This window comes from Podarcis vaucheri (assembly GCF_965113315.1).
Source record: "Podarcis vaucheri genome assembly, chromosome: 17".
Classification (NCBI taxonomy): domain Eukaryota; kingdom Metazoa; phylum Chordata; class Lepidosauria; order Squamata; family Lacertidae; genus Podarcis; species Podarcis vaucheri.
Window position 1 is genome coordinate 6,346,852 of NC_138755.1, and position 108,911 is coordinate 6,455,762.

General features: G+C 46.6%; 2 protein-coding genes and 3 long non-coding RNA genes across 6 annotated transcripts in view; 3 read left to right on the forward strand and 2 right to left on the reverse strand.

The window, feature by feature from the left end:
- Window positions 1-3,127, reverse strand: part of LOC309522364 — a 5,838-nt gene extending 2,711 nt beyond the window's left edge. Inside the window, exons 1-2 of the long non-coding RNA XR_014215074.1 lie at window positions 2,313-3,127; window positions 1-1,154 (exon numbers count right to left, since the gene is read on the reverse strand). The exon at window positions 1-1,154 is cut by the window's left edge and continues 2,711 nt beyond it. This is a non-coding gene — a long non-coding RNA (uncharacterized lncRNA). The remainder of the gene's footprint in view (window positions 1,155-2,312) is intronic.
- A 23,285-nt stretch (window positions 3,128-26,412) lies between these two features.
- On the forward strand, window positions 26,413-72,714 carry SLC38A5 (solute carrier family 38 member 5). Its single transcript, XM_082205485.1, has 16 exons — window positions 26,413-26,535; window positions 43,708-43,934; window positions 47,044-47,128; window positions 50,409-50,524; window positions 51,294-51,367; window positions 52,332-52,424; window positions 53,046-53,127; window positions 58,678-58,760; window positions 60,873-60,931; window positions 61,436-61,582; window positions 64,596-64,675; window positions 65,452-65,552; window positions 67,316-67,440; window positions 68,174-68,318; window positions 69,365-69,468; window positions 70,573-72,714. The coding sequence occupies exons 2-16, from the start codon at window positions 43,843-43,845 to the stop codon at window positions 70,675-70,677; spliced, it is 1,491 nt and encodes a 496-aa protein (XP_082061611.1). The 5' UTR covers window positions 26,413-26,535; window positions 43,708-43,842; the 3' UTR covers window positions 70,678-72,714.
- On the reverse strand, window positions 27,431-39,183 carry LOC309522365. The gene is made up of 2 exons (XR_014215075.1): window positions 38,522-39,183; window positions 27,431-27,604 (listed from the first exon to the last, which is right to left on the reverse strand). It is a non-coding gene; the product is annotated as an uncharacterized lncRNA (long non-coding RNA).
- On the forward strand, window positions 33,404-79,301 carry LOC309522340. The gene is made up of 2 exons (XR_014215047.1): window positions 33,404-35,597; window positions 78,744-79,301. It is a non-coding gene; the product is annotated as an uncharacterized lncRNA (long non-coding RNA).
- Window positions 79,302-82,835: 3,534 nt separating this feature from the next.
- WAS (WASP actin nucleation promoting factor) lies at window positions 82,836-106,702 on the forward strand. Of its 2 annotated transcripts, XR_014214998.1 has the most exons (13): window positions 82,836-83,079; window positions 85,122-85,262; window positions 87,240-87,326; window positions 88,276-88,372; window positions 89,993-90,028; window positions 91,463-91,513; window positions 94,758-94,935; window positions 95,393-95,435; window positions 97,681-97,834; window positions 99,137-99,522; window positions 105,260-105,365; window positions 106,126-106,308; window positions 106,339-106,702. XR_014214998.1 is itself a non-coding variant. In XM_082205490.1 (12 exons), the coding sequence occupies exons 1-12, from the start codon at window positions 82,966-82,968 to the stop codon at window positions 106,176-106,178; spliced, it is 1,446 nt and encodes a 481-aa protein (XP_082061616.1). In that variant the 5' UTR covers window positions 82,836-82,965; the 3' UTR covers window positions 106,179-106,702. The 2 variants fall into 2 exon arrangements, 1 of the variants encoding a protein (XP_082061616.1); XM_082205490.1 differs by having other exon boundaries at window positions 106,126-106,702.
- Window positions 106,703-108,911: the final 2,209 nt, after the last annotated feature.

The following is a 108,911-nucleotide window of genomic DNA, read 5'->3' on the forward strand; positions in this document are numbered from 1 at the left end:
CCGGTGCCTTCATTATACATCTTCAGGCAACAGGCAGAAACGGTTCTCTTTTACCAGGCCTTTGGCTAATTAAACAATCCGTGGCTTTTAAACGTGGGGTGGGGTGATAGTTTTTGTCTCTTACTATGTTACGTATTTTTGTGTTTTTATACTGTAAAACTGCCCTGTGATCCTCGGATGAAAGGCAGTATAGAAATAAATAATAATAAATAATAAAACCTCAAATATAAAGAGCAAGCTGTATTGTGAACTGGGGTTCACCCCTTTTATGAACTACAGGGTCAGTCCTAGAACACCATGCGAAGCAGTGACTGTGAAAAGTTGCCTTTCTGCTACTCCTGAGAAACAGGTAATTGGCTACAAACTGAAGCTCCAGGCAGAGCTTTGGCAGCCAAAGAGGGTGTCACTTCCAGGAAGATTTCAGCCCTGGCCTGGCACATCCCTCTCTCTAACTGGTTGTTGATAATAGGAAGAAGCAACATGAGAGTTGGCAAATAGTAAAGGGCATGAACCTCTTCCACATCGGAGCTTAAGGTTGGTGATATACTAAAGCAAAAAAAGCGTTCAATGATTGGTTGTTATGAGAAGCTGCGGAACTGAAATTTCCGTAATCAAACTGGATGACAGCTCTTTTTTTGTTGTCTTATCGTTTTGTATTCATCATAGCATTGTACACAATAACACACAAAACACTTTAGAAACAGAGTAGTTGGCACAGCCAAATCCCAATGACAGTTTCTCAGGGTTTGTGTAAAGACCTGTGGTAGATCTCTAATCACAAACAACGGAGTAGGAATTGTCCAGGATTTGTCATTTGCTGTTGCAGCAAATGATTAGGACTATATTGTTGGCATCCGTCCGTCTTGAGAGACAATGGAGTGCTCCTCCAGGGGTAAAGTCAAGCCACTACATGAGCAGTACTGAAGTGATGTCCTTGGGGCACAAGCCTGGGCAGTGTTCATGGAGGTCCTGGCCTGCCCAGACGACAGGACCCCTCCCTCAGCCTTGCTGATGTGGTCCAGAAGAAAGCAGAGCAATATGTCTGGCACCAGCTTGGCTGCAGGAATTGCAGGAAGGAGGCATACAAGGCGCATCCAACCACCTTAGGGACTCCACTCCGGATTTGTGTAGCTTTTTCTTCTCCTGAAGATACCCTGCAAGGCAGCGGAGGGTTAGGATCATAGTTTTCTTCCCCCCTTCCCAGGTTGACAAGCCCCATCTGCCCCTCAGGGCCATGTGCACACCTTATTTAAAAGAACAGCCAAGGTGATATACATGTATGCAATATGTAAATAATTCCGTATATACAACATACATTTAAAGCACATCCACCCCTGCAAGGAATGCTGGGATTGTAGTTTACACCACACAGAGCTACACTTCCCAGTACAGTGGCACCTCAGGTTAAGAATTTGTTCTGGAGGTCTGTTCTTAATCTGAAACTGTTCTTAACCTGAAGTACCACTTTAGCTAATGGGGCCTCCTGCTGCCGCCACACAATTTCTGTTCTCATCCTGAAGCATAGTTCTTAACCCAGGGTACTATTTCTGGGTTAGCGGAGTCTGTAACCTGAAGCATCTGTAACCTGAGGTACCACTGTACCCTTAACAAACTAGAGATCCCAGCATTACTTTTTTTTTTGAGGAGGTTCTTTCAATGCATGGTGCGCATGTGGGATTAATTACATATTGCATACATGTATATCATATCAGCTGTCAGGATGCCCCCCCCCCCGGCTTCATTCCTTCTATTTTTAGGTATCGCCCTGTCAACTTGCCTGTCTCTATGCATACCCACACCTTGAAGGCAGAGCTGGATGCGGCTTTTTGCCGCCAAAAACAGCCCCGTCTCTAATTCTGGCAGTAAAATATTACGTCAGCCCAGGCAATGGGACCTTGTCCTCCATTGGACCTGAGAGCAGGCTAGTTTAGGGAAGGTATGGCAGGCTGGGAAGCAGCTGAGGGGAGGGCTTAGAAGGAAACGCCAGAGCAGAAACTTACTGCTTCCCTCTCTTTGGCCACCTGAGGTGACTGCCTTATTTTGGCCTAATTTAGGGCCAGGCTTGTGTTGCCACTGTGGATAGTGCTAGTAAATGTGTGGCAGGGGCACTTGCCAAGGCCTCAATGGCTGTAAGGGCAATTGAACTGAGAGTGCCACAATTTAGGTTTGCATGAGGCAATTTAGGTTTGAAGTGAGGGGATTCCACCAAATGCTGGCACCTGCATAAAATCTCATGCTAGAGTAAATGGGTCTCTAGGGTGTCACAAAATTATACCCAGGAAGGCAAGGCTCTCATGGATATCATAGGTTACCATTTCAGCCCACGTGTCTGGGGTAGGATCCTGTGTCCACCTCGGACTGCTCAAAATCTGGTATTGCTACATGCTCCCCTTTTACCCAAGTGTTGAGAAGCCGCCACAGGTGGCACTTACTGGAGTTCCTTTGGGTTGGAAAGCATTGGCAATTTGCAACATTTATGATGATGGTTATTTATTTATATCCTGCCCTCCCCAGCCGAAGCCGGGCTCAGAGCGGCTAACCACAGTGAACACAGTTTACATAAAATCACAATCAATTAATTGTAATACATTCTAAAATCAGTTCATTCTAAAATCAATTCAGAGTCAAATTAATGGCAACCATTGCGCTAGAGTTCTGTGAGGATTACCAAAGGAGGGGGTCAGACTGTGCCTTGGCCAAAAGCCTGGTGGAACAGCTCCGTCTTGCAGGCCCTGCGGAAAGATGTCAAGTCCCGCAGGGCCCTAGTCTCTTGTGACAGAGCGTTCCACCAGATCGGGGCCACGGCCAAAAAAGCCCTGGCTCTGGCTGAGGCCAGCCTAACCTCCCTGTGGCCCGGGATCTCCAAGATGTTTTTATTTGAAGACCGTAAGGACCTCCGTGGGACATACCAGGAGAGGCGGTCCCATAGGTCCGAGGGTCCGAGGCCGTATAGGGCTTTGTTTCCAGCTATGCAGGCGGAACAGTGAAAGCAAACAAGCACCCCTACTCAGATCCCCAGAGAGGAAAACATGCAGAAATGCAACAGGTGAAGTTTTCCTCCATTATTTACCATCTATGAGTTCCTCAGAGTCGTTTCTCGTGTTTCTGTTTTCCTTTTATGGCACACTTCCATTACTGGGGGAGGATGGGGGGTCCCTGAGAACTGGAGGGCTGGGTGTTTGCATGGCACCATGATCACTGCTCTCCTCACTTGGCACAGAAGCTCAGAGGCAGGGAGAGAGAGAGATCTTGGTGCATATGTCATCCAAAATATTAAGTCCTATGGGAGGTGCCTTGCCTCAAGACTACCACAATCCTGGAGCCAGCACTGATGATAATATTTACTGTCTTCATGTCAAGGGTCTGGGCAGCAGTTCTAAGTGGAACGATATGACTGTCAGTAGGCAGGGAATTAGTTCTAATGGCATGGGTGTGATGTTTCTTTTCCCAGCTGGGTCAGACCTCATGACATGCATGAGACAAGGCTGCCTGTTGCTTCCATTTACTGGTGTGCTCAGCTCTGCTGTCAAACCATAACTCTGGGGAATCCCTGGGAACCAGGACTCTTGGGTTCTAGACCCAGCAAGGTGAGTGGAATTGATTCTATTAACGGGCTCAGGGTAATGGTCACACACACTTTCCCCCCTTTAGCGCCTCCACTTCTCTATCGGTGCAAAAGGGATTAAATGTTCGAATTATACCCTGCCATGCACATCTGCAGTGGAAAGTTCCACTGCTTTCGTTTTGGAGCAAAATAGAAGCCTTGCTTAAATGGAGCCATTTTTGTTGATGAAGGAGACCATTTTTGCTTAAATGTGTTTGCCCAGCTACATGGAATACAAAATGACTGGCAGCTTTTTCTGGTGGGGGGAATTCTTCTTGAGGAGGCAGAAAGGGAAGGTGCCCCTGAGTGGTCTCTGAGAAAGCCAAGGTTACAGCAACAGCTCCCTCTGCAAACCTCCGAATTCACACCTGTGGAGCCAGTCCATACTTGTGGCAGAGCTGTATTCGTCCCAGTTGCGAATCTCTACGAAAGAATTTCACACAGGATTGGTGGGCGAGAAGCATGGAATCTCAGTTTGTTCCTGAGGCTTATTTGTTCTGGAACAAGAGGCCTGACTCTGAGAGAAGGAATCTAGGAAGGCCAGTTTACTTTCTGCCTGAATCCCTGTCTCTTCTCACCACAGAGAACAAGCCCTGACAAGATCCTATTTGCCTCCCAAGAACTGGGATACAGTAATATTCTAGGCTCCTCCCTTGAATTTTCCAAGGCATGCATTCCCCACAATGTCTCCAACCCCGTCTAGGACACTCCTCCTCCTGTCCGAGAGCTCCAAACCAAGAGCTCTACCCCTTCTCGTTTTATCCTCATAACAACCCTGTAAGGTAGGTTGGTCTGAGAGTTCATAACTGGGCACCACAGTCACCCAGTTAACTTCACAGCTGAGAGAGGATTTGAACCCTGTTCTCCCAGGCCCAGAGATCAGCTTCTGAGCAGACTTTAGGATTTCACTTTCTGGAAATTGGCTGCTGTTTTAAATGCTTTGCTGGAGATGCAAACAGAGTCCACATTCGCCCCTTTCAACTTCCCCTCCCTCCTAATAGCACACCTGTTCCAAGAGAGAATCTAGGGGAAATTGTCCCCTTGATTCTCTCTTTCTCTGTCCGCTGAGATCTGAACCTACACCCTGCTCAGATCTGAGGACAGAGCAGCTCAGGAATCCTCCGGCCAGTGCCTTTTCTGGCTTCAAAAGCTTGCACAGATGCTTACGATCAGATGTGTGCAAGCTGTCAAAATACTTTCCCTTGGGACTTTCCAATTCACAGCGAAGCTTGACTTTCCTGCAGAGGAACAGCAGAACTGCCCCTCCTGCCAGAGGAACTGCGAGTAGCAATGATGCTGCTGACTCTTGGTGAGAGAGTTGTCAGTGTTCATGGCAAGGAATGCAAAAGCAGAGAAAACAGTTGGGCCAGCATCTCACAACATGCTCCACCATTTGGGCGAATGACTGGGTCCCTAAGTGGCTTGAGGTGGTCTTAAGGGGGCTGTATGTTCTAATAAGGGACGCGGGTGGCGCTGTGGGTTAAACCACAGAGCCTAGGACTTGCCAATCAGAAGGTTGGCGGTTCGAATCCCCGCGATGGGGTGAGCTCCCGTTGCTCTGTCCCTGCTCCTGCCAACCTAGCAGTTCGAAAGCACGTCAAAGTGCAAGTAGATAAATAGGTACCGCTCCGGCGGGAAGGTACAACGCGTTTCCGTGTGCTGCCCTGGTTCGCCAGAAGTGGCTTAGTCATGCTGGCCACATGACCCGGAAAAACAGTCTGCGGACAAACGCCGGCTCCCTCAGCCAATAAAGCGAGATGAGCGTCGCAACCCCAGAGTCGGTCACGACTGGACCTAATGGTCAGGGGTCCCTTTACCTTTACCTTTTATGTTCTAAACAATCCCTGTTTCCCAGGTACAGTTCTTGCCTTCCAATTTCTAGAGAGATAGACATTTTCAGATTATTTCAGGAAAAACGTCTTGCGGCATTTGAAAGACTGACAAGATGCTTATGCCATAATTCAGTGGTTCCCAATTAACTAAGCACTGCAGAGGCCCTGTTTTTCAAAAGCCAAGTCATGGACTTGAAAATTTTGTAATCTCTATGGTATTTTTTGTTATCTGAATGGTGCCACAGACCCTCTGAGGTCCTCAGATGACCAGCTGAGAACCACTACCATAATACATTTATTAGTTTTTTAAGGTGCCACCACACAACTTACTGATTATTCCTTGAATTCAAGTACAGGAATGTGCAAACTTTAGGCATTTAGAATCTTTGTTTTTTACTAGAAGCCAACACCCACCAACTGGAGCCATATGCAAAAAAATACACTTAGAATTAAATAATTGTTTCTTTTGTAATGTTTAATATTCACTGGAATTTTTTTTTAAACCCCACAATATAGTTGTTTTATAATAGGATTTTTATTCTTTTATAACAAGAAAAGGAGTTAATATAAAAAAACAAAGAGCTGGACTGGAACTCCTTCCACACAAAATCCCCTGCTGGTTATGAGAATTTGCCAGCAATTTTGTGGAAATTTCTCATAAAATACATATTTTAATGCAATTATGGCCTAACAGACTTTTGCAAGCAATTTCCCCTAATATAGGCATCTTTGGATGCACCGTTTGATTAGATGCAAATACAGTGGTGCCCCGCAAGACGAATGCCTCGCAAGACGGAAAACTCGCTAGACGAAAGAGTTTTCCGTTTTGGAGGTGCTTCGCAAAACGAATTTCCTATGGGCTTGCTTCGCAAGACGACAATGTCTTGCGAGTTCCTGGTGGTTTTTTTCCCTTTCCCCCCCTTTTTCTAAGCCGCTAAGCCGCTTATCAGCTGATCCGATCAGCAGATAAGCCACTAAAAGGCGTTAATAGTGCTAATCCGCTAATCCGTCAATGGGCTTGCTTCGCAAGACGAAAAAACCGCTAGACGAAGAGAATCACAGAACGGATTCTTTTCGTCTTGCGAGGCACCACTGTATGGACATTTTTACAAACAAAGGCAGCTTAAGTAAAAGAGCTCTGTTGGGCACAATCCACAAACCTCTTTTGGATTCCAGCCTTTGTGATACCCAAAGAGAGTCTGGCAGCACTCTAAAGGGTGAAACAAGTTATTATGGCATAAGGTTTTGTGGACCAGAGTCCACTTTGTCAGACGCATGAATATATTTGTGTTGTGATGACTGTCAGAGGAAGGCATGCCGTTCAGAGTGTGCGCACACAGCTTGTAGTTTTTAAAACAAAAAGGCCTAGGTTTGGGATGACTTGCAAGAACCTATGCTCTGGGAATGTCACTTATACTTGTGCTGAAATGAATCCTGGGAGAGAACATTCTCAATATGGCAATTTGAGGAATGTATGTGAATTCCCCCAACCCCCATTTCAATTATATTTCTACTCCTGGCATGTGGTTGCGAGGTCTCCTCATCTCCAGTATAAGCGCCTCTTTCATAAGCATGAATTGTAGAAATGTGTTGTATGGCGCAATTCTTTCCTAGGGATCAGTGGTCGTAACTTTAGGAATGTTCATAGTGCTGATGCCCAGACAGTCATAACATGGTGTTTATGACACAGATATTGTAAGGAAATAGTATTATTATTATTATTATTATTATTATTATTATTATTATCGCTCCCAGCCACTCTGGGTGGCTGACAACATATATAAAAACACAACAAAACATCAAACTTTTTTAAAAAAATCCTATACAAGCAACAAACAAACCAAATAAATCAACAGAAATAAACAACAACAGACAGTTATACCCAAATTAAAATAACTACCAACCCCAACTAAACAATTAACCAACACCAATCCGAATATTTTTTATGTGGCTATTTAGAGAGAGAAGCATCTTACTCCCTAAATTGTTGTTGTGTTGTTGTTTAGTCGTGTCCGACTCTTTGTGACCCCCTGGACCAGAGCACACCAGGCACTCCTGTCTTCCACTGCCTCCCGCAGTTTGGTCAAACTCATGCTGGTAGCTTCAAGAACACTGTCCCACCATCTCAGCCTCTGTCATCCCCTTCTCCTTGTGCCCTCCATCTTTCCCAACATCAGGGTCTTTTCCAGGGAGTCTTCTCTTCTCATGAGGTGGCCAAAATTTTGGAGCCTCAGCTTCACGATCTGTCCTTCCAGTGAGCACTCAGGGCTGATTTCCATAAGAATGGAGAGGTTTAATTTTCTTGCAGTCCATGGGACTCTCAAGAGTCTCCTCCAGCACCATAATTCAAAAGCATCAATTCTTCAGCGATCAGCCTTCTTGATGGTCCAGCTCTCACTTCCATACATCACTACTGGGAAAACCATAGCTTTAACTATACGGACCTTTGTTGGCAAGGTGATGTCTCTGCTTGACCATTTAATGCTAGAGACCCAGAAAACTTTGTTGTGTGCATCTTTTCTTGGAAGTACCCATTAAACCAGAGTAAATAAGGCACTATATTAATAGGAAAGTAAGAACAAACAGCCAGATCAGCCAGTGCACCGTCTATTCCAGCATCCTGTTCTCACAGATTCCTATAGGAAGCCCACAAGCAAGACCTGACCACAACAGCATCTTCCTCGCCTGCAATTCCCAGCAGCTGGTAATCAGAGCTATCCTGCTTCCAATGGTGGAGGCAGAAAATATCCATCGGGGTTAGTAGCCATTGGTGGCCTTATCTTCCATGAATCTGTCAAATTCTCTTTTAAAGCCATCCATGATGGTAGCCATCACTGTCTCTTATGGAATTCCCTAGTTCAGCTATGTGCTGTGTGATGTGCAGTGATTTCTTTTCTCTGTCCTGAATCTTTGGACAACCTTCGTTGAATGTCCACAAGCTCTGGTGTTAGGAGAGAGGGCGAACAACACTTCTCTCTCCCCTTTCTCCATACAATAAAGGCAAAGGGACCCCTGACCATTAGGTCCAGTCGTGGCCGACTCTGGGGTTGCGGCGCTCATCTCGGTTTATTGGCTGAAGGAGCCGGCTTACAGCTTCCGGGTCATGTGGCCAGCATGCCTAAGCTGCTTCTGGTGAACCAGAGCAGCGCACAAAAACACCGTTTACCTTCCCGCCGGAGCGGTACCTATTTATCTACTTGCACTTTGACGTGCTTTCGAACTGCTAGGTTGGCAGGAGCAGGGACCGAGCAACGGGAACTCACCCCATCGCGGGGATTCGAACTGCCAACCTTCTTTTCGGCAAGTCCTAGGCTCTGTGGTTTAACCCACAGCGCCACCCGCATCCCTCTCCATACAATGCTTATTACTAAATCATTGTGTTGGAAAGGACCTCATCTGGTCTTGTTTCCTGCTCATGCAGTAAGTCTGCTGCTATGACATCCCTGATGGGACATCTAGCCTGTGCTTGAAAGCTTCCAGTGAAGCAGAGCCCTTCCCACCCAGTCTGCTCCACTGCCGAACAGCTCAGACAGGCAGAAAGTTCTTGGTCAGGGCTGCTCAAAATCCCCTTCCTTGTAACATGAACTGGTTGATTTCAGCCCACCCCCCTGGAACCACAGAAGCCAGATCTGTTGCATCGACTCCCAGTGGTTAATCAGGCAGTGCAAAAGTGCAAAGCCCAGGAGCTTTGATTCTACATGCAACAGTGGTCTGTAGTTACTCAGTAGAATAAAAAGCACTCTTCACATGCTCAGAGACAATCCCTTTCTCAGTGTATTCCAGAGCTCAGTCCCTGTAAGTCCAGGCTCACATTGTCCTTGATTCTGTATACAGCGGTACCTCGGGTTAAGTACTCAATTTGTTCTGGAGGTCCGTTCTTAACCTGAAACTATTCTTAACCTGAAGCACCACTTTAGCTAATGGGGCCTCCTGCTGCTGCCGCGCTGCCGGAGCATTATTTCTGTTCTCATCTTGAAGCAAAGTTCTTAACCCGAGGTACTATTTCTGGTACCTCGGGTTACATCCACTTCAGGTTACAGACTTCTGGGGTGGCGCCATCGGCAATGGCGGACTCCCTCTGATCTGGAGGGACTAGCTCCACGTGAAACGGGTCTTTTCCGCTACGGCGAAGCGGGGACCCTTTCAAAAATTACAGGCGGATGAAGCCTGTGACCATGGGACTCGGCGGGCACCTTTAGTGCCCCCCCCAACCCGCAAAATAACCCACTGACAGGCTCCGGAGCGAAGAGGGGGAAGTGGCGCGGTGCTGAGAGTCAACTGCTTCTTCCGTGGAGCGAAGCCGCACAGCTGTTGCCAGAGAGCGCTGCTTTTTTCCTGGGACAATTTGGCTTCTAAAATAATCACCCGTGAGTACTTAAACTCGGACAATTGGACTTTAAATTAGGACTTGTGATCAGAAAGGAAAATTAGACTTAAAAGTTTACCTCAATTTGGCACTGAAACGGGAAGGTCTAAACAGGAAGTCAGCCTTCCGTTTCTTTGTAGATAGATCAAAGCAAAGACATGGCAAACTAGAGCCCAGAAAATCGCTCGTAAAGATTAACTTTCATCATTTAAAATTGTTGAACCCCCTTCGGAAGCAGGGGAAGAGGGGGGATTTTTTCGGACTGTTTAAATCTGCAGAAGTGATTCTAAAGTAAAGTAACTTTCTACCGTCCTGATCCTGGAGCGGGGTGTCAGGACTGACGTTCTTTTTTTTTTGAAGCTCATTGACCAGAGACAAACGTTTTTGACAGATAGCTATAAGAAGAGAAACATTAATTCCATTGTTCCCCTTCTCTTTTTAAAGGAACAAATATTGACAAAATACCTGAAAAAGGAAACTTTGTTGTTAACCTTGTTTTTAAAAGAAAGAACAAATAGAAGTTTACCCCCTAGAGGGAGACTGTGAAACTGTAACCAACTCCGGGGAGCTTGAACCTGTTACAGATTACAATCGTGGGAATAGACTTCTGACCTTGCAGGACAATGTATTTGGAAGCTCTGTTGTGTGCTTTCTCTAAAACAAATGCCCTACTGGAACAGCTACATGAGAAGACGGATTTGATGACTGATGCGATCAGAAATTTTGAACAGGCAGTGGGAAATTATACGGAGCCCACCCAGGAATTAAATCAGGAGTGTGCCCTGATGGAACAGATGAGGGAAGAGGATGCTGTTGAATCTTGGGCGCCAGAGACGGAGGGAGCTGTGGCCCAGCAGGAACATGAGCTTTTGGACTTGACAAATGAACTTGGAAAAAGCCAGATTTGGAAAGATAAAGTTTGGTTTGGTTTGGAAATGGGGGGTTGGATAGACCCCCCCTATGCAGGGATGTTTAGACTTTTCAAGTCTGGCAATGGGCCGTGAGATGGTTGGGGTTGTGGGGGCTCTTAATTTTGGAGGGTTTTTGAAATATGTTCTTAAATACCACATGGAGTTTAGTGTGGACTATGGAAAAGGGGCTGATTTGTTGAGAATGGTTAAAAGCATTGTTAAGGAGGAGTTCCCACGAGTGAAAGGAGCAGGAGACAAAGGAAAAGATAATTATAAATATGAAGAAGAGCCGCGGAAGGGACATGGAAGAGATTTAAGGGCCTCGGATACAAGGTTACCAGGTTAATGCGCTAGATCGATGGGATAATAAGGACTGACAAAACCCGGGACCAGGAGGAAGGAACGCTGGATGAAGATTGGATTGTTTTTATTTCTTTTTTTTTTTACTACTAGGATTGTTTTATAAAATTGATGAATGTTCGAAAAATGTTGGAGTGAAATTACTTGGCTTTAGCAAAAATGTTTAAAGAATTATGTAAGAATATTATGGTTATGAGAAGTTGGAAAAATAAGATCTAAGTTTTAAGATTTAAGGTTTTTTATAGTAAGATAAGATTAAAATAGATTAAGGTAATGTAATGACAGAATATTATGAAATATGGAAAGGATTTGCTGCGGCAATTAACAACTAGGATACAAAAAAAGGGAGGAGGAGGAGGTCAAAGAAAGAAGGTAATGACAGTTGAGGATTTGAGAATGCTGGATTTGTTTTTGAGTGTTTGTGGTGTATTTTTGTTTTTTGAATTTGTATTGTTTGATGTGGCTTGTTTTTTCTTTCTCTTTTTTCTTTTCTTTTTTTTGTAATTCTATAAAACTTTCAATAAATATCATTTAAAAAAAATAAAATACATACACTTGAGGTTACATACACTTCAGGTTACAGACTCTGCTAACCCTGAAATAGTACCTCAGGTTAAGAACTTTGCTTCAGGATGAGAACAGAAATCGTGCTCCGGTGGCGCGGCAGCAGCAGGAGGCCCCATTAGCTAAAGTGGTGCTTCAGGTTAAGAACAGTTTCAGGTTAAGAACGGGCCTCTGGAATGAATTAAGTACTTAACCCGAGGTACCACTGTATTTCTGGGTTAGTGGAGTCTGTAACCTGAAGCATCTGTATCCTGAAGCGTATGTAACCCGAGGTACCACTGTATACTGCTTTGGGGCGAGAGCACTCAGATCTGTTTGTGGGGATAATTGCCCTGAGCGACTATCTCCCCCAGTGTCTGACAGAGCAAGGGTTTCCAGTAATGTTTCTATGCAAGGTCACACCAGGCCATTGCAGAGGTGGAGGCAGTAGCATTACACCTTCAGACGCCCCGCTGTTCATTGCAAACTAATCAATGAGGAAGCGGCTGCCCTGGGCTTGACAATTTGGAGGGAACCTGGAATTTTGAAGGAGGAGAGTGTTCTGTGTGCAGCAGAGGAAGTGGGAGTGCGGCTCCCTGCAGGGTTGGGACATGCCTGTGGTTGGCTGATTTTGTTATCTCCTTGCTCTGCTTCTTGGGAAAGGCCCCCTGGGCAGCAGCTGCAAAGGGAAAGGAGCCTTGGCTTGCCAAATATTAACTGCCTTACAGGCAGGGCTTAATTGGAGTTTGGGTTTACCAGGGTTCAGTCCCAGAATGTGACTTATAATGAGGCCGAGGCCGAGAAATGTGTGAACAGGAGAGACGGGAGCGTCCCAGACTCTGCACGGCGTTCTTCTGACCCTCGTTTTTTAATAAAAAAATAATTTTTATTAGTTTATTTTATTAGTTTTATTAGGTTGTACACAATAAACATAACCATTCCAAAAAAATAAATAAGAAGAGGTTCTTTTGAACCTCCAGACCTCCTCCCCTCCCTCAGTGGGTTCCATTTCTGAATTCCCCCCCCCTACATTTTTTACTGTAATCCATCTATTATATAATCATAGTAACCAAAGTTCATTCAACTTGTAGTGTCATTGTTTTCCTGCCAATTTCAGCTGTCTACAGTGGTCTTTCAGATATATTAAAAAGTTATTCCAGTCTTTTAAAAATACTGGATCTTCCTGGTTTCTGATCTTTCCTGTCAGTCTTGCCAATTCTGCGTACTCCATCAGCTTGGTCTGACATTCTCCTCTGGTCGGTACTTCGCCTTCTTTCCATCTCTCTGGGCCAGAAGCATTCTTGCTGCCGTCGTTGCGCACACAAAAAGTCTTTCATTTGATTTTGGTAGTTCCTCACCTATCATACCTAACCAAACAAAAAAAGCCTCTGGTTTTTTAACAAAAGTTTTCTTGAGTGTTTTCTTTAACTCATTATATATCATTTCCCAGAAAGCTTGTACCACCTTCACAAGACCACCAATCTTCTTACCCTCTTGCCACAGCCTTGCACCTGAGGATAGCTATAATGACATTTTCCCACCTCCTATGTATCTTTCAGGGACGCGGGGGGTGCTGTGGGTTAAACCACAGAGCCTAGGACTTGCCAATCAGAAGGTTGGCGGTTCGAATCCCCGTGACGGGGTGAGCTCCGGTTGCTTGGTCCCTGCTCCTGCCAACCTAGCAGTTCGAAAGCACGTCAAAGTGCAAGTAGATAAATAGGTACCGCTCTGGCAGGAAGGTAAACGGCGTTTCCATGCGCTGCTCTGGTTCGCCGGAAGCGGCTTAGTCATGCTGGCCACATGACCTGGAAGCTGTACGCCGGCTCCCTCGACCAATAAAGCGAGATGAGCGCTGCAACCCCAGAGTCGGCCACAACTGGACCTAATGGTCAGGGGTCCCTTTACCTTTACCTTTTATGTATCTTTCATGCAGGGTTGGGTAATGCTGTGGAGCAGAAAGATAAATTCAAGCACTGGGTAAGATTCACCTCCTTTTCTCCCACACGTGAGTGGGTTGGAAGCGGGAAGTGGGAGGCTCCGACAATCATTTGGACAGCAGCCCCTTTTGCTATATGGGGTGCTGTTCCGTGTCTGCTGTGATTGACGGCGAGAGCTCTGCTGGATTTAGTTATTTGGAAGGAGGCCTTCCTAGCCATTGGCTCGGCTGCTGAGGTGCAATGGAATATTTATAAATATTGCAACAGCTCAGAAGGTTTTGAAGGAAATGTCAGCTGCACCAGGGACAGATGGGGCTTTGTGCTGTTGCTTAGAAGAGGTGTGGCCAAAATGGGAGCAGGTAATCAAGTGCTGGCCAGCTGTCAACCCTCGTCTCTCGCACACTTGGAAATAAGACAAATACTCGGTGAGATCTGCTTATCAGCAAAAAGGCATTGCCTCCCCTGTGTTCAAAAGGTGTAAGAGCCCTGGAGGTGCAGTCGATCTGGTGTTGGACTTTGGGAGATCTAGATTCAGTCCTCCTTTAGCCTTGAAGCTTAACCACTCTCAAGGAGTTACGGTAAAGACAAAAACGTATCCCCCCCCACCCCGAGCATAGAGGGTCAGAAATAAAAGATGAGGTTGTGGGCATATATTAGCGTGGAAGAGAACAAGATGAGACCAAATTTGCTGTATAACCTAAAACGACATATCAGCATCAGACAGAATATAGTCTGTTGTACCATATCAAAAAGATTATAACCACAGTGTAGAGGCGGGGGGGGGGGGGTGAGAGAAGAAAGAGGGAATGGACAGAATGAAATGCAAAACTAGAGACCTGCTGGGAACTGATGCGGGTCTCTGCTTGTCCAGATGTAGGTTTGCCATATTTTGAAGAGCAAAAAAGAGGACACATTTGCCAGCTTTTAACACTATGGATCGCTATGATGACTCTACCCATGAAAAAGAGGGCATGTCCTGGAAAAAGAGGACCACCTATCCTTCCTTTCTGCTCTGCCAGAAGCACGTCAGAGGAGGAGAGTTCACAATTTCAGGGTTAATCCAGGAAAGGATTCCAGGGTAAACTTCAGGGTAAAAGTGGGAGGAGCTGGTTTATTTGGGGTTTCCAGAAGAAAAGAGGGGTTTTTGAGTGGGATAGGGGCCAGCAGGAAGAACATTTTCAGGTATGCAAGTGTGTCCCTACATTTCGGAGAGTAACCCCCATTGAACTCAGTGGGCCTCATTTCTGAGTGCAGATATACTGGATTGCCCTGTTAGAAAACAAAAAAAACAGGGAGGCAACTCATTTGAGTTTTCTGTTGGAACAAATGGAGAAATTGTTTGTGCTTTTTAAAGCACAGACAAATGGACGGATGTGTTCCAGTGCTGGTTAAAAGGTAACACAAGGATTCAGGACTCTCAATAGTCAATGCATTTCATTTATTTTGACTTTTTACAAACCATGTCTTAATCCCAACATGGATTCCAGGGCAGTGTACCTAAAAATCCATATGGCAATGCAATCTTAAAACAAACTACAAGGTGCGACTGGAAAGTTCGGTGAATGGTCATAGAAATCGGACAGTGATAAATATTTGAACATACATACCTTACAGGCCTTCAAAGTAGGCCCCCTCTGATACAATGCACTGTTGACAATGTTCATAGAACTGTTGGAAACTTCTGGAGAAGTCCTTTTTGTACTGCTTTCAATTCCCTTGGATGTGTGAAATGTTGGGAAATCTGTGCCCTTGCAGTGCAGATTTCAGGTTTGGAAAAAGAAAGAAATCTGGTGAGGCCAGATCGGGAGAATATGGAGGGCGGGACAACTCAGTAATCTCAGCAACAATTTCACGTGGAATATGCAATTCTTCCGTGTCAGGGAACTGCCATCAGCTCAGACACGAGAGGTGGAAGAGATTACAGGGAGCCTCCATAGATCGTGGGAAGCACCACTTCCTCAGCGGAGGAGGGAAGCCCCGCCTCTAGTGGGGAAGAGATGCAGGGCTCGGAGGATGCAAGAAAGAGCCAAGACACTGTGCATGAGCAAAGCGGGGGGGGGGAGCAGGTCCCCCTTTACCCACGCCCTCCCTTCGCAGTAGGTTTTCGTGCAGAGAGGGGAGGCGTCGGATGGGAATCAAGAGACTACTCTGCTGGGGAAAGTTTAAGGACTGCCCACTCTCAGAATCTGCTAGTGACTGAGCAAGACATGGAATTGAGGCGTTCTGCACTGTAAATGTTTTTGCACCAATAATAAAGCCTTTGAAAAGACCAGTGGGGATCTTGCCTGTTCGCTCTCAAGTAACCAAGCCGATAGTCATAACATTCCGCCATCATTCGGACGGACAAACGCCAATCCCGCATTAATAACTCAACAAACTCTGTCAACATTTGCCGCCGTTCTGCTTGTCGATGGCCAGCCAGACCAAGGGTCATCTTCGATGGTTTGCTGCCCTTCACAGAAATGCGTAAACCACTCATACACTGTCTTCCGAGTTACAGCTTCATCTCCGTACACAATTGTGAGCATTTCATGGATTTCTGGTGCCTATTTACCCAATTTTGAAACAGAATTTCATACTGACACTCTGCTCCATTTTCAATCACACACTGCACTATTTGTTGTTGTTGTTTAGTTGATTAGTCTTGTCTGACTCTTCGTGACCCCATGGACCAGAGCACGCCAGGCACTCCTGTCTTCCACCGCCTCCCGTAGTTTGGTTAAACACATTTTAGCAGCTTCGAGAACACTGTCCAATCATCTCGTCCTCTGTCGTCCCCTTCTCCTTGTGCCCTCCATCTTTCCCAACATCAGGGTCTTTTCCAGGGAGTCTTCTCTTCTCATGAGGTGGCCAAAGTACTGGAGCCTCAGCTTCAGGATCTGTCCTTCCAGTGAGCACTCAGGGCTGATTTTTTTAAGAATGGAGAGGTTTGATCTTCTTGCAGTCCATGGGACTCTCAAGAGTCTCCTCCAGCACCATAATTCAAAAGCATCAATTCTTCGGCGATCAGCCTTCTTTATGGTCCAGCTCTCACTTCCATACATCACTACTGGGAAAACCACTGCACTGTTAACAGCTACTAAAAGCTACCGCATGAACGTAGGCCTGTCAACAAATGCCGAGACATGTGCGCATATATTAGCTGAGATACGGACAAACGCCTCCCATGCGTCTTCACGAATCCATAATTTCTCATTATTCACCCTACTTTCCGGTCACACCTTGTATAAAAATCAAAGCAACCTAATAAAAACCTGAAACGTAATAAACCAAAAACGATTCAATCAGATGAAACAATACAACATTTTAAGAGTCTGGGCAAAAAGAAACCTGTCTTAACCTGCCTCCAAAAAAGTGTACAATAGCAGCACCAGTTTTACCTCAATTGGGAAAGCATTCCAAAGATGGGCACCAGCATTGAGAAGGTCCTGTCTTTCTCAGCGCACGACACAACTTTCCTACAGATAGAACTTGGGAAAGGACCTCACCCGAATGAATTGCATGGTATTGCTGTTGCTTGTTTATTACAATGATTTCAGGATACAGATCGTTGCAAGGCAGCTCACAAGAAACATTAAACTACAGTGTGGTGGTACCTTGGTTCTCAAACTTAATCCGTTCCAGAAGTCCATTCCAAAACCAAAGCGTTCCAAAACCAAGGTGCGCTTTCCCGTAGAAAGTAATGCAAAATGGATCAATCCATTCCAGACTTTTAAAAACAACCCCTAAAACAATTTAACATGAATTGTTAAGTTTAACATGAATTTTACTATCTAATGAGACCATTGATCCATAAAATGAAAGCGATAAACAATGTACTGCAGTCACACAATCAATCAATCAATCAATCAATCAATCAATCATTCAGTAGCTGAACTGGGTGCCACACAGTCACAAAAAAAGAGCTGCAAAAACAAAAATGCAAAATAAATAGCAAAAACAGACCTCAGTGTAACACTCAAAACAGAAGCGTAACACTCAAACCGGAGCACGTTTGGCTTCCAAAAAAAGTTCGCAAACCGGAACACTTACTTCTGGGTTTGCAGTGTTTGGGTTCCAAGTTGTTCAAGTACCAAGGTGTTTGAGAACCAAGGTACCACTGTATGTTTAAAAAAATGCATACATGCAATAAACACCAGGACCTTTCCCCCGGGGAAGTTGGTTGTAAAGTGGTTCTGCAAAGCTGGAGTGGGAGTTGATCTGGAGCATGTTTTGATATTATTGTGATGGCTCCATTGGGCTTTGGGGGGGCTTTGGCTTTTGTGTGCCCCCTTTTCCATTGTGCAGAGGACCAGTGTGCTCTCTTTTCGCTGCCAGCAGCCTGTAGCAACTGGTCCTGCAAAAACCCTGTCCTAGGTAGCCATCCCTTGCCAGGCAATGATGGAGGCTTGAGAGAGGAGATGGGAGGTGCAGGGACAACTCCTTGCTAACAGCTTTGAGCAGAAATTTCCATTCTTTGCATGAGTCAAAAGTAAAAGACATTTTGCTTAGGGTTACCATGTTTCAAAAATTCCCAACACCAGTAAAGTTGTTGAGCTTTTGGGGAAACCTGCCCCCCAAATAGTGATTTTATGCTGTTCCCGCTGCTTTTTTCATCACACTGCCATACATCCGGGTTTTCCGGCAAAATCCCCCGATGCCATTTTTATGCCCCAAAACCAGGACTTAGAACTTTCCTGATGTATGGCAAGCCTAATTTTGCTGCTTGAAGCAAAGGACAAGATGCCCCTTGCCTGCTCTGCCATTCCAACTAGATGGGCAATTTAATCTGATTTCCATGCCACCAACAGGATAGCATCATCCATCACACCCGAGGGCAGAAATTTTGCATGCAGCTCTGAGTGACTTAATAATAATAATAATAATAATAATAATAATAATAATAATAATAATAATTTATTTATACCCCGCCCTCCCCAGCCAGAGCCAGGCTCAGGGTGGCTAACACCAGTAAAATTACAGTAAAATCATAATGGGGAAAAAACCAATTTAAAATACAGGTTAAAATGCAATTTAAAATGCAGCCCCATTTTAAAAGTAGCCCATAGATAAAAACCAGAAGGGAAAGGAAAACATAAGGGTCAGACTGAGTCCAAACCAAAGGCCAGGCGGAACAGGATTTTGTCTTTGGAAGGTCACTCTTTGCACAGTTTTGGCTATAACTAGACGGAATGGTAGCTGAAAAAGCCTGCCATTATCACACCTCCCCTTCCCCGAGCTCCTAGCACTTGAAGGAATATGCCAGAGCTGCCTCACATTAAACTTTGTGGCCCAGAGAGGCAGCAGTGTCCAATGGTCAGAGCTGGCCCCACGGATTCCCTGGCATCCCCCCGTTACCGTTGGCTTGCTCCACTTGTTACGCTAACAATCCCCAGGCCTTTGGAATCCCAAGCTGCTTTAGAGGAACAGTTTATAATTACACCTAATTAGCAAGGGGGCATAATTATAGCCACTGTCAGGCACAAGCCTGTTTAAAGGCAAGCACTGGGAGGAATATGGAAATGGAAGGGAAGGGAAGGACTGCTTGGAGACTTGGCTGCAGCTGAGCTGGGAAACAGGCCCTTATATAGACCCGGAAGTTCTAGATACACACACACATATAGTAAACAGGACAGAGAACAGCTGAACTGAAGTTTCCCTGTCTAGCAACCCCCCTGAGCACTTAGGTAGCAGTGTTCCCTCATAGCTAGCCTCTTTTCAGTGCCGTATTTAAGTATAAGCTAAACAACCTTGGGACGCGGGTGGCGCTTTGGGTTAAACCACAGAGCTTAGGACTTGCTCATCAGAAGGTTGGCAGTTCGAATCCCCGTGGCGGGGTGACCTCCCGTTGCTCGGTCCCTGCTCCTGCCAACCTAGCAGTTCAAAAGCACGTCCAAGAGCAAGTAGATAAATAGGTACCACTCCGGCGGGAAGGTAAACAGCGTTTCCATGCACTGCTCCAGTTTGCCAGAAGCGGCTTAGTCATGCTGGCCACATGACCTGGAAGCTGTACGCCGGCTCCCGCGGCCAATAAAGCAAGATGAGCGCCGCAACCCCAGAGTCGGCCACGACTGGACCTTACGGTCAGGGGTACCTTTACCTTTAAACAAGCTATAGCTTAGGGCCCCATTCTCTTGGGGCCCCCCCCAAAATTCAAAAAACAACCTGGATGTACATTTCAAAAACATAAGATAAAAAACAAATGAAATAAAACCTACATACAGTGTTTTGTGTTGTATAGGCTCCTATAATTTAAGTAATGGGCATAACCTGCTAGCCTGCTCCTTAAAATATCACTGGTTTGCTCATTTCTATATATAGGGCGCCTTCATTCTGCATGGACTGGTTGCATGGCAACATATGCGAATGGCTTTAGATACCTATTAGGTCCATAAATTACCATATAGCATATATTCAACACAAAAAACAGCCACAATTTGTTGTTGACAAAGGACAGCTGGACATATGCCCAAGTGGGGCTAATTTAGCCAGCTAGCCCTGGTGATCATCTAACGTTTATTGGATGGATTAGCCTCCTAAATTGATTTTTGATTTTGTTGTTATTTATGGTTTATACCGTATTTTATGCTTTTTTTATTGTAGCATCAATTAAGTGTTTTAAATTTGTTGTTAGCCACCCTGAGCCCAGTTTCCTGAACCAGGAAGTGCAGGGTATAAATAAAAAGTTGTTGTTGTTATTATCACAACAGTGTGACGCGGCAGCTAAAAAAGCCAATGCAATTCTGGGCTGCATCAATAGGAGTATAGCATCTAGATCAAGGGAAGTAATAGTGCCACTGTATTCTGCTCTGGTCAGACCTCACCTGGAGTACTGTGTCCAGTTCTGGGCACCACAGTTCAAGAAGGACACTGACAAACTGGAACGTGTCCAGAGGAGGGCAACCAAAATGGTCAAAGGCCTGGAAACGATGCCTTATGAGGAACGGCTAAGGGAGCTGGGCATGTTTAGCCTGGAGAAGAGGAGGTTAAGGGGTGATATGATAGCCATGTTCAAATATATAAAAGGATGTGACATAGAGGAGGGAGAAAGGTTGTTTTCTGCTGCTCCAGAGAAGCGGACACGGAGCAATGGATCCAAGCTACAAGAAAGAAGATTCCACCTAAACATTAGGAAGAACTTCCTGACAGTAAGAGCTGTTCGACAGTGGAATTTGCTGCCAAGGAGTGTGGTGGAGTCTCCTCTTTTGGAGGTCTTTAAGCAGAGGCTTGACAACCATATGTCAGGAGTGCTCTGATGGTGTTTCCTGCTTGGCAGGGGGTTGGACTCGATGGCCCTTGTGGTCTCTTCCAACTCTATGATTCTATATAAAGGGCCCCATTTCCTACAGTGGCTTAGGGCCTCGTCAAACCTAAGTCCAGCCCTGCCTCTTTCCCAAATCTGGACCATTCAGGAACTTAGAAAAGAACTTAGAAAATCAGCCACTGCTTCTGTGAGGCTCCATGGGATGGGTTTCCCCCGTGTGTTGCTTTCGTTGTCGTCGTCATCCCCTCTTCTGTCCAAGGAGCTCAAGGCAGCACGCTAGGTTCTCCCCCTCTCCATTTCACCCTCACAACAGCCCTGCGAGGTAGGTTGGGCTGAGAGACCGGCTCAGGATCGACCAATGAACTTCATGCCTGAGTGAGGACTTGAACCCTGGTTTCCCAGGTCCTGAAGGAGCGTCCCCACCCCCATTGTTCTGCCCGGACACTGAGGTCCAGCGCTGAGGGCCTTCTGGCGGCTCCCTTGCTATGAGAAGCCAAGTTACAGGGAACCAGGCAGAGGGCCTTCTCGGTAGTGGCACCCGCCCTGTGGAACGCCCTCCCACCAGATGTCAAAGAGAAAAACTACTACCAGACTTTTAGAAGACACCTGAAGGCAGCCCTGTTTCGGGAAGCTTGTAATGTTTGATGCATTACGGTATTTTAATATTTTGTTGGACGCCGCCCAGAGTGGCTGGGGAATCCCAGCCAGATGGGCGGGGTATAAATAATAGATTATTATTATTATTATTATTATTATTATGGTGCCCCGCAAAACGAATGCCTCGCAAGACGGAAAACTCATAGACGAAAGAGTTTTCCGTTTTGGAGGTGCTTCGCAAAACGAATCTCCTATGGGCTTGCTTCGCAAGACGACAATGTCTTGCGAGTTCCTGCTGGTTTTTTCCTCTTCCCCCCTTTTTCTAAGCCGCTAAGCCACTTATCAGCTGATCTGATCAGCAGATAAGCCGCTAAAAGCGCTAATCGGTCAATGGGCTTGCTTCACAAGACGAAAAAACCGCTAGACGAAGAGAATCACAGAACGGATTCTTTTCGTCTTGCGAGGCACCACTGTATTATTATTACTCCAACACTGTCTAACCACTCTACAACCCTGCCTCCTTATAGGGATGATGAGGCTGAGGGCACACTGGTTAGGAGCAAACAGGCAGGGCCGTTTTGTCTGTGCACAGGCGCACGTGTGTGCACAAACACACCCCGAATTCTGAACTGATATAGCCTTGCTGGTGATTTTTGGAACTGAACAGCAATAAATAAAACTTCAAACCTGTAACGTAAATATACCTTTTCATTTAGTAATTGTTGTTCATGGGCTATATCTTTCTTACCTGTTTTTATTCATCTGTTTGGTGCCCCAGGTTGTTATTTCAGTTTGCTGTGTTTTTAATTGCAATTGATCACTTCATGCTGTAACTCTGGAGAACAATGCCATTGGACAGCTTTATATAAATATAGTAAGTAAATAAACCGCTCCCAGAATATCCATAAGGAGATACCTCTCTTTCTCTCTCCCTGCTCCTCCCTCCCCTGCTAAATGCTCAGCGCAAAAATATCCTCCTCCATTTGGCTTAACCCCTTAGTGTCTCGCTGAAACAAAATCGGCTATGTAACTGTCTTTGCTCATGTTCATTATCCTAGTTTTGACTGTCTTTTTCCCTCCTACTGTGTCTTCCTTCTCCCCCCCACCCTTGCCTCACATTGCTACTCCAGTCTAAAGTTAGATTGTAAACTCAGGACAGGGCCCAATCCTTTTCTTATGCTCTGTAAATTGCCATGCATTTACACGCACACACTCTCTCTCTCTGCATCTAAACTGGCAGCACTTAGACATTGGAACTCCCTGCTCATTGATACTGAGCAGGCTCCTTTGCCATATTATTTTCAGTGCCTGTTTAAAACGCTTTTTTTGTTCCAACAAGCCTACCCAGGCATTTTATTTTGACACATGATTTTAGTAGGTAAAACACTTATGCCTGCTGAACTCACTTAACAAAATTTCATGGCTGGATAGCCTTGCTGGAACAAAGAAGAGTTTAGTTGGCGCTGAAATCCATAGGGCAAAAACAGCAGCCCTGTTTTTCCAAAAAGTGTCACTGCTGCCTATTTAGTTAGCTAGCTAGCTAGCTAGAGAGTACATAAATATGACTGGTGTGTACGTGTATCCAAACACATTTTTATGTAACTTGTTTTTAACATTTGTTTTTAATTGGTATTATGAATGGACATTTTAGACATGTATACTGCTTGGAGGTCTTTTGTTCTAGCAGGCTGGGAGTCACCAACATGGACTCACTCTGCCTAATATGTAAGGAGCAATTAATTCACCACGGCAGTTGATATGAATGCCTCCAATCATACAGCTGTTCTCTGTATCTGTGCCTCCCACAAATCCGGACGACTGTGGAGATTCTCCAGAAATGTTTATAGGGAGAGAGAGAGGTCCTGTTTCCAGATTTAGCTCCAGAAAAGTTACCTATTGAGAATGCCTTTGGGAACTCATCCAAGTTTGATACAATATTTTTGGACTGGGTCATTTGAAACGTTTGCTTATATTAGGGCCCAGTGAGAGAATATATGGGGAAGCTGGTCCTCTCCTGAGACAGAGCCATTTTTACTTGTATTTATTTTACAAATTTATAAACTGCTCCGTAGCCTGGGGCGTCCCAAGAGGTGTACAATACAATAAAAATAAAATGCATAGAATGCAAATTCTAAAAGAAACCGAAAGCCTTTCTACAATCTCTAAAAGCACTAAAACTTGTTCCAACAATTGTACGATTAATATTTAACAAATGACTAGGTGATGCCTCACGGGAAGCCTTATTAAACAAAAATGTCATCAGGAGGCATCATGGCAGTGGGTACCTTCTGATGCTCTATTCCAGAGGGCTGCAGCTGCAACACTAAAAGCCCAGTTTCTGGAGCACAGTATACTCAGCCATGTCCCATTTGAGGAGTACAGTTGCTGGGCAGGGTTGTATAGAGGAGGTGGAACATAAGCATGTTCCTAGATAAGATTCCCGTTGTGTTCCATTTATAGGTTTTATTGACTGAGATATGCAAATAATATATATAGGATGCCCCCTCGATCAGCTGTCACTCGGCAACAGCCACCATATCAGGCTCCATCAGAGGCGGAGGGAAGAGAAGGGCAACTTAATAGATGCAACAAGGAGACCAGCAACTTTATCTCCACCCAGCTGGCCAGTAGAACAACACATTACTAAAAGCTTGAATCCGAATTTGCTTATTTCCTCCTCCTCACCAATCCATTTTCCTTTTGGCTAATGTCGTTGTGATCGTAAGTCTGGGGGCACGGTCTGTTTTCTCTCTCTCTACTGATTTGTAAGCTGCTCTGTAGCGAGTTGTTGCTGTTTTCCAGAGAAGCAGGATTGAAAAACCATTTCAATAAATAAAATCAGAAGACACAAATAGTTCAGAAGACCCCACAGTCCGTAGTATAAAAACTTTTCACAAACTGAAGATCACCGTACCGTCCCTTCAGTAACGCACGAAAAACCTCGCTATCTCGAAGAACTTTGTCCGCTGACATTCACAGCTGTGTGAGAAACTTTCCCACAGCAAATACTCCACACAGAAGCCTTACATTTTGGGCTGCTGTTTATAGGAGTCCTTGAATGTTAGATATTGGCTACCTTGAAATGGAAGCTCGATACCATTATCTGCACTGAGAAACGAGGCTTGTTAGCACAATTGTTAATAATGAATTTGGGCTTTTTTAAAATCATGAAGCAATATATGGTGGACTAACATAAAATGTGGAGGTTCACTCATAACTTGGCTGAGATTTTGTGAAAAGCTGGAAATGGGTTTGGCGATGGGCTACCCACCAGCCATCATTCAGCTTCGCCGAATTCAGCAGATAAATTCCAGATCAGTTATTTGGCAAGCATCAAAGAAGGTTTTTCCACCATACAGACATCTTGTGACTTTATGCTACAATCATTTCCTCTATATCTGATGTTCAGGTGGCAAGTGCTGTTGATTATGTAGCCAAAATGCCGCCACCTATGTGTCAGAAGCAAGAACCAGCAGCAGGCTGGGGAAAACTCAAGGTTTGCAGCAATTAGTAAAGGTAAAGGGACCCCTGACCATTAGGTCCAGTCGTGACCGACTCTGGGGTTGCAGCGCTCATCTCGCTTTATTGGCCGAGGGACAGCGTACAGCTTCTGGGTCATGTGGCCAGCATGACGAAGCCGCTTCTGGCAAACCAGAGCAGCGCACGGAAATGCCATTTACCTTCCCGCCGGAGTGGTACCTATTTATCTACTTGCACTTTGACGTGCTTTTGGACTGCTAGGTTGGAGGGACCGAGCAACGGGAGCTCACCCCGTTGCAGGGATTCGAACCACTGACCTTCCGATTGGCAAGTCCTAGGTTCTGTGGTTTAACCTACAGTGCCACCCGCGTCCCTTTGCAGAAATTAAAAGGAGGCAAATGCTGTGAGGTGGGCCCTAAGTGGTAGATCTTCGAAACAGCCACATGAACACTGAGCATGCTTAGTGGCCATGGAGTGCTGGCGGAGTGTTGCGCAAGAGGAAAATTAGTAAGAGTGAACAGAATGGAGTAGTTGCGTTGAGTTCTGAACTGCAGCATTTTGTTGCAGTTCCCACTTGCTATTCATAACAAGCCTGCGCATTAGGTCCTTGTATACTGTTTTATACATATTTTAGATATTTTTGTTTCTTATTTGAATACTTAAATCCCACCAGCACCTTTGTAGGGGTTTTTTTTTGTCTTCTGTGGTTTCAGTTTTTTGAGCAACAACTTCCTGTTTTGTCTTTTTAATCACTTGTGAGTATGCTGTTGTGTGCACACATTATTTGACCATGCCTGCTACTCCATGTGCCTGTGAAACCTTTTCCCAACGACCTCTTCCTAACGCATGTTGCATGTATGCAGCAAATAGAATCATAAAACCACAGAACCGTAGTGCTGGAAGGGATCTCTGAGGATCAACTAGCCCAACCGTCTGCAGTGCAGGAATCTTAACACGTGGACTCCCTTCCATTTGAAACCACACCGAGCGCAGCTTTCTCCCATGATCTCCGCACGCGATGAAAGAGAAAACACCACATGCTGGTTCACACGTGCATGCCCACCACCTGTGCAACGTCAGGGGGCGACTTGCCCATCTCAAACTTCGCAGCTACGTCCTCCACATCACCACCAGCCACGCGCGTCTGAGCCGTTCTCAAGCGCCGTCCGTCTGCTTCCCCATTCGGGTGCCAACCTGGTCTAGCTGCAGAGCCCACGTGTGAACGACGCTTTGCAAAAAGAAAACAACGGACTGAACCTGCACAGGTGGATTTTCCGAGCTGGCGTCGCTGGGGAGCGAGCAACGCAAAGCCACTGCGGACTAGAAGGAGAAGAAAGGGGAAACCCCCAGCAACCTGGTTCTGGGATCCACCTGCTCCCAGCCCGGTGCGCGCGGGCTTTGCAGGGTTGACCCGTCTTCTTTCCAAAGTTTTGCAAACTTTCCCCCCACCCCGCGAGCCTGAACTTGCGCCGGTGTGATTGGCTGAGCGGGGCGCGCCAGGGTGTGCGTCTATGTGCGAGTGCGCGCAAGTGCGCCTCCCTGGGCGTCCAGCGCGCCGCGAGCAGAGCCCCGCTGCCGAACTGCGCGCTTCTGCTGCCGACGCTGCGCCGCTGGGGCTGCGGATCCCGCGCAACTTGGGCTCGTGCTCGAGATCCACCGGCGGTGAGTGCGGAAACAGCGCCTTGGCGGGGAAGTCTTGGGTCTGGAGAGCGGGAAAGGGCCGCCGGGAAGCCCGGCGCGCGTCTCGCCCTCCTGCAACTCCAGCAGACTGTTGCATCAGACGCGCCGAGCGGGACGCCAGCATGCTTGCGAGGAAAGCGGGCCAGGCCGAGACCCTCGCCCCGCTCCCCCCCTCCGATCCCCCGATCCCGTGGCGCCTCCTTGGAGAGGCCCCGATGGGCGCAAGAGCCCGAGCCGTCGGGCATTGCCGGAGTTGCGACGGGAGGGAAGGAAATCGCCCTCGGAACAAAACTCCCAAGTTTTGGGTGGGTCGGCGGGCGAGGATCAAGATGTAGCCAGAAGAGGGGTTAGTTGGGAGGAGGCGAATCGTGGTGGGTGGCGCCGCGCATCGTGGGCAGGCCGGGTCCTCGTCGGTGGGCTTGGCTGGCAGCGCAGGGGTTAAACCGAGAGGGACCCCCCCCTTTTGGAGGCCTCTGCTGGGAAGCGGCGGCTTGCAAGGAGGAGGGGGCAGACCAGCTCGTCAGGCTCTGCTCGCGTGTCGCTCCAGACCCGTGTGAAAGGGGCTTGTGGTGGTGCCCAGAGGCGCTGCCGTTGCCACGTGGGCTCCCAAAGGCGATGCAGGCGGACGGGGCCCCGGGAGGTGTCTCCGGGCCTGCGATCGGATCACATCAGAGTTTAAAAAAGGGAGGGGGATAATAATAATAATCCATGCAGAAACGAGGCGGTGGCAGCAGCAGAAAAAAGTAACGCAGAGTAGCCATTTGTGTGTGTTAAAATGCCAGGTGTCCTGGATTCAAATCCTGCACAGTTTGAAGAAAGGGGCATGGAGGGGACTAGGAGTAGTGTGGGGGTCAGCGGGCAAGAACGACTGTTCCTGGGAAGCAGCACATATATCTGTTTATTATTCACTTCTCTTGAGTGTAAAAAACCAAACATCAATGCGGTTCTAAAACCACAACATCGCACTTACTGTCCTCAATTGCAAACTCCTGGTTTTATATCCTCCTGCAAAATGGATTAGAATTCCTCCTTTATGTATGGATCTGAAAGGCTAAAAAATTGGGGTACAATCAACCAACATTAGTAAAGTCCTGTTGCAATGCAAAAGTGGCTATTTTTTTTTTGCTGGATCATGCCCGTAATCATTAGTACCGTACAGTGTGGCCCCATCTTTAAAGATCCTAAACTGCAATCCAACACTCTTTTTAGGGGAGTTTGAGCTGTTTTTGCTTCTGAGTACTGCTTTGTTGGTATTTTGCTGCAAGGGTAGCTAGTCCTCATGAAGTGGCCCTGTTTGGGATCTCCCTCAGTGGAGGGTGGGATCTTGTTGTGGAAGCAATTCCAAAGGATCTGGGGAAGCCCTGTTCAACGGGTGTCTTATTTACAGATCAGATTTCTTATCCACCCTCCACTATGAGGTCTCAGAAATGAGTTGCGACAATGCAGTGGTACCTCAGGTTACATACGCTTCAGGTTATACACTCCGCTAATCCAGAAATAGTGCTTCAGGTTAAGAACTTTGCTTCAGGGTGAGAACAGAAATCGTGCTCTGGCAGCGAGGCAGCAGCAGGAGGCCCCATTAGCTAAAGTGGTGCTTCAGGTTAAGAACAGTTTCAGGTTAAGAACAGACCTTCGGAACGAATTAAATACTTAACCTGAGCTACCACTGTATAATAATACAATATTAAAATCAATTTGCAACAGATTAGTAAACAGTTGAAACAATTTGCATCTGAAGAATAGGATGGGGCCTAAAAAATAAAACTCATCTGTGAAAGGCCAAGGCAAAGAGATTCATCTTCAATAAATGTCGAATACTATACCACAGGGGTGCCCAAACTTTTTTCAAAGAGGGCCATGTTTGATGATGTGAACATGCATGTTGAGCTTTCTTTTACAATTTCACCCCAGGACATATACTGCCACAGGGGCTGGATTAAATCGAACAGCGGGCTGGATTAGGTCTCCAAAACAGACTTTGAACATGCCTGCTATACCATGAAGGTGAGAGATGCATCTGTGGGAGAAGTGAATCTCACAGTTTAGGGGGCACTACTCGGTCCCTACGGACGACTCGGGGGTTGCGGCGCTCATCTCGCTTTATTGGCCGAGGGAGCTGACGTACAACTTCCGGGTCATGTGGCCAGCATGACTAAGCCGCTTCTGGCGAACCAGAGCAGCGCACGGAAACGCCGTTTACCTTCCCGCCGCAGCGGGACCTATTATCTACTTGCACTTTGACGTGCTTTCGAACTGCTAGGTTGGCTGAAGAAGGGACCGAGCAACGGGAGCTCACCCCGTTGCAGGGATTTGAACCACTGACCTTCCAATTGGCAAGCCCTAGGCTCTGTGGTTTAGACCTGCTATTTCTGGGTGTGTGTGCCATTTCCTTAACTCTTGGACACAGGAACTTGCAGCACATGGCCCAAATCCATCTGGTCACCTCCTCCAAGCACTGAACCACTTCCCATTCAGATGGAACAGAGGGATGGAGCTGGGTGCCAACTGCCTACTGATGGCACCTCATTCCAAATCTGATGACAGGTCCCAGTGGCTTCGGGCAGATGTTAAATAGCATGGGGGACGAGATGGAGCCTTCGGGGTGCCATAGGGCGGTTCCCAAGGTGCAGAACACCTTGCCTCCTCTCCGCCCCCATAATTGTTTTCTGAAAAGGGCTTTGAAGGTAGGAGTGGAACCGCAGTGTAGCACCCACAACACCCACTTTCTAGTAGGATCTCATGGTCACACTTCCCCATCTCTCTCTGCAAATGCCATCAAGCAGAATGAACAAGGTATTTTCAGCGAAACTGGTCCAAAATGGGTCTGAGCATACCTCAAGCTGGGCTGCAACCACTGCTTTGAATAAGGTAAAGGTAAACAAGAGTATGCCATGTTAGTTCTTGGATTCAGCCTCATTTACTTTTTATATGGTAAGGTAAAGGTAAAGGGACCCCTGACCATTAGGTCCAGTCATGACCGACTCTGGGGTTGTGGCGCTCATCTCGCTTTATTGGCCAAGGGAGCCGGCGTACAGGTCATGTGGCCACCATGACTAAGCCGCTTCTGGCGAACCAACCAGAGCAGTGCACGGAAACGCTGTTTACCTTCCTGCCGGAGCGGTACCTATTTATCTACTTGCACTTTGACGTGCTGTCGAACTGCTAGGTTGGCAGGAGCAGGGACCGAGCAACAGGAGCTCACCCCATCGCGGGGATTCGAACCGCCGACCTTCTGATCGGCAAGTCCTAGGCCCTGTGGTTTAACCCACAGCGCCACCCACGTCCCTTATTGCTTTGAATACCTTGCCCCAAAAAGAGGATATTTGCCACTGGGTGACGGCTCCCATTACTCCAGTGAAACATTCCTTGGATCCACCCAGTCCCCCCCCCCTTTAAGCTACCAAGTTGAGTGAAGATTGAGAGAGCAGGTGTTCGGCCTCTTAAACGGATTGCTCTACTTGACATGGATTAATTAACCCTTAATATCCTTCAAGCATTTTGTCATGTGAGCAGTAAAAGGGGTTGTTTCTGCAGCTTTTCAGAGCATAATTATGGGTAGAGGGTGACATTTGTCCAGTCTCTTAGGCAGGCTAAAATGGCAGACTTCTGGGTAGGATGAAAAGGCAGCAAAATGTCGGTTTTTTTATTATATTTTGTATTTTCTGCAGCAAGTACCAAATATTTTGGGCTAATGCAGACTTCCTTCTCTTTCTCTCCTGCTCTGCTTCCATCTGATCATCCTGCATCTCTGATTTAGGATGATATTTATTTTTAAACCTGGATGCTTATCAACCCCTTTCCTCATTCTGAAATGGGAACCGCCGCAGTTCAAGTATTGCCTGGAGGTACTGCTGGTTCACACATGCACCTGTAATATATCTGCACACATCTCCACCCTTGGTGACTGGCTACTGAATGTGTGAACTGACTCCCATCGGAGACATCCTTGTGTCTGAAAAGATGCGAGGGGAAGCTAAGAGTTCTGCCTGTGGCTTCCAGTGTGATGGCTCATGCGCTCGGTGCAAGACAACCCTAGATTGTGCAGCCCTGAGTGCATGTGTGAACCAGCCCTTGGCTGGCACCTGAGTGCTTTGACAGAGCAGACTCCACTGAAAAGTGTTGGGCGTGAGGTGATGTGGGCATTGTAACTCTGGTGTCAGATCTTTGGCAGCCCTTTTTCGCCTACACGGCACTGGTGCTGTCGTCAAACGATGAGCACGCAATGGGTAGAACAGCTGTGACGTGCCTCAGAGTAGCATTCTTTCCCGATTCCTGCAAGTCGCAGCCTGGGCTCAGTGGAAAACAGCCTTGTGGATTAGGACCATTCGCCCCTAGAGGCCATGGATACCATTCTCTGCCTCCTGAGCCAGCCAGGATCATTTTGGAAGCACCTGGAAAGGGACCAAACTCTGTGTGTCTCAGTCCCATCTCTCCCACCCCTGAATCCTGGCAGGATTGCTCATATATCAGTGCCCACAAGTCCGTGCCCTTTTCCCATTTGCAGTCTTTCCCCAGGCTTGGAGCCCACGCAGATCACCCTGTTTTTATCTCTAGGCACGAAGGTTTTGCGTGTCTTCTCCTGGGACAGAGAACTGGGTCTGCAGTCCCTACTAGGGAGGGTGCCAGTGGAAGGGGAGCTTTTCCGCACAGCTGGTCTTAATGTCTCCTGTTCCCCGCTGCTTCAGAGAAGGAGAGTGCATGTCATCTTCTCCCGGGTTCGGCCCTGAGTGGCGCAAGTCCTTCTGGCCGAGCGCATGTGCCCACAATTGCATGGGGGAAACGGAAGGAGGAAGGGGGCCGGAGGCAGCTGGAAGCAATTTCGGCGTTTCCCAACACCCCCATCCGGATGGTGACCAGAATAGCTGTGGCTTCCTTTGTGGAGGGCTTGGCTGGGAAACAAGGCATGTGGGAACTGGTTCAGGCAGCAGCAGGGCTGGCATAGATGCTGGTATTGGGCCCCAGACAGCTGCTGCCGTTGTTGAGTGCTCTGTGCATAAGATAGCATATGGATGTGGGAGGGTGTGAAATTTGCACATGTTTCAGGGCTTGTTCTTGGTTTGGCAGAGGTGCTTTTTAAACATGTCCTCCCCTCTTGAACTTCACTTTGCTGTTGCCACAGACAGCTCTTGGCTTCCTCTTCTTCCTCCATTACCCCTCGCTCCCACCCCATGCCATGTGTTGATCTGGGGTGAGGGGGGGGAGAGGATGGCTGTATGTGTCACGTGTGTGTCCTATTAATTGGACTACGCACATTAATATAGTGAACGCTTGGGTTGTGAATATGATCCGTGCGGGATGCACGTTCACAACCCGCAGCGGCGTGTCTGCGCATGTGCGGGTTGTGATTCGGCGCTTTGCGCATGTGCAAGGCGCGATTTAGCGCTTCTGCACATGCGCAACCCCCGAAACCCAGAAGTAACCCATTCTGGTACTTCCGGGTTTTGGCAGGTCTGTAACCCAAAGAAAACGCAACCTGAATCGTCTGTAACCCAAGGTATGACTGTACACAAAACATGCCTCCTCTACGAGATGTCCATAGGGTGGCAACACAAGAACGGGCCTTTTCTGTGGTGGCTCCCCACTTGTGGCATGGACTCCCCACGAAGGCTTGCCTAGCACCTTCCTTACATATCTTTATGCCCTGCAAAAAAAGTTCCTCTTCAGCCAGGCCTTTGGCTGATGAAACATTCTATGGCCTTTTAAATGTGTTGGGGTGGTGGTGGTGGTTGTGTGTTTGTTTTTGCTCTTGTTCTTGTTCGTATTATGCACTTTTGTATTTTTATGTTGTGATCTTTGGATTAAGGGCAGTATGCAAGTTTAACCAATAATAATACTATTAACATACCCTAAGTTCCACACCAAGGAGATCATGTTCTGGATGCAGAACTGTGTTGTGCAAATCTGCGTATATATATTTTTAAAAAAGTAAAATTTTTTTTGCTTGCCTGTTTGCTCATTATATTCATTAGTTGCCTCTAGGTGTTTTGACCGCACTGCCCATCAGCCCTTCGAGGGCAGCAGGTTGGGGGCAGGCTGGTCTAAGTTAGCAAGGTGACCAGTTTTAAAACAATACAAGACAGTTAAAACAGTTTCAAAACAATACAAGACAATCAGTGCTTTTTTTCCTGGGGGTGCTCAAGGGTTCGCAGTCCCGGCACTCCCCAGTGTTAAAAGTGTGGCACTTACTGTATCAACTTCATGGTGAGTACTGGAATATATATATTTTTTAAAACACTGAATACAATCAAATAACAGTACGCAAACCCGGTAAAACAACCATATCTGAGGAGAGAACAACTTAATTCCAGTGACAGTCATTGTATCCGCCGGCAGGCAGACTTCAGGTTTCTGGGAATCTGTTTTGTTTTGCTACTCCAGAGGTGAGGAAACCTTTTGGCCCAGGGGCCGGATCGTTATCTGGGCCACCTTTGATAAGGGAGGACAGGACAGCCTCATATCAATTACGGTAACTGATGCCATCATGATGTCAGGTGATTGACAGGTGGGTTGTCCCACCCACCTGCCAGAACTTTAATTGAAACAGAGCTTCCTTCCTTCCTTTTTGTTGTTGTTGTTGTTGTTTAGTCGTTTAGTCGTGTCCGACTCTTCGTGACCCCCTGGACCAGAGCACGCCAGGCACTTCTGTCTTCCACTGCCTCCCGCAGCTTGGTCAGACTCATGTTTGTAGCTTCGAAGACACCATCCAACCATCTCGTCCTCTTTCGTCCCCTTCTCCTTGTGCCCTCCATCTTTCCCAACATCAGGGTATGTTCCAGGGAGTCTTCTCTTCTCATGAGGTGGCCAAAGTACTGGAGCCTCAGCTTCACGATCTGTCCTTCCAGTGAGCACTCAGGGCTGATTTCCTTCAGAATGGATAGGTTTATTCTTCTTGCAGTCCATGGGACTCTCAAGAGTCTCCTCCAGCACCATAATTCAAATTCACCATAATTCCTTCCTTTTTAGCAGCAGTTTAAATGAAAATCACTTCATGCTATTGCAAGGGGGATGGGAGGGCACCTTGCTCCAGCAAAGGAGCGGCTGGTCCCAGTTATTCCTTCGCAGCCACATGGGTCCCTGTCCCAGACTTGATGTCCCCGGTCCACCCACCCACCCCTTAGCATGGGAGGGTCCGTCCAGAGAGGAGTTTGGATGCTAGCAGGCCCCTGGGGTGACTTGTGTAAATCGGCTCCTGTTCCCTTAAGGCTGATGCCCACTTGGCTCTCTGGCCGGGGTTTTTGGTTTGTGTTGTTGATTTCAATATGACACAGTTTTGGAGTTGGGCTGCACACATTCCTGGGTAGATTAACCTACTAAATGAAAGCTTTAAGGCTGCAAATCTGTGCACGCTTTTCCTGGAAGTAAGCCCCCTAAAACACAGTGTGGCTTACTAGGAAGCAAGCGTTCATAAGATTGCATAACTTAAACTGTGTGTTCCTTTTTTCTTTTTTCCGCCCTTTAGCTTCTGGTTGAGCAATACTTTTTTATTTCAAAGGTGGTCCCTCGGTGCCTTCTGACAAAGACTGTCGATAACTTTTCCTCATTAGGCTGCAAGTGATTTTAACGCTTCCCTTAATGTCACCCCAAAAGCACCTATGTCGTTTTTAGCAAAATGCAAATGTTGGTTAGTGACTCCAAATGGAAAGATCTTAGGAAGATACTTTGCTGTCCTGTTTTGAAAGACCTGGACCATTCCTCGTAGTGAAAGGGGGAGCCGGGTTGAGTGGCTTAAACACAGGGCTCACCTTGCTTGTTTTTGTGCATTAGTTTTTGTGCAGCACACACACAAAATTATCCTATTTTTGGCATTGGAAAGAGTAGGACTTTTCTGGTTTTGTTTCGCCTTAGATAAACCAGGCATCAATTAAGTGTTCTGTAACATGCTTAAAAAATGAAGTGTGTTATTTTTCCATCTATATGCCAAAAGCTTAAGTGCCTTGAAGAATTTCCATTGACTGCATGTTCAACGCAAAGGTTGCCTCACACTTCTGTCTCTATTCCTGGGAATCTGGATGCATTTCTGTACAGCTGCTCTGTTTCTCCTCCTGATGCTGTGGACTCACATTCAGCACACCTGACAGTTCACCTATACAGTACTATGCCTGGATGCAGAATGTATTTGCAAACAGGAATGCAGCATGTCAGTTAAAATCTGGCTTTTGAAACAGGGAGCTGGATTTTTACAGTGTTGTCTTCCGCTTTAAAGCAACGCAAGTTTCTAGTTCTCATGTTTGCTTTTTGGTGGGGAAGGGGACAATTCAAAACACGTAGGAGATAGTTTATAGGGTGCAGTGGTGTCTTGCAATGCTATCAGCAACAACAAACTACATCTTGCCTCGAGGTGGCTAACCCCACAGTTGGCAGACTTTTTCTCACTCCCCACCTCACTACCAATTTTGGCAGTGGTGACAAAAACCATTTCTTTAAAAGGAGATACATAATGGGATGGGGTGAAACCTAGTGCCTTGAAGGGGGTGGAGATCCCCTCTATTCCAGTTATCAAATTGATCATTTATTGAGTTGGGGGGGGGAATAACCTCCCCTCCTGAGCTGAACTGCATAGGTTAGCTGAGGTGTAGGATTGTGTGTGTGTGCAAAACTCGGTGTGTGGAGACTATATGTACTCTGGGAGCATGGATTGCACACTGCCTCCACAGCCCCACCCAGGCAAGCTTGTCTCAGCAAACAGCCCCACACTGGATTTGACCAGGACCCTCATGTAAAAGTCCAATCTTGGTATGCCTGAATATCCTGGTTGTGTTCAAGATTTTTTTTTAATTTTTAGGTAGGTTTTTTTAAAATCATGATTCCAGACCTGCCCCTTTTCCCTAATTCAAAATCTGGGACAGGCATACTGGAGAGAGACTTTTTTATTTTGCTATTACAGTGGTACCTCGGGTTACATACGCTTCAGGTTACAGACTCCGCTAACCCAGAAATAATACCTCGGGTTAAGAACTTTGCTTCAGGATGAGAACAGAAATCGTGCGGCAGCAGCAGGAGGCCCCATTAGCTAAAGTGGTACCTCAGGTTAAGAACAGTTTCAGGTTAAGAATGGACCTCCGGAACGAATTAAGTACGTAACCCGAGGTACCACTGTATTTATTTTTTCAGGGTGATGCTTCCACCCATGCCATTTTGCCTCCAAGGAACTCAAGGCGGCATTCATGATTCCGTAGGTTGAGGGATAGTAACAGGCCCACAGTCAGGCGGTGAGCTTCATGGCTGAGTGGTGATTTTAACCCTGGTCTCCCAGGCCCTAATCTACTTTATATTTCTTCATTTTATTCCATTCTGTGATGTGAAGCCACGCTAGAAATGGTGACAGCAGAGACCCCCTACTGAACTAAGATAAGACACTTAAGTGCTGAGTACCGTATTAAAAAAGTTGCAGGGTTTTAGTATCCACTGTTTCTTTGCAAAGGAAAGAGGATAGGGAGAGAATCGGGACAGGTAGAGAAGCAGTTGGGACAGCAAGACCCCAGGTGAGCAAAGGTGAGGCACTTTTGAGTTTAGTGAGGTGCTAAGCCTTTGTAGGGACGCGGGTGGCGCTGTGGTCTAAACCACTGAGCCTAGGGCTTGCCGATCGGAAAGGCGGTGGTTCGAATCCCCACAACGGGTTGAGCTCCCGTTGCTCTGTCCCTGCTCTTGCCAACCTAGAAGTTCGAAAGCACGCCAAAAAGTGCAAGTAGATAAATAGGTACCGCTCCAGCGGGAAGGTAAACGGTGTTTCTGTGCGCTGCTCTGGTTTCGCCAGAAGCGGCTTAGTCATGCTGGCCACATGACCCAGAAAAAACTGCGGACAAACGTCTGCTCCCTTGGCCTATAGAGCAAGATGAGTGCCGCAACCCCAGAGTCGTTCGCGACTGGACTTAACTGTCGGGGGTCATTTACCTTTTTTTTTTAAGCCTTTGTAAAACTGCAATGTCCACAGCATCATTGCAAGGGAGGAGGAGGCAGAGAAAACCAAGACAACTTGGCCACATCACTGCGAGCCTGTTGGCCGTGCCCTTGTGACTTCTGGTTCCGGGGGACACCGGTGGCGCCTGGCTAAGGGCCTCAAACGCAGAAATTGTTCCTTTACCACCCCTTCCTGGCTTTGATCGCCATCTCCTGTGCGGGTTGCTTGGACTGGAGAGGCGTGAAGTTAGTAGACCTGCCCGGCAAGGTTGTGCAAACATGCAAAGCAAATATTCAGGCACAGCTGTGTGACGTGGCCGTGCGTTCCAGCACAGACCTTCAGGACTTTGCATGGGGATCCCATGCCGTGGGGTTATGGCATCGGGAATGTGACAACTGCAGAAGTTCCCAGGCCTGTGTGATCCTGTGACAGCCTCTCCTTGTGGAAAGGAGGCGCTGTTGCAGGGCCAGGGCTTCGGTAGAAGCATAACTGCTGGGGAAGTGAGGGCAGCCAGCAGTTCAAGCTTCTTCCCAGCCATTGTACTTGAGGAGTGCCCTGGGAACAGGCTTCCTGTGGGCTGGGTGCTGCTTCCCAGGCCAGCCACAGCAGCAGGCCAGCTCACCTTCCCCCCAGACTGCGGCTTCTGGTTACACACCCTGGGGAGGATAACGCCCATCCAGGTGTGTTTCTGGAAGAGCAGCCAAAATGGAAGAGCATGCTAATGGTAATAATAATAATAATAATAATAATAATAATAATATCAAAATAAAAAAAATCCTTCCAGTAGCACCTTAAAGACCAACTAAGTTAGTTCTTGATATGAGCTTTCGTGTGCATGCACACTTCTTCAGATACACTGTGTATCTGAAAAGCTCATATCAAGAACTAACTTAGTTGGTCTTTAAGGTGCTACTGGAAGGATTTTTTTTATTTTGACTATGGCAGACCAACACGGCTACCTATCTATAATAATAATAATAATAATAATAATAATAATAATAATAATAGAGTGGTACCTCGGGTTACAGGCACTTCAGGTTACAGACTGCTAACCCAGAAATAGTGCTTCAGGTTAAGAACGGACCTTCAGAACAAATTAAGTACTTAACCCAAGGTACCACTGTATTTTGCCCGGCCAAAGATGGCAACCCTACTTGCATGAGATTTCTGGACAGGTTTCTTAGCCTACTAAGAGGCTTCAAATGTCGAATGGAAATGCGGGCTTATGTGGAGGTGTACAGTGGTACCTCGGGTTACATACGCTTCAGGTTACAGACTCCGCTAACCCAGAAATAGTACCTCGGGTTAAGAACTTTGCTTCAGGATGAGAACAGAACTCATGCAGCGTTGGCAGCAGGAGGCCCCATTAGCTAAAGTGGTGCTTCAGGTTAAGAACAGTTTCAGATTAAGAACGGACCTCCGGAACAAATTATGTTCTTAACTCGAGGTACTACTGTAGTAGTAGTAGTAGTAGTAGTAGTAGTAGTAGTAGTAATAATAATAATAATAATAATAATAATAATATGACGTGCCAGGAAAAAGGGGCAGCAGCAGCCCTTTGTTTTGGAGGGGAAATAACCCAGGACGGGGGATGAAAGGATCTGTGCCTCAGGGTTCTCCCAGTTTCTCATACACTATTTCCAATCATAAATCCAGTTCTCCACATTTCTCAATCCTTCCGTATTTGAGTGCAGATTTTCCCTACTAAACATGTTTGTGCGCAGCACATTTTTGCAAGCGATTTCTCCTAATGCAATGCCTTTTGTGCGTTATTTCCACTAATACATTTATTTTTATGATCTCTTTTAAACCAGTATATTTCTACGTGCATTACTTAGCCAAAGAGCTGCATTGCAAAATTCAGGTCGTTTCTGTGGGTAGTTGCATTCCAGTCCTCGGAATACAGATTTGATAAGATTCACCTTTTAATGTGGACTGAATCAATTTTCTCCCCCAGGCCTCTAGAAGTTATGGCTTTCTAATTTCCCTGCATTTAAAGGCCTGTGGGTACACAGCACCCAACTTGGCTTCCGGCCACCTTCCTCGATCCTAGTGGCCCCATTCCCTTACCTGAGCCAGGGTAAAAATCCAGGTGTTCTTCATCTTTCTGTGGGAACATAGCGTTGAGCTAAGGATGCGGTTGGAGATCAAGGCAGCAGCTAGACATCTCCTTTGCCCCACCCAGCCTCCAGAGCACTTTCCCAGGTGTGGGCAACAGTGTTAACCCTTCCCTTTCTTGGTTCCGGAGACTCCGGCTGTGCAGAAAGGTGATTGTATTTTCTCGCAGGGGCAAGGAGCTTTTTCCAGCCTAGGGTGCCACATTCCCACCAGGGCAACATTCCCACCAGCGGGGCGGGGGCGGCCTCAAGGTGAATTTGCGAAGGTGGGAGGTGGCGCCAAGGCCCTAACGGCTTCGCTTTGGGACGACACTGCCTTTGATCCCCATCTGTTCTGCCAAAACATGCACCCATCTTGTGTCTCGCCCCCGTACCGCCAGCATCGGGGAACCGGTGCCAATATGAGGGAGTGGTGTGACTTGTCAGCATTACTGCAATATTCTGTAGGGTGTGGTTGGTTTGGGGGAAATGGGGGAAGCATGCCTGGCCTCGCCTGCCCTTTGGCACTGCCTGAGACAGTGGCCTCAGTTACAGAGGGCCTCAGATATGGCTTTGCCAGCTGACCGGGATAAAGACCAACCCCTCCACCTTCTTTGGTGCCTTTCATAGCGGCTTGATCTAAAGCAGGGGTCTGCAACCTTTAAGACAAAAAGAGCCACTTGGACCCGTTTCAGAAGGAAAAAAAACTGGGAGCCGCAAAACCATTGCAACACTTAAAACAAATATATCTCCGGAGCCGCGATCTGACAGCGGGTGGGGAGGTGACGTCAGGGCGGTGCGTGACTAACGCATGCACCGCCCCCATGCGACGTCACAGCCAGTACAGCACCCGCCACAGTGGAGAGTGTCGGGGCGCACAATGCGCCTCCTCCCCTCGCTTGTATCCGCCCCGGAGCCGCAGCAAAGGTGTAAAAGAGCCACATGCGGCTCCGGAGCCGCGGGTTGCAGACCCCTGATCTAAAGGAATGAACAAATGGAAAACATTTTCCACTGTGTCTACTCAAAAGCAAGTCCTGCCAAGTCCAGTGGGCCTTACGTACTCCCAGGTGCAGAGTGGTTAGGATGTTAGCCGTTATTGTGTGGTGGTGATGGTTATTTCCTGGGAAAGGCTGTTAAAAGGCTTAGGGCCCTCGTATTTACGGGACTGCCTCTCCTGGTCTGCCCTGCAGAGGACCTTAAGGTCCATGAATAATCAGAGGTCCTGGGCCCTAAGGAAGTCAGATTATCCTTCACCAGGGCCAGGGCCTTCTCAGTGATGGCTCCGACCTGGTGGAATGCTCTGTCCCATGAGACCAGGGCCCTGTAGGGTTTAACCTCCTTCCGCCAAGCCTGTAAGACAAGGCTATTCCACTTGGCCTTTAATTTGAATTTAGCCTGATCTTTTATTCCCCTTTTATTCCCTCCCCCTCCCCTTTTTATGAAGATCACCCGCTCTGGGATCCCACAGCTAATTCTCCCCTGGTCTCCTCACTGGCCCAAATAGGACTATTTCAGCCAGCTGGCCCTGGTGATCATCTAATGTTTATTGGATGGATTTCCCCCCTAAATTGATTTTTGAATTCTAAATTTATTGTTATTCACGTTTTATACTGTATTTTGTGCTGTTTTTTTGTTGCATCAATTAAGTGTTTTAAATTTGTTGTTAGCCACCCTGAGCCTGGTTTTCTGAACTGGGAAGGGCGGGGTATAAATAATAAATTATTATTATTATTATTATTATTATTATTATTATTATTATTGACACAGCTTCAGTAGCCAACTGAAAGGCCAGCAGCTAGGGATGGATGAACATGTCCTTTTCTAGAAAAATGTCCGTTTCACATTTTTCTAATGTTAAGTTTTGCTTGGCCCTGTTTCCGCAGTAAGTCGGTGATTTGGGGGGGGGGAGGCTTCACATTAATTAATGTTTTCCTTAATAGGTTTTGTGTGCAGTTTTGCCCACCGTACATTTACTTATTTGAAAACTGTATCACCTAATATAACACATTTTTGTATGTTATTTCCACTACCCTATGCATTTTTGCATGCACTTTCCCCTAATACATTTATTCTTTTGTGCAGTTTTTGTTTGTTTGTTAGGGAACTGCACCACAAAATTCTTAGAAGTGCAAATTTAGACCCGCATATCAATTCCCATATTGGTTTGGGAGGTGTGAATTTGGCCTGCTTCCATTAAAATGTGAATGGAACTGATTTATCTCCCATCCCTGTTGGCAGCCTCAGGGTCCTTCCAGATGCCCTGTTGTATTGTGCATTCACGATGACCTGCGCTTACGATGGTGTATATACATGATCCCTCTTTCAATACTGTTCCTGCCTTCTGAGGTGTCAAGATCAGACATACAGCTTCATTCCCAATCTCTGCATGTCCCATAGCTTCCTGCTGAAATCTTGTAACATTTCACACCACAAATGATTTGGCTTGTGCGTGTGCATGCGTGCGATCTCACTTTTGTTGTGCTATAGAGCAAAAGTGCCCCTCCGGGTAACGATGAATGTGGTGACGTAGAGAAAGCTTTCTTCTTCTTCTTCTTCTTCTTCTTCTTCTTCTTCTTCTTCGGCGATCCCTCGTAGCCAAGTAAGATTGTCTTCCATAAACACGGTTTTAACAATGAGTCTGTAAGTGACTGTGGAGGCCAATTCTGGATCCACACATCCTTCCACAGTGGGGACATTGGTTTCCAGGCAGGAGTTGATCACGGTGTGGGTTTGCCAAGCGTGCCTTCCTCTTAGCACGTTTCTCCCTTGCGTCCTGAGTTCGAGTGTCTTCAAAGCCCATGACACCTTTGGTAAAGGCTGTTCTCCAACTGGAGCGCTTGCAGGCCAGTGTTTCCCAGTTGTCAGTGTTTATACTACTTTTTTTTTTTTTAGATTTGCCTTGAGACAGTCTTTAAAGCTCTTTTGTTGACCACCAGCACAACGCTTTCCATTTTTAAGTTCGAAATAGAGGAGTTGCTTTGGAAGACGATAATCAGGAATCCGAACAACATGACCAGTCCAACGAAGTTGATGTTGAAGAATCATTCCTTTGAGCATCACAGAACTGCTAGGCTGCTTTGGGGATGAAGGTTGGGAAATAAATAAGCAGAATGGCTGTGTGGACAGCCCAGGATAAATTCACCATTTATGCACTATTGCTGCATCAATGCCTCAAAACAAACAAACAAACACACAGACAGACAAAAACCCTAGGCTGGCAGGGCCCTTCAGCAAAGTCTGATGTACATACGCAGCCTGTCCTCTCTTACCCCATGTCAGTTCACAATCCCCACCACCAGAGTTAAATGTTTTGAGCTCCCCAGGAATGAGGTCATTCCGAGTCTAGAAAGTTTGCTAGCCTGGACAGGGCCTGCAGATCTCATTCCAGGAGTTAAACAGAATGCCACTCCTTGCCGCTGACGCTGCCAAGTCCAGGCCTTTTTTGCACTTCGGTCATCCGAAGCGTATCCGAGAAGCAAGCAACGCCATAAATCAGAAGAGGCCAAGGAGATCCAGGCTTAAGAGATCCAGGCAGCTCCCTTCTCCCAGCTAACTAATACTGCCATCCCTGGACAGGATTCCTAGTTCCCTTTTCCTCTTTTTTTGCCCTAACTGACTGTGGCTGCAGTCCTGACCACACCAAATTCAGTAAGACTTCTGAGTAGACATGACGGTCCACGTTGTGCTGTGGGTTAACTTTCCCCCCAAAGCTGGACATGAGACTCAGTGGTGCAGTATTGTAACTTTTAGAGTCTGGACTTAATGGGTGGGGGCTCCTTAAATGGGAAAGTGTATTACTTCACTGAAACTAAATGGGTCTTACAGGGGTCAGGGGTCTTTGTTTTGTTTCCTGCATTACTTCTGACTGAGGGCACTTCCAAATGACCTGTTAATATTCAGCGTTCATCCTGATTGTTGTTGTTAACTAAATTTGTATGCCACCCTTCATGAAAGAAGATTAAAGGGCATTAGCTATTTAATGAGCACAGTGCGTTTCCCCCTGACTTTCCTTATCTCTTTTTTTGTCGGGCGTGTGGGTTTGTTGCACAAGACCTCCCAATAAATTTTAACCATGGCGTCTGAATTTGCCAATATGGAACCGAATCCCACCCCAAAATAGCAGCACTCAGGATGGAAGCGCCTGCAGGATGGCGGCAGCTCCTTCAAATCCTAGGACTCAGCACTTTCTGTGCCATAAAAAAGGCCCCTTGCTTTTCCCAGGCATGACATCTGGCTTGTTCACGACACAGGCACACGTCTGGCGTTGCACTATTAGGGAAATCTCTGCCCTTCTTTTCCATCCCATCCCTTTTTGCCCCTTGTGTCATCCGGGTCCTTGCACAAAGCAGCAGCTGCAAAACCTACCCTCTTAAAGCCAGTGAAATACAGATTTATTATATGTATTTCACAGGCAGCTAGAATGTTGTTACACATTTAATATCTGGTGCATTGAAATACTAAGAGTAAATGACAACAATAATTTTTGTGACAGCCCGTGCTGTTTTTCTAGAAAAAGAGGTGATGGAACTCACCATGAAGGCCTTCCTTGTCCTCTTATAATAGCAATGGCCCCCACCTGAGAGGTGCAAGAACAGAGTTCCTGTGAGTTCCGGCTGAAAAAAAGCCATAGCTTTTTGGAAGCAGAATGGGGTATGAAAAGCGCGCGTGATTTATTTTTGCACAGTGTCTTCTGAGTGCAGTATTTGCCTCCCCTCAGTGTGATATTAGGAGAGGGGAGCTTCTGTGGGGTTTATGCCTTGGGTACTACATGCTGTCCTTCCCAGGGTGGCAAGAGGATGTGTGGAAATGCCAGACAGGGCAGCCTGCCAGCTTGCGCCTGAAGGGGAGGGAGGAAGGGAGGGAGGGGAACTGGGTAACATCCTTCCTCCTCACCCACCTCCTGTCGGGACAGACTCCCCTCTAGGCAAGGGGTTGGAATCACTGCCTGTTCTTTGGCATTCAGTAAACCCCATGAAAAGGCAGGGGCAATGCCTCTCCTGGCAACGCCTCACAACTCTTCCCTCCACACCTACTTTGCAGCTGGGAAGAAGAGAATTTAGGTATCTTGATTCCAGGAGCCACCCTCTTCCAACCCCTGCGGCCCTTTGTAAACCTTACAGTGCATTGCTTGATGAATTCTTTACTTCTCCATGTCCCCAGGTGTGCTGCTGATCAAGGTGTGCTCTGCTGCTGCTGCTGCTGCTGCTGCCGCCCCTGCTGCTGCCCTACTTGGCGATTTACCCCAGATAGTTTCACACACACATAGACACACACACCTGACATAGGATTACCAGGATGGAGCTACAGAATATGGGAGAGGATGCAAGCACCGAAAAGCTCAATGGGACCTTGCCTGATAGTGACAAGGCTGCTGTCCTGGAAGATGGGTGAGTCTTGAGGGGGGTGTTATGCGCTTCCCCTCCTCAAATTGGCTCCAGAGGGTCCTCCAACTGTTTGGAGAACAGATTTTGGGGGGGGTGCTTGTGGAGGGGCTGCAGGCAGTGTTAGAAACTCAGATATATAAGCTAGGAGCCAAACGCCTCCTTAAACCATGGTTACAGTTGCCAAAACAGAATGTCTGTTTGCCATTTTGGGGCCAGGCAGCTGGAAAGTCACATTTTTCAAGACAACTTTTTGGTTCCTGAAGTTCGTTCCGATTGTGCAGATAAAATAGAACGGATGAAATTCTACGGGATGGGGTATTGTGCGTGGAAACAGTCCAGACGCAAGGATGCCCAGGCATTCACCTCCAGATGGTGGAGATGTCCGGGGCAAATTTTGAACTCTGGCTGCAGCGCCAAGGAGTGGAGGGGGAAAACCTGTTGCAGAAGAAGAAATGTGTTGGGTGAGCAGGACAGCAGTGTTGGATGCAGCCCTGTGTACTGTAATACATCAGAGTAAATAAGAGGAGGGATTGGGGTGGATAGGGAGAGCTACTGTGTTGAGAGGTTTATGCGTCTCAAGACAAGATGTTGGGGATGAATGATAAGGGAGGGCAGTTGCTTTCTTGTCCTGCTTAAGCTTTCCAAAAGCATCTGGCTGGTTGGAGAAAGAGCACCACAGCCTTCCCTAATCTGGTGCCCTCCAGTTGTTTTGGACTACAAGTCCCAGCAGCCCCACCCAATACTGTCCAAAATACCTAGAGAGCACTGGTAGGGGACTGGATTGTCCATACCTTTCATGTGATTGCTGTTCTTACACTCTTGGGTTGGATAGTGGGAAGCAGATGGTTTAGGTTTCAAGTCCCATCGATGCACTGGGATCATAGCCTGATTTTGTGTGGATTGTGGCAGTTTCCAAGACTGGGCTCTTAGCTTCCCCTCTGTGGATGGAACAGTGTTGCACAGAATGGGGCTTTTGTTCCTCCTGCTTCCTGAAAAAAGTGGTTCTGGGGGTTGGAGTGCCCTTTGTGTGGGTGATGGGGCAGGGGGCAAGGCCAGCCCTACCACTAGACCGAGTGAAGGGGTCTTCCTCAGGCGGCAGATTCTGGAGAGTCCCTTAAGGCCTGCCCTGTGTCCCCTGAGCTCAATTAGCCCTCTGGTGTGGTGGAAAATACTGACCCATCACCACCTCTGAAGTAAGATATAACTCCTGGACTTCTGTGCATGGAATGAGGGGGAAACACATCTTATCCTTTAATTTAAGCAACAAAACACCAAGAGGGGGGCACTGCAGATTGGGAAGTGACAGATTTCCCCCTCTTTCATGAGCAGCTTCAGATCCCAGCTATTATTTGTCCTTCATGTAAACCTGGGCTGTGCAAATAATGCATTAGTCACTAATGCGTTCTTTCAGAGCCTCCATACTGATGTGTCAAAATTCTGCAGGTGTGTCAAGGCTGTCAAATGATGGTCACACATTTTTAAAGCCTTCACTGCTGGAGCAACAATAACAAGCAAGATAGCCTAATCATTAACAGGTTTGATAATTAGGCTGATGACAGCAATAAATTAAGCTGCCATCCTTTGCTTAACCTGAGAGTAAGCCCCACTGAAATGGTTGGTTCTTGCTTCTGAGTTGACACTGTGCACTTAATTAACTGTTGTTGTGAAAGAATGAAAATAGCTTTTGTAGTAATTAATCACATTAAAGAAAAACGGACACATTTTAATTACGCCAGGTGAGGTTTGTGTGAACGTGGATGATTCACTCAACAATTTTTCTCTTCAGCTTTTATCCTGGAGCACCAGGGTTGGTCTGCAGTTATACAATTAAAGAAAAGAAACAAAATGAAGCAAAGAAATGGAGACTATTAAGAAACAAAGGCCAGTTTTTAAAGGCAAGGTGTGCTCCGTAGGCAGCAGATTGGTTCTTCAAGCAGAATAGGAACACAGGAAACAGCCTTACTCTGAGCCAGACCATTGCCTCATATCTTCTTCTTTGGTGATCACTCGTAGCTGAGTAAGATTGTCTTCCATTAAATGGATTTTTGGAAGACGCCTGTGCGTAAATTTGTTTTATGTGTGTAGATCAGTGCATGCTGACCAACACAAAGTCTTTGCAGTAAGGCTCTATTCCAGCGGTCAGCAAACTTTTTCAGCAGGAGGCCGGTCCACTGTCCCTCAGATGTTGTTGGGGGGGCGACTATATTTTTTTGGGGGGGATGAACGAATTCCTATGCCCCACAAATAACCCAGAGATGCATTTTAAATAAAAGCACACATTCTACTCATGTAAAAACACCAGGCAGGCCCCACAAATAACCCAGATATGCATTTTAAATGAAAGCACACATTCTACTCATGTAAAAACATGCTGATTCCCGGACCATCCGTGGGCCGGATTGAGAAGGAGATTGGGCTGGATCCAGCCCCTGGGCCTTAGTTTGCCTATCCATTCTCTATTCCAATGGCATGAGTATCACAATGACCGGTAGATTCTTATCTGCTGCAGCCTTCATCTGCCTTCACAGCCGTTGTAACATACCGCTTGTTATCACCCACCTGTTCTGAGGTTGAGGACTTCTTGGATCATTCTTTGTCTAGCTCCTTCCCTTTGACCTTACCGCCTTGGGTGACCCTGCTGGGAGTACGAGACTCCCGATGGCTTCGCTCACAAGGGTCTTAGGAACATGCAAGCCCACTTACTACGACAAGGTGATGATCCAGCGAGTGAGATTGCCTCATATAGCCCAGTATGGTCTACACTGACTGGCAGAGGTTGAGGAAGGGGTCTCTTTCTCAGCCCTACCTGGCGGTGCCTGGGATTGAACCCGGACCCTTCTGCCTGTGGAGCAGCTGCTCTACCACTGAACTACGACCCTTCCTCGCTGGGATGTTAGATTCTCCTTCACTGCAGCCAAATATCAGGAAATCAACTAGTGACAATATTTGATGGCTTGCTGAGCTGTCAGAACAGAGCACCCGGTGCGGGGGACGGATACAAAATGTGCATGCATTTGTTTCGGACAGAGCCATTTTGCAGGCTTGGAGCCTGGGGTTCTTGCTGATGCCGAACTCTTCCATTTCCCTGATTCTGTGTTTCTTTCCCTTCCAGCTATGAGGAAGAAGAGCGTGCTTTGACTGAGGAAGAGGAGTTCCTGCCCCACATTGCTAGCAAGAAACTGAACCAGTTCACTGACGTAGGTGGCCGTAGAGCCCAGATATTCTCATCTCACCCTGGGTAGAAACTGAGACTATTGACATCCATTCTTAAGAGGTCCCAATGTACAGGATATCTGCTTTCTTTGAACTCCAGTTAACAGTCCACATGCCCTCTCCCTAACCATATATAGGACGATCCTCCGTACTCAGAATTTATGGGGTTGGCAAGGGGCTCTGTGCATGGCCAACGGATGTTGCAACCTTTGCTTTCCTCATCTTTCCTCCTGCCCTCATTTCTCCCGGATGCACCTTTTGGCCACTTCAGAGCTGAAGCCACCAGGAGAATCGCATGCCATCGCTTTTCCTGGATGGTGCCATTCCGTTCAGATGGCAGGTGGGGAGGCTGCATTGAAGGATCTCCCATTTAAACCAGTTCATGCCAACAGAAAACCAGCATGGCATAGAGGAGGCTAGCCACAAGAGCTGTTTCTCCCCAACATGCTACCGTTATATGTGGAAGGATTTTATTATATTAGGGAAGCATTCAAGCATTGTGATTGCACCCCTCCAGTCAGTCTCCAGTGGCACAGCCCAGTAGCAAGAGCTGCACCCAAACAAGGCAACCAGTTCCTTTTTTGAGATTTCGTCTTTATCATTGTCCACAGTTTCTCCCTTCATTCACTTGCTTGCCCCTTTTCTTTTTAATTTCTGCTGATTCTGTGTGGCCCATTTCCTATTAATGATGCTTACTGTGGGCACATAAGCATATTTATATCCATTGCATTGGATTCCAGGCTCACAACCAACAGGAACCTCTTCAAAAATAATTTATTTTTATTTTTTTAATAACAATTTTTTGGTTTTCCAAAAGTAACAAAACAAAACAAAAACAGAAAAGAAAAAATTCATAACCAAATTAAACCATAAATTTTTAGTCGACTTCCCTCCACTCCCCCTCTTGGTTCCATTATAACGTACCATATTTTTCGCTCTACAAGACGCACCAGACCACAAGACGCACCTAGTTTTTGGAGGAGGAAAACTAGAAAAAAAATATTCTGAATCTCAGAAGCCAGAACAGCAAGAGGGGTCGCAGCGCAGTGAAAGCAGCAATCCCTCTTGCTGTTCTGGCTTCTGGGATAGCTGCACAGCCTGCATTTGCTCCATAAGACGCACACACATTTCCCCTTACATTTTAGGAGGGAAAAAGTGAGACTTATAGAGCAAAAAATACGGTACTTGTTTATGCACATCCATAGAACCTTATATACTTAACCATCCAATTTTAAAACCTTCATCTTATTACAAGTGATTTTAAAAGTTATACTAATGTAAAAATCTCTACACAAAGCTTAAAAAATATGCATTGAACAATTGCCATTTTTTGTAATAAATAGTCCTGCATAGTTCAGTAATTTATTTTACCAGTCTTCTTCTTGATCTTCTTTGGCCGAAGCGTTTTCCTTCCATAGGGGCTGCTTGGTCTTGGCCTGGCATCCAGTCTCGCATATCAGAACAGAGCCTTTCGCTCAAACAGTCCATCAAGTCCTGTACTCAATATCATTTTTTTTCCACGCCAAAAAATAAAATTTCAAGCAGCAGACAAATACCATGCAGCTTGTGCCTCTGGAGCAGGATTGTACCGTTTCCCATGCAGAGCCTACTTTATTTTGCACATGGGGAAATGCCATTCTGCCTCTGTGCCCCCCCCTCCAGTAGCACAGAGCATCTATTGTAGGCATAGTAGGGGGTGGCAGGCAGCAGTGTTGGGGGGCTCCCAATTTCATCTGTGGTGTAAATGGCAGCACACTGGTCCCTGCTGTAGTGCGCAGGGCCGGCCCAAGACGGTTTGACACCTGAGGCCACAAAATGGTGCACCCCCAACCCGGGAGCAAAGGGGGAGTGAAGATTTACATTGGACACAAAAGGGGGGGTCAAGCCAACCTTCCCTGGTGGTTGAAGTGGGAATCAAAGGCAGTGGTGTGTGTGGGAAGGGGCCTGCTCTGAATCACACTGGGTGAGTACAGAACCCAGGAGACTCCAGAGGGCAGCCCCCCCCCCACTTTCCTCCCTAGGAGTGGGAGGAGACCAGCGGTGCCAAGAGGCCACATTGGGGGGAGGGCTGCCGAGGAGGCAGCGGATCCGCTCTCCAACATGTTTACTTCAGCCACTGATGCCACCATGCCTTTCTTGGAGGTCGGAAATGCTGCTCCTATGGATGCTGCTGCCTGAGGCAGTCACCTCAGCTTGCCTCATGGGTGGGCAGGCCCCGGTGATGTCTGTGCCATATTGTCCCCTTTTAAAAAGTCTCTTTAGAGTATTATTATAATTAAAATTATTATTTCTTTAAGAGAAGAGGCATCAAACCCAGAGGGCCAAACTACGCACCCAGCAGATAACCAGACCCCACAGCCATAATTTTTCACTGAAGGATGCCAGTCCCGCTGAATCCGACTACAATGGTTGGTTCAGTATCTGTTGGATGCTAAAGTTGCGTTTCCATGTCAAAGAGTTAGACCTGTCTGTTCTGAACTCTGGCCATTCTTCTCCTAGAAGCTGACTGCCAGTCCTGCTGTTGTCTCTCCTCCTCATACTTTGCGCGTCAAAACTGTACCGCCAGTTTAAAGCCCCCTCCTGCCCCCTCCCATATTCTGCCTTTCAAGAGACTTTTCGCTAGCCCAATCTGCTCCAGCTCCTCTGAGGCCTGAGCAGAGAAGCCCCTGCATCTCCCAGGTCCTCAGTCTGAACTGAGGAGCTTCCCCAGTCAGCAACCGTCCAGGTTTCCCCCTAGTCTGCAACCCCCATCAGCCCGTTATTCTGGCCAGTGATTAAGGATGATGGGCTCTGTAGTCTTTCAACAGCAGGAAGGCATCAGGTTGAGGAAGGCTGGTCTAAATGTTTGCACTACGCCTTGCCTCCCACATGGCTCCTACCAGCCAAGACCCCTGGCCCAACTACCAGCATGAACATCATCTTCTCCAAGTTCCTTTTTCTTCCTGGCTCCTAGACTCTGTCATAGGCGCCAGTCCCTTTACGTCAGGAGTGGGGAACCTGTGGCCCTGCAGATATTGCTGGACTCCCAACTCCCATCAGCCCCAGCCACCATAACCAACAGTCAAGGATGATGGGAGCTGTAGTCCAGGAAGTCGTATGGCTCCCTTTCTCTGCTGTGCTTTGTTGTTGTTGTTGTTAACAATGCATTTTCCACAACACGGACTCTCCCCCTTCACAGAAGCGAAACCCTTTGCTTGTGTTGCGTATGCCCCACCATTTTTCTCTGACCTGATTTTTGACTCTTCCCTCCCCTCTGACTTGCAGTTTGAGGGAAAGACGTCCTTTGGCATGTCGGTCTTCAACCTGAGTAACGCCATCATGGGGAGCGGCATCCTGGGCCTGGCCTACGCCATGAGGAACACGGGGATCGTCCTTTTTGTGTGAGTGCCCCTGCCTGGCACACTGGCCAGGGAGGCTTCAAAGCCCTGGGGAGAAGGAAGCGGGTGGGAACCTGCCCCACTCATCCCACCCAAGGGCACAGGCCATTGGCAGGGCAGCACGCACAGAGTACAGCTGAGCAGCAGCAGAGCAGCAAACTCCCGACACAGAGCCAGATTGTCTAGCTCGGTAGCATTTGCAAGGACTGGTAGCGGCTGTCCAGGCTTTCAGGCACCTGAGATGCCAGCGATGGAACCCAGGACCTTCGGCATGTGAAGCAGATGTGCTGCCTGGAGCAGGGCGCTCCACCACATGGCCCTCGGGCCGCATTCGGCCCTCAATGCCTTTTTTGGCTGCCCTTGCCAACATTTGATTCTCGCCCTCGCCCTGGCTTCCCACATCTGGGTAAGTGAGGCGTTGGGAAGGAGGCATGAGGCTTTGCCAGGGTCCTAGAGCCTCCTCCCTAAAGCCTACTTAGAGCTTTCCCAGCTTTGGGGAAAAGGTGGAAGGGCTCTAGGACAAATGTCGGCCTTGCTCCCCATCTTCCCAACAAGACGAGCATGCAGCACAGAAGTTCCACATCAAAGTACACTTGTAGCCCACCTGGTATGAAAAGTTGGACTGCCCTGGTCTGAGGTTTGATAGGACTCTGTGGCCTCTGGGATTTCTGTGCCTGGCTGCGAGAAGGGAGGGAGTTAGGTTTGGATTTGAAGCTTGCCCCTGGGACTACAGAGTGTGGCTGATGCTTGCTTTTGTCCATCTATTCACTAGGGTGCTTCTGATCTGCATTGCTTTGCTGTCCTCCTACTCCATCCACCTGCTGCTGAAATGCGCTGGCGTTGTGGGTAAGTTGTGGGCAGCGGTAGAAGCCCTTCGCTGCTCCTCGGATGCCATCTGTACTCGCCCCAAGAGGCACAAATCAAAGGTGTTCTGGCCGTGGGGAGTAGGAAAATTCATTCTTCTGTCTGGAGTCAGACAGTATCTTTAGAGGAGAATTGGAATTGGTTCAAGAAGGGTTTCGCTGACACGCTGTATGTGTGAGTGCACAGATCTTTATTTTTAATACTACTCCTCCTACTACTACTAATAATAATAATTTTTATTTATACCCCGCCTTCCCTCAGGGCAGCTAACACCAAATAAAAACAATTGATTGAAATAAAGCTTAAAAAACAAGATTAAAATACAACATTAAAACATTAAAATGCAACCTCATTTCAGTGAAAACTCAACCAAAAACTTTTTTGGGGATAAAAATCAAGTCTTCACCAAGGCTCAGTTCTGCCTCTGGCTGAAGAGGCTTTGAAGGCTTTTGGAACAGTACCAACACTTGCCAAATCTGACAAGCCATGGCAGAGAAACCCATGCTTTAAACGTTCTCCTCAGCCTCTCTTGCACAACTTCTGCCACCTGCAGCTTCCAAAGTGCCCAGATTCCTGGTTTTTAAAATGATTGAGGGATGAGGTGAGTTGGCATTTGCAATTGAGTTGGATCTCTGTAGTGTTTTGTGTCAGCTGTGACCAGGCAAGCTATGCCTGAAGAGCATGTTTGGGCCTCCTTTCACTGCCTTAACGTAGAATCGCACACTTTCCTGACTAGGCAGGATAGGGACTGTCCCGTGAGTGCTGGAGTGGGGAGTGGCGATGTTCATGATGGGAGAAGCTTCACTGGTAAATAGAGGGGAGGTGGCTGAACTGGAGGAGCGGTGACACTAACCGGGAGCCATGGGTTACAAGTAAGGTGATTTCCTAGCCATTTGTAAAAAAAAAACAATAACAAGAACAATCTGCATCTCTCTTTTTCATCTAGGAATTAGAGCCTATGAACAGCTGGGACTCCGGGCTTTTGGCCACGGGGGCAAAGTGGTTGCAGCTGTGATAATCTCAATACACAACATAGGAGGTAAGGGCTTGCTCTGACCCATAGATGTTCTGTGAAGCTAAGAAACCATCTGTCACGGTAACACAAAGCCCACCCGACACCCCCCTCCCAAAGTCTGGGGCTCCACAACCTGTAGGCATTATTGATTGTCTCCCAACATAATGGCAAGAAGCATCCCATCCATTCATTTCTGTTTGTGTAGTAGAACTTCCTCCCGCTCTCCCCCCCTCCATGCAACCCCCCCCCCACAAACAGCTCCAGGGGTTCCCCCAACCCTTCGGAGAAGATTTGGGAGGGTGTGGGGCTTGCACAGGGTGATTAGAGGAGGAGAAAGTCTCCTTGTGCAAGTGGAAATCCTTGCGCTTACAGGGCATGTTACCTGGATACTGCCCTGAACGTTTAGTCCATTTCTCTGTGCCAAATTTATCCTGTATTACTGCTAGCAGGAGAGAATGTGTGGGCAAAGAACTGTATAGGGTGCCGAAACTCTGGTCATTTTCTCATGAATTCCGCATCATACCTGCTACCTGATTTGGCGTGTATGCGAAATGGTAGAAAAATTTTGTCCTGCGGCCCTGCTGATTGCTCTCCTCCTGCCGGGTCAAGAAGGGAAATCCTCCTGACAGCTTTTTCTTTTCACAGCAATGTCCAGCTACCTGTTTATCGTTAAATCTGAGCTGCCACTTGTGATCCAAACTTTCTTAGGGCTGTCAGGGGACAACGGGTAAGCAAAACAACCTCCAGTTCAATTCTTAGTCCTGCACTGACCTTTCCCCCTCTGTTGTTTCTGTTTTCTTTTAAAATAAAAATTAGGAAGGGTCAGTGACCACACTCAGTGTACAAATGTAATCCAAAAAGAAATAGAAGGTGACTTAGTAGGGCCTCACTTGATCTTGCTTAACCCAGATCATCTGCAACCTTTCTGAGCCCTTTCGGCATTTTCAAAAAGAACTGTGAGCACCGCAACAAAATGGTTGCCACGGCAGGCCACAAAATGCCTGTGGTGGCCTGTGGAAGTGTGTTCTGCTATGATTTGCTGTCCCCTCCCCTGCTTGCTCACAATGTGGGGTGTGTGTTTTCTAGATGCTGAGAGGGAGGCGGCCTGGCTGGGAGCAGGAAAAAGGGAAAATGCGCAGAGTCCATATCTTTTCAAGGCAGGGTGTGTGTGTGTGTGGAGAGGGGTGCGAATGCGACAAAAGCATCTGTCACCCAGAGAGAAGGAGGTTGGAAAGCAAGCAAACAGACCCCAGAACGAAGTATGGCTGGCAGGGGGAAATGGGATGGCAAACCAAGAAACAGAACGTGGGTGTTTGGGTGGGAAGCATCAGAGCCCCAGGGCTGAGGAAGGGCAACAACAAACACAAACCACTTCCGGGTTTAGGGTGGTGTGGGTGGTTGCCCCACACGGGGTGCCAAGCTGAGGGACACCAAATTGAGGAGATCCACTAGATCCATTTGAGGATGCCAAATTTTGGTCTTGCTCAGTGCGCCATTTTGCGAAACGTTGCCAAAGTCCACCCCTGCACAAACCTCCAGAGTGGAGGGGAAAACAACAACATATGATGATGATGATGATGATTTATTTATACCCCACCCATCGGGCTGGGTTTTCCCAGCCACTTTGGGCGGCTTCTAACGAAATATTAAAAATGCAATAAAACGTCAAACATTAAAAACTTCCCTAAGCAGGGCTGCCTTCAGATGTCTTTTAAAAGTCAGATAGTTGTTTATTTCTTTGACATCTGATGGGAAGGCGTTCCACAGGGCAGGCGCCACCACCGAGAAGACCCTCTGCCTGGTTCCCTGTAACTTCGCTTCTCACTTCTTCAGGTATATACAGAAGAACCCTTGCAAGGAGGGGGACCAAACACTGACACTCCCCCCACCCCGCTGTTGTCAAGAAAGAGAGGGGAATAAACAACAACAATAGTTCAAACTCCCAAAGGAAGAGGAGAAAACACACACACACACACACACACACACACACGGTCTTCAGTTCCTTCCTTCCTTCTCTTCCTTCCTCCCTCCCTTCCTGGGCATCATTACTGCTATAGGCACCATGTTGAGAAGAAGAAGAAGAATTTGGATTTGATATCCCGCCTTTCACTCCCCTTCAGGAGTCTCAAAGCGGCTAACAATCTCCTTTCCCTTCCTCCCCCACAACAAACACTCTGTGAGGTGAGTGGGGCTGAGAGACTTCAAAGAAGGGTGACTAGTCCAAGGTCACCCAGCAGCTGCATGTGGAGGAGCGGAGACACGAACCCGGTTTCCCAGATTAGGAGTCTACCGCTCTTAACCACTACACCACAACCAGACTTGAGTACTACTTAGTACTCCCTTTAGTAGTACCCCCTAAGTACTACTAAAGCAATTAACACCCATTTCCACAATCCCTAGCGTGGACATAGGGAACCTGGAGCCCTACAGATATAGTTGGACTAGAATTCCCAGCATCCCTGGCCACTGTCTCTGCTTGTGGGGGCTGATAGGATTTGGAGTCCTGGAAGGTCACCCCCGGTTCCCTGGCCCTGCCTGGACGCATCCCTCGGCTTATTCCACGGGAGGGTTTATTTTGTGTGATTTCAATTTACTAACAGTTGGCCAACAGATTTTTAAATTAAAATTCGTTTTCTAGCCAGTGAAAACACCCAGTAGTTTCACCCCAGAGTCAACTTGGGGGCAGAACCCAATCACATCCATGGTTATTTTAAGGATCTGAACCCGCATTGATCTTCCCTCTGGAGCCATCGTAGGACCGCTGTGACCTGCGATGAAAGTGGATCGGGATTCTTCCCCTTCTCTCTCTCTCTCTCTCTCCCCCCCCCCCCAATCTTGGCCCTTCCCTTCAAGCTAGTTCTGCTGTGAGGCCTTCGGAGCCGTTTTATGGAGGGAAGCAGCTGGCCTTTTTTGGCTCCATTTCCCTTCTATAAATGGCTCCCGGCGGCGTGGGGCTTGCTGCCCTCTTCACATGCCTTCCCTGAGCAAGAGAGCTTCTGGGGCCTGGCTGCCCCCAGCCGTTCCTCAGCAGTGTCCTGAATTTGAGGACCCGATCCCCCTCAAACAGAAACGCGTAGGGCACATCCCCCCCCCAAGTGAATTACAACCTTCCCCTTGACACCTGCACTTGAGGTTCGCTTTGAACCTGGGGCCAAACTGCCACATCGAAACATAGCTGTCTTGTAACATTATCCAGTCCAGAGTTAGATAAAGGGAAGGAGAAAAAAATGGCTGGAAAAGAAGGAGTTCTTGCAGAGGAAAGTGACCAGAAAGAAGGTTAAGCGCCCCTCCGTTCCCTGCCGCTACTGCACCAAAAATCAGCCCCCCGTCCCCAAGGCTGCCTCGTGGCAAAGTAACCTCTGGCTAATGTTTCACATAGCTGTGTTGTGTAACACGTTGTTTGAACCTCTCACTCCCAGCTGTTAAAAACAGTAAATCAAAATGCTATGTTTCTGTGAGAGAGAATCTTGCTCAGTCAGCCTTGAGGCCCAGGGCTGCTACTGTTGGAGAAAGTGGGCCCATTAGTTGAATACCGTATTTTTCGCCCCATAGGACGCGCCGGCCCATAGGACGCATCAGGTTTTTTTGGGGGGAAAATAAAGGAGAAAAAAATATTTTCCCCCCCCAGGCGCTTGTGGGGCAGGCAGCAGGGAGAAGCGCTCTTCTCCCCGCCGCCCGCCTTGAGATCAAGTCCGGGGACAGCGGGGAGACGCGCTGCGTCTCCCTGCTGTCCCTGGAGTGGTGGGGCAGGCAGCGGGGGGAGAAGCGCTCTTCTCCCCGCCATCAGCCTCCAAACCACTTCGGGAGACAGCGGGATGGCGGCGTTCCGCCTCCCTCTGTCCCCTGACCTTGTGGGGCTGGTGCTGGGGCACTCCTGAAGCCTGGAGAGCGAGAGGGGTCGGTGCGCACCAACCCCTCTCGCTCTCCAGGCTTCAGCGAAAGCCTGCATTTGCCCCATAGGACGCACCCACGTTTCCCCTTCAATTTTGGAAGGGAAAAAGTGCGTCCTATAGGGCGAAAAATACGGTAAATATTATTTACTTATTATATATTTATAGACCACCTTTTCCTTCTAACAGTCTCAAGGTGGTGTACGTGGTTCTTCTCCCCCCCACCCCCAATTTTATCCTAACAACAACCTATGAGGTAGGTTAGGCTGCGAGATTGTGACCCATTGAACTTCATGGCTGAGTGGGGATTCGAACCCTGGTCTCTCCCAGCTCCTAGTCCAACACTTTAACCATTTTGCCACACTGGCTATTGAAAAGATAGATATAGAGAAGATGGTGCCAAGTTACAGAGTTCTGGTGTCCATTGTGCCGGCTGAATGTAGCCCTGGAAGCTGGGAGGGTCCTTGGTGGGCTTCACGGAGCAGGGTAGAAGAAAGCCTGCCTTCCATTTCACTTATAAGGAAAAGAAAAGCTACAGCTAAACAGTGGTATCTCGGGTTAAGAACTTAATTCGTTCCGGAGGTCCGTTCTTAACCTGAAACTATTCTTAACCTGAAGCACCAGTTTTGCTAATGGGGCCTCCTGCTGCTGCTGCGCCGCCAGAGCACAATTTCTGTTCTCATCCTGAAGCAAAGTTCTTAACCCAAGGTACTATTTCTGGGTTAGCGGAGTCTGTAACCTGAAGCGTCTGTAAACTGAAGCGTCTGTAACCCGAGGTACCACTGTATAGTGGTACCTCTGGATACGAATGGGATCTGTTCCGGAGCCCCGTTCGCATCCTGAAGTAAACGTAAGACGCATCTGCGTGTCTGTGCGTGCATGGGTTGTGTTTCACCACTTCTGCGCATGCGCGTGATGTCATTTTGAGCATCTGTGCATGCACAAGCGGCGAAACCCAGAAGTAACGCGCGCCATTACTTCTGGGTCGCCACAGAGTGCAACCCAAAAATACTTAACTTGAAGCTGCTTCAACGCAAGGTATGACTGTATTTTGGCTGATTATGTGGAGCGACTAAAAAGGGGTGGGGATGGTCACTGTGTACAGTTAAATTCACTTCCCGCAAAATGTTGTCTCAGGGTATTCCCCTGGTCTAGAAGATGCTTTGTGGTTTTTTATTCTCATGCCTCCACTTGGAGTCACTGGGGTTAGGAAAGTTTGTTTTTGAAAACTAAAAATTAAAGCTATCAATATTCTGTTGAGGCTCCCTTATACAGTCTGGTTCACCCAGCGCTGTTCCATCTCGTCTTGAGAGCTGCTGGGTCTCCCAGTTTCTGGCAGAGGGCCTTTCCTAGCATTTGGTACCCAAGATAACTTGCAAACTTCCTAGTTAAGAAGTGCAGTCTAAAAACAAAACTATATACCATTTAAAAATAAAATAGAAATACATCTTAAAACGGTTAAAACCACAATATAGAAACACATAAAAACATGCAAAAAATCAATGAAACAGAAATCCAGAGGATGGAAAACAGGGTCTGATCTCATGGGTCAGAGAAAGCCTGGGCAGAAGATAATTATTCCCAAGACATATGAAGCCCCCTGTATGGCAGAGGGAAGCACATTCCACAGTGCAGGGGCAATAACAAAGTGCCTGTTTTGGGCCATCGCCCTATGATATTCTGTAGGGTGTGATGCCGCAAAGGCTTACAAGACAGGTGATCTTTCAGGGACCTGAGTTGTTCAGAGCTTTGTGTGTCAACAAGACCTTCAACGTGACCCGGTAGCTGACTGACAACCAGTGCACATTCTCAGCACTGGTGTAAGGTGTTCATGCCCAGTGGCTCCTCTCAGCCGCCCGGCTGCAAAATTCTGCATTATCTGCGGCTACTAGATCCATCCCAAGGGAAGCCCCAGGCAGAGCACATTGCAGTAGCAGGGAATGGCAAACCTGAGTCTGTTGCAGCAGAAATAACTTTAAAAGGCATTTGCCATGGGCACAAGCTTTCTGATGACATGGACACCAGCTTCCAAAAGTTTATAAAAGCTGCTAGACCTTGAGGGTGCCAGGTGCGTTTGTTGCTTTTCGTAACGTGGCTTCCTGTCTCGGAAGTATTCTGCTGGTTGTTCTTGCTCATTAATATCCATATAGACTTAACGGAGGGGACGGGATTGAGTGAGCAAGTGCCAAGGAGAACCCGGACCCTGTGCTTCCCAGCCACTGTGCAGAAGGGGGAATTCAAGCTCATTGCACAAAGGCGAGAAAAGCTGCTCGAATTCCCTCTTGGAATTAAAGGACAGGAGTCCTGTTTACTTCTGGCTCTGTTCACCTGAGGGGGGAAACATAGCATCCATTGGCTGTTGTGACCTTGATATTGTTTGTTTTCAGCGAGTGGTACATGAACGGGAATGTCTTGATCATCGTTGTCAGCGTTGGTGTCATCCTGCCCCTGGCTATGATGAAACATTTGGGTAAGTGGTGAAGAGCATCTGTCCCTGGTGTTTTGCTTGGGTACACTTGGATAAGCAATGGCCCAGCCACGGTGTGTGTGTGTGTGTGTGTGTGTGTGTGTGTGTCTGCAGGGCCGTCTTTACCCAGCGGTGCAGGGCACCTGGGCGCCTAATTCTGGGGGGCAGCAGGCACCTGTCACTGAAGCTGCCTAAGCTCTAAACTATCTACCTGGTGGGCGATTGGTGACTGCGGCAATGTCCGCTGTGTATTGGCTGCCGCTGTGGCAATTGTGAGTGACAGGTGGCTGCTTCCACTGATCGGGCAGACGCTAGGCAGCAATGGCAGCACGTGTGATCGGCGGGTGAGTCATAATAATGTTTAATTTGGGGGCGCTGGTCAGATCTTTGCACCCCGGTGGTGCATATGCTAAAGATGGCCGTGTGTGTGTCACTGCAGTGAACATTTCCTTCCTTCTTCCCTGAGAGTTGAAGGCAATGTTGTTTGTGTCTCTCCTGCCCTCTGCTGGAGGGAATCAGCTTTGGCATCATATGAGTAGCATCCTGTTCTCACACTGTCCGGTCAAACCTGCTACTTCCTCTGGGGAATTACTGTATGTTTGCATGCCCATGGGAAATGTTGCGGGTGAAGAAGAATCTGTATGTCCTGTTGCAGGGGGTTGGGCCAGTCTTCAGAAATTTATTTGAAGTAAATAAATAGGTGTCAGTTTACTTCTAGAGTAGGTTGCCACTTACCTCTGTGCTCCCAGAATGTTCCTGGAATGAAGATAGGGTGGTCCGTGGCCACCATTAAGAGGGTCCTTTCACAGACAACACACACACGCCCTTTCCTGATCAAGTAATTACCATATTTTTTGCACCATAACACTCACTTTTTTCCTCCTAGAAAGTAAGGGGAAATGTCTGTGCGTGTTATGGAGGGAATGCCTACGGGTGGCATACCTACGGATTTTCCTCCTCTAAAAACTATGTGCGTGTTATGGTCGGGTGCGTGTTATAGAGCGAAAAATACGGTAATATTTTTTAAGGAAGCCACTGTCTCCACTGCAAGCAGACCTTTGCCCATGTGAATCACGGCAGTCCCTTCCAGCCAACCTGTTTATGGAGCATTCATTCTGGTTTGTTGGCACAAAGTTTGCAGAGAGGTTAGACAGCAATAGCTTTTCATGTAACACTTGGTTCTGATTTGTTTGCGTGGAAGTCGGGCAAGCGTTATCTCACGTTATCCAGTGCATTTTTCTGTCACTTTTCCTTATTGCAAAAAAAGTATTCATCTTTTTAAGGGAAAGCTGGTTTGCTTTGCGACAATGCCTATTGACCTTCAATTGTGCAACCTGAATTTGTTGGTGCGCCATTGAACCCCGTCACAAAATAGTGGTGTTCTGGAAGCACCCAATAAATATGTTCGCCCTATCCCCCCAACTTCCCCTCTTTATGGCTGCCTAAATGTGCTTCCTAGTCCAGCAAAACTGCAGAATTTTTAATTTCAGATATTTCCCCCCAGCCCTAACCCTGTTTGTTTGTTTGTTTGTGATCAGGGTTCTTGTGCCTTTTAGCAGAATGATAGGGAGAGAGGTCCAACAGGTGCTGTTTTTGTTGGCATGGAACAGGGGTCAGCAACCTTTTTCAGCCATGGGCCGGTGCACCGTCCCTCAGACTATGTGGGGGGCCGGACTGTATTTTGAAAAAAAAATATGAATGAATTCCTGTGCCGCACAAATAACCCAGAGATTCATTTTAAATAAAAGCACACATTCTGCTCATGTAAAAACACCAGGCAGGCCCCACAAATAACCCAGAGATGCATTTAAAATAAAAGGACACATTCTACTCATGGGAAAACATGCTGATTCCCGGACCGTCCGCGGGCCGGATTGAGAAGGCGATTGGGCCGGATCTGGGCCCCGGGCCTTAGTTTGCCTACCCATGGCATGGAGATAACATGTTGAGCAAGAAATGGCGTTGTTTACAAGCAGGTTGAAAAGAACTGAACAGGGGACCTGTTCTGATCCTTGTTATCATTTACTCTGTGTGGAAGCTTGATGTGCTCTCTCTCTCTCTCTCTCTCTCTCTCTCTCTTTCTCTCTCTCCCTCTCTCCCTCCTTCTCCTCACAGGTTATCTTGGTTATACCAGTGGGCTGTCCCTCACCTGTATGTGTTTCTTCCTCATCTCGGTGAGTTGATGGGAATTTTCAGAAGCGCTGTCTTCTCCCACCTAGAGAATTGTTTACTGATAGGTAGCCGTGTTGGTCTGCCATAGTCAAAATAAAAAAATTCCTTCCAGTAGCACCTTAAAGACCAACTAAGTTACCGTATTTTTTGCACCATAACACTCACTTTTTTCCTCCTAAAAAGTAAGGGGAAATGTCTGTGCGTGTTATGGAGGGAATGCCTACAGGTGGCATGCCTATGGATTTTCCTCCTCTAAAAACTACGTGCGTGTTATGGTCGGGTGCGTGTTACAGAGCGAAAAATACGGTAGTTCTTGGTATGAGCTTTCGTGTGCATGCACACTTCTTCAGTTTTCTTTATAAGCTGCCAGGTGTAACAGGAAATGGGTATCCAGCAGGGCTCCTAGTACTTAATGCAGAAATGAATTTTGTGGCAGCTTCTCCCTTCACTCCCTGCTCCTTTTCCAAGCTTGGTATTCAACATCAGTTTTCATTCCCGCCTTAAAGGTGATCTACAAGAAATTTGAGATTCCCTGCCCCCTCAATGGGACGCACTCTGAAAAGCCCCCCGTCTACTATAATGGGAAAAATGGCACTTTGGGGTCTGATGATGATGATGTCTGTGCTCCTGAGGTCTTCACTGTCAACTCCCAGGTTAGTAGGAAGGATCCTGAAAAGGATTCTGGGGGACGTGTAGGGGCTTAAAAGTGGCTGCAAGGTTGACATACAAGCAACGGGACAAGGATAACTGTGACTTAAAAGATGAATGGGAACCCTTTACAAAGTATTTGAAGACGCAACAAAGCGAACTGGACTCCTTGGCTGGTTTTGAATAAACATTCACAAACTTTTTATTGATAATAATCAGCTAAATAGTTTGAGGATCTATACAACTTTGTAACATGCAGAAAACAGCATTTTTAGAGAAATCAAAGACTGGAAATGAGGAAAGTAGGGAGGTGGGGTGGGTGAGTTCTGTGGGGGGAGGGAGTAAAAATGGGAATAAGGATGATGTGTTTCTGGATAATATGTTTTGTTTCGATTTTGAGTAAAAAGGTTATTTTAAAAAAGTGGCTGCAAGGCATAGAGAAACTGCATCAAATGAGGAGCTTAGAAGTGAACTTGTAGGTTTTTATGGGAGATCTGATAACCTGTGTGTGTGTGTGTGTGTGCATACTTCAGACATGGGTCTGAAGTAGGGACGCGGATGGTGCTGTGGTCTAAACTACTGAGCTTCTTGGGCAGAGGTCGGCAAGGCATACCGGGCATGGGCCAGATCACTCCCATGGAGATTGTCCGTGGGCCGGCGCAGCGTGAAGCCGGAAATCACATCTGCACATGTCCACGGCGCTGGAAATCGCTTCTGCGCATGCCCAGATGCCGAAAACCGCGCCTGCGCAGAAGTAATTTTCGGTGTCTGGGATGTGCAGAAGCGATTTCCGAACGATATGAATCAGAACCATGTGATGATTTCTGGACCGTCTGCGGACCGGATCCAGAACCCATTGGGGCCGGAACCGGCCCACAGACCTTAGAGTGCTGACCTCTGCTCTTGGGCTTGCTGATCAGAAGGTTGGCGGTTTGAATCCCCGCGATGGGGTGAGCTCCCTTTGCCCTGTCCCAGCTCCTACCAACCTAGCAGTTTGAAAGCATGCCAGTGCAAGCAGATAAATAGGTACCACTGTGCCAGGAAGGTAAACAGTGTTTCTGTGCACTCTGGTTTCTGTTATGGTGCTCCATTGCGCCAGAAGCGGTTTAGTCATGTTGACTGCATGACCTGGAAAAGCTGTCTGTGTGCAAATGCTGGCTTCCTCAGCCTGAAAGCGAGATTTTTGCCGCAACCCCATAGTCGCCTTTGACTGGACTTAATCTGTCCAGGGGTCCTTTACCTTTTACCTTTTACTTCATAAATACAAGGAAGACATTTAATTCTCCAGTAAGTGAGGAAGAAGAATGCCAAGCAAACTTGAGTAAAAACTACTGGCTCACTTGGGCTTCCTATGGACAGAGGACTCCAAAAAGTTTGAGGAAATTACGAAGCCAACCCCTGACAATTCTGTTTCCAAAATGTTTCTGTAAACATCAGATACTGTAATTCTGGAATGAAGCTAGGATTACTTTTACTCATAAAACATATCAAGGTAGTTTAAACCAGGAATGGGCAACCTTTTCCATGAAGGGCCACTTCTCCTCAGGGGTGGCATACTAGTGGTGGGCAGGACTGGTGCAAAAATGGGTGGAGCCCCTCCTTTTCTGCCACTCCCCTGGCACTCATTTCGCCCATTCTTCATTATGTGACCCTAAGGTCACAGGCTGCCAGTTCCTGGTATGGACCTACTGAACTGGGACCTGCTAAATTTTCCCTGCATAATTGACTGAGCAGTTTTTAAAAAGACAGTTTGTAAGTATAAACTTCAGGAACAGGTTTCATATTTAGGGATGAACTTCTCAGGTAATATCAGAACAGCCTTTGCTATAATTAATTCCCGTAATGCTATAATGGTGAAGAAGCCACTGTGAAGTTCATGGATGCAGATGAAGCATTTGATGCGCTAGAATGGTAATTTATCTTCTCACTTTTAGAAAGATTCAATCTGCAGAGATTGCCATGAATTCTCATATACCAGTTGTGAAGCAAAGGATGGCCAAATTCTAGTATGATGTCCCAGTGTCAAAACCTTACTATAATGGTAAGGCACAGGAAGGGAAAGAGCACAGAAAAATGTGTAAATATACACCTTCCATTTTGGAAATTTAAACATGGCATTGACGTCAATGTTTGCCATTGCTTTTCAGTTTTGCCAGTAGCTTACTTCTGAATTTGTAGCTCCTGTTTTCATTGCCCCAGTATGTTTAGTAATAATAATAATAATAATAATAATAATAATAATAAGTAATAGATCCCAAAAATAATTCAATTCATTTTAGTGTTGTTTAATAGCAGGCGTAGAAACCTCCACTCCCCAGACCAAATACAGCTCATCAGGCCTCTGATTCCAGTCCAATTGGCTTCTGCATGTCACATTCTTGCCCGTACAGTGGTACCTCTGGTTACGAACTTCATTCATTCCGGAGGTTCATTCTTAACCTGAAACCGTTCTTAACCTGAGGTACCGCTTTAGCTAATGGGGCCTCCTGCTGTTGCCACACAATTTCTGTTCTCATCCTGAGGTAAATTCTTAACCCGAGGTACTACTTCCGGGTTAGCGGAGTCTGTAACCCGAAATGTTTGTAACCTGAGGTGTTTGTAACCTGAGGTACCACTGTATAGAAGTCAGTCAGAATGGCAAAGCAAGGATAGGGTTTGTGTTGCTTACCTGACGGCCAGTTGGGCAGGCAAAGTAGTTGTATCTGAGCTGTATCTGGGGAAGGGAGCCCCATTTGCACTGCACTGTATGGAGATAAATGGGTGAGACAAAGTCCAATGCACACAGCTTAACAAAGTGCTGGAGAGCCAGCTAGTAGTTGGGTGCTTGGAAAGAGCAGTGCAAGAGTCTTTGCAGCTCTGGTAGCACGAAGCACTGTGCATTGAAACTGCTATTGGAGCAGGACACATTCTGCCTTCCCTTAAAAAAAAAAAAAGGCAGAAAGGATATGTTGGAAGTCCTGGGTTTCAGATGTGGCAAGTGGAGCAGAGAATTGATTTATACTCCCTCTCCTTTCACAGACGGCCTACGCCATCCCCATCCTGGCATTTGCCTTTGTCTGCCATCCAGAAGTTCTGCCCATTTACACTGAGCTGCGCAGGTACGTAAACTGCAGGCATGATAGAAGGTTAAAAGAGGGGAAGCCTGTTCTTTTTCAACGCTTTAAAAGGGGGTAAGGAAGGAGGGAGGGTAGGAGAAAGTGCAAAAGATTCCCCCCCCCCAAGAAAAAGGAACATTGGACAGAAACTCTCCAAATGTAAGAATAATCTGGCTGCTGGATCATGCCAGTGGGATAGTCCAGTATCCTGTGGCCAGACAAATACTGTGGACAAGCCCACAAACACGGCATGAGCCCAACAGCACTCTCCCCACTTGTTTCCTGCAATACGTTTCACCAAACTGCAGGGGTCTCTTCTAACTGGGGGAAAGCGGGGGGCTGGAATAGAGGAGCACATCACGGGGGAGCAAGGGCAGCCCCAGGATGCTGCCTGGGGGTTGGATTCCCACCCAGCCATCATAAAACATCACCACACCCACATGGAATCCAGCCAGTCGTCCCCCCCCCCCAGGTCACATGAGTGGTAGGCGCCCTTCTCTTTGGGAAATGAGGGGTTGCCCCAGAGGCTTCTGGGATACCCTCTCAGGTCTTGGAGGTGGAACCTGTCGTGTTTGCGTGCTGCATTTTGATTGGTGCTTGGGGACCAGCACTGACTGAGGGTTTCCATCTTGAATGGGATAGACCTCAAATCTCCATTGACTGGCAAGGGCTTGGGAGCCAGAAATCCTAGGTTCTGTTACCCCACACCGCTCTGAAAAGGGATTGGGGCTAAGTATAGGTTATAAACAGTAGACGTGAACTCTCTGTGCCTTGCCTAGGGCCTCCAAACGTCGGATGCAGAATGTAGCGAATGTCTCCATCCTCGCCATGTTTGTCATGTACCTGCTGACCGCCATTTTTGGCTACCTCACTTTCTACGGTAAGGAACAACCTCCCTCAGTAGGTAATAATGGGAGACAAACCATTTAATTATCTTTCATGCACAGGAACAGAGAAGTGAACAGATCCATCCCTCCTATGAGGTAGAGTGATGCAGTAGCATCAGACTTCAAGGGTCATGAAAAAGCAACACTTTGTTAGTTGCATGTGGTGACCATTTCAGGCACATTCAATTGATGTGCAATTGCTGATGTGTAATCGCTGGTGCACAGGTCCTTTTGGACCTGAAAGAGTACGGAATGGGGTTGGGGCCTGTGTTTAATTTACTATTGCTGTACAGTGGTACCTCGGTTTAAGCACAGTCCTGTTTACGAACGATTCAGTTTACGAACTCCGCAAAACCGGAAGTAGTGTCCCGGTTTGTGAACTTTTGTTGTTATTGTTTAGTCGTGTCCGACTCTTTGTGACCCCATGGACCAGAGCACACCAGGCACTCCTGTCTCGGTCTAAAAACAGTCTAAAAAATGGTCTAACAATGGAATCCGAAGAGTGGAAGGGCACCGACAGCAGGAGGCCTCATTAGGGAAAGTGCGCCTCGGTTTAAGAATGGTTTCAGTTGAAGAACAGACTTCCGGAACGGATTAAGTTTGTAAACCGAGGTACCACTTTATAGTGTACTCAAAATAACTTCTCCACTCAACGGTACAGTCATGATAAAATGCACTTCTAGAACGTTATATCGGATACAAAGTAAAAAAAGAGTTGCACAACTGGTTGGTCTTCCTGCACTTGCATGTTTTTTTGTGCAAACCAAGTTGAAAGAAAAGGTGTACACGTTCTTTTTTTGAGCATGCAGGCAACTGTCTTAAAAAAAATTCCTACGGGAATGTGTGCATATCCTGTTTGGTTCAGCTCCTGTCATGCTGGGGGCAAGGCAGATGGGAAGCCTATCTTTAGGTAGCACAAAATGTAGAGTCTTTTATTGGCTCAGAACAAGACTGACATGAAAACTTTTCATTGGTCTAGGAGTATTACATGATGCGCCCCCCCCCCCCGGTAAGATGCTTCCTGGCTGGACTGGCTCATACTGAGTCTGACCGTTGGTGTATCTGGTTCAGCATTGTTTACATCAAGGGTGGCCAACCTTTTTATGCCAGGGAACAGACTTGGAATTTTGAGAAAGTGTCATGAGCATCAGTGACAAAATGGCTGCCATGAGGACATAGTATATATATCACAAAATGGCTGCTGTGGGATGTGCATGACACAAAATGGCTGCCACGGGTGTGACATAAAGGCTTCAGTGTTGGAGAGGCTGAGCAGGAAGAGTGAACTGTCATTCACAGTGGATTTTTGAGGGGGTATTTATGGACACCTGTTGTGGGTTCCATGGGAGATGCTGGTGGGCACATTGGCAACCATGGGCACCATGTTGGAAGTCTTATTGGAAACAATTTGGCAGGGTTTCAGACAAGTCTTTCCCAGCCCTACCTAAAGATGATGTGGATTGAACCTGGGATTTTGTGCATAAAAAGCACACGCCCTCTCTCTCGTTGCACTACATCTCTTCCTTTCCTGGCCAAAGATGGATGCTGGCACAAAGCCTGAATCCACACCCCGATGTCACTCCTGTCTCCAGCTCAAGATCTTTTGCCAGCTTGAGAACTAATGGCATCCTAAAGTACCCTTTTAAGGACCTTTCTGAAGTCCCAGTCAAAAGCCCTCCCATCTGGCCCCAGACCCTGTTGTTTCACGTCCGCCACCTCTCGGACTGATGAGTATATCTCTTCTCCTTTCTGGCAGAGAGTGTTGAAGCAGAGATGCTGCACACTTATATCAAAGTTGACGCCATGGATAAGCTCATCCTCTCTGTGCGGTTGGCTGTGCTGATGGCTGTGACACTCACGGTGCCTGTGGTTTTGTTCCCGGTAAGAGACTGCCTTTTTCATGCCCTGTTGCAGCGTTAAATGGCTTTCCTCCCCAAAGCACCTGCAGTTAGTTTCTCCAGTCTGCCTCCCTTCCTCTCTCTCTGCCATCCCAATTCAGTGTCAGAAGCATTCTGAGGTCGGGAATGAGGCAACTTTTGGCCCTCCAGATGTTGCTGAACTACAAGTCCCACCAACTCCAGCTGGTCAGCGCTGATGGGACTTGTCGTTCAGCAATATCCAGGGAGCCAGAAGATTTCAAACATCTGATTTAGGCACTGGCTTAAACCAGGCTTTCCCTGAGAGGTGATCCAGCTACGTCGATCTGCTGATCTGATCTGTTGCTCGATTGATGCATTCTGTATTTGTTTTATCAATGTAATTTAATTGTTGAATTGTTGTTTGCTACGACTAAACAACAACAACAACAACAACAACAACCATGATGTGTATCTAGGCATTGACAGTATAGGGATTTCTTTGCAAATAAAAATAAATAAATAAATGTAAGCCCCTGCCTTTGAGCAAAGACAACCCAGTACCCCATAAGGGCTTACATTGATCCTGGGATAAGGCGCCATAACAGGCTATTGGTTGTTTTTGCCGTGGCAAAGAGATAAAGCTAAAAACCTTGGAGACTTGCATATGAACAGCGAGTGACAGAGATCTCTTGCGTATCCCTTAGTGCCTCTTTGCCCAGTGTAGCTAACACTCTCATTCCCACCCCCCACCACAGATCCGCAGGGCCATCCAGCAGCTGCTGTTTCACAAAAAGGATTTCAGCTGGGTCCGCCATGTCATCATTGCCTGCTGCCTCCTCGTTATTGTCAACCTTCTTGTCATCTTCGTGCCAAACATCAAGGACATTTTTGGAGTCATTGGTATGTATGACCTGTGTTAGGAAGGCGTAGCAGAGGGGCTCAGGGCTGGACTTCACCTTAACATTCATGACGTGATCAGCAACCTCACAAGCTGTTTTTAAAAACTGGATATTGGGTGCCTGGAGGTGAGCAGGGTTTAGCATGCGGCAGTGAGTATTAGAGTTTGTGGCTGGGGAACCTTGCATTTGTGTCTAATGATAACCGCTGTGTGTGTGGATTGTTTTTTTATATATATATAAACATATCATTTCCAACAATCATTTAACATAACTTCTTATCTTATACAACATTTTATGCTTCCATCAACAACCTCTGATGATTTTCTGTATTTATCACTTACTCTGCATTTCTTAATTTCTCTATTACTCTTAATTATCATTAACTAATAATTCTCCTCATAATCTTTCTTGCAATATTTCAAATAGTCCTCCTTACAGAACCTCCTGCAGTCCTACTAGCGTAATCTGTTCATTACAACTGCTTTTCAAATAGTTCATATATTTACTCCAGTCTTCTAAGAATCTCTGGTCCCGCAGGTTTCGAATCCTTCCTGTTAATTTATCTAATTCTGCATAGTCCATTAATTTCACCCGCCGTTCTTCTTTCGTCGGTAATTCTTCTTGCTACCATTTTTGTGCCAATATATGTGTGTAGATTGTTGGAGCAGGTGGGCTGGGTGATTTTCTTGAGATCGTGCCGGGGAGGGAATAGTGTCCTGTTTTGGAGAGTCTCTTAAAGGATTGACCCTCTGACCTGGAGACTGGGACTCATTCTTTGCTCCTTGGTATGGTCTGCTCCCTGAGCTGTTGGACTGGCAAGGTGACATGGGAAGCCTTTGGATCCTTGGTGTGGGGGGGAATGTGCCTTTGAAAGCCCTGGTGCTGCAGAACCTGGTTTCAGAGGCTGCTGTCTGCCAGACTCTGATTCAGGGATCCTTTGATCACCAACATCAGAGTCAGGATGTGATGCTGCTTTGAATGTATGGCAGAGATGTTAACCTAGGATACCCAAGAATATGTTCCCTTTTCTGACTCTTCCCGCCTCAGGAGCCACGTCGGCCCCCAGCCTCATCTTCATCCTCCCAAGCATCTTCTACATCCGCATTATCCCCAACGAGAAAGAGCCTCTGAGATCCAGATCCAAGATCCAGGTACCAGATGCTGGCCGGTGGGTGGGAATGTGAGAGGCCCCATTAGAGGGAAGGGAAAGTGGTTCAAGGTGGTAAGCCAAAGGAAATGGGGGCAGGAGCTCAGTCAAGGATGAGATGAGCCCATGGGAGGCCAGGTGAAAGTGTAGCTGTTCCAAGCTTTTCTTGGCTGAAAATGCATTTATTTGTATCCTGCTTTTCAGACAGTTCACCTCCATTAAAAGAGAGAGAGAGAGAGAGAGAGAGAGAGAGAGAAGCCCTGTCGATGAGTTTGCGAAGATATACAAGGGAAGGGAATAGGTAGCATAGCTGTCAACTTTTCCCTTTTCTTGCGAGGAATCCTGTTCGGAATAAGGGAATTTCCCTTTAAAAAAGGGAAACGTTAACAGCTATGATACGTAGAGAGGAAGGGGATTCAAGCTAAGATTGAGCTAAGGTGGCAAGAGAACAGCTTGGGGGTTCTAGGCTGTGGGAGACACCTGTTCACCCATGAAACTTCCAAGCCTAGTTTGTTGACGACATGCAATTGGTCCGCCACTCCTTCTAGCTGCCCATAAAAAATCATTTTAGCAATTGTCAACAAAATCACAGCTGGTTTTCAAGTCTCTCTGAGACTCCTTAGACACCGTAGTAAGGCATGTAAAAGGTATATATAAAAGGTAGAATGCACCATATAAAAGCTAGAATGAGGCTGAATCCAAGAACTAACATGGCAAGTGGAATACTCATTTTCCAAGTAGGGGGAGAGCCCCCTCTTTCCCTCCCTATTTAGAACATGCAGCCCCTCCCTCTCTCCCCACTGAAGCTTGCAAGGTACTGTATTTTTTAGACACATTTTTTCCCTCCTAAAAAGTAAGGGGAAAAGTGTGTGCGCCTTATGGCGCGAATGCAGGCTGTGCAGCTATCCCAGAAGCCAGAACAGCAAGAGGGGTCACTTTGTAGCGGTCCCTCTTGCTGTTCTGGCTTCTGGGATTCAGAATATTTTTTTTCTTGTTTTCCTCATCCAAAAACTGGGTGCGTCTTATGTCTGGTGCATCTTAGAGAGCGACAAATACAGTAATTGGAACTGGACGGCGGGTATCATGCCTTCCTCTTTGTCCTTCACAGGCTGCCTGCTTTGCTGCCCTTGGCTTCGTTTTCATGGTGATGAGCCTGAGCTTCATCATTGTCGACTGGGTAACGACAGGGAAGAGCAGCGGAGTGGGGCACTAACCCCCTCTGCCCCCCCAAAGACACAGTGGTTCTTACCAGGGAGGACCATTTACTGACAGAGACGTGCCACCGCCCCCTCCTGTTCACCCTCGCTCATCCTGGAACGACACCTCCTGTCCATCGCTGTGGGGAAGTGACGGAAGGAACCCTTCGTGGTCATGACAAAGTAACCTGGAACGGCATGGGCGGGGAGCTTCTCTTTGGCCCTTCTGGGCTCCGGGGCCACGAAACAGGTGATCAGAAAGAGGCTGCCCGTTGCCACGGAGCTAGCATAAGCTCTCCTCGTTGGTCAGTTTTGGTGCTATGACAACACAAGTGACCGTTACATGCTTTCAGCTCCTATGGTAGGAGCACAGAGCTCTGGGCCTTCTTTTCCTCTTTGGCAGTCAGGCTGTGGCCAGCCATTGCTTGTCACAACAAAGCTGCATGGAGTTTTGGGTTTACACTTTTTTGTGGGGGGCGGGGGTGGGTCCAGGATAATAGCGCTCTCTCGCACGCTCTCTGTCTGTCTCGTCATCGTTGCCATTATGGGAGAATACTCTGGGCGTCCCTCTTTTGTCGTTGCAGCAGTGGTGCCCGGCTGTCTCCTGTGTTTTGTTGCCAAGCATGCAAACGGGCTCCTGCTCTCTTTGCTGCCATGGGGGCAGAGCCTCCACCTCACTTCTCTGTTCCTCTGCCTGGTACCAACTATGCCCGCTGTGCCTGGGGGGTTGTGGCCCCACGTTGGAGTGCCTAAAGCCAACGGTGCCCCTAGTGGACAATCTAATTTATTTGCTCATATTTAATTTGGACCTAGGGACGCGGGCGGCGCTGTGGGTTAAACCACAGAGCCTAGGACTTGCCGATCAGAAGGTCGGCTGTTCGAATCCCCACGACGGGGTGAGCTCCCGTTGTTCGGTCCCAGCTCCTGCCAACCTAGCAGTTCAAAAACACTTCAAAGTGCAAGTAGATAATAGGTACCGCTCTGGTGGGAAGGTAAACGGCGTTTCCGTGCGCTGCTCTGGTTTGCCAGAAGCGGCTTAGTCATGCTGGCCACATGACCCGGAAGCTGTACGCCTGCTCCCTTGGCCAATAAAGCGAGATGAGCGCCGCAATCCCAGAGTCGGCCACGACTGGACCTAATGGTCAGGGTTCCCTGGACCTAACTTGGACCTAATTTGGACCTGGCTACCAGACCAAAGATTACAAAGATAACCACCCTGGTGTCGTCATACTTAGTGTCAGGGTTTCTGTTTTTTCCCTGATAGGGCCGAGGTCTTGAAACGAGGGAGGGTGGGCAGACTGGACTCCTGGGCACCCTCTTCCCAGCTCTTAGGTGGATGTGGTGTTACAGCAGGAGGTTTGGAAACAAGGTGTTGAAGGTAGCAGGAGGGAATTGGCTTGGTGGAGTCCCCTCATCTCGTTGCTCAGGAGAAGGTCCTCGTGCTGCCCTGTTGCAGAGCAATGTTGGATTTCTCCTAAGGCCACCCAGGAAATTCTTCTTAATACTGAAATGCTGCCAGGTTGATTCCCTTTGGAAAACTCCCTGGGCTACACTATTGACTATCCTAACATTAGGTTGGGGCTTCTCTCATTTGCCCTTTTCAGGGCTCCTGAGGCAGCTTTTCCGCAGCACAATGCATTACAATTGACACTAATGTACAGTGAGCATGAAAAGGTCCGGCTGATGGACAATTCAAGCAAACCAAGGAGGAATGTTTACGCTACGGGTATTTCCGTATTAGGACCTTAGTATGGACCTTTGTTTACGAGCTTTTCATGACAAATCTACATGATGGCATCGTCAAATTGTTTTCCTCCTGCAATTTTTACCTATGCAACTTCCTTCTGTCTTCTTTCAGACTACAGATTTTTTTAAAAAAAATTAAAACAGGATTGTAGGGCAGTCTTTACACTTGCGGATCACCTTAAGCACTATTTTTCTACCTGCTATAAAGATGCCACCGTGACCTTTCTGGTCTGTGACATTTTAGCCAGCTGTCAATCTTCTAATTTGCTCCTTCTGCCTATGCTCTTTTAAAAAAATTAAAATAGTTACGCAAAGGCACTTAAATGAAAAAGGTACTTTAGTGTTGTTGGTTTTTTAAAAACAAAACCAGACGCCACACACTGCCATTCTCCTTTTTGTATTCAGTGCCGTTTGATTTCTTTGGTGTTGTTTTTAATTTAGTTTTTTTCTTACTTTATAACACTGAAGTGATCTTGCAACGACATTGAATTTTTACAAAGCACTTTAGCCCATACCTTTTACAAAAATGATTCAAGACTCAATTGGAGGCAATTGCTGTAAGATGTTGTTCTCGGGTGAATTGTTGCTCCCTTTTCTGCATGGTTGTGTTAGGTGTAAACAGAACATCATTGCCTGTGCATGCGCAGAAATTGCAATTTCCTCCCCCTCCAAAGCACAGGAAGCCCCTTGCAGTTCTGCATGCAGCTTATAGCAGAAGTGCTTGGTGGTCAGTGTTGAGAGCCACCAGCCTGTAAGTACCTTATGATCTTTCCCCATTCCATGCCATTTCCTCCTCTTCCTGCACCCCTTCCCCCAGCCTGGAATCCTTTCTTCATTTTCTCTTTGAACCTTGTTGCAAAACCACAGCAGAGAGCTGAACTACAGCCTGCTAGAGCCCCGATGTATTTTGCCAGTTGGGTCAGAGCAGTCCCTACAGGGTCGCATGGCCATTCTCAGGCAGGGCTGTTTTAAAGGCAGCAAATTATCAACTATAGCCTTCATTTCTGCTGCTGTGCCAGAGGGGAAAGGGGATCTCGCCCTTTGGGTTTTCTGCCCCCAGCACCAAAATGCAGTGGACTGTATTACACACTGGACGTTTAGCATGAAGGCGAAATGAAGCAGTGAAATGGAAACGGGGGTACCATCCTCTTCTGTCGAATTCCCTTTGCCTGTCTGGCAAGAACTGTGCCAGGGCAATTTTCTAGATCTGGAACCTTCAGTGTCCTGTCTCTTCTTCCGTCTCCAGTTAGTTTGTCTTTTCCTCCTCATTTGTCCACCCCTTTTTTACACAGATATCAGAAATCATCCTGGCCTCCGTGCCAGTACCCAAGGATGCTGCCGTTACCATGGCGACAATGCTTCCTTATTTCTCCATCTATTAATGTTCCTTTGAGTGATGTTGTGCGAGTGTTGAACTAGTTGTGGCCGTGCCTTGCTATTGCTGGTGGTTGGCAAACTGTGAAGGCTGGTCAGCAGCTGCAACTGGTAACCACTTAGAATCATGGACTTGAAAGGGATCTCAAAAGATAATCTAGTTCAGTGTGATGCAGGAAATCCACTGCTGTGGCACCTCTGATAAGTGACTGTAATGCATCTCCTTTGAAACCTCTTAAGAAAGGAGAGTCCTTCTTCTTTGGCGATCACTCGTAGCTAAGTAAGTTTGTCTTCCATAAACACAATTTTAACAATGAGTCCGTAAGTGACTGTGGAGGCCAATTCTGGATCCACACGTCCTTCCACAGTGGAGACATTGGTTTCTGGGTGGGAGTTGATCACAGTGTGAATTTGTCAAGCGTGCCTTACTATTTTCCAAGGCAGTGTGGGATGGCTTGTACAGTCAGGAAGTAAAAAATCCTCTTTTTTGTTTTTGAACTCTCTGATTTTGATCCTACCTTCTGGAGTGATGGGCAACAAATTAGTTCCATCTTCTATGGATGATAGAACTAATTCATGCCTTCCAAATACTTGAAGGTGGCTAGCAGATCGCCTTCTATGTACTGTAGAGATGGTGATCACCATAACTCATGGGTGGCGAACCAGACATTGCTGGACTGCAACTCCCATCACCCCTTACTGGCTGGAGTAGGTGGGAGTTGGGGACAGATACCCCCACCCCTACCCTACCACCACATGTTCCCAGGCTTGATTTGAAAATAGTACATGATGATAAATCTCCCCTTGACCAATTTTCCTCTATCATCAATAATAAGCCACCAGTAACATATCTAAAGCCAATGTTTTAGATGTATTAAACTATATCTGCTTCTTTTACCTGCCACCATTAACTTAACGGCAATCTTGGGAGCTCAATATTTTCTATTTCTATTTTCTATTTCTTTCTAGCTTTTCTTCTTCTTTTAATTGGACAGATTGGGAACTGAGATCCTTGGTGGCTTAGTTTAATGGTCTTGACTCACTTTTTTTGGTAAATATTATTTATTGATTTTGCACACACAAAAAGCAAGAAAAAAGCAAAACAAAAAAGACCATAAATTATCCATTGATTTCCCATCCTCCTCTTCTGTGGTTTCAATATTTACCTTTAGATGTGGCATATTTCGCATATACTATTCAATGCATACATTTTAACCTATTTATCTCAATAATTAACGCTGATGCTCAAATTTCAAGTCCTGCTCGCGTTTTCATCTCGTTATAATAGTTCTTTAAATGCTCAGTAAAAAGTCTCCAGTCCTCAAGGAATTTTCCATCATTTTGGTCTCTAATCTTTGCTGTTAATCTTGCCAGTTCTGCATTACTCCATTGTTTTCAAAAGCCAATCTTCCTTTGTTGGAACCTCTCCTCCTTTCTATCTTTGGTCTTTGGGCATACAATATTCGTGCTGCTGTTGTTATATACATAAATACGTTAGCCAATTCTTTTGATACATCGTTATTTATAATTCCTAAAAGAACAGCTTCGGGTTTCTTGGGAAACGATCAACTTGAACATCTTTTTAATCTCATTATATATCATTTCTCAATAGTCTTGACTCAATTTCATTAGAGTTGTGCATTCTCTTAACAGATACCATGACGTGCCATGTAGTTCCTGCTGCTATATTACCTAATTTGGGGAGGGGAAACTTTTTAAGAATCATAAGAGTTGCAGAAGACCTCATTTAATCTTCTGCTCAGTGTAGGAAATCCAGAGATCTAGAACATCTCTCAACAGATGACTGTCTCTGCTTGAAGGCGTTCAGGCAGAGAGACTGCCCCATTGGTTTCATTGTCATAGTGTTTTTGCTTCCAAGAGGTTTCTCCTAATGTTAATCCAAAATCTACCCTCCTGTAACTTAAGCCCCTGATATCTACCGTATTTTTTGCACCATAACACTCACTTTTTTCCTCCTAGAAAGTAAGGGAAAATGTCTGTGCGTGTTATGGAGGGAATGCCTACGGGTGGCATGCCTATGGATTTTCCTCCTCTAAAAACTATGTGCGTGTTATGGTCGGGTGCGTGTTATAGAGTGAAAAATACGGTAGTCCTGTTCTTTAGGACTTCAGTCTTCGTCCTATCCCTGTGAGCATAACATGTATGCCCAAGTTGTTACTTACTATTCACATGGCACCATCAATGTACTTGGTGTAACCTAAGCAATAATAATAATAATAAAATAGGTCCCTGCCACAAAGAGCTTACAAATACAGGATTTAGATTAAATCGGAAATGATTAAGCTAGCAATATTAGGGTTCCTACGCCTTGCAGAAGGAGGGGTTTTTATCAGTGGTTTCTTGCATACTCAGATGTTATAAAAGCCGCAACAGCTATATCTGCCAAAATACCTACACAACTTTTTAAAAGTACAGTGGTGCTTCAGGTTACAAACGCTTCAGGTTACAGACTCCACTAACCCAGAAGTAGTACCTCGGGTTAAGAAATTTACTTCAGGATAAGAACAGAACAGAGAACAGAAATTGTGTGGCCCCATTAGCTAAAGTGGTACCTTGGGTTAAGAGCACTTTCAGGTTAAAAATGGACCTTCAGAACGAATTACGTTCTTAACTAGAGGTACCACTGTACAAGAACTCTAATGATGAAAGACTGGCCATTCCCAGGTTAACAGGGTAGTCTTGTGCATGTGAAGTAAGCTTCATTTAGTTCCAAGGGACATACTACTAAGTATGGTTGCATAGGATTACACATAAACTCCTTTACAGATCTGCAAGAGCCCACAACTCTGTGATCCACCTGCAAAGCGTCCCTGGGGACAGAGCTTCTAAGTAGAATTATAATTTTCATGGATCTTCTCATACAGCGATAAGAATTGTCGATTCTTGTGGGCACCCTACCCGTCATACTCCATTTTACCTCCACCACAATATACTTTTATTTGGGGCAGTCTTTAGCAAATGGGTGTTCTGGCTAGAGGTTTTCTTCTGAGTTTGCCTTCCAGTTTGTGTTGTTGTCGCTTCCTTTGTGCACAGGTTGCCTCTGTCTACCCAGAGCCCCTCCATTTGGGCGTTTTATCGCAGGTGTGTTCTGTTGCATGCTCTTGACACAGTAAGGCATTAACGGCGGGTTTTTCCTGCTTTAGTTTCTTGCGTGATGCTTGCCCAGCGCAACCACATTTTTGCCACAAATAACCCATAACGCATCAGTTGTGGTATAAACAGTTGTGGGATTTCAGCAGGAAATTACGGGATACTCACTGATTGGAAATGAAGCAGCGTGACCACCCCAAAACTTTTGCAGGCACACACAGTATTGATTCTGTACAACCACAAATAATCATGAATGCACAATAAAACGGATGCCTTGGGCCGGGTTAGTTGTATGTACTGTTCCTATCAGATGACCTCAACATGTGGACCTATTTAACAGAAACTTGTTACAGTACTTGATCTACTACACGCATGTTTGCTAGTATGTATACTCAGCTTTGAAATCCTGAAACTGTACAACGTCTGGGAGCTTTGGAAATGAACACTTTGAAATGAAGATTTCCACACAAGTGGTGTCCTCTCCTGAAACCAGTAGTAGCCATGGCTGCTTGCTGTCCATCCCACTCGAGGAGGAGCTACTTGTCCACACAACATAGTCTACCTGGTTTCATCTGACATCTATTGCGGAACATGTCCTGCATCGCTTCAAAAGCCATGCCACTGCTACTTCTAGGTGCCCAGTGGTGACCTAGAGGCCTCCCGAAACCCATGTCTCTTTTCACCCAAGGAGTGCTGTATATTTTGCCCTTGAGGTGTTCGCCATCCCATTGCTGAGTCCACCAGATGGTCATTTTGAAACACCAGAGGAGAGAAGAAGCCTATCACAGTTGTCTAGACCAGTGGTTTTCAACCAGTGTGCTGTGGCACCCTGGGGTGCCTTGAATGGTGGTCAGGCAACACTAGCCTCCGTCCCTCTTTCCTTCCCTCCCTCTTCTGATGCCCTCTTGTTTAAGGTTGCCAGACATCTCTGTTTCCCAGGGACAGTCCCTGGATTTACAAATCAGTCCCCATACAAAATCCACTGAAGTTGAAAAGTGTCCTTGGACTCATTGAAAAAATCGTAACCTTACTCTTGTTTCTCTGCCTCCAAAAGGCTTGCACAGCTGTTTGTTGCAGCAGCCCTGGTTGCAAGCTCCCCCGGCGAATGGTGCCTCTGGAGCTGGCCAGGGGGGCTGGTTGCCAGGAGCTAAGGCAGCTTTGGAGTAAGCAAGCAAGCGGGAGAGGGAGCCCAGCCAGCCAGTCCACCAGACCTTGCTGTTGGGAATGGGCAGAGAAATGGGAGGCTGCGCTGGCCTTTCCTGTGCTTGCTGTGTGAAAGGCCTGCATGGGAGGCTGAATGCCTGGTGCTGAAGGGAGCCTTTCCACCTGGCAGCATCCACTGCTGCCTCCCCAGGTAAGGTGCTGGCCTCATGTTCACCTTTGGCCAGTCTCTGTTGAGCCACTAAGGCTGGAGACACCCTCTTCCCAGGCCCCTGTGGGGCAGTGTGAGGAGGCACCTCTCTTTGGGGCAGATGGGGTAGCTCAGAGACCAAGGGCGGTGGCAGTGGCTGCCCAGAGGTCTTCCAAGGAGAGGGGAGAGGAGGCTGAGGGAACGCTCCACAAGGGAGGGTATTTGAAAAAGGGTGAGAGGCTGCCAGCTCTGCAGGGAAGGGGTGACAGAACTGGGCTCCTGAGCCTCACAGGGGTGCCACAGAAAGAACGTACAGTGGTACCTTGGGTTACAGACACTTCAGGTTACAGATGCTTCAGGTTACAGACTCCACTAACACAGAAATAGTACCTTGGGTTAAGAACTTTGCTTCAGGATGAGAACAGAAATTGTGGTGCGGTGGCAGTGGGAGGCCCCATTAGCTAAAGTGGTACCTCAGGTTAACAACAGTTTCAGGTTAAGAACAGACCTTCAGTTCTTAACCCGAGGTACCACTGTAGTTGGTCAAGGGAGCCGCAGACACAAAAAGGTTGAAAACCTCTGGCCTAGATAGTAGTTGCTGCCTTCTTCCAGGTCTAGTTAGAAGCAAGGAGAATGCTAGATAGGCCCCCTGGCTGAGAGCATCCACCTGTACTGAGCCAATCACCCGGATGGAGGATCCATTTGTACCATTGATGGGATAGGCCTCTCTCACACACTTTACCTGTTCAGATCCCCGCCTTTATTTTTCTCCCAGCTTCATACGTATATCTCACTACAAACGCACCTTCCCCACTCGCGTCCAGGTGACCTCTTAACTTTCTGTCCTTCCCTTCTCCCCGTGTCTGAAAATCTCTGGAAGTTTTTTACGTAGACTCAAGGGCTCTGTTTCTGCTTGGGGGTAGGGGGGGGATTTGGATTTAAGGGAGGAGGGAACACAAATTCAAAATGTGAAATGGATGTAAGGACACAGTATTTGTATAATTTTGGAATTCAATAAAGAATGACTGACTTTCCATTGAGGCAGTCTGAATGCTTTTATGTATGTGTTTTTTGTTTTATTTTAAATGCTCACATACTGCCTTTTAGGTACACTACCTTCCAAAATAGTTTTTCAAAATTGTGTACATGTGCACACATGTAATTTATACATGCAAACAAGCGTATTCACTCATACATCCATTGCGAGTCAGCAAAGGAGGCAGGGGGAAAGAGTACATTGTTTTTGTGCCCTCTTTCATATTTTAATATCAGGGAATTTGTTTTATTTATTTTATTTTTAAATATTTCTGCACTGCTTTTCTAGGCAAATGCCCATCCAAAGTGGTTTACCTCAGTCAAAACTGCAATTATTATTATTATTATTATTATTATTATTATTATTATTATTATTATTATTATTAGTGTGTACACCCACCATTACAGAAAACTTATGGAATAAGATCTACCCAGCCTCTATTTAGTAAACGGAACAAAAATGATTTTGGGGAAGGCTATCCGAAACAAGTCTTTTAAGGCCTGCTGACCCTGATGTGTAGCCCTCGGCCACAGTTCTTCACAGTGAAGGAGTTCTAAGTCTGTGCGGCCACCATGGAGAACACCCCCCCCATGGTCACCCAGCTCATGGATCTAAGGGGATGGCCATCCCAAGAGGACATCATGGTACAGGTGCAAATATGCAGGTGGGCACATAAGTAGCTCAAACCATTGAAGCCTTCAGAGGTTAAGACCAGCCATCTAAATAGAACGGTGTAGGGGTGGAGCATCTCAGGTGCTCAGGGGTCAAAAGTGCCCCTTGAGACTCTTCCCAGGCCACATCCTTGATAAGCCCGGGTTCATATCTTGAGTGTTTCTCCCTGGCTGCAGATGTGGTGTTGAACTCTAGATCATGCTTCTCAGTTGCTGGGATGAAGATCAGGTGTGAGTGCCTCTGTTCCCACTCCTAAAGGTTTGTCCGGATTGGGTGTGTGTGTGTGCTGTAAATGAACACAGTCTGGGTCACAGCCTTCATCTTTACCAATTATTATTATTATTATTATTATTATTATTATTTATTATTTATACCCCGCCCATCTGGCTGAGTTTCCCCAGCCACTCTGGGCGGCTCCCAATCGAGTGTTAAAAACAATACAGCATTAAATATTAAAAACTTCCCTAAACGGCTGCCTTCAGATGTCTTAAAAATAGGATAGCTGCTTATTTCCTTGACATCTGATGGGAGGGCATTCCACAGGGCGGGCTCCCTGTACCCTCACTTCTCGCAATGAGGGAACTGCCAGAAGGCCCTCGGCGCTAGATCTCAGTGTCAGGGCTGAATGATGGCCGGGGGGGGGGAGAGACGCTCCTTCAGATATTACTGGGCCAAAGACGTTTAGGGCTTTAAAGGTCAGCACCAACACTTTGAATTGTGCTCGGAAATGTACTGGGAGGCAATGCAGATCTATAAGGACCGGTGTTATATGGTCCCAGCGGCCACTCCCAGTCACCAGTTTAGCTGCCGCATTCTGGATTAATTGCAGTTTTCGGGTCACCTTCGAAGTCCTACGTAGAGCACATGGCAGTAGTCTAAGCGGGAGATAACTAGAGCATGCACCACTCTGGCAAGACAGTCTGCGGGCAGGTAGGGTCTCAGCCTGCATACCAGATGGAGCTGGTAGCTGCCCTGGACTCAGAATTTACCTGCCCCTCCATAGATAGCTGGGAGTCCAAAATGACTACCAGGCTGCACACCTGGTCCTTCAGGGGCACAGTTACCCCACTCAGGACCAGAGAGTCCCCCACACCCACCCGCCCCCTGTCCCCCCAAAACAGTACTTCTGTCTTGTCAGGATTCAATCTCAATCTGTTAGTCGCTATCCATCCTCCAACCGCCTCCAGGCACTCACACAGGACCTTCACCGCCTTCACTGATTCTGATTTAAAAGAGAGGTAGAGCTGGGTATCATTTGCATACTGATGAACACCCAACCCAACCCCCCTGGTGATCTCTCCCAGCGGCTGCATGTAGATGTTGAAAAGCATGGGGGATAGGACAGAACCCTGAGGCACCCCACAAGTGAGAGCCCAGGAGTCTGAACACTCATCCCCCACCACCACTTTCTGAACACTGCCCAGGAGGAAGGAGCGGAACCACCGTATAACACTGCTCCCAGCTCCCAGTCCCTCTAGACTGTCCAGAAGGATGTTATGGTCGATGGTGTCAAAGGCCGCTGAGAGATCCAGCAGAACTAGGAAACAGCTCTTACATTTGTCCCTAGCCCGCCGGAGATCATCAACCAGTGCAACCAAGGCAGTTTCAGTCCCATGGTGAGGCCTGAATCCCGATTGGAAGGGATCCAAATGGTCCGCATCCTCCAGGCGTGCTTGGAGTTGTTCAGCAACCACCCACTCTATCACCTTGCCCAAGAATGGAAGATTTGAGACTGGGCTTGGCTTCTTTATTTGTGCCTCAACCTTGCTGGGTAGCTTTGGGCAGGCCCTCTCAAGAGGTTCAGGGAGACCCAGGCCACCTCCAGCTCTTGAGGGCCCTAGCCATAAAAAATGTATGATGATCTCTGCCAACAATTTCTAGACCATCGATGTATTCCAACATGGAAACCAGAGACAGGTCATGCGCTTCTTATTACAGGGGAGAGACCAGGAGCTCACCAAGACAGTGGCTAAGTTCCTCTATTTGATTTTCTGTCGCCGAAGTAAGCTACAGGATCCTGCCCTTGCTGGAAACCCTCAGAGATGAGGTGGATTGCTCGCCTCTTCTGCCCTTTGGCGGGTGACTGTGCCGTTGGGGTGGCATCAAGATCGCACTGGCCTAGCTATTCTGAATACAGTGGTGCCCCGCAAGACGAAATTAATTCGTTCCGCAAGTTTTGTCGTCTAGCGAATTTTTCGTCTTGCGAATCACGAAACCCCATAGGAATGCATTGAAATTCAATTAATGCGTTCCTATGTCAAGACTGGCCCGTTCGGGCAGGGGTACCTTTACCTTTACCTTTACGGTCAAAAAAAGTCCAAACAAAGCCAAATTTGGTACAACAACAGTTTATTAACTGCTCTTTAAAGTCACACATTTTGTAAAGAGCAGTTCAAAAATTGAAGGGAAAATAAATTAACTTTATAAACAAAACATGTCTTTGTTTTTAGACAAAGGAAACAAAGTCGCGAGACGTTTTCGTCTTGCGAAGCAAGCCCATAGGGAAATTCGTCTTGCGAGGCAAATCGAAAACGGAAAAACCTTTCGTCTAGCGAGTTTTTTGTCTTGCGAGGCATTCGTCTTGCGAGGTACCACTGTATTCTTATGTGATGCCAATAAAGGTTACTTGACTTGCCCTAGCCATAATGATAAAGAAGGGAACAGGAAAACAAGGCACCGAAAAAGAGAGAGAAGGAAATCATTTGATTTTTAAAATTATCATTGAGTAAATGCTTCTCTAGTCTTTTGCTGGGCCGATGCACTAATGCGCAGCTCTCGGGTGAAATTGTTTTGTCACATTTTGCTCCAATGCACGTATCTGCGCTTCCGGGGCCCTCCTCTGACTGGCCCTGGGGCTGGGCCTTGTCAGCCAGATGGGGAACCCAGCTCAGTGTGTGTGCATGCGTGTGACCCGGTGGTTTCTGAGCTTCCTGTTGAAAAGCCCTCGTAACGCGGAAGTTTGCTCTGGGTGAGATCGGAGAGCGCAGAGCCCCGAGGCGTCTTGACAGGGCCAGGATGAGCAGGAGGTCCAACCCAGCAGCCCGGATGCAGCAGGAGAACGCGTCCTCCTCCCTCCTTGAGGACCATGAGAACCAGCAGGTCTTTGAACTGTTGGGCAGAAAGTGCACGGTAATTCTGTTATCATTTCACAGGGGCGGAAGGGCCTTGGAAGCAGAAGCCAGAACTTCCTGAGAGTCGAGGGGAGGGAGGAGGCTGCCACAAGGACGGCAGGTGGTTGTGGGCTGGGATTTAACGGCCACATTGGGGGGGGGGATTCAAGTGGTACAATGCAGAGGACCCCTGGGTTTGGTTCGGAGCAGGCGGCCTGGGGCCAGTCCCTCTCAGCTTGACTTCCCTTTCTGCACTGGCTTGAGGATAAATGAGAAAATGCTAGAAAATTATGACAAACAGTAAGAGAGTAGTCAGGAAGTGGTGGGGGAGTTAGGGGAGGGGTAGTACCTTGGGAGGGGAGACCCCATCATCCCACAAATGCCCACTTCAGAGTTTCAGTCTCTGGAACCGGTTCTGTTACAGGTGCCACGTAATACCCATTCCGTATTTGTAAGAAATCAATATTTTAGTGTGGCAGCACCTACACTTCGGAATTCCCTGCCTCTTGATGCAGACTTAAATTGGTAACTGACTAGCATTGTTTTGGAAATAAGAAGATGCTCCGGTCGGGGTGGTTTGAAACTAGCAGATGGCGATGCTCTAGGCTTGGGATGCTCAACGAAAAACCTGATTTCTCACGGCATCTTGAATCTCTCTCACCTTCCATGTAGAAGAGACTGGAGGTATTGCTATGAAGCAATCGCTTGATTTGTAAAGTGAGAATGCTGCAGGTCGTAGTTTGTAGGCTGCCTTGTCTGCAGGAAATGGGGGAAGAAAACCACTTCCTCAAGAGGCCCAGTGTGGTGGTTTGGGCAGTGATGACATCCAGACAGCCCCATCGTGCAGTCAAACCCGCCTTCAGAATAGACCCTTTCACCTGGTTCAAAAATTCTGGACCAAAATATGATGGGGAATATCCTTATCCACAAACAGATATGTGGCCTGTTATGTACTGAGTTGAATAGGATCCAAAAGGCAGCAGTCTGATTGGTCCTAGAAAAATAGGATTCAGAATGCAGCACTCTGATTGGTCCACAGGAGCCACCCAATCCAGCTCCAGGTGAAAGTGAATCTGCGACCTGATTGGCTTACAGGAGAATCCCGGAATTAGCCAATCACGTGAAGCCCATTGTGTAAATAATGTATATAAAGCAGACATTCTGGGGGAACTTCCATTCCTCCTCACCATTATGGGCTGAATAAAGAGCATGAAATCCACTCTCGACTCTGAGTATATTTCATGGCCTGTAGTGACAAGATAAAATATCACTTAATTTGAGATATGCATCATACAACACGCTCCTGCTAGCCACTCCAAGCCGGGGGGGGGGGGAGGCATGATTTTTGCTCCTCCTTGGGCCTGCACCCTTGGCAGGGAACAACCTTCAAGGTACGTCCCTGGATGAGGCCAATGGGAAGTAGAGTCCCAAGGAAAGTTTCACAGGTATGGGCGTGGGCAGGTGGGGGCAGCTGCCTCCCCCTGAATCCTAAAAAAAACTTTGAAAAGCATTAAAAATGCTCAATTAACTGAGGTTCTGCCCCCCCTGCAAGACTGCCCCCTGTAAAATCCTCTTTTTTGGGGGGGGATTTCTACTCATGATCTAACCAAAAAAAGCTCAACAATGTTTGCCCCCCCCCCCAAAAAAATCCTGGCTCTGCCTTTGTTCACAGGCCCCCATTTCATGGCTCCTCCGTGGTTTGAATCCAGCTGAGACCCTGCCCTTATATTGAAACAGGGGTCCTGGCCTCCTTGATTCCAAAATATGATACTTCCACAAAACACGACTTGGATTCTGGGAGAAGTTAATTTTAATAAGTTACTGGAATGACAGTTTGTTGTCTCCTTCTCCCACTCCTTCTCAAAGCCCTGTAACTGCACCGCTCACAGTGCCCTAAATCTGCTCCTGGTTTTACCCCCTGGTCTACGGTTCTCCATCTTTGGGTTAGGGATTTGGTGTGGTTTGTAGGAAATTGCAGGAGGCGTGAGACTCTTACAGTGGCTGGGCATGACATCCTTGGCACAGGTAGATCATTAACATGCGTTTGCTCTTTCCCGCTAGACCATGGTCACAACTGTGGCCCAACTCCTCCTGGCCTTGCCTCAAGGCAGCAGAAGCTGGTCCAAGCAAGGCTGCGGGGTCCTGTGCTTCGTGAAGGACAACCCCAGACGTTCCTATTTCATGCGCTTCTATGATTTGAAGGTACCAATTCCCTGGCTCTCTTGTGACCTTGCCCTTCGTACTGTCACCCTTCCAGGTGTGAGCACCTGGAGCTCATTCATGAGAATAAAATGATGTCAAGTCCGCAGAGCCTCTCCTCTTCCCGGAGGGGAGGTGTTGTGAGCGGGAACTGCTGCCCGCATTCGCAGGGGGCGTAACCAAGCCCCCTGCATCACTGAGTCCTTTGCCTGCATCATGCCCACCAGCCAGATAGATAGATAGATAGATAGATAGATAGATAGATAGATAGATAGATGATAGATAGATATAGATAGATGATAGATGATAGATGATAGATGATAGATGAATAGATAGATGATAGATGATAGATAGATGATAGATAGATAGATAGATAGATGAATAGATAGATGATAGATAGATGATAGATAGATATAGATAGATGATAGATGATAGATGATAGATGATAGATGATAGATGATAGATGATAGATGATAGATGAATAGATAGATGATAGATGATAGATAGATGATAGATAGATGATAGATAGATAGATAGATAGATGATAGATAGATGAATAGATGATAGATGATAGATAGATAGATAGATAGATAGATAGATAGATGATAGATAGATGCTAGATAGATGATAGATATAGATGATAGATGATAGATGATAGATGATAGATGATAGATGATAGATGATAGATGATAGATGATAGATGATAGATGATAGATGATAGATAGATAGATAGATAGATGATATAGATAGATATAGATAGATAGATATTCGCATTAGCCAACTGCCATAGCAATATAAAACAAGCAATATATACAATTAAAAAGACAACAATGGGTAAAAAGGACAACCAGATGACCAAGATTATCATTCAGATAGTGGCCCTTAATCTCATTGCACCCTCAATAAACCTAGCAACCTTTGCTGTTGTCTGATCATTTTGATCTGATAAAAGAAAGAACAATGTGGCCTCAGATGGGCGGCCTGGGATGGTAAGTAAAAGTGGGGTGATGATCTCATTCCTCAGATCTTTATAAAGGGGACAGGACAGGAGAACATGAGCCACTGTTTCAGATTGCCATCTCCACAGGGGCAGAGTCGTTTCTCAGCTGGAATCTTTTGGTATCTGCCCTCAAGCACGACAGAGGGCATCACATCCAGTCTGGCCAGTGTGAAGGCACGTCTGTATTTTGGGAAGGATTTTTTTTCCACTTGGGAGATTGGCACCAACTACTTGGTTCTTCGCCTACCTCGTCGCAAATCGTCACAACTTTGTTAGGCATTGGAAAATGTGTTGTGTGTCGGAGGGGAGGTTGTGGCCATCACCTACCCCTCCCCTTGAAGGGTATTCTGTTAAAGCAATCTGGCGGTCATGGTTCCTGTCTGATGCCCAGGTGGTGGCTAGGGCCATGGCACGACCTTCCAGTCAACAAGTTCCCCCACAGGTTGTTAACCCTTGTGTGACTCCTTGCAGAATGGGCAGGAGTCAAGTGTAGTCTGTTCGATCCAATGCCTAAGCCAATACCACTCACATCCTGTAACCAATAAAGTTATGGCCTTTTCTAACCCATTAACCTAAAATACTTGTGTCCATGTGTCTTAATTTATCTCCAAGCGGGGGCGAGGCCCGACTCACAACACATGCTAGTGAGGAGAGAAGGTTTAGCCACAAGCCCAGATCTGAATGGCACAGGCACAGGAGGGAAAGAAGACCAGGGGACACATTTGATTCAGTTTTTATTCAAAGGCCAACCTACTGTACCTAATTCACACCTTCTGGACTAGATGCCAAGCAAACTATAGCTAGCCTTCCAAATTCACACTTATTTGAATTTGTCGATGCAGCTCTCCAGCCCGGTAATGTATACAAAAATGCACATACTGGGGTCAAGGAGGCATAAAAATGCATATATTGGTGGAAATAATGTACAGAAATGCATCATATTAAGGGGAATTGCTTTCTCTGTCCCTCCTTTGTTTCAGGATAGGAAGATGACCTGGGAGCAGGAATTGTGCAGCCAGCTGGTCTACTTGGCTCCCACCTCTTATTTCCACACCTTTTCAGGAGATGTGAGTATTGACTCATAGAATCATAGAATTGTAGAGTTGAAGGGACACTGAGGGTCATCCAGTCCAACCCCCTGCAACGCAGGAATCTCAACTAGATCATATATGACAGATGGCCATCCAATCTCTGTTTAAAAGTCTCCAAGGAAGGAGAGACGACCATCTTCTCGTGTGAGTCTGTTCCACCATCCAACAGCTCTTACTGTCAGAAAGTTCTTCCCAATGTTTAGTCAAAATCTCCTTTCTTGTAATTTGAAGCCATTGTCTCAGGTCCTAATCTCTGGAGCAGGAGAAAGCAAGCCTCTTCCATGTGACAGCTCTTTAGATTTTTGAAAATGTGGGTATGTGCATATATGTGCAGGCAGTGCTTTTTTTCTTAAAAAAATGTTTAGGGGTACTCTCCTTTTGACTCAAGAAAATCACCATTTTAGAGTTCAAATCGGGGAAAATAAATACAGTAAATGGTCAAAAGTACAAAGATTCACAGAATGATTTGGGTTATGCTTACCCCCCAGTAAAAAAGCACTGTGTGTAGGATTCCTAAAATGTCCTGTGACTCTGCTGGAGGGAAAGGCCAAAGGCTGCAGAGAAGAAGCACAAACACATCAGAAAAAATAAAACAAGCATTTTTAGTCACACATTCTACTGTGTTGTATGCAAGAAAAGTTAGCATGTGGAGATGAAAGCATTTTCCGCTTTGTTGTTAAAGTCACAATATAATTTCAAATGTACATCTATTGTTGTTTTTTAACTAAGCCTTCAAAATATAAAAGTTATTCAATTATATTTTAATAGATAAATAAATAAACTTGGGGAAACTCCAGCTCCCTTTTCGGATGTTCATTGAGCTGTGTGACAATTTTGTTGAAGGAGCTGGAGTCATATAGGGTTGTCCCCATGGGAACGGCCATGGTCCCATACCCCAGAGGTTTTGACTTGGGATTGCTTTCAGGAGTGCAGCGTGGGACTCAACTTTGCCGATGAGAATGAGGCATACAATTTTCAACAAATGGTGGAAGAGAAGATTCAGAAGAGGAACCAGAGAATGGGTAGGTGTCATGCCTCTTTCAAAATGGCGGCTGTAAGGAAATATGTCTGCAGGGTTTGAAACTGAGGGACAAATCATACCTTAAAACAAATGGATAAAAGTGGCTGCTTTTTCTGATGCAAAGCAGTGTGGGGAAGGGCGCTTCTTTGAGCAAAAAAAGTGGTGTCTTAACCCTTTCCCTGCCAGCCATTTTCCCATGCTACATTGACACCAAATCCCCCGTAAAATTACCTGTAAAACAACAATAAACATTCAGATAAATGTTTCTGAATACGTTAACAAAGTTGTGTCAGTGTGTATATACCAAGAGGGATGCCAACTTTTTATAGGATTTGTGATTTGTTGGCAGGAGCTGCGGGGTCATGGGTGAAGAAGAGAGAATGCATTGAGAGCCAGTGTGGTGTAGTGGTTAAGAGCGGTGGACTCGTAATCTGGTGAACCGGGTTCGCTTCCCCACTCCTCCACCTGCAGCTGCTGGGTGACCTTGGGCTAGTCACACTTCTCTGAAGTCTCTCAGCCCCACTCACCTCACAGTGTTTGTTGTGGGGGAGGAAGGGAAAGAAGATTGTTAGCTGCTTTGAGACTCCTTCGGGTAGTGATAAAGCGGGATATCAAATCTGAACTCTTCTTCAGGCTAGTGTACGACTGAGCTAAACAGGTGGGGGACATGAATAAGAGACATGCTAGCATGCAGCGTTTAGGCGTTTCATCCCCCGAACTCTAGTCTAGAAATGGAATGCAAATTTGTTGCCCCAACCATGAGGGCTAGGAATAGAAACTCAATTAATTTCTCAATAATTCAACATTTTCACAAAGTACCAAATTCCACCCACGTGGAGCTGAAGAGTGAGCAACTCTCTCTCTCTCTATATATATATACATTGGTACCTCGGTTTACAAACTTAATCTGTTCCGGAAGTTCATTCTGAAACTGAAACCATTCTTAAACCGAGGCGCGCTTTCCATAATGAGGCCTCCTGCCACCGGTGCCCTTCCACTGTTCAGATTCTGTTCTTAGACCAAGGTAAAGTTCTCAAACCAGGACACTATTTCTGGTTTTGCAGAGTTTGTAAACCAAATTGTTCTTAAACCGGACTGTTTTTAAACCGAGGTAAAGGTAAAGGGACCCCTGACCATTAGGTCCAATTGTGGCCAACTCTGGGGTTGCGGCGCTCATCTCGCTTTATTGGCTGAGGGAGCCGGCTTCCGGGTCATGTGGCCAGCATGACTAAGCCGCTTCTGGTGAACCAGAGCAGCGCACAGAAACGCCATTTACCTTCCCGCCGGAGCGGTACCTATTTATCTACTTGTACTTTGATGTGCTTTTGGACTGCTAGGTTGGCAGGAACAGGGACTGAGCAACGGGAGCTCACTCCGTTGCGGGGATTTGAACCGCCGACCTTCTGATCGGCAAGTCCTAGGCTCTGTGGTTTAACCTACAGCGCCTCCCGCATCGTACCGCTGTGTATATATATACTGATATGAGTGAGTGGTTCCTACAGCACAATGAACCCCTCTGCTGACCAAGACTCCATCTAAGAGGGGCCAGATTCTTCCAGGTACCCCTGAAGCATGGCAGAAACGCTTGTCTCCTCTTCATAAATCTCTTCCTGTTTTATAGATAGACAGCCGCCACCTCCACCTCCAGTCAATGAAGGTATGTATCTGTGCAGCCCACATATCCCTATACTCTTTTGTGTCTGGTCGAAGCAGGGGCAATGGTGCTTTTTCTGCCAAGGATTACATTCCTTTCAGAATAATCTGTCAGTGGGCGCATGCCAGCTGTGGGTTGGGTCCAAAGCCAGAGCCAGAAGCAGACACGCCCACCCCTTTCTCATTCTTTATCTCTTTCTACCACACACTTTTCTCTCTCTCTCTATCATACCTCCTTTTCTCTCTTCCCCCTATTTTTCCATGCCCAGTAGGTTTGCCAGGGGAGGGGTAGATTGCTCTTACCAGAAGCCTCACTTAACACTTACAGGGAGCTTTTAAAATAAGACTGGGGGCCAGAAGTTACTCACCTGAGCTGAGCTATTAAGTGCAGGGGGAAAGCCCTTGATAATCATAATTTGTCAGGAAGGATTTGAAACCTGTGGGATCAGAGATTCTTAGAGGACTGGAGTAATTATTTGAATTATTTGAAAAGCAATTGTGATAAACAGATTACGCTAGTAGGACTGCAAGAAGTTCTGTAAGGAGGACTTTGTGAAATATTGCAAGGAAGACTTTGAAAAGAATTATTAGTTAAGGACAATTTAAAAGTAATAGAGAAATTAAGAAAAGCAGAACAAGTGATAAAGAACGGAAAATCTTTAGAGGTTGTTGACGGAAGTCTAAAATACTGTATAAGATAAGAAGTTATGTTAAATGATTGTTGGAACATATATGTTAAAAAAATTATAGATAGATGATAGATAGATAGATAGATAGATAGATAGATAGATAGATAGCGCTAGATATATAGATATAGATAGATAATCATAATTTGTCAGTAAACTGTGCTGCTTGAGGGCTCACCCCAGTTGCTTTAGAGTTGCATTGCCATATTTCAAAAAGTGAAAATCCGGACAGAAAAGCTTTTTAAAGTTTTGCATCTAGACATTTGCATTTCTGCCTGGACATGGTTACCGACTGCCATATCCCACCTATGGCATTCTGGACATATGGCAATCCTGCTTTAGAGCCTGTGGATAGCAGTGCTGTCTTCAAGAAGTTCTCAGCAGCTTCCACAGGGAATTCTCCTGGAGCTGCTGATGGTGATGTCAGAGAAATCCATTGGAAACACAAGCGGGAGTGAAAATTGCTGAAATCCACATGCTTGTCTGAGGTGAGGAAAGGAAATCTTCAAATGCTGCCTAAATAATTACAATATTTTCTGCATTGTTTTAATGTTTCCTTTTCATTTAAATAATCAGGTAATTATATAATTCCATCAGTTTTGTCCATAGCCGATAGCAAGACCAACAATGTAGGTTCTATCACAAGCTGAACTGCAGCAGAATAGAAACAGTGTTGATTGTGACAAACACAGGACAGGGTGGAAATTGCTGTCTCTTTACATCCTGATCACTACCTTTTTTGCATCTGTTAGACAGAAGACCACCTCTCCCCCAGCCGCCATCTTCTGGTATTGACTCAAATGGTAAGTAGTTTGCAGAAACTCTGTTTGTGTGCTATTTCTTCATTTATTTAATGTGTACCCATATCCACATATGTTGCGGATGGCGCTGTGGGTTAAACCACAGAGCTTAGGACTTGCCGATCAGAAGGTCGGCGGTTCAAATCCCCGTGACAGGGTGAGCTCCCGTTGCTCGGTCCCTGCTCCTGCCAACCTAGCAGTTCGAAAGCACGTCAAAGTGCAAGCAGATAAATAGAGACCACTCTGGCGGGAAGATAAACGGTGTTTCCATGTGCTGCTCTGGTTCGCCAGAAGCGGCTTTGTCATTCTGGCCACATGACCCAGAAGCTGTATGCCGGCTCCCTCGGCCAGTAAAGCGAGATGAGCGCCGCAACTCCAGAGTCGGTCACAACTGGACCTAATGGTCAGGGGTCCCTTTACCCATATCCACAACTACAAGTTCGCAGGTCAGCTAACAAATGCAGCATGAAAACAGAGAATACAGCAATAAAATCAGAAACTTTCAGTAAGAGAAGCATCCAAAATGAACCACGGCAAAAGAGCTCTCGGTACAAGAACCATAAAAATAATTTCACTCCTTTTTAAAAAATTCCAAAAGAGATACAAGATCACGAAAATGATCTTTTATAATAGAGGCAACATCCTGTGCTGGGCCACTGTGAAGTTTCACTACTCTCTGCAACCATCAGATGTCAAGGAAATAAACAACTATCTGACTTTTAGAAGACATCTGAAGGCAGCCCTGTATTGGGAATTTTTTTAATGTCTGATGTTTTACAGTTTTTTATATATGCTGTAAGCTGCCCAGAGTAGCTGGGGAAACCCAGCCGGATGGGCGGGGTATAAATAATAAAACTATTATGGGTATTATTATTATTAACCAGTCGTAGGGTTGCAGGTGGCAGTAGTGTATTGGACTTAAAACGAAAAGGTCACCTATCATTGCCAAAGCAGGGCATCCTTACTGGACATCCCTGTCCATGGTGCTGTACCACTTGCTGAAGAGTAGTACATCTCTCCATCACATCCTGGGGCTTATGGGAGCCCACACACTATACTTTTCTAGGTGACCAAGATAAAGTAAGGTAGAATTTTCTTCTTTGGCTGCTTGTTCCAGTACCAGCAGCTCCATATACTGTCATTATGATTCCAGTTACAGATAGGTAGCCGTGTTGGTCTGCCATAGTCAAAATAAAAAAATTCCTTCCAGTAGCACCTTAAAGACCAACTAAGTTAGTTCTTGGTATGAGCTTTCGTGTGCATGCACACTTCTTCAGATACACTGGGGTCTGGCAACTTCTGTTTCAGTGTATCTGAAGAAGTGTGCATGCACACGAAAGCTCATGGAGGAGAGGAGGGTCTTGGTCAGACCCTTTGTATGCTCCCCTCACCACAGTTTTCTTTAAAGGGGAAGATGTATACTTTTGCACAAGCAAAATAGGGGCAGCCCACCATATCTATTTGTTTGTTTAAAGTATATCTATAATGATGATGATGATGATGATAATAATAATAATAATAATAATAATAATAATAATAATAATAATTTTATTATTTATACCCCACCCATCTGGCTGAGTTTCCCCAGCCACTCTGGGCAGCTTACAGCACATGAAAAACTGTAAAACTTTAGACATTAAAAATTTCCTGATACGGGGTTGCACTCAGCGTAACCAAGGCAGCTTCAGGCCCATCATGAGGCCTGAATCCCAACTGGAAGAGATCCAAATGGTCTGCATCCTCCAGGCGTGCCTGGAGTTGTTCAGTGACCACCTGCTCAACCACTTTGCCCAAGAATGGAAGATTTGAGACTGGGCGACATTTGGCCATATTGGCCAGGTCCAAAGATGGTTTTTTAAGAAGTGGTTTAATAACCACCTCTTTCAGTGCGTCTGGGAAGGCTCCCTCACGGAGGGAAGCATTCACCACTCCACGAAGCCCATCGCCCAGTCCTTCCCAGCTCTCTTTTATAAGCCAGGATGGGCAAGGATCAAGGAGACAGGTGGTTGGTTTCACTCATCAAAGCAACCTGTCCACATCCTCAGAGGTAACAGATTGGAATTGATCCCATGCAACTCGACTAGACAGGACTCTAGCACTCTTCTGCCCCAGCCCTGCTCCCGTAGTGGAGTCTACCTCTTTCCAAATCTGCACTCAGAAAACTGGGTCTTCCAAAAAGGATTTCTGGTGCAAACTAATGACTTCCTAAAAATCACTACAACCCCTCCCCCCCCAAATATGACCTGGTTTGCTGTGCTTAAGAGAAACCTGGTGGATAAGCAGAGCCAAGAAGAGGCCCATCTACTTCATCCAACCGAGTCTTTGCTACATATGCCAGGTCAAGTCCTCCAGCCACAATCAAGTTGTGGATGACAGAGGTCTTATGAATCATTGATCTGGCATTGCACAGGAGCACCTTAAGGTGACATGGGTCTCCCTTGTTGATTCCAGTATCCTTCTGGTCAAGACCAAACCCGGAGGCAGAGATAGATTCAAACAATGACTAAGCCTGCCTCCTTGGTAATGACATGGTCTGGTCCTAGCATAACTCCTCCTCTTACCCGTGATCACTGAGATCAGGTGTCCCAGGGCCCTTGGAACCTGCCACAGCCATTCTGTTGACTGGGATCCACTCCCAGGTAGTCCTGGGATGTGTTATACAAACTATACAATAAACCAATAAAACAGTAGAAACTAATAATAAAAAATTGCAGTTATACTAAAATTAAACTAATCCCCAGACCCAACTAAACATTTATCCTACCCCCAACAGAGCAAAAAACAAACAAAACCAACAAGAACCAAAATTTAAAATGCCATAGATTAAAAACTATTTAAAAGCATTTAAAAGCATTTTCAGCAGTTGCCCCAACCCCAGACTTTGTTCCCGTGAGTTTGGGCTCCAGCACTCACAGCAGGGCAATGTCCCGCCGGCCTCCCAGTTGTCCCTTACGCTGAGCAGAGTGAGTCTGGGCCCTGTCCCCTAGGCCAGGTGGAAAGGGTCTTGCAGGGAGCAGTCTTCAGCACTCACAGTGGGGCAATATCTATGCAGCTCTTTAGCTGAAAAAGTTCCCAGTGACTTGGGTAAAATAAACACACACATGCAGTCAAACAATGCTAGAGAATAAAGAGATGAAACATAGAAAGGAAAACAATGTCTGAGATGGCAGGTAACACAGGGAGTGTTGTAGAGGGAGGTCTGATTGATAGGTGTTCGTTTCCTCACCCCATCTTATGTTCCCCAAAGGACGTGGCATGCAGCCAAACTCTCCTCCAGCATCTCTGCCTCTGGCAACGGTTGACATCCAGAATCCAGACATCACATTTTCCCGCTACCGTGGACTTCCTGTTCCTACTGCAGTGGAGAAAAAGAAGGGGAAGAAAAAGATTTCAAAGGCTGACATTGGTGCTCCAAGTGGGTTCAAGTGAGTGCTTGTGGAAGTTATGCAGACTCTCAAAGACTGGGATCTGGGGAGAGTAGGACACCTTCAAATTTCAAACAACATAACAGAAAGGATTCCTTGACTTCAGTTTCTTTTTCTGAAGTTTTCATATCAGGCTTTCTTTGTTTTGCCCTTGAAACTCTTGTTTCTTTACTTGCATATGGAAATTTTCTATGAAACACAGCTTGAGAACTACTTCCGTAGCATAGTGTGTGTAACCCTAACCCACAGCAGAGGACTGCCATGCTGTGCTTTGCACATGCGCAGGTGCTGCCTCATATGGAAATATGGTGGAAACATAACTAGGATGCAAGCAAGTCACAATATGCTGCAGATGGAAGGAGGAGAGGGGAAGTCAAAGAGGTCTGGAAGCCTCCATGTGGATGCATTGCGATGCAAGGCCTTCACTCATTGAACGTCTTCTGTGATTCCTTTCCAGGCATATCCAGCACATTGGATGGGATCCCAACAGTGGATTTGACGTACGTAGCCATGGTGATTCATCAATAGACTTCAAAGAGAGAGAATCTCAGTGGGGGGGAATTATTCTGAGGTCTCACATGCGTATGAGATGAGACATGCGTATGAAATGTAAAGTATTGCACTTGGGCAAAAAAAATGAGAGGCACAAATACAAGATGGGTGACACCTGGCTTGAGAGCAGGACATGTGAAAAGGATCTAGGAGTCTTGGTTGACCACAAACTTGACATGAGCCAACAGTGTGACGCGGCAGCTAAAAAAGCCAATGCAATTCTGGGCTGCATCAATAAGAGTATAGCATCTAGATCAAGGGAAGTAATAGTGCCACTGTTTTCTGCTCTGGTCAGACCTCACCTGGAGTACTGTGTCCAGTTCTGGGCACCACAGTTCAAGAAGGACACTGACAAACTGGAACGTGTCCAGAGGAGGGCAACCAAAATGGTCAAAGGCCTGGAAACGATGCCTTATGAGGAACAGCTAAGGGAGCTGGGCATGTTTAGCCTGGAGAAGAGGAGGTTAAGGGGTGATATGATAGCCATGTTCAAATATATAAAAGGATGTCATATAGAAGAGGGAGAAAGGTTGTTTTCTGCTGCTCCAGAGAAGCGGACACGGAGCAATGGATCCAACCTACAAGAAAGAAGATTCCACCTAAACATTAGGAAGAACTTCCTGACAGTAAGAGCTGTTCGACAGTGGAATTTGCTGCCAAGGAGTGTGGTGGAGTCTCCTGCTTTGGAGGTCTTTAAGCAGAGGCTTGACAACCATATGTCAGGAGTGCTCTGATGGTGTTTCCTGCTTGGCAGGGGGTTGGACTCGATGGCCCTTGTGGTCTCTTCCAACTCTATGATTCTATGAGACTTTTGAGTTACTGAAGTCCAGCAAACTCTGTGTTTATACATAGAATCATAGAATTGTAGCGTTGGAAGGGACCCTGCAATGCATGACCTGCTTATTTACATCATACCTGACTGAAAACATGAGGCCCTTTCTCTCAAGGTTTGCTTGTATATTCCAATTATAAGGTGTTGTCAGAGCTAGTTGCTGTGCCAAAAAGTTTAGACTGGAGCCAAGAGGAAGCAATGCTGTTATTTAGTTTAGAAAGAGCAGGTGGTCTCCTAGTTACTCTTTTCATTGAACAGCTTTGATTCAGAAGCTTCTGTAGGGATATCACCAGGCCTGTTCTCGCCTCTCAGCTGGTATGGCTAGTCTTCTTCCTGCATTTGGCTGGAGTTGGGTGATAAGGCACAGCCTAAACAGGTACAGGAAGGATGGGGGACCCTCCAGTTGTTGCTGGACTCCCTTCAGCCCTAGCCCGCAGGGCCAGTGGTCAGAAGTACAGTGGTACCTTGAGTTACAAACGCCTCAGATTACAAACGCTTCAGGTTACAAACTCCGATAATCTGGAAGAGTTACCTCGAGTTGAGAACTTTGCCCCAGTCTGAGAACGCCTCTAGTTAAGAACAGTTTCAGGTTAAGAACGCACCTCCACAACGAATTAAGTTTGTAACTAGAGGTACCACTGTAATGCTTAAAGATAGTTGAAGTTTTAAGATTGATTTGACTATGAAGAAGGTTTAAGGTGATGGTAGGTTAGGCGGGTAGGTAAGGCGATGGTAGGTTAGGCATGGAGGGACGTGGGTGGCGCTGTGGGTAAAACCTCAGTGCCTAGGACTTGCTGATCGTAAGGTCGGCGGTTCGAATCCCCGCGGCGGGGTGAGCTCCCGTCATTCGGTCCCAGCTCCGGCCCACCTAGCAGTTCGAAAGCATCCCTAAGTTCAAGTAGATAAATAGGTACCGCTTTATAGCGGGAAGGTAAACGGCGTTTCCGTGTGCGGCACTGGTGCTGGCTCGCCAGTTGCAGCTTCGTCACGCTGGCCACATGACCCGGAAGTGTCTTTGGACGGCGCCGGCTCCCGGCCTCTTGAGCGAGATGAGCGCACAACCCTAGAGTCGGTCACGACTGGCCCATACGGGCAGGGGTACCTTAGGTTAGACAGAGGTTAGGACTGTATAATTGTTTTAACCGTACCAGCTACCTCATTCTATGCTGGAAGCCAGGTCCTATCAGTTGTAACCCGATGACCATCATGACTTGAGAATTGGCTGAAGTAGATGGGCACTGAACAGACATGGCAACATATTCTTTCTCTCTCTCTCTCTCTCTCTCTCTCTCTCTCTCTCTCTCTCTTTCTCTCTCTTTCTCTCTCTCTCACACACACATTTGTCTATGTTTTTATTTCAGGTGAATAATTTAGATCCCGATTTGAAGACATTCTTCTCCCAGGCAGGAATCAGTGAGGCTCAACTGACCGATGTTGAGACTTCAAAGATTATCTATGACTTCATTGAAGGCCAAGGGGGGCTGGAGGCTGTGAAGGAAGAGCTGAGACGACAGGGTGAGCTGCTGGAATGGGAGGGGCTCCGACCTCAGGTATCATTGGCCGCCTCTCTGAGACTGGACCAGTGAATGGCTCCAGATCCTGGTCTCTAACTAATACTACACTGACTATTAGAAGGCCTATCCATGCTGAACGTTTTGTTTGAGCTTGGATGTACTGATCTGAGGAATAACTTCTGGAGCGGTAGCCATGTTAGTCTGTTGCAGTAAGAACAACAAAGATCCTTGTGTCACCTCAAACGGTTACCGATTTATGACAGCTTAAATGTTTGTACATTAGTAGCGGGTGGCGCTGTGGGTTAAACCACAGAGCCTAGGGCTTGCCGATCAGAAGGTCGGCGGTTCGAATCCCCGCGATGGGGTGAGCTCCCATTGCTCGGTCCCTGCTCCTGCCAACCTAGCAGTTTGAAAGCACGTCAAAGGGCAAGTAGATAAATAGGTACCACTCCAGCGGGAAGGTAAACGGCGTTTCCGTGCACTGCTCTGGTTCGCCAGAAGTGGCTTAGTCATGCTGGCCACATGACCCGGAAGCTGTATGCCGGCTCCCTCGGCCAGTAAAGCGAGATGAGCGCCGCAACCCCAGAATCATCCGCGACTGGAACTAACGGTCAGGGATCCCTTTACCTTTACATTTTAGAGTCCACTTACAAGATGCATGGATTGTAGTCCACAATTGGCATTGGCATGCAGGGGTGTGTCTACATGTATAAATTTATCTTTCACCATTGAGTGGTGGAATTTTGGGCTGTGTGTTCATCAGTATACTGATGACCTTCACATCTAGCTCTGCTTTTCATCTTCAGCAAGGGGTGTGTGTGTTGCATGTTCTGAATCAGAGCCTGGGTGCAATTATGGACTGAATGAAGGCCAATAAAGGGAAACTCAATCCAGACAAGACGGAGCTATTGTTAGTGGGCGGCTCTTCTGACTGGATGACTGCAAGTTCTTGATGGGGCTGCAGTCTCTCTGAAGGAAGAAGTCTGTAGTTTTGTGATTCTCCTGGATCTTTTTCTGTCATGTGAGGGCCACAGTCGCATGGAGTGCTTTCTACCACTATACCACTATTTGCCAGGGGTAACCTAGCTTCCGTAGGCTATGCTCTACTAGAGCTATGCTCTGGTAATCTCCCAGCAACTGGTATTCAGAGAGAAACCATAATCCTTATTGTTCTTACTGATCTAATCGTGATCAGCACAATAAGCCATCTATCAAAGTATTTTTGCTCGTTCTAGAATACATGGACAGTTCTCTACTAAAGCTGCCCACTGGGATTTTAGTGTTGATATTTGTCTCATTTCAGGTCCAAGTCACCCTCCACCCCCACCCCCAAATCGTTCTGGCCCTGGACATAGCCGAAGTGGTCCTCTACCACCCATCCCACCTGTATCAAACAGGGGAGCTGTCCCTTCGCCTCCACAGCCCTCTCGAGGACAGCCCAGCCCTCAGTGGGGACCTCCTCCACCAGTCTCTCGGCCGGGAGCAGCTCGTCCCCCACCACCCCCAGCTGGGTCAGCCCCACCGCCACCCCCACCCCCGCCACCCCCACCACCCCCTCCTGCATTCCCAAGTTCTTCCCCATGCCCCCCTCCCCCTCCCCCCTCTGGAGGGCTTAGCTCACCTGCTGTTGCCTCCACCGGACGTGGTGCTTTACTGGATCAGATACGCCAAGGAATACAACTCAATAAGGTAAGACACGGTGGAGAGCATCAAAGGGTGGTTCGTGCTTAGTGTGTTAAGTATGATTTCTCATATATGATTTCCCTGGTTGGATTGGCTAGAGCAGGCATGTCCAACAGGTAGCTCATGATCCACTGGTAGATCACTGGACGTCTGTGGTAGATCACCAGTAGATCCCCGAAGAAGCTCAACAACTTTGACCTGAACCTCCCAAAACAGGACTTTCCTTCCAAAAAAAACCCTCAACATCTTTGCCCTGCACCCCCAAAATGGAGGTAGATCACTGCCAGTTTTTAACTCTGTGAGTAGATCACAGTCTCTTGGGAGTTGGCCACCCCTGGGCTAGAGCAGTGTTTTTCAACCTTTTTTGGGCAAAGGCACACTTGTTTCATGAAAAAAATCACAAGGCACACCACCACTGTGTGCGGAGAGGGAGATGTCAGAGCCCCGCTGCTCTCTATGGGGAATCGGATGAGAGCGGACCGCCTGTCCGCTCTCATCCGATCCCATCCGATCTGATCCCCACCCAGGACGGATGGAAAATAGGGTGGACACAGTCCGGCGCCCGCCTAGTGGGCGGAAATTTGACATATTTTTTTTTTAAAAAAATCTTTCAAATTTTTCAATTTTTCCCACGGCACACCAGGCAACATCTCGCGGCACACTAGTGTGCCATGGAACAGTGGTTGAAAAACACTGGGCTAGAGAATTACTTAAGAACCAAATGTGGCAGGAGGATAGCAAAGTTATGGCAATGTGTGATAATGGAGGAAAGAAATATGATGTCAGACTTAACTGTTCTCATTACATTAAGGCCTAGTTCTCCAGTTCTCTGCCACTTCAGACTGCAGGTGGGGAATCACATGATGGAATACTCCCCAATTGGGGGGGGGGACACAACTCCTATATATTAGAGAGGGTTCCAACTTGTTGGTACATATGTACACATGTGGTGGGAATGTCTTTGTGCATCAGCATTCTGGGTGGGGTGATGTTTAAGGAAATTAACTCCAACATTGAACATTGGGCTCAACCTGCCTTGCAGTTATCACTGTTAATCATAGAATCATAGAATCATAGAATCATAGAATCATAGAATCATAGAGTTGGAAGAGACCACAAGGGCCATCGAGTCCAACCCCCTGCCAAGCAGGAAACACCATCAGAGCACTCCTGACATATGGTTGTCAAGCCTCTGCTTAAAGACCTCCAAAGTAGGAGACTCCACCACACTCCTTGGCAGCAAATTCCACTGTCGAACAGCTCTTACTGTCAGGAAGTTCTTCCTAATGTTTAGGTGGAATCTTCTTTCTTGTAGTTTGGATCCATTGCTCCGTGTCCGCTTCTCTGGAGCAGCAGAAAACAACCTTTCTCCCTCCTCTATGTGACATCCTTTTATATATTTGAACATGGCTATCATATCACCCCTTAACCTCCTCTTCTCCAGGCTAAACATGCCCAGCTCCCTTAGCCGTTCCTCATAAGGCATCGTTTCCAGGCCTTTGACCATTTTGGTTGCCCTCCTCTGGACACGTTCCAGTTTGTCAGTGTCCTTCTTGAATTGTGGTGCCCAGAACTGGACACAGTACTCCAGGTGTGGTCTGACCAGAGCAGAATACAGTGGCACTATTACTTCCCTTGATCTAGATGCTATACTCCTATTGATGCAGCCCAGAATTGCATTGGCTTTTTTAGCTGCCGCGTCACACTGTTGGCTCATGTCAAGTTTGTGGTCAACCAAGACTCCTAGATCCTTTTCACATGTACTGCTCTCAAGCCAGGTGTCACCCATCTTGTATTTGTGCCTCTCATTTTTTTTGCCCAAGTGCAATACTTTACATTTCTCCCTGTTAAAATTCATCTTGTTTGTTTTTGCCCAGTTCTCTAATCTGTCAAGGTCGTTTTGAAGTGTGATCCTGTCCTCTGGGGTGTTAGCCACCCCTCCCAGTTTGGTGTCATCTGCAAATTTGATCAGGATGCCCTTGAGTCCATCATCCAAGTCGTTGATAAAGATGTTGAATAAGACCGGGCCCAAGACAGAACCCTGTGGCACCCCACTAGTCACTCTTCTCCAGGATGAAGAGGAACCATTGATGAGCACCCTTTGGGTTCGGTCAGTCAGCCAGTTACAAATCCACTGAGTGGTAGCATAGTCAAGACCGCATTTTACCAGCTTCTTTACAAGAATATCATGGGGCACCTTGTCAAATGCCTTGCTGAAATCAAGGTAGGCTACATCCACTGCGTTCCCTTCATCTACCAGGCTTGTAATTCTGTCAAAAAACGAGATCAGGTTAGTCTGACATGACTTATTTTTCAGAAATCCATGCTGACTATTGGTGATCACAGCATTCCTTTCTAGGTGCTCACAGACTGTTTGCTTAATGATCTGCTCCAGAATCTTCCCTGCTATTGATGTCAGACTGACTGGGCGGTAATTATTTGGGTCCTCTCTTTTCCCCTTTTTGAAAATAGGGACAACATTTGCCCTCCTCCAGTCTGCCGGGACTTCGCCTGTTCTCCAGGAATTCTCAAAGATGACTGCCAGTGGTTCTGAGATCACATCTGCCAGTTCTTTTAATACTCTTGGATGCAGTTCATCTGGCCCTGGAGACTTGAATACATCTAAACTAGCCAAATATTCTTGTACTATCTCCTTAGTTATTCTGGGCTGTGTTTCCTTTGCTGAATCATTTGCTCCAAATTCTTCAGGTCGGGCATTGTTTTCTTTATCGGAGAAGACTGAGGCAAAGAAGGCATTGAGTAGTTCAGCCCTTTCTGTGTCCCCTGTTTGCATTTCACCATCTTCTCCTCTGAGTGACCCCATTGTTTCTTTGTTCTTCCTTTTGCTACGAACATACCCATAAAAGCCTTTTTTGTTGCTTTTAACCTCTCTAGCAAGCCTGAGTTCATTCTGTGCTTTAGCTTTTCTGACTTTGTGTCTACACGCGCTGGCTATTTGTTTGAATTCCTCTTTGGTGGTTTCCCCCCTTTTCCATTTTTTGTACACATCCTTTTTTAATCTTAACTCAGTTAAAAGTTCTTTAGATAGCCACCCTGGCTTCTTTAGGCACCTTCCATGTTTCCGTCTCATTGGTATTGCCTGACGTTGTGCTTTTACTAACTCCCAGCCATCATGAACTCCCTTTCCTTTTAGTATTGTTGTCCATGGGATCTCACCCAGCACTTCCCTAAGTTTTATGAAGTCGGCTTTCTTAAAGTCAAGAAATTGAGTCCTAGTATGCTTGGCTGCTCCTTTCCGCTGTATAGTAAACTTCAGAAGAGCATGATCACTCGCGCCTAATGATCCTTCCACTTCAACCCCACTAACCAGGTCATCAACATTGGTTAGGACCAGATCTAAAATGGCTGTTCCTCTTGTTGCTTCTCCCACTTTCTGGACAATGAAGTTGTCTGCAAGGCCAGTGAGGAATCTGTTTGACCTTATGCTCTTGGCTGAGTTTGACGTCCAACAAATATCCGGGTAATTGAAGTCCCCCATTACTACTATCTCCCTTCCTTTTGCATGCTTGGCCATCTGTTCCAGGAAGGCATCATCTATGTCCTCCGTTTGGCTTGGGGATCTATAGTAAACTCCCACAATGAGGTCTCTGTTATTCTTCTCTCCCTTAATTTTGACCCAAATGCTCTCACTTTGGCTTTGAGGATCTAAATCTTGGATCTCTTCACAGGTATACACATCCCTGACATATAACGCCACTCCTCCTCCTTTCTTGTCTGGTTCTGTTTCTCTGAAATAGATTGTATCCCCCCATTATTACATTCCAATCGTGGGACTTATCCCACCAGGTTTCAGTGATGCCTATTATGTCATATTTAGTTTGCTGTACCAAGAGCTCAAGCTCATCTTGTTTATTTCCCATGCTTTGCGCATTAGTGTACAGACATTAAAGTCCATTAATCATTTCCCCGTGTCTCTTATTTAAGGATTTTTTCCTCCCACCACTAGGTCCGCGTGCTGTTTGCTCCATTTGGTCTATGACATTTGGATGATCATCTTCATTAATTGATAGACTCCTACCTTCAGGAGCACTGTCTCCCTCCCCCACATTAGTCAGTTTAAAGCCCTCCTGATGAGGTTTCTGAGATTTTTGGCAAAAACATTTCTCCCAACCGTTGTGAGGTGCAGCCCATCACTTGCCAGAAGTCCATCTTCAAGAAACTGCAGTCCGTGATCTAAGAATCCAAACCGTTCCTGTTTACACCATTTGCGAAGCCAGCTGTTCACTTCCAATATTTTCCCCTCTCTCCCTGGGCCATGTTGTTCAACTGGGAGGACAGATGAGATGACAATTTGTGCATTTAGTTGCTTCAATTTCCTGCCGAGAGCCTCGTAGTCTCTTTTGATCTTCTGGAGGCTATTGCTTGCAGTGTCATTGGTTCCCACATGAACCAAGAGGAAGGGGTATTTGTCCGTGGGTTTTATGATTCCTTGCAGTCGTTCAGTTACATCTTGGATCTTAGCCCCGGGGAGACAGCACACTTCCCGAGACATCTTGTCAGGCCCACAGATCACTGCTTCTGTTCCCCTCAGTAGGGAATCCCCTATCACCACTACACGCCTCCTCTTGGGTTTGGTCGGGGTTCTTCTGTGAGCTGTCCGTTCCAAGGTCGCCTGCACATTCCCTGAGGACTGACTTTGCTGCTCGTCTTCATATACCTGATCGACTGTAATGAGGGAGAGATCCTCAAATGGAGTCTGCTCTTCGTCTTCCATGCTAGGGGAGAGGACCTCAAAGCGATTGTGTATTTCTAAGCAATCAGAGTGAACCCTGGGCCTCCTACTTCTTTGAGTCACGTTTCTCCATATATCTGGCTCCTGTGTTGGTGAACTAGACTCCTTCTCAGGGGTTAAACCTATATATAGGTTTAGATTTAGAATTGAAGCACAAAGGATTGCTGGGTCATTTACTGGAAGCAGCAAGGACCATCATAGCTTGCAACTAGGGATTTTCATGGAGTGATATTTGACCTGTGATATTAGAGAGTTTGAATACAGGAGTGCCTGGCGTGCTCTGGTCCATGGGGCCAAGAAGAGTCAGACACGACTAAACGACTAAACAACAACAACAACAATTAGAGAGTATAGCAGACGGCTGCTTTAGAAAAAAATAGAAGTTTAGAAAAAAAAACTTTAGAAAAGTTTAGGGCTGCCCCTGGCCAGAAATAGAAGGGCCCTTTTGAAACACTTTGCTAGTGTAGTAGAACACAGTTGCCAACTGCCATCATCAAATGTTTCCTTTTGGACATTATATTTTTTGCTACTTTTTGATATTTTTATGCACCTAAAAGGAGGGAAAAGAGAAATGGACTAATATATGTATTTTTAAGAAGTGCTGCTGTGCTAAATTCTGAGACAATATGTTTTCATTTTGCTAGGCACCTATTTTTCACTTACTGACAATTTGCCTTCATTGTCTTTATGCTTATGTACACATATATGTAATATTGTGATGGCATTATACTCTCTCTCTCTTTGCTTTTGTTTTTGCTTTGCTTTACCCTTTTAAACATCTCAATAGAAAATTTAAGGCAAATAAAACTAAAAATAAATTTTTCCTACTAGTGTGACAGGGAGAAACCCTTCTCTCTATTACTTAGAATTTTATGTGGAAGGAAGCGTTATCTCTGGAAGAACATTCAGTGGTATAAGCCCCCCTGTAATTTAAGGGCCATCAACATTCGAAGCCCTAATGACACCACCTGCAATCCTTTTACCTTTCAGACACCTGATGTTCTGGAACCGCCATCACCTGCACAGAGCTCTGAAGGCCTGGTAGGAGCTCTTATGCATGTGATGCAGAAGAGGAGCAAGGTCATTCATTCCTCAGGTGAATTTTGTTGCATCCGATACATCTCATCCTTTGAACTGCGTGCTTACAGACAAAAACTTATCAAACTGTCTAAAGTTTTGTGCTTGACTGGAAAGGACAAAGCTAAGATCTGAGGCAGAGCCAGTGGCATTTTGCAAGGGGTGAAATCTTGATTCCTGCACTGGTATTGTATCTAGTATTAAACAGGTACAGCGGTACCTTTGGTTGTGAACGGGATCCGTTCTGGAGCCCTGTTTGCAACATGAGCAGAATGCAACCCGCGGCTGCGCGTGCCGCAATTCGCCGCTTCTGCGCATGTGTGTGATGTCATTTTGAGCATCCGCGCATGCGGCGAAACCCGGAAGTAACCCTTTCTAGTACTTCCGGATCGCTGCGGGACACAACCTGAAAACGCTCAACCTGAAGGAAACGCAACATGAGGTATGACTGTAAATGCAAAGGGTTCTGTCCAATGCCACTGTTACTCAGAGGAGAACCATTGAAATCAATAGAGATTGCTAACTTTAGTCCACTCATTTATTATTTTAAAAAATGGGTCTACTCTGAGTAGGGCTAGCACTGAATACAACTCCAAGGGAGAAGGGTAGGCTGGAATAACTTGTAAGTATGGGGAGGTGGTTTGGGTGAATGAATGGGATGTATGGAAAAAGAGGATGTATGAATGGGATGTATGGAAAAAGAGGTCTAGGTGCACTTTAGAAGTGCTATTCGGGAAAGCCTCCTCTCACATTGTTGCTTTGTTCTATTGTACCCACAGATGACGATGAAGACAATGGTGATGATGAAGAGGATGACGAGTGGGATGACTGAGTCCAGAAGGACGCAAAGCCTGATCCTTCTGACAATCTGTTGCTGTCTGAATTGCTGTGGGCATTTAATCAGACTGCTACTCTGTTATGGTCCCCCTCACAATCTGTGCAGAAATCCAGTAGGTGCAAGGGCAGCTCCGCTTTAGTCCCTGCAGTGACAGGTCATTATTTTCCCATTCCTCCTCTCCAGCATCACTTAGGCTAAAGAATAATTCCCATTCTGTGCACCTGCAAGCCTTTGACAGTCTTAGAAAGTTCGGCTGTAATCCTCCCTCTTTCAAACCCTCGGTCTTGACAATACCACTTCTAATCTCCTCTAACTTTCTAAGAGCCATATTGTCTTTCATCCAGCCCCTTCATCCTCCTTTCTTTCTCCTCGATGTGTAATCTTGTGTGTCTTTAAGAAGTGGTTCCCCCTTTGAGGCCAATGTGCAGGTATGAAGATTACAGGAATGTAAGCAAAACCTCTGTCTTATAAAATAACCAGTGTATTGTTAACACACATAAAAATCCTAGTTGACTGAATTATTTGCATGGCTTTCAGATTAATGTTTTCCCTTGCTTTAGTTTTACCTTTGGGTAGGGGTGGCAGTCTCCAAACTTTAAGACAGGTATACTGTACCTATTTACTTTCATATTTGGTTGTTTTGATTGCAGCGTGATAGAGGGGACGCAAATCCAGATTTGACTTCAATGAATTATTCTTTTATTTACGGTATTATAGAGATATATACTGGAAACTAAAGTATTTTCAGTGGCTTGGATCCTAATTTGCTCTTCTCTCCACACAAGGGGGGGGGGAGTGATTTCTGCCAAATGGTCGGCAATGCCCCACATCATATCTTACACCATTCCCAGTGGTCCCCCACTGGACGCAGAAGGTTGTGAAAGAAAGGGGAGGTGGGAAAGTCCAGTTCCATGAACTCTGTTCTATTCCAGGGAAGGAAAATTGGCTTGGATCTTAATGTGCCTGTTGGACAGAACAAAACGAAAACAAAAAAATGTCTGGAAGACCACAGATAAATAGCTTATGCCACTTACCTTTGAATGGAATTAATATTGTAGTAACTAGAGACTTTTCAAGTGAGTAGCTCTACACAGGAAATCTTAGCTTCGCCTTTGGTGTTTTGACATTGTGCAGAAGAAACTGGGCAGCTTGGAGAACAGACACAGGATCCTTTCCTTTGAGGGTGCCTTCCGGAGGCCACGGATTCAAGCACATACCAGAACTTTGAGTTTGCATAATTAAAGTGGATTAAACAGCTCTGTCACCATAGACCAACAAATCCACGGGGGGGGGGGGAATCGGTCTTTTTGTGGTTCAGGAAGTGATAGTGAAATGCATAGAAAAATGTGGGATGAACATATGACTAATGGGCAGACGTATAAACTTTCTGTAAATGAATCCAGATGAATGATAGGATATAATCAAGCTTTATGCAAGTAAATACAGATAAATGTTCAATAAACAGGTTGTCTGAAGGGACACTGAGCCTCGGCCTCCTGTACTTTTCACCTTCTGAGGTCAGACACACTTTTTTCTATTCCTGATTCATTATTCTCATATTTAGAGGGTTGCTAGTGAAACATAAAAGTAGTACATTGTGCTGTGGTGGCAACAGGGTGGGAAAATGCTGTCTGGTAGTATATGAACATTATAAATTTGGTGCCAACGTGAGCTTTATTCTTTTAGGGCTAATAGCATCATGAAGAGGAAATTTGGTCAGGATTGTAACTAGGGAAAGAAGGGTTAAATCTCCTTCCACTCCCCGTGCTGCAGTTCCTATTAAAACTGACACCCACCAAAGTGCCTATAATATATATATATATATATATATATATATATATATATATATGCAGGTTTTGGTGTCTTCGGGTGTCTTCCCGTGTAAGAGTCGGGGTGTCTGGGCGACGTTTCGACGAGGTCTCACTCGTCATCTTCAGGCTGGTGCTTTCGGCTTCTTGTTACTGGAACCAGCTTTCGGCTTCTTGTTCCAGTAACAAGAAGCCGAAAGCACCAGCCTGAAGATGACGAGTGAGACCTCGTCGAAACGTCGCCCTGCATTCCTGCATTCCTGTACCCGTGAAAATCTACGAAAGCATATATATATATATATATATATATATATATATATATATATATATGCAGGTTTTGGTGTCTTCGGGTGTCTTCCCGTGTAAGAGTCGGGGTGTCTGTGCGACGTTTCGACGAGGTCTCACTCGTCATCTTCAGGCTGGTGCTTTCGGCTTCTTGTTACTGGAACAGAGCAGAGTCTGGTGTTTGAGTTCCTATAAATACTGTTGAGGGGTGTGGTGTATAGCCTCCAACGTTCTGGGCAGAGAGGAAGTTCCTAGATTAGTGTGCCTTTTCTTCTTTTGTTCCTTAATTACTTGAGGGATATCTTGGGTGATTTCATGAGTGATATTCTGAATATCACTGGGTGGTATCACTCATGAAATCACCCAAGATATCCCTCAAGTAATTAAGGAACAAAAGAAGAAAAGGCACACTAATCTAGGAACTTCCTCTCTGCCCAGAACGTTGGAGGCTATACACCACACCCCTCAACAGTATTTATAGGAACTCAAACACCAGACTCTGCTCTGTTCCAGTAACAAGAAGCCGAAAGCACCAGCCTGAAGATGACGAGTGAGACCTCGTCGAAACGTCGCACAGACACCCCGACTCTTACACGGGAAGACACCCGAAGACACCAAAACCTGCATTCCTGTA

Excerpts from the sequence above, each read along its gene's own strand:
- WAS (XM_082205490.1), top strand. The coding sequence starts at position 82,966 with ATGAGCAGGAGGTCCAACCCAGCAGCCCGGATGCAGCAGGAGAACGCG. Across the intron at positions 91,514-94,757 it reads TTCTGGTATTGACTCAAATG|GACGTGGCATGCAGCCAAAC; the intron begins GTAAGTAGTTTG and ends TGTTCCCCAAAG. Across the intron at positions 99,523-105,259 it reads AAGGAATACAACTCAATAAG|ACACCTGATGTTCTGGAACC; the intron begins GTAAGACACGGT and ends TTTACCTTTCAG.
- SLC38A5 (XM_082205485.1), top strand. The coding sequence starts at position 43,843 with ATGGAGCTACAGAATATGGGAGAGGATGCAAGCACCGAAAAGCTCAAT. Across the intron at positions 64,676-65,451 it reads ATTTACACTGAGCTGCGCAG|GGCCTCCAAACGTCGGATGC; the intron begins GTACGTAAACTG and ends TGCCTTGCCTAG. Across the intron at positions 67,441-68,173 it reads TGCCTGTGGTTTTGTTCCCG|ATCCGCAGGGCCATCCAGCA; the intron begins GTAAGAGACTGC and ends CCCCCACCACAG.